At 41.4% G+C, this 144,179-nt stretch overlaps 3 protein-coding genes and 2 long non-coding RNA genes across 5 annotated transcripts; 1 reads left to right on the top strand and 4 right to left on the bottom strand.

Moving 5' to 3' along the window:
- Positions 1-26,283: 26,283 nt before the first annotated feature.
- LOC112264149 lies at positions 26,284-39,629 on the bottom strand. Its single transcript, XM_042331103.1, has 7 exons — positions 39,455-39,629; positions 34,921-35,299; positions 34,405-34,541; positions 33,572-33,877; positions 33,136-33,204; positions 28,414-28,551; positions 26,284-27,218 (listed from the first exon to the last, which is right to left on the bottom strand). Exons 1-7 carry the CDS (start codon positions 39,462-39,464, stop codon positions 27,082-27,084), a joined length of 1,176 nt encoding a protein of 391 aa, XP_042187037.1. The 5' UTR covers positions 39,465-39,629; the 3' UTR covers positions 26,284-27,081.
- A 3,653-nt stretch (positions 39,630-43,282) lies between these two features.
- LOC112263385 (interferon-inducible GTPase 5) lies at positions 43,283-46,127 on the bottom strand. Its single transcript, XM_024439548.2, has 2 exons — positions 45,462-46,127; positions 43,283-45,342 (listed from the first exon to the last, which is right to left on the bottom strand). The coding sequence occupies exons 1-2, from the start codon at positions 46,015-46,017 to the stop codon at positions 44,720-44,722; spliced, it is 1,179 nt and encodes a 392-aa protein (XP_024295316.1). The 5' UTR covers positions 46,018-46,127; the 3' UTR covers positions 43,283-44,719.
- Positions 46,128-46,170: 43 nt separating this feature from the next.
- Positions 46,171-51,383, top strand: LOC112263384. The gene is made up of 4 exons (XR_002955486.2): positions 46,171-46,259; positions 47,549-47,765; positions 47,977-49,631; positions 49,926-51,383. It is a non-coding gene; the product is annotated as an uncharacterized LOC112263384 (long non-coding RNA).
- A 1,585-nt stretch (positions 51,384-52,968) lies between these two features.
- On the bottom strand, positions 52,969-53,697 carry LOC112263382. Its single transcript, XR_002955485.2, has 2 exons — positions 53,474-53,697; positions 52,969-53,085 (listed from the first exon to the last, which is right to left on the bottom strand). It is a non-coding gene; the product is annotated as an uncharacterized LOC112263382 (long non-coding RNA).
- A 21,784-nt stretch (positions 53,698-75,481) lies between these two features.
- On the bottom strand, positions 75,482-86,891 carry LOC112263381 (interferon-inducible GTPase 5). The gene is made up of 2 exons (XM_024439547.2): positions 86,247-86,891; positions 75,482-76,981 (listed from the first exon to the last, which is right to left on the bottom strand). The coding sequence occupies exons 1-2, from the start codon at positions 86,818-86,820 to the stop codon at positions 76,353-76,355; spliced, it is 1,203 nt and encodes a 400-aa protein (XP_024295315.1). The 5' UTR covers positions 86,821-86,891; the 3' UTR covers positions 75,482-76,352.
- Between the last annotated feature and the right edge of the window lie 57,288 nt (positions 86,892-144,179).

Raw genomic sequence — 144,179 nt, 5'->3', positions numbered from 1 at the left:
GGGGCCGAATACTTTCGCAAGGCACTGTATATTGGCTAAAGGTGTAGTCTTTCCATAGGATATCTTAATGTAAATTATTTTTGTAATCAGTCCTAATGTGGGGGAAGAGACCTAATGGGAAAATCAAGTCACTTGAACGTGGATAATGGGCTAATATTTGATTGACAGGTAGATCAATGAGATTACAACCTATTCATTCACTCAAAAAGACAGCCAAAATTGAATTTCCAATGTGTTATCACTTTAATTTCAACCATCTGAAAACAACCACATTCCAATAGAAAATTTTTCCGAATTTTGGTTTAGTTGTCACCCAAATGTCTATCACTATGCATTCAATCATTTCAAATAATACAATGTCAGATATTTTTTTTTTTTTTATAAACATATCTTATCACTGTACTTCATCTCATAACCAAATGACCTGGATTGCAGATGAGATTACATTAAAAGTACATTGTGTAATTGATCAATGTTGGAATGATATAGAGCAACAGGAGCAATGAAATTATTCAAATTTGACATTTGCAATTCGTTCCATTCATTGGCAGCAGAGAACTGGAAGGAAAGGCTTTGGTGTTGGCTTTGGGGATGACCAGTGAAATATACCTGCTGGAGCACGTGCTATGGGTGGGTGTTGCTATTTTGACCAGTGAGCTGAGATAAGATGGGGCTTTACCTAGTAAAGACTTATAGATGACCTGGAGCCAGTGGGTTTGGCAACGAATATGTAGCGAGGACCAGCCAACGAGAGCATACAGGTCGCAATGATGGGTAGTATTTGGGGCTTTGGTGACAAAACGGATGGCACTGTGATAGGCTGCATCCAATTTGCTGAGTAGAGTGTTGGAGGCTAACTTGAAAATGACAATGCCGAAGTCAAGGATCGGCAGGATAGTAAGTTTTACGAGGATATGTTTGGCAGCATGAGTGAAGGGGGCTTTGTTGCGAAATTGGAAGCTGATTCTATATTTAATTTTGGATTGGAGATGCTTAATGTGAGTCTAGAAGGAGTGTTGTATGGCATTGAAGCTTGTTTGGAGGTTAATTAACATAGTGTCCAAAGAAGGGCCAGATGTATACAGAATGGTGTCGTATGCGTAGAGGTGGATCAGAGAAACACCTGCAGCAAGAGCAACATCATTGATATATACAGAGAAAAGAGTCGCCATGAGAATTGAACCCTGTGGCACCCCCATAAAGACTGCCAGAGGTCTGGACAACAGGCCCTCTGATTAAAAAAACACACTGAATATCTGAGGAGTAGTTGGTGAACCAGGCTAGGCAGTCATTAGAGAAACCAAGGCTGTTGAGTCTGCCGATAAGACTGACAGAGTCAAATCCCTTGTCCAGGTCAATTAATATGGCTTTTATTGATGGAGGTTATGATATCATTTAGCACCTTGAGTGTGGCTGAGGTGCACCCGTGACCAGCCAGTTGCTGCGAGGGCAGTTGGCCAGGGTTTGGGGTAGCCAGGTGGAAAGCGTGGCCAGACGTGGAGAAATGCTTACTGAAATTCTCGATTATAGTGGATTTATCAGTGGTGACAGTGTTTCCTAATCTCAGTGCAGTGGGCAGCTGAGAGGAGGTGCTCTTATTCTCCATGGATTTACAGTGTCCCAAGACCTTTTGGGATTAGTGCTGCAGGATGCACATTTCTGTTTGAAAAAGCTTGCCTTTGCTTTCCTAACTGACTGCATATTGGTTCCTGACTTCACTGGAAAGTTGCATATCGTGGGGACTATTCGAAGCTAGTGCAGTGCACCACAGGATGTTTTTGTGCTGGCCAAGGGAAGTCAAGTCTGGAGTGAACCAAGGGCTATATCTGTTCTTAGTTATCAAATTTTTGATAGGGGCATGCTTATTTAAGATGCTGAGGAAGGCACTTTTGAAGAACAACCAGGCATCCTCTACTGACGGGATAAGGTCAATATCCTTCCAGGATACCTAGGCCAGGTGGATTAGAAAGGCCTTGCTCGCAGAAGTGTTTTAGGGAGAGTTTAACAGTGATGAGGGGTGGTCGTTTGACCGCGGACCCATAACAGATGCAGGCAATGAGGTAGTGATCGCTGAGATCCTGGTTGAAAACAGCAGTGGTGTATTTAGAGGGCAAGTTGGTCAGGATGTTGTGGGTGCCCATGTTTACGGATTTGGGGTTGTACCTAGTAGGTTCATTGATATTTTTGTGAGATTGAGGGTATCTAGCTTCGATTGTAAGACGGCCGGTGTGTTAAGCATATCCCAGTTTAGGTCTCCTAACAGTGCAAACTCTGACGATAGATGGGGGCAATTAATTCACATATGGTGTCCAGGACACAGCAGGGAGCTGAGGGGGGTCTATAACAAGCGGCAACAGTTAGAGAATTATTTCTGGAGAGAGAGATTTTTAAAAGTAGTAGCTCGAACTGTTTGGACATGGACAGAACTCTGCAGGCTTACTATCCAGGTCTATCTCTACAGTAGATTGCAACTCCGCCCCCTTTAGCAGTTCTATCTTGACGGAAAATGTTGTAATTGGGATGGAAATTTCTGCATTTTTGGTGGCCTTCCTAAGCGAGGATTCGGACACAGCTAGGACATCAGGGTTGGCGGAGTGTGCTAAAGCAGTGAATAAAGCTAACTTAGGGAGGAGGCTTCTGATGTTTACATGAGAGCGCCTGGGGAAACACAGGGCCTGGGTTAACCTCTACACCACCAGAGGGACAGACGAGGAGTAGGATAAGGGTACGGCTAAAGGCTATAAGTACTGGTCGTCTAGTGCGTTCGGAACAGAGAGTAAAAGGAGCAGACTTCTGGGCGTGGTAGGATAGATTCAGGGCATAATGCACAGACAAGGGCATGGTAGGGTGCGAGTACAGTGGAGGTAAACCTGGGCATTGAGTGACGATGAGAGAGGCTGCATCTCTGGAGGCGCCAGTTTAGCTAGGTGCGGTCTCTGCATGTGTGGGGGGTGGAGCAAGGGAGCTAACTGAGGCATGTAGAGCGGGACTAGGGGCTCTGCAGAAAAACAAAACAATAAGAGCGACGCTAAAAAACAGTATCCAAGGCATATTGACATTTTGGAAAATGTGTATTTGGAGACTGTTTAGTGACAAAAATCATAATTGATCTAATAATTGTTTTATGACTCCCGAGTGGCACAGCTAAGACACTGCGTCACAGTGCTAGATGCATCACGACAGATCCGGGTTTGATCCCAGGTTGTGTCGCAGCCGGTTCACAATTTGCCCAGCGTCGCCCGGGTTAGGGGAGGGATGTCTTTGTCCCATCACGCTCTAGCAACTCCTTGTGGTGGGTGGGGCACATGCACGCTTGTCGCCAATTGTACAGTGTTTCCTCCGAAACATTCCTCTCTGACTCCATAAGTAAATGCAGCCTAAATGAAAAGAAAACCACTGGGAGATTACAGCTAATTAAAATGCAGTTTACCCATGTTAACATACACTACTGGTTACTACTGTTTTAGAACACTTACTCAGGGTTTTTCTTTATTTTAATCGTGAATACATCAAAACTATGTAATAAAACATATGGAATCATGTGGTAACCCAAAAAGTATATTTATATTATATATAAAATAATATTTTATATTTGAGAATTTTCAAATAGCCAGCCTTTGCCTTGATGACAGCTTTGCACACTCTTGGCATTCCTCAATCAGCTTCACTTGGAATGCTCTCCACCAGTCTTGAAGGGGCTAAGGAGATGTACAAACACGCCCCATAAAGAAAATGAGAATTAAAAACAGTTTCAGCCCCTGGTTCGACAGTGATCTTGCAAAGTTACTCCACCTCAAGAATTCCATTTGCCGAAAGGCTCTGCACACGCATTCTCTGGCTGACTGGTTCTCGTTCAGGCAAATGAGAAATACCTGCACTCAGGCTATCCGGAAGGCCAACGTTAGTTACTTCATGTTGATGGTTGTTACTGACAAGGAGCACATGGCTGAGCTCTTTAGTCACCACTTCATTAAGTCCGATTCCTATTTGACTCAGCCATGCCTCCTTGCACCTCCAACATGTCCTCTTCTCCAAGCCCTTCTAATGTGACTAGCCCCGTTGCTCTTCACTCTTTTCCCCCTGCCGCGCTTCAAAGTTTCTCCCCGCCGGCGGTCACTGAGTCCGAGGTGCTAAAGATCCTCTCTAAACTTGACCCCCAAAAAACATCTGGGTCAGATGGTTTAGACCCTTTCTTCTTTAAGATTGCTGCCTCTTTTATCACCAAGCCTGTCTCTCACCTCTGGGGAGGTTCCCATTGCTTGGAAGACTGCCACAGTGCGTCCTTTTTTTTAAAGGGGTGATCAAGCTGATCCTAACTGTTATAGGCCTATTTCTATTTTGCCCTGTTTAACAAAATTGTTGGAAAACTTCTCAATAACTGACTGGCTTTCTTGATGTCTATAGTATTCTCTCTGGTATGCAATCTGGCTTCCGCTCAGGTTATGGATGTGTCATTGCAACCTTAAAGGTCATCAATGATGTCAGCAATGCCCTTGATTCTAAGCAATGTTGTGCTGCTATTTTTATTGACTTGGCCAAAGCTTTTGATAATGTACCCCAAGGCTCAATCCTAGGCCTGACGCTCTTCTCAATTTACATCAACATAACTCAGGCAGTAGAAAGCTTATACTTACACTGGCCCCTACCTGGATTTTGCATGAAACGCTATACAACAAGGCTTTCTCAGTGTCCAACAAGCTTTCTCTGCCCTTAACATTGTTCTGAACACCTCCAAAGCAAAGGTCATGTGGTTTGGTAAGAATAATGGCATTCTCCCCACAGGTGTGATTACTACCTCTGAGGGTTTAGAGCTTGAGGTAGTCACTTCTTAGTACTTGGGAGTATGGCTAGACGGTGCACTGTCCTTCTCTCAGCACATATCTAAGCTGCAGGATACGGTTAAATCTAGACTTGGTTTCCTCTATTGTAATCGCTCCTCTTTCACCTCAGCTGCCAAACTAACCCTGATTCAGATGATCATTTTACCCATGCTAGATTACAGAGCGGCTAGATGTTCTTTACCATTCGTCCATCAGATTTGTCACCCCTGCACTCTATACTCCTCTGTAAACTGGTCATCTCTGTATACCTGTCGCAAGACCCACTGGTTGATGCTTATTTATAAAACCCTCTCACCCATATCTGAGATACCTACTGCAGCCCTCATCCTTCGCATCCAACACCTGGTCTGCCAGTCACCCTCTGTTAAGGGTCCCCAAAGCACACACAGTTCACTGCAGATAGCGTAGTAGTGTTTAATGGTTTACCATTTTGAGTCTCCACTTTTATCCAATGTAAAAAACACTATTTCAAATTTTGCTACATAAGACCAATTTGAGCCGCTCGTCACATATAGTCTATTAGAAATCCTCTTGGCCTTGTTTCGCCAAGGTGAAGCATTGCAGGCCTAGCTATTTCATGTTGATTGACTCACAGATTTAAAAAAACAAATCCACAAGTTGCTAATTTACGCATAGGCCTGCTTTGTATCAGCAAGAATCCTCAACATATCCTTTATCAGTGACCGTTTTGCTCACCTTTTGTAGGAAGGAGACACAACATTACTTAGGGAGTACTTAATGAGACCTTTCCTGATTATGCTGCCTTTTTAGACTCTTTTATGGCACATCTCTGAACAAGGAATTCCCCATTTCAGATTGGACCAGATCGGGTTTGGGAGGACTGAGACGAAGGGTGCGTATCTGAAGCTTCTCTGAGGTTAATCAGATAGCATGACCAGCCCAAACTCCTGTACAGCATTAGCAATACTGTGCTGTCCATTGAGGGATCACTTTATTACTGTGGGAAATTATTATGAGTATCTCGAAAAGGTCATGGGGCGTCAATATTGCAGGTGGACCTACGATGTGAACAGAATATCAACGTAGTTCTGGTTGTTTCTCCTGTACATTTGTTCACCTGCTAGTCTGGAGAGATCATAGTACCTCTGATCTTTACAGACAATTGATTTCGTAAGGTATTTTCATCTAAGGCCCACCGACAGTCCAATTGTAGATTTATAGATTTCTCCTCCTGAAAATCTTCTGATAGTGTTTTTGATAAAAATACAAATAAAGTGTTAGGGGTCGATTCAATCCGTAGCGCAGAAAATCAGCAGTTATAGAGCAATTGATATTTAAAGGCAATGTTTCTGCATTCATGGTAAACTGTCACGCCTGCTCTTGCTCTCCTCCCCTGGCACTTGAGGGCACCAGGCTCCCCAGCATTACGCACTCCTGCCACAATCATTACGCACATCAGCGATTATTTGACTCAATCACCTCTGTCATTACCTCCCCTATAAAATGTTTGACTCTCTGTACCTGCTTCTCTACTCCAGCATCGGTCCTTACAGTAAACGTTGCATACGTCGGCTCAATCGGAAATTACCTTTAAAAAATGTGAACCATGCTACAGCACAGATCTTCTGCATAATGGATTAAATCGAGCCCTACGCCGTGTAAAAGTTAGTAATGAAAAGATAAGGGAGCTAAAATGACAGGAAATGTTTGTCACATGAAACCCATATCTAGTGGTTTCTAGTGGTAGTGACAGGCACCTTCGAACCCAGCAAATGGTATTGATACACCTTGAATAAAATACTAACATTTTCAATTTTATGTCTAGAGCAATACAAAACAAAGATGTAATATACAATCCTTCATCAGTACTCGACATCCTCGCCAGATCTCATGACAGAGGTAAACATGACTCACCTCAATCGAGTAAACTAATGGACAGATTTGTAAATGTCAAGTTAAACAGTCCATAATGTCCTCAATAAACAAAATAACCGATTTACTGACATCCCGTTTTAAAGAGAGAGGTTTACAGCTTGAATTATACATCTGGTCATATTATGGGAAAGTCCCCTGTCGAAGATGGTGTGCAATGCTGTATTTATTTCAAACACATGTCAAACAAGACTTCCATTGGGTAAGAGGTGGGTAGAGGCTGTTTGTCATTAAGGAGAGAGTTATTTGATCCCTACGGTAAAGACTACACAACCTACCTTGTGCATGTATTTTTTGTTCTCAAGAGGGAGGTCAAATGAGGACTAGCATACAAGAATCATAAATGAAGGGTTTCCTCCTGGTAAAATAAAGCCTTTATATTCTGGGATAGGCTATTTCTGCAGTAGGAGAGTCTTTGCACTTTTTTTTTTATATAAAAGGGTTCTTCGTCTGTCTGTATAGGAGAACCCTTTTTGGTTCCAGGTAGAACCCTTTTCACAGATGGGGCTACATGGAACCCAAAAGGGTTCTACCTGGAACCAAAAAGTTGGGGAGAGCCAAATAACCCTTTTTTATAAGAGTGTAGAAGTGTCACATTGAGTGTGTTCTCTTTTAAGCCTTGATGGATATCAAAATATACATATCCTGTGAGTTAGAAGCACCAAAAAAAAAAAATAAAAAAAAAAAAAAATCAGCTGTTGCGCAAAACTTTTCAAATGACAAACATGTAATACAGTGTGGCGATGTAGACTGTTCATTGGTCATCTAGTGCGGTCATTTGCTTGTGTTACATTGGCTTATAGAAATACGGTTTGAAGTCTACATTTACTGTAAATTACCATGGGGTATCTAGCCTTTAATAATCTGGTGTTCAGGTCCATTGCAGGATCTTGTTGCACAGAGGAGTGAGCCAATTTTAAAGCACGATCAGAATAAGGCCAGCTCCTAGTATCAGCAACATGCCCTAACAATGAAGAGAACATCTCAGGGTCATTCTCATTAAATTTTGGCAACAACCAAGAGTGTCAAACAATATTAAATGAGAGAGGAGCGACCCCTAGATAAATCTGGGTCACCTTCTGAGAGCAAAATCTCCCCTGTGAGCTTTTCTTCCCTAACCAACTCTAGCCGCTCTTGTTGCGAATTGATTTTAGCATGCTTCAAATCCTGTTCAAATGCCAAATCTTTTTCATACTTTACACAATCATGCTCTAGCTTCAGCTTAACACAAGCATTCTCACGATCCTGCTCCAGTGGTAACAGAAGCAATTATTTCTGTTGTTCAAAATAAAGACTACTAGGGATAACAAAACGGGCGAATCTGACAGGTGCTGCCCCAGATTTAACTTCAAGAATACCACTCTCCATCAGATTGGCCTTCAATATCACCCTAACAGAATTCTTTTGACGTTCATCACTAATTTCAACCTGGTGGTGATCAGCGATCTTTAACAAGTTGTTCTTTAGTACATAATTCTAACAGTTCCTCTGATGGAGAGAGGATGAACTCGTCTACATTAGACACCATGGTCACAAGTAAATACCCCCAAAACATTATCTCGTTCTTTCCCTCTGCTGAGCACACCAGACCACAACAAGAGAAATACCAATCACACTGGACACCACAGAAGAGAGATGATATCAATGGGAGCCTTTCCCAAATCCTACAATTACTCAACCCTAGTCGTTGTGTGGATTCGCGGTGGAGGTGGGCAAATACACACTGTAGCCCGCTGGCAAGGAACCCCCCAGCATGTGCCACCGAGACAACTGCTCAGTCCATGGACACCACACAAAAATAACCATGCCCAACGTATTCCAAAGGGAAACACGTTGATAAGCCTAACAAGGGAAAAAAAGAAAGGCTATAACTCCAGGTAGCAAATGACACTACCCTACTCATATCTCCCACTGAGGTACACAGCAAATTGTACTCACCTCAGACCGATGTCCCAACAGCGATTAGAGCAAGAGTTTGCAGCCTGGGCAGGGGCCTGGAAACTAACCAATGTACTCTCCAACGCAACACACAACCAACTATCCACCGCAGTGGCAAGTTTATCAAACGAACAAAGGCAACCAACACTGGGCCTACCAAACATTACAACACACACAAAAAAAAGACGCAAACAAAGCACCTACAGAGTTTTCAAACAACTCCACATTTTCTCCCAAACACAATACACATACCAGTAAGCATAACGACACTAGTTTTAGGCCCACTGCCATACTCTACCAGGCAACGTCTTTGTTGATGACGTCAGACAACCAAAATCACTGATATGTATCTAAGGCACTATACCAAACACTTATACAAATATGCCGTGAATACCAACTAAAGCGCATTCCATTAAGCATTAACCCATCATTTGCCAAGGAAGAGGAAGAGATCCGTGAATATATTCAATGTACAGGCTACAATGTGGGGATCTCATGCGTGCTAATAACTACAGTATATGTACAGTGTGGAGAACAAGTATTTGATACACTGCCGATTTTGCAGGTGTTCCTACTTACAAAGCATGTAGAGGTCTGTAATTTTTAATCATAGGTACACTTCAACTGTGAGAGATGGAATCTAAAACAAAAATCCAGAAAATCACATTGTCTGATTTTTAAGTAATTAATTTGCATTTTATTGCATGACATACCGTAAGTATTTGATCACCTACCAACCAGTAAGAATTCCGGCTCTCACAGACCTGTTAGTTTTTCTTTAAGAAGCCCTCCTGTTCTCCACTTATTACCTGTATTAACTGCACCTGTTTGAACTCGTAACCTGTAAAAGACACCTGTCCACACACTCAATCAAATAGACTCCAACCTCTCCACAATGGCCAAGACCAGAGAGCTGTGTAAGGACATCAGGGGAAAAGTGTAGACCTGTACAAGGCTGGGATGGGCTACAGGACAATAGGCAAGCAGCTTGGTGAGAAGGCAACAACTGTTGGCGCAATTATTAGAAAATGGAAGAAGTTCAAGATGACGGTCAATCACTCCATGCAAGATCTCACCTCGTGTTATTCAATGATCATGAGGAAGGTGAGGGATCAGCCCAGAACTACACGGCAGGACCTGGTCAATGACCAGAAGAGAGCTGGGACCACAGTCTCAAAGAAAACCATTAGTAACACATGGATTATAATCCTGCAGCGCACGCAAGGACCCCTTGCTCAAGCCAGCGCATGTCCACACCCGTCTGGAGTTTGCCAATGACCATCTGGATGATCCAGAGGAGGAATAAGAGAAGGTCATGTGGTCTGATGAGACAAAAATAGAGCTTTTTGGTCTAAACTCCACTCGCCGTGTTTGGAGGAAGAAGAAAGATGAGTACAACCCCAAGAACACCATCCCAACCGGGAAGCATGGAGGTGGAAACATCATTCTTTGGGGATGCTTTTCTGCAAAGGGGATAGGACGACTGCACCGTATTGAGGGGAGGATGGATGGGGCCATGTATCACGAGATCTTGGCCAACAACCTCCTTCCCTCAGTAAGAGCATTCAAGATGGGTCGTGGCTGGGTATCCCAGCATGACAAGGACCCGAAACACACAGCCAGGGCAACTAAGGAGTGGCTCCGTAAGAAGCATCTCAAGGTCCTGGAGTGGCCTAGTCAGTCTCCAGACCTGAACCCAATAGAAAATCTTTGGAGGGAGCTGAAAGTCCATATTGCCCAGCGACAGCCCCGAAACCTGAAGGATCTGGAGAAGGTATGGAGGAGTGGGTCAAAATCTGCAGTGTGTGCAAACCTGGTCAAGAACTACAGGAAATTAATGAAACAAAGGTTTCTGTAAAAATCATGTACAATGTGATTTTCTGTGATTTTCTGGATTTTTGTTTTAGGAATCTGTCTCTCACAGTTGAAGTGTACCTATGATAAAAATTACAGACCTCTACATGCTTTGTAAGTAGGAAAACCTGCAAAATCGGCAGTGTATCAAATATTTATTCTCCCCACTGTATAAAGGACTTGCATCCTTGGCACAATAAAGTTCTTATATTCTACTCAATCCATAGGCTTCAGTAACACCATTCAGACTTGAAGTCGATACAACACCTATGATAGCTGAGGTTCATAGATTGGTATGAATTTTAGTTCAGAACCTAACATTTTAGGGTCCATACACAGATCGGCTACATACTGTAGCTAGCTACACATCCATAGGCATACAGTTTTTTTTATCCTCCACTACACAATAAGCAAATAAATAGTTAGCTAGCTATGTTACTTCAGCTGCATTGCATGGCAAATATAAGCAAGGCAAGCTTACATAATTATACGTTCAATTTGCAGTAAATGCTTAGGCTAGATAGATTCTTTATATCCACTGTTTCACAAGACGAAAGCCTGGTTGGCTGGTTTTCTCAGGAGTCCCTAAGCAATTTCAAGATACCTGGCTAGTTAATGGCATTTTTTATCAACTTTATCAATCAGATGAATAGCTAGCAAATATATTTGTTCACCTATGTGTCCCTTGTAGCAGCTAAATCACCCAAGTTTTCAATGCATGCCTTCACACGGAAAAGCAGATAAGCAGCGGCTATCACTGTATGTGTAGCTAACCACAAAAAAGATTAGCCACAATAGTGGAACCTTATATCGACAGGTGTGTGCCTTTCCAAATCATGTCAAATCATGTGTCGGATGCTGGAGGAGGGGCTGAGTGAACAAGTTTGAGTACCACTGGTATATTGAACAATCAAATGTTTTGGGTAGCGCTGCTGTGGAAGTGGATGGTTTCTCTGGTTGTCATTCTGACTGCGCTTATTCTCCCCATAAACTCGCTTGGCCTTTTCTTTCCAGTCTGCTGGTGCTATCAGGTCTTCAATCTCAGGTGAGCGCCAGGGTTGGGACATTATTAAAAATGCATCCGTATCCTCTGGGTCTGTCTCCACATCATACATCATGTCATCAGTTGTCCCATTCCTTTGGTATGTCTAGGGTGTCCCACAATTTATACCTCTCTCTTTCAGTCCAATAACAACATCATTGACAAAATTGTAAGATTTAGAACTATGTCACAGTAAGTATGTGTCTTTATGAGACTACTCACCTTCAAACTCTCCATGCTCCACTCTCCATCTCTGCACCTTCATCTCAGCAGACTAACCAGCAGATAGTACACTGCTGTTGTGCAGACTCTTCTTCCGATGACATGTCAAAACAAAAACATGAAATACATTTTACGCATGATATTCGCACCACTATTTCAGGTGACATATTTGAGTGCTAAAATAACCAATATTTGGACAAATTCAAATTCTTGTGACTTATATTTGTCCACCTCGCCAGAATGAATTTGTATATCCCTTACTGCCCGCTATTAAAAGAACATCATTAGCAAATTAACCGCCATTAGCAAATAGTTTGCCTACTTGGTGACAAAACAAGAAAGTATGGTGTAGAAAATCATTGTACCATCAAAAGTGCTGTTTGCATTTTCAGCATTTTGAAGCTGGTGTACAAAACCGAAAGTAAATGATACAAAAACTAAACTTAACGGGAAGCATATAAATAACAGACATAGATCTACCAGCCTGCCACGGAGCTGCAGACTTGCTTTCAATGATAATGACATATCTATACCTCACATTCCTATGTGAATTTGGTCAGGTCGCCCAAAAAGGGTCATATTTCAGCTTTAAGTAGCTTTAAATAAAATTGCCATCGCAGCAAGAACAGAACCAGGAGTTATTTTGTCAGGATGAACATGGTACGTGTATGTTTGTTATTACGGAGTAGTTTGTGTCTCCTCTGTAAAAGCATTCATAATCTTGTCCCCCAGTAGAATATTCTCCAACTAGCGATAATACTGTCTATCATAAGAATTTATAAAGTTGGCTACTTTATTGCCGGGCCTTTCAAGGTCCCTGTTTATTTTCAATGTCACTCTATTTGTTAGTGTCTGTTTTTAACTTTCATGTAGCCTATTTGGGTTTTTACCACCATCTTTTTAGCTGTTCAACAACACTGATCCAGGCCAAGCTCGCACACGTTGCAACAAATGCCTGATGGAAATGGGGTGAAAAAGAAGATTACTCCAATATGCACTTGACGGAGAACCATGTACTGCAACGTCAGAATGAAGTTCACAATATGCAAGGGAGTATATGGACACGGGCGAAGACCAAAACAGAGGATAACAATAGAGACTGAAACGAGCCAGATTCTCTGAGCAATTTAAATTGACGTATTTCATGCCCATAGACATGGCTGTCGTGGATTCTAAGCATAATCTTTTACTGGGGATGGCAAAACACAATTTTCAGCATAAAGTTGATGTACTGAAAGCACCTGCAGACATAGGCCAACTAACTACCTTCTAAAATCTCATCAGGGTTTTTTCTTTTCAATGCACAAGAATAGAAAAATTGGACATGCATTTACTCCTTATTCGCTCATATCCCTTTCTTGCAGTCAAATGACCTAGTGGCTTCATGGGCGGAATGTTATTAATAATTTTCATAATTTCATAATTAATCATACAAAGTCAAATAATGCTGAAAATACGGTGTGTTTCCATTTGTTATAATTCAGTCTTCTGTCAAAATAGTGTAACATTGGGAAGCAAAAAACCCCCAAAACATTTCAACTCTGTGTAAGATGGCGCCGGAGAACATGGCAGACATTTTACGTGCCCCCAGCCGATTGTGTTTTTTTTGTTAGTTTATTTTTTGTGTTGTTTGTAAATTATATTTGACTTATTTTGTACATAATGTTGCCGCTACCATCTCTTATGACCGAAAATAACTTCCAGACATAAGAACTGAGATTTCTCACCATGGACTAGCAGAATCGTTTTTATCTTTTCACGACTCTGACGAGCCCGATGCAAAGTATACACTGCTTTCTCAGGAACAGGCCCCGTTCCCTGTAATCTACATAAATAGGAGGCGGAGAAAAAGAGGCCAAAGGTCGGGCTGCCTTCTGAGAATTCGTAGGTGATCAAATAAACCCCCACTTCCTTCCATTCTGCTAGAAAACATGCAATCTTTGGACAATGAAATCGACGAGTTACACGGAAGATTAAACTATCAACGACATTAAAAACTGTAACATCTTATGCTTCACAGAGTCGTGGCTGAACGACGACAACATCGCTCGCCTGAGGTACATGCATTTGGTAAATGTATCTCATGAAAGCTGTAGACCACACGACATACGGAGAGAGTTTTCGTCTGTATTCTTTGTAGCTGTTTACATACCACCACAGTCAGAGGCTGGCACAAAGACAGCATTGAATGAGCTGTATCTTGCCATAAGCAAAAAAGAAAACTCTCACCCAGAGGCGGCGGTCCTAGTAGCCGGGGACTTTAAAGCAGGGAAACTCAAATCCGTTTTACCAAATTTCTATCAGCATGTTAAATGTGAAAACAGAGGAAAATTTACCTCTGGACCACCTATACTCCACACACAGAGACGCATACAACGCTCTCCCTCGCCCTCCCTTTGGCAAATCTGATCATAATTCTATCCTCCTGATTCCTGCTTACAAGCAAAAATGAAAGCAGGAAGCACAAGTGACTAGATCAATAAAAAAGTGGTCAGAGGAAGCAGATGCTATGTTCCGGGTTTCCTCCGATGGCATTGAGGAGTACATAACATCAGTCATTGGCTTCATCAATTAGTGCATTGATGACGTCGTCCCCACTGTGACCGTAAGTAACCCAACCAAAGCCATGGATTACAGGCAGCATTTGCACTGACCTAAAGGCTAGAGCTGCCTCTTTCAAGGAGCGGGACTTTAACCCAGAAGCTTATAAGAAATCCCGCTATGTCCTCCGACGAACCATCAAACAGACAAAGCATCAATACAGGACTAAGATCGAATAGTACTACACCGGCTCTGATGCTAGTCTGATGTGGCAGGGCTTGCAAACCATTACAGACTACAAACGGAAGCACAGCCGAGAGCTGCACAGTGACACAAGCCTACCAGACGAGCTAAATTACGATGTAAGTAACACTAAAACATGCATAAGAGCACCACTGTTCCGGACGACTGTGTGATCACCCTCTCCGCAGCCAATATGAGTAAGACCTTTAAACAGGTCAACATTCACTGCAGGGCCAGACGGATTACCAGGACGTGTACTGTGAGCATGCGCTGACCAACTGGCAAGTGTCTTCACTGATATTTTCAACCTCTCCCAGTCTGTAATACCAACATGTTTTAAGCAGATCACCATAGTACCTGTGCCCAAGAACACTAGGTAACCTGCCAAAATGACTACCGAACCATAGCACTCACTCCTGTAGCCATGAAGTGCTTTAAAAGGCTGGTCATGGCTCACATCAACACCATCCTCCCAGAAACCCGAGACCCACTCCTATTTGCATACCGCCCAACAGATCCACAGATGATGCCCTCCACACTGCCCTTTCCCACCTGGACAAAAGGAACACCTATGTGAGAATGCTATTCATTGACTACAGCTCAGTTCAACACCACAGTGCCCTCAAAGCCCATCACTAAGCTAAGGACCCTGGGACTAAATACCCCCCTCTGCACCTGGATCCTGGACTTCCTGACTGGCCGCCCACAGGTGGTAAGGATAGGTAACAACACATCCGCCACGCTGATCATCAACACAGGGACCCCTCAGGGGTGCGTGCTCAGCCCCCTCCTGTACTCCCTGTTCACTCGACTGCAAGTCCAGACACGACTCCAACACCATCATTACATTTGCCATTGACACAACAGTGGCCTGATCACCGACAACGACTAGACAGCCTATAGGGAGGAGGTCAGATACCTGGCCGTGTGGTGCCAGGACAACAACCTCTCCCTCAACATGATCAAGACAAAGGAGATGATTGTGGACTACAGGAAAAAGAGGATCGAGCACGCCCCCATTGTCAGGGCTGCAGTGGAGCACATTGAGAGCTTCAAGTTCCTCGGTGTCCACATCACCAACAAACTAACATGGTCCAAGTACACCAAGACAGTCGTGAAGAGGGCACAACAAAACCTATTCCCCCTCAGGAAATTGAAAAGATTTGGCATGGGTCCTCAGATTCTCAAAAGGATCTACAGCTGCCCTAGTAATAGCCTGTCCTCTCTGCTACCGCACGGCAAGCGGTACTAGAGCGCCAAGTCGGGGTCCAAGAGGCTTCTAAACAGCTTCTACCCACGAGCCATAAAACTCCTGAACATCTAGTCAAATGGATACCGAGACTATTTGCAGTGCCCACCCCCCTCTCACCCCCTCTTTACACCACTGCTACTCTCGGTTGTCCTCTATGCATAGTCACTTTAATAACTCTACCTACATGTACATACTACCTCAACTAACCGGTGCCCCCGCACATTGACTCTGTATCGGTACCACCCTGTATATAGTCTTGCTGTTGTTTTTTCCCTGCTGCTCTTTAATTACTTGTTGCTTTTATCTCTTATTCTTATCTGTATTTTTTTGAAACTGCATTGTTGGTTAGGGGCTCATAAGTAAGCATTTAACTGTAAGGTCTACACCTGTTGTATTCGGCGCATGTGACTAATAACATTTGTACAGGTGCCTTCTTTTTAGTAAGCTCATAACCATGTCTGTGAGGTGTATACTTTTGTTTCAGAAGTAGATTTGTTTAAGACTACCAAGAAACACTCTGTGACCCTGATTTAGCCCAATGCAGTAAAATGTATTAAGGGACTTTTATCAAAGACTGTACCATCTTATGTGTAAGATGTTTCTCAAGAGCAAGTTGGAGAGGCTCATTGCCACTTGCAACAGTTCTGAGATACCTTTGCAAGGTTGTATGGAAAACAATATTGCACACCAGACATGCACCTACATAGCCACTTGAAGAAATGTGTTTTTGACTGTGGTCCAGTATGATCAGAGTAAGAATAAGGATCTGATCAGCGTTGTCTGTTTTTTTATATGGAACTTTGCATTGTACTGTGAAACTGCTTGAGGTGTTAGAATCCCATTTGTCAACCAGCCTTTTTTAGCTTGGCCTTTAATCAATGACGCCTTTGTGTTTTATGTTCTTTGACAACATTTGATCTATTTTATTGCCGACCTTGTTTTTTTTATTTTATTGCTTTAAGTGTGTTGCTATTTTATATGCACTTCAAATAAAGTTTGAATTGAAGTTTGATTTTATATTGGATCTTTAATTGATGATTGTATTAATATAGACTCCATTAACTTTATAGTCCATCATTCTTATTAAGACATTTTTTTAATGTATGAACTAGGTTATAGGCCTGCTAAATACATTTTTGGAGTATATTGCCTACTGAACTGGGGCATGATATGAGGACAATGAAGAGAAGGAGTTAGGGGCTAGCATGTGTAAAGACCCATGACCCTTCTGGCTAATCAAGACTGGCCAAGCTCTGTTTTTATTCTGACTTCTCAATACTGAGCTTCTACTTCTACTTCTTAATATTAAAGATATTCTGACTTACATGTACACACTCAGAAACAGGCCATTTTACAGTGTCTCAAATTCATAGACAGAGCAATGGATGCAAGGACTGACCATATGATCCATCGATATACATTCTTTTGTTTTAATCATAGTAAATCAAGCTTGTATTTTTGGGCTCATTTATTTATATTATAATAACGTAAGCCACATAACTGTGGGGGATCTCCTCCAATAATTTTGTTTTACATTTTGGCTCAAAAGAAGCACTGGCCACTGTGTTTTGTATTTTTGTTTATTTTCTTGTTTGTGTTTCAGAATGGTCGTAACCATGGGAAACCTTAGTTGATCACAGACAAGACATTTACCCGAAGAATTACGCTATAGCCTACAAATATGATATACTATTCAAAATGAAAGCCTCGATTTATTATAGATATGACAAACAGTAGCCTAACTTCTATGATAAACAAGCATCGAAGAAAATCCATCAGGAAAAATGCTTTTGGTTCAGGTCAATGCTCTGTAGAACCTAGAATTGAACAAGATCAAGACTGGACATTATCATAAATGATTTGTTGCATTTCTGTGATGTTTTAGCCTACTTCTCACTATTTCAAAACTTTGTGATCTTTTCCATTTCATGATAGGCCTTTTCATCATACTGTAGATAGCCTATAAGCCTACTCAAGTATACTTTGAAAAAGAGATTTGCTAATCTCAATATGATCTCCTGTTTGATACAAAAATAATAAAAAAACAGGCATACAAATAAAAAATAAAGACTGGACAGTATCGACAAGCTTAATGATTTGTTGTGTTTGTGTGATATTTAAAAATGAAACCTCAACATGCGCTTTGCATGGTTTGTCCATTGCCCCGCATAAAAAGAGAAAGAGAAAGAAAGTGCTATTATCTTACAGGAAATATGAGTGTTTTTCAAATGATTCAGAGTTGAGAATATTAGCGGCATATCCAGACACATTTTATTTTTAAAGATAAATAACATTTTCAGGAGAGGGATTGTCACGGCTGTCAAAATAACTGGACCAAAGAGCAGTGTGGTGAGCATACATTTTCTATTTTATTCAAAATAATGCAGACAAAACAATAAACAATACAAGACGCTTAATGCTATGTGCCATCAAACAAAGTTAACTTCCCACAAACACAGGTGGGAAAAAGGGTACCTAAGTATGGTTCCCAATCAGAGACAACGATAGACAGCTGTCCTTGATTGAGAACCATACCCGGCTAAAACAAAGAAATAGAAAATCATAGAAACACAAAACATAGAATGCCCACCCCAACTCACACCCTGACCAAACCAAAATAGAGACATAAAAAGGATCTGTGAGGTCAGGGCATGACAGGGATTGTATTATTTTTTTAACCTTAATATTATTCACTAATCTTTTTATTATTAGTTTTTTTCATGAATCGCTAATCACAGGAAATAAATCATAATAATCTTCAGAAATTACTTTGTCAAAGAAACAAAATAACTAGGGCTTTGGGTTAAGTGGGTTAAAATGCTGAATTCTTTATTCATATAAAAAAATCGGATTTATTGCATTTTCCGTGTGGTCTATATTAAAGGGCACTTCATTTAATATAAAAGGCGTTTAAAATCCAATATTGGTGCACAATTTATACTTAAAATATCAAAGGGATGCAAAAGGGACTAAAGATTAAATTAGGCCGTTCCCTCTTTACTGGAAACGTGTATCTGTCACTGATCAAACAACAGAAATGCCACGACCATCATTGACATTAGCAAGGGTTGATGTGTGAGAAAAACATGCAACTAAAAAGCTGTCAATCAATCTGTGGCTAAGCCGCTTCATTTCCAGTCAACTCTATCTCAGAACCCTCTCTGATGGAAACCATCTAAACATCTTTACCACATTTTCCACCACTATGGTTTCGTCACAATATGGCTTGCTTTGCACCTGTGTGCTAACTCTAGCAGTTAAAAGGTACATTATGGTTATAGTCTACTCTTTGTTATCATCATGATGAATCATGTTCATAAACGTTCTCTGATGTAGCTTATAGTCAGCCAACGGCAAACCATTTGTTTAATGTATTTTTTAAAGCCTTTACAAGAGAAAGCAAACATGTTTAAGTATACTAGCAGATTCAATAAAAAAATAGTCCCCTTTTCTCTACAGGCACATAAATACTGCGAATATGAATGTTTTGCCAAGGTTTAACTACCGATTTCAATGTGTTCCAGTTATTCTATCAAAATCCTTCTTTAAAAAATCTAGATCAATTTATTCCCTCTTTTATATTCAGAATAGGAAAACCCTGCGCCTACGTAGTTTACCTTCAAAGGCCTAAAAACCAAGGTGGCCTGCCAATACCAAACATGCAGTTGTATTATTGTTCTACCAAACTGACGATTCATTTAACTTCCGTCATACTACACTGAGTACACCAAACATTAGGAACACCTTCCGAATATTGAGTTGCAACCGGTGCGTCGAGCACCTACTGCCACACCCCGTTCAAAGGCACTTCAATCTTTTGTCTTGTCCATTCACCCTCTGAATGGCACACATACAACATCCATGTCTCAATTGTCTCAAGGCTTAAAAATCATTCTTTAATGGATTTAACAAGTGACATCAATAAGTGATCATAGCTTCCTCCTGGATTCACCTAGTCAGTCAATGTCATGGAAAGTGGTGTCCTTAATGTTTTGTATTCTCAGTGTATTTATATCAACTATTTTATATTTAATACAAATGTTTTTATTTTTTACTGAGACTGTTGATGGATGGAATAATTTGTTGAAAATAGAGAATGTTATTAAGCAGTGCTGGTATATGGTAGCATTGCCATAATTGTGACTACTTTGGGATATGCACTTCAAGTAGCAGTGATTGGGAACACTCCCCGCTATCAACATATTGTGCCCTCGACCTGAGGAGCAGAAAGGACAAGAAAACAAGGTTACACACACATTGCATACTTTCTCCCCTAGCTATAATGTCACTAGCTCTGGTCCAGGGTTTTAGTGTGCTGCACACACACCTGTCCGCACTAGCTGGTCTGTACTAGCTCTAGTCTAGTGCGTAGCTAGTTAGTCCGCACTAACTCTGGTCTGCATTAACCAGTTCTGGTCCAGGGCATAGCTAGTTGCTACCTGGCAAGTAGCTACTTCTATGTAATTTTACTACCCGTGCTGTTGGTGATGGTAACACACCATCCTGTCTGGCACCATTCGAATTCCTGTTTCAGTTCCCGTCTCACAGTGTTTGTGCCTTGAGGAGGTATCTGCCAGACAGACCCTTACTGCAAAAGTCCGTCCTCTCTTTGACTCCTCCGTCCTCTTCTCTGTGCATGCACATAACTTGCAGGGGGCACTGGGGGATCATGACACCCCCAATATTAGAGACAGGTCAATTTGACCGTTTCAATAATATACAATGATGAATTTGGGTGCGTTCCTCTGTTCAGTGGGCGAACTCTGCCGGTTCACGCTGGGTTCATAGGCAGAAAAAGCGTGCATGCAGTACAGAAAAAAAAGCAGCCGTTGGAAGTACAGTCACCGCCTGGGTCAGTGAAATGGCCACGAATTGTGCAGCGCAGTAGCTGTTCTCCACCGCCTAGTTCACGCAGCAAAGCCGCTCAATGAACAAAGGAAAGGAACAAAGGAAATGAGGAGCCGAGCACTGAGAGTTTAGCATATTTTCGACATCTACATGGAAGGTGTGAACTGCAGGCTATTGCCATCTGCTGTGTGCTCAGTTAGAAGCCACATTAGCCTAGCCATTAGCCCAAACAAAGAAACTATCCTTCAAAGTTGATAGACGTGCATCCAGGTGTAACAGTTGTCCTTCCTTCCCTCTCCTTGACCCAACCTGGACTCAAACCAAGGACCCTCTGAACACATCAAGAACAGTCACCCACAAATCATTGTCACCTATCGATCCACAAAAGCCTCAGTTCTTGCAGAGCAAGGGAAACAACTACTTCAAGGTCTCAGATTGAGTGATGTCACCAATTGAAACACTTCTAGCATGCGCTGCTAACTAGCTAGCCATTTCACACCGGTTACACGCGTATACATACTTATGTGGGTGAGTCAACTTATTTTAATGACATCATTTAATATGATTCAATCCATGTTATTAACAAATGTGTGCTCCATTTGAAGTCGAAAATATACTTTATTTCATTAAACAAAAAAAGTTGTATAATTTTGAGACTATAGATTGACTGCTATGTTAAGCAACTGCAGTAATGGTTGCTTTGGTTATCAACAGCCTTGCGGCTATTGTAGTCTTTTGACTGTAGAAAAACTTGTCCCAGATGAGGCAGGCATGCGAGGGATGGGCAACTGCGACTGCGCAATGAAGTGTCTGAGCAGAGGAAGGCTTGATTGATAGGGGTGTCATTTTTTGTTGTTGTATTTCTTTACTTATCAATTGTTTACCTAATATATATTTTTTACTTAAAAATTGCACTGTTGGTTAGGGCTTGTAAGTAAGCATTTCTCTGTAAGGTCTACACCTGTGTTCGGCGCACGTGGCAAATAAACTTTGATTTGGATGATATGATGTGAGTTTTACTGTAGACCTAGCTACATAAGCTGTATGTGTGTGAGTATATCTCTCTCCCCCTCTCTAGCCCCATGTGATAACTTTAATATTTTTAAACGAATTTGGTGTCAGCATTGCTGGCTTCATTAAATATAGTTAATGTGATGGATTTTGGATGTCCTTGATCTTATTTATTTTCTGGAGGGCCTATACATGAGGCCAACTTTAACACCCAGTCTCATTATTTTGCGTGAATGATATATCTGAACTTTAAATAATAGACATTTGAATACAAAATCATTTTTTTAGGAACTTTTTATTCTGTAGCTGCATGAAATAGCAAACATAACATGAATTCAGTGATGACATTACTTAATCTTTGTCACTCATTGTAACGGCTGCTGTTGGTGGTGGAAGAAGAGGAGGACCAAGATGCAGCGTGGTAAGTGTCCATGTTAGATTTATTCAATAAGCTGAACACTGAAACACAAAGTAAACAAACGTACAACCGAAACAGTTCTGTCTGGTAGAAACACAGAGACAGAAAACAACTACCCACAACTCAAGTGGGAAAAACAGGCTGCTTAAGTATGGTTTTCAATCAGAGACAACGATTGCCAGCTGCCTCTGATTGGGAACCATACCAGGCCAAACACATAGAAATGGAAAACATAGAACACAAAACATAGAATGCCCACCCCAACTCACGCCCTGACCAAACTAAAAACAGAGACATAAAAAAGGAACTAAGGTCAGGACGTGACACTCATTGATGAAACAGTAACATCCATATTGTAGTTAGGCGGTGAGTTGAAAATAGATTCCAAGATTCAGACTTGAGCGGGTGCTCATCTCATTCTCGATGCTGTGTGCACCCGTATTGTTTTTAATTATTATTATTATGCACACTGTAATCTATGCCCACAGTGATGTATGGCACCGCCCACCAGGCGAAATGGTGTGAAAAGAGTGTGTTCCGTGTTGAGTGTAATGCCAGCCTACTAAATCCAAGAGTTTGACATGTTGGGAGGGGACCAGCAACTTTTTATTTATTTTTTATTTTACCTTTATTTAACCAGGCAAGTCAGTTAAGAACAAATTCTTATTTTCAATGACGGCCTAGGAACAGCGGGTTAACTGCCTGTTCAGGGGCAGAACGACAGATTTGTACCTTGTCAGCTCGGGGGTTTGAACTTACAACCTTCCGGTTATTAGTCCAACGCTCTAACCACTAACCACTAGGCTACCCTGCCGCCCCAACTTAATGATCAAACTTTATCAATGTACCAGCTACAGTCATTTTTCATATGTGGGTTAACCTACTTTAAACTAGTTTCCTCTGAATATCATCCAGTTTGATGAAAAACATGATTTTCACTGTTCGGGGCCTTTAAATTGTTTTTACCTGTCTTTTATTAAGCATTCAAAGAAAGCTAACATTGTGGGTTAGCTTACAGCTGAAGCTCACACCCTACAACTTTGCAAAGCATAAAACAACAGACTGATTTCAAAGCTGATTGCCACAAAAAGAAAATGGTTTATTTCAAATTGCCTGCATAAGTGATTTGTGAATGAGTGACTGGTGGCTGGTCTTCAAGAGACAGTGCAACTTATGAGAATACACAAGGCTACTTCTATGTATCTTGATCAGTAGGCCTGGCATAACTCCCAAATGGAAGTAAAACAGATCGTTTGTCATCTGTAGCCCATCCAAAACAAGTTAACTCAACGCACTCAATGCATAACTCAATGCATGCATACACTCCTATTGGATATGCTTTCACCTGTATTGTGAGTAGGCCTATGCTATCTTGATTCGCCTAGTTCATCAAATATATTACAACTATTATGTTATATTGTTAAAAACAATGTCAGATTGATTGTATGGTAGTAGTATTGATTCATTAATGGATAGGCATACGCTCTTAGAAAAAATAGGTGCTATCTAGAACCTAAAAGGGTTCTTCGGCTGTCCCCAAAGGAGAACCCTTTGAAGAACCCTTTTTGGTTCCAGGTAGAACCATTTTGTGTTCCATGTAGAACCCCTTTCACAAAGTGTTCTATATGGAACCCAAAAGGGTTCTACTTGGAACCCAGAAGGGTTCCATCTGGAACCAAAATGGTACTCCAGTGAGGACAGCTGAAGAACCCTTTTGGAACCTTTTTTTCTAAGAGTGCATATGGCTGTCTCTGGGAGATTTTTAAATCAACATTTTCACATTATATAATATTGGCCATCGGCCCCCAAAAATGTTTTTTTGTTGATAATTCTCTACTCATAAGACACCGGTGAATTTCAAATTGAGAATGAAAAAAGTATCACCAAGTTAAAGGCTGGTTGAAAATAAATGTACCATGCCTTGAATGGACCATTGGATCAACCTCCAGTACAAGCTCGTTTAGTGAACTATGCATCCGGAGGTTCGATCTGATAAGCTAATTCAAGGCAAGTGATTGCTCTACTGTAAGTTCTTAATCTTGAAACTTGACTGCTGACATGCACAATTTGGGGGGGGAACGTATTAACAGTGGACTAATAGACAAAATACTAAAATATAGTTTTTTATTTGAGTGTTCCCAAATAATCACAATAGTGTTTTAAAATGTAAACCAATGAAAACCCCCAAATGAATAACTGCAAAGATAATAAAATATTTATTTAACACAAAAAACAAATACCATGAAAACTTTAAAAAAAAATTTATGAACACACATAAAGACATAGGGAAACAACAAAAATTAAACATTTCTAAGTCTAATCATTAAGACTTAGAAAAAAGACATAATATATTTTAAAGGGCCAATCCGCTCTTAAAACAACAATAAAGCAGGCTCCCCGCCATTGTTTTAGTAAAAACGTTGGCAAAATTACATTGGAGTAAAACATGCTTATATGATGGTTTCTGATGGGGTGTGACAGTTGAACTAAGCTCATGAGGTGTTTCTAATTTATATTCTTTAAGAATCAATGGGTACATATCATTAATGTTTTAATTTGAAAAATAGATGTAGAAACTGCAGATCGCCCCTTTAAGCATAGACTACTGAGCACAGAACAAATCATGGGTTGCACCTCCTCCATCACTTGGTCACATCACGCCACTGTTTTGAACTTTCTCAAGACACTCCGTCATTTTGAAAAATGATTTATATATACACTGGATGGATGTCAGGGGCACTGTTTTGAAACCAACGTGCCTCCATTTTGGTACTCCTCCACCGTATTTTTTTGGGGGAAGCTATATATGTGCATTTACTAATGTCTAAATTAGTTTTTGCGACCTGTATTATATTACAGACACCTTAAAGCATACTTTAAATAATATTATGTGAGCTAAACATAAAAAAATATACACATAAAAACATTTTCCTGAAAGTAAAACGTTTCGCCTCTCATTGTCCTCTCATTGGCCAATACGTAGCATCAGCTACGGGGTTTATATACATGACCGTTAAAAAGTTTGGGGTCACTTAGAAATGTCCTTGTTTTTGAAAGAAAAGCACATTTTTTTGTCCATTAAAATAACATCAAATTCATCAGAAATACAGTGCAGACATGGTTAATTTTGTAACTAACTATTGTAGCTGGAAACAAGTTTGTTGTGGAATATCAACATAGGCATACAGAGGCCCCTTATCAGCAACCATCACTCCTGTGTTCCAATGGCATGCTGTGTTAGCGAATCCGAGTTTATAATTTTAAAAGGCTAATTGTTCATCTTTTGCAATTATTTTAGCACGGCTGAAAACTGTTGTACTGATTTAAAGAAGCAATAAAACTGGCCTTCTTTAGACTAGTTGAGTGTCTGGAGCATCACAAGTCCTCAACTGGCAGCTTCATTAAATAGTACCTGCAAAACACCAGTCTCAACGTCAACAGTGAAGAGGCGACTCCAGAATGCTGGCCTTCTAGGCAGAGTTCCTCTGTCCAGTGTCTGTTCTTTTGCCCATCCTAATAATTTTTTGTTATGGCCAGTCTGAGATATGGCTTTTTCTTTGCAACTCTGCCTAGAAGGCCAACATCCTGGAGTCGCCTCTTCACTGTTGACATAGAGACTGGTGTTTTGCGGGTACTATTTAATGACGCTGCCAGTTGAGGACTTGTGAGGCCTTTGATTCTCAAACTAGACACTCTAATGTACTTGTCCTCTTGCTCAGTTGTGCACCGGGGCCTCCAACTACTCTTTCTATTCTGGTTAGAGCCATTCTGCGCTGTTCTGTGAAGGGAGTAGTACACAGCGTTGTACGATATCTTCAGATTCAGAAAAAAGTTTCAGAAGAAAGTTATTTGTTTCTGGCCATTTTGAGTAATCAAACACACAAATGCTGATGCTCCAGATACTCAACTAGTCTAAAGAAGGCCAGCTTTATTGCTTCCTTAACCAGTACAACAGTTTTCAGCTGTGCTAACATACTTGCAAAACGGTTTTCTAATGATCAATTAGCCTTTTAAAATTATAAACTCTTATTATTATAAACTCCAACGTGCCATTGGAACACAGGAGTGATGGTTGCTGATAATGGGCCTCTGTACGCCTCTGTAGATATTCCATAAAAAAATTCCAGCTATAATAGTCATTTACAACATTAACAATGTCTACACTGTATTTCCGATCAACGTGATGTTATTTTAATGGACAAAAAAATAGCTTTTCTTTAAAAAACAAGGACATTTCTACGTGACCCCAAACCTTTCAATGGTGGTGTATATCATTGATATTGATGCCAACAACTTTAGCGGTGCCCAGTCATTCTTAGCATCCATGTTTGGTCTAAATTAAACTGTAGTCTCGGAAATACGATGATATTGCCACACAGGGCAAATATTAAGTAGGAAACAATTTGTCAGCATTATTATGTCTTCACATTTACTTCAGACAGATGGCAATGTCATTGGCTAGTAAAGTTTGTAAAAAAAATCTAGCATTACTAATGTTAGCTAGGTAACAGTCGGTGCTCTCCCCTCACGTTCAGATAGCTAGTAAATGTTATACTACAGCTAAAGGAAATCTGGCGACATCACAATGATGACAAAAGGTTTTCCTACTAATTATTTGTCTACTTGAGAAATATCACAGTTTCCCAGTCATTATAATGCACTTTAGACTAAATATTAATCAGCGCCAATTGAGAATGCATTGAGTAGAACTTTTAGTCGGCCACCAGTCCTCAAGAGAAAGCTCTAAAGAATATTGTGACGAAACAAGCAACCCATTACTATTTTTTACCTTTAAAATAACAGTAACTTTTACAGATGTTTTCAAACGAGTTTGGAATACAAAAACTTCTCATAGATATCAGTAATAGTACTTTTTTCTCACTGTGAGGAATTGGAAGACGAAAATGAGGACCGAAATTTCCTCCTTATTTCCCAGAACTCTTTCAGAACTCTTCATAATGAAGAGATGAGCTTTTCTTCAGGAAGGGGGGCTATTTCCCATGTTCCTGTGGTGCAGCAGGAGAGAGAGCCCACAGCAGTACACCATGCTCTTCACTATCATCACTGTGTAAACCAGAGAGGCCAGACGCAGACTGCACATGGACTGGAAGGTTGCTGAGGAAGAGGGAGAAGACTAATGGGTTAATTTCAATCTCGTGCCTTCAGATTGTATTGATACCCCTTGACTTATTCCACATGTTGTTGTATTACAGCCTGAATTCAAAGAAAATATTTGTTTTCTCACCCATCTACACACAACACCCAATAATTAAAAAGTGAAAGCGTGATTTTAGAAAATGTAGCTAATTTATTGAAAATTAAATACACGAATATCTCAAATACATAAATACAATTTTATTTGTCACAAGCTTCATAAAAAAGAAAGTGTAGACTAACAGTGAAATGCTTACTTACTTCCCAACAATGCAGAGAGAAAAAAATGTGAAATTATTGAAACATTAAAACACAAGGAATAAATACACAAGTAAAAGATAACTTGGCTATTTACACAGGGGACCAGTACTGAGTCGATGTGCAGGGGTACGAGGTAATAGAGGTAGATATGTACGGTGCATTCAGAAAGTATTCAGACCCCTTTACTTTTTCCACATTTTGTTACATTACAGCCTTATTAAAAAAACAAAACATTTTTTGAATCTCATCAATCTACATAATGACAAAGCAAAAACTGGTTTCTATACATTTTTGCAAATGTATAAAAATTTTAATTTGAAATATCACATTTACATAAGTATTCAGACCCTTTACTCAGTACTTTGTTGAAGCACCTTTGGCAGCAATTACAGCCTCAAGTCGTCTTGGGTATGACACTATAAGCTTGACACACCTGTATTTGCGGAGTTTCTCCCATTTTTCTCTGCAGATCCTCTCAAGCTCTGTCATGTTGGATGGGGAGCATCGCTGCACAGCTATTATCAGGTCTCTCCAGAGATGTTCGATCGGGTTGAAGTCCGAGCTCTGGTTGGGCCACTCAAGGACATTCCTGTGTTGTCTTGGCTGTGTGCTTAGGGTCGTTGTCCTGTTGGAAGGTGAACCTTTGACCCAGTCTGAGGTCTTGAGCAGGCTTTCATCAAGGATCTCTCTGTACTTTGCTCCATTCATCTTTCCCTCAATCCTGACAAGTCTCCCAGTCCCTGCCGCTGAAAATCATCCCCACAGCATGATGCTGCCACCACCATGCTTCACCGTAGAGATGGTGCCAGGTTTCCTCCATATTTGACACTTGGCATTCAGGCCAAAGATTTCAATATATTTTTCATCAGACCATAGAATCTTGTTTCTCATGATCAGAGTCCTTCAGCTATTACCAGCCTTTCAAAGCATTTCATGGCTACAGATGTGAGTGCTACGAGGCGATAGTCATTCAAACAGGTTATCTTGGTATTCTTGGGAGCAGGGTCTGCTTGAAACATGTAGGTATTACAGACTGTGTCAGGGAGAGATTAAAAATGTCAGTGAAGACATTTGCCAGCTGGTCAGCGCATGCTCTGAGCTCTGGTCCAATTCACACACTTATCAAGAGAACATACCTGCTCATCCCTACTTCCTCTTATCTGGTGGACTCACTAAACACAAATGCTTTGTTTGTAAATTTTGTCTGAGTGTGCCCCTGGCTATCCGTCAATAAAAAAAACAAGAAAAATGTGCCTTCTGGTTTGCTTAATATAAGGAATGTAAAATTATGAATACTTATACTATTACTTTCAATACTTAAGTACATTTTAGCAATTCCATTTACTTTTGATACTTAAGTATATTTAAAACCAAATACTTTTAGACTTTTACTCAAGTAGGATTTTACTGGGTGAATTTCACTTTAACTTGAGTCATTTTCTATTAAGGGATCTTTACTTTTACTCAAGAATGACTATTTAGTACTTTGTCCACCACTGTTAAAGTGGCATTAATAAAGCGACTAGTGCTCCATTTGTTAAAGTGGCCAATGATTTCAAGTCTGTATTTAGGTAGCAGCCTCTCTGTATTAGTGAAGGCTGCTTGATACTCTGATGGCCTTGATGCAACTTTTAGAGGAGGAACCACTGTGTCATACTGCGGCACACCTTGCGGGCTGCTGCAGCATTCTGTGGCACGTTATCTATTTGTCAGCCATTTTTTCTGTTACTGCAAGTTATTGCTAGTTTGAGGGCATCAGATGGCATCTTTGAGAAGCATTTGATAGTCTTCCATATTGTCATTAACAGAGAATTGAAAACATTTTTGTAATAACATAGGATATGGGATTGATTTTAAGAAATTTAATTTGATTAATATTATGGTGTTTCTATTCAGAGAAAAACTAAAAACTAGACCCTCAGGGTTTCCGTTAGGATGGAATGGAAAATATGGAAGGAGTATGCTGTCCTTGCAAATAAGAATTTGACTTGCCTAGTTAAATAAAGGTTACAGTACACTAAGAGCATAACATTTCTGCACCCTAATTCTATAATTCTTGTCTTACCAACACCAAAATAGAAATTAAGTGAAAATAAAAATCTCATTAATTTACCAAGACCAGTCCCCATGCTTGCCTCAGAGCAACGTGAAATGGTGCTAAAATAGTTGAAGGCTTTTGCTTCTAACTTCAATATGCTCTTTAAATAAATAAGACCTACACCATTTTTAACAGCACATTACTAAACACGAGTGGGAGTCATTTTGCCTATGAAAGGCCTATCGTATATCTAAAAATATTTTTTTCAATGACGTGACTCTCCGCCAATAATTACATTTAGAGGATTGGAGGACTCTAAATTATTATCTAAGGGGCATTTTCCTGTAGGATCTGTGAGAATATCTTAGGGGCTTTTATATACTTCTAAATTATTTAATAATAATAATTGCATGGTTTAAAAAGTAACAGTATTTTGGAGATTTCAGTTTTATTTAACCTAGAGTGAGCGAGAAAAAGGCCATTCTTGAACATGGGGTGAGACATTCTCACTAATTTGTAAATAAAGCCAGTTTGTTATTTAGATGTATTTATTTCTGGAGAAACCTAACTTGATTATTTAGCAGACATCACTTGCTTATATTCATAAAGATGATGAACGATCGACAAAGGCAATCTGTAATCTGCTGGCATTACGGCACAACCTCCACATCGCTCTAATTACAGTCAGGAGTGTCACGACTTCCGCCGAAATTGGCTCCCCTGCCTGTTCGGGCGGTGCTCGGCGGTCCTCGTCACCATCCTACTAGCCGCAACCGATCCCTTTTTCGTTTGTCTGTTGGTTTTGTCTTATTAGTTTCACCTGTGTTTATTTTAGTTTAATTAGCTTCCCTATATGTAGAAGTTTGACCCGTCCTTGTTTTGTGCAGGATTGTTTTTTGTTACTCTGTTGGTTGTGGTTTTCATGTTGGTATTCTCCGGACTGTTTGGTCCTGTGTTTGGGCTGGTCTGTTTTATGCGCCCTGTATGTTGGCGTGACAGTTTTTTGGCCAGAGAATAAATCACGATTTACTGAACCCTGCTCTCTGCGCCTGATTCCAACCCACCACTCCTAGTATCCTGTGACAAGGAGACAGTTGAAGAAACTTGCGTGAACTTATGGAAAGGCTAGGTAAGTAATGTTTTATATATATATATATATATCTATAAATAAAAATATCAGAACATTAACTATGTGTGTTCGCTTGTTTTGTACTGTTCTATAGTTTCGACCAAATGATTTGTCTGACAAACAATGACCTTTGTGTCCTGCAGGCCCAGATCAAAGCTGGCGAGACATTCAATAATGTCATCTTCACAGACGAATCAACCGAGCAATTTGCTCAAAAAGGAAGAAGGAAAAAAAGGAAGACGATCAAGAACGCCGAGTCCCAAGTATCCGCTCAAACTCCATGTGTGTGGGGCAACTTCTCGCCAGGGACCAGGCCCATATTTTTTATGGTAAGTTTGGCTATTTACAAAGCAAAAGGTGCATGAAATATTATAGCCTACACCTCACGGACTGTTATGTGTTCCACAATAATTCACTCTTGCCTCCTTTTTCAGGTATCATGGCTCGAGATTTCTTTGAGGAAGAAATCATCAAGAGATATGCTGGACCCTATGTCAGAGAGGTGTTTTTGGGTACACATAGTTTCTTTCAAGGTAGGATTATAGCAATATTGTGTTACGTTTAGGCCTATGTACATTTCTATTATTGTACCTAATTTTGTCTGTTAGGCAAATTATGTTTTTTTCTCCAAATGCAGACAATTACTCAAAACACACTGCCGCCCGGGTTTGCATTACAAATGAGGGCATAAACTGGGTCAAGACGCCAGCAGAGTAACTAGACCTTTATGTAGTAAAATAAAGGTTAAGTAAAAATAAATAAATAAAAAGACCTACAACACCTTCGGTTTTGGCGAGAGAAATTGACGGTGCAACAAATACATTGATCATCTCAGCAAGGTTTTTATCTGTGGTCATGGAGCTGGGTGGAAGTGAGGCTAAAATGTAGTTAATATAAACATCCGCATTTGAATGTCTTTTTTTCTCGTTATTTAATTTAATTAACGAAAGCATAAAGATGTTGATGAAGAAATACTGTACTGCTGTGTAACACTTTAGAGTACTTAAGCATCGAATACATTGCAAGTTGATATGGATTTTCACAACAGTAGCCGGGTTATGAAAAGTCTATTGTCTTGCTAATAGGAACCTTTTGCATGATGGGCTACACCTGCTACAGTTGTGATGGCTTCACTCTTATTCTACAATGTAGAAAATAGTACAAATATAGAAAAATCCTGTAATGAATGTGTGTCCAAATTTTTGACTGGTACTTGCTTAATTAATTTAAGTTTCTATTCCATGAAAAATTAAAAACCCTCTGGGTTTCTGTTAGGATGTAATGGAAAATATGGCGCTGTATAACTTGACGGTCGGCTGTACAGCACTGGGCTATTTAGCTAAAGAATCTCTGTGTCGTGCGGACGGGAGACCCGGGTTCAAATCTCTGACAGAGATGAAGGAGTAGGGGGGGGTTCACACCTAGCTTGGCTATTACACAATTATTTAGTAAAGGTTGATTAGTCTATTGTTCAGCTAAAAGCCCATCCTGCTACGTTTGTGAAAAACTAATAATACTTTTCCCCCTTTCCACGTTAAAGATACATGGAAAATCGATAGTTTGTTTTGAAGTGTATGTCCTATATCTGAGAGATATAAGAAAGGTCAGGAAAATGTATAGATTTTTTTTTAGACACATAAAAAAAAATGTTGGTCACTAAACCACTTCCATATATACTTCCTTATATTTTTAACTAGTACCCGGCTACCTAAAGACAAGTCCTGTGAGGTTTGTGAACGTCCTGGAGCAAAACTTGTTCATGAGAAACTCACCTGTCCATAGAGGGGTCATAGTGTAGCCTAGTGGTTAGAGCATTGGACTAGTAACCGGAAGGTTGCAAGTTCAAACCCCCGAGCTGACAAGGTACAAATCTGTCGTTCTGCCCCTGAACATGCAGTTAACCCACTGTTCCTAGGCCGTCATTGAAAATAAGAATTTGTTCTTAACTGACTTGCCTAGTTAAATAAAAGTAAAATAAAATATTAGTGTGTAGCCCAAACTGTTCGGACGCTACAGACGTTTTCATGAGAAGACCGATTTTCAGGATGTCTCATGGTCTTACAAACACAGCTGTAGCTCGTCCATTGGCAGATTGAGATGCAGCCCATGCCAGAAAAATGAATATCTTTAGTTTAAACAGATATATTTTGATGGGGATTTCTCACGGGGAGCGGACATTGACTCTAGGGGGTTGCTATTTTGGCACATTTTGATCTTGCCTTGAGTAACGCAATTGCTGTGACCAGGACTGTCAAGTGAGCTACATCACATACGCCTAAAACAACATTTCAGGACTGTGGTCGGATGCCGGACCAGTTATTGTGGGAACGGGTGGGAGTCAGACAAGAAGTCAGAGGGAGCAATATGAAAAGCATCAGGAGCATGCTAAAGAAATTAGTCGCCCGCAGACCTCAAGTTCAAAGTTCATAAAATGATCAAATGAATCTCACCATTGGGTATGTAGGGTGGTGCCATCGCATTGGTAGATGGAGAGCAAACATTTTGCTTTGATGAAAAACCTACAAGTAACAAAGAACATGTATTTGTGAGAAATAAGTAATTGATTGACAATGTGAGGGTTACATGCAGAGTTGGGGTCAATTCGAACTAAATGTTTTTCTCGATTTTATTCAAAAGCACCCAACCCTGGTTAGATGGTGTAATTCAACCAAATATTATTGTATATCCAATCACAACATCTTTAATTATTTCTGGAGGATAATTTCATTATCACAGGTTGTTCACTAATGTCTCAATTCAATGTTTCAATTACACAGTTTTTAAATCATCTGGAAAATTACTAACACATTGCCATGTGAACTAGTAATTCAAAAACAAACAAGGAAAATACCACTCAAATTGTGGAATATTTCAAACTTTGGCTACCTTTTGATGTGTCAGCTTCTTCAGGGCCCGCTTCATGCTCCACCGAACAGATGTATTTGGCGTCTGCCTTTCCCTGATACATGATGATCATACTGGTCGTCTGTCCTTCCTCCCTCTGCTCCAGCTGTTCCATCTCTGCTTTGGGCACCTCCACGGTTCGGCCGTTTTCATCCTCCATCTTCCATGAGATCTTGACCAAGTCTGGAAACATTTCTCTAGCCAGACATAGCAGTGTGGTCTTCCCATTCAGCTCAGGTTTGAACGCCAGGTACACGGTCACTTTGGGTTTCCTGAGCTGGTTCTCATCTGATTTGCATGTGAAACAATCGAAACTCACGTTATAAGAATAAAAAAAAACACCTTTGTGTGTAAAAACACTTTGCACTTTCCAATCTATTGTAGTACTAACATATCAACACAAACACACACAAGGATAAATAGCATGGGCACAACAAAAAAGCCTTTCTAGCCATCAGAAACGAGATTTCAACAATGCCATGGTATAAAATAGAATAGTGTATTATATATCTATCAGCTCAGAAAGGTTCTTAACCCCCATCGTCAGGAGTTACGCCTGATCCAGAGTAATCAGCTCTACCACTTGACCAGACTCCAGCCCCACGCAATTAGTTTTACATTTCTCTAATATAAAGTGTTTGCACAACATAGCATTTATTTATTTATAGGAAAATAAAGTTATTTTGCCCTATTCTAAGCCATTGCATTTGCGTCTAACAGAATATGTATGCAACATCTAAAATTAGTTTCATTTCTTTCTTCAAATATAGTCAAATAAACAAATATAATATACAGTATCAAGTAGAGGTCCTTACCAGTGATGATGAGTTTTGAGCCAGATCCAAACCGCAAAATCTCCTGTGTCCCAGATCCAGAATCACACTCCAAGTAAATCCTAGACAAAAACGTATCATCTTTTTGTTCATTTAGATCTAGAGAACTAAAAGTACAATCCTATCATGTCATGCTATGATTGTTCCCCCCCCCCACACACACTATTGACACAATTGCAATTTTTCTGCTTTCAGTTCATCTGTATTTTACATGGTTATAGTCAATATAGACCATACAGTAGTAATACATTATATACAATATTTAGATAGTATTATATATTATCGTTATATTCAAAAGTATTCCAAGAAACTATTTGCGAGTCAAAAATATATTCCTCAGTGTGATATCTCGCTGATTTGATTGGACCTCCCAATGAAGCATCAGAGAATGTGGTTAGATAGGGGAGAAATAAAGATGAGAGTTAAAACATCATCACCTGGGTTTTGGTTTCTAACAGCTTCTCAACCCTCTGCTTATGTCACATCCTGTGGTGACGCTAAGGTCTCTCATTGAGAAGGAACTGTAAGGTAGTTTTCTGCACAGGGAAAGAACTGCAGTTGTCACTGTGGTTATCAAAGCTAGCACAGTAGTAAGTGGCTACATGATCTGTCTTTAGGGTAGGGATTGTCAGTGTGAATATGTCAGAATCTTCTGCCTTTTCGGCTTGGTAATCCTCAAAATCAGGATCCTTGGTTGATTTTTCACCACCTTTATGCATGAACAGAATCCACTTCAGAGCTTCTCCGTCTTTTTGCTGATACCAGTGAATGTTACCAGTGTTGAAGCCTGTAGCTCTGCATTCAATAACACCGGATTTGCCGGAGGATTTGGTCACTGTTAACTGCTCCTGATGCAGATTCACAGCTACTGCTGCTGCTGTAGAAAAGAGAGAACAGATGGTGTGAATAAAGTGGATATATTGTATCTTTCAACAGAGTATTTAACATCGACGGCACCAGACACTTAAAATACAAATGATACACTTACCGACTAAAAGGATATAGGTAAGACACAATGGACGCATGATTGTGCTGAGATATGCTGGCCTGTTATGTGGCAAGTGTGAGATGCTGTGTTCGACTAGTAAAGCTTTAGAAGGAAGTGACTCTAAAAGCAGTGGACCAAACTCAAGAAGGGACACCTAAAAAACATTGCATTTCGCCCGGTGGGCAGTGGTACACATCACAGTGGGCGTGAAATAAAGTGTGCACACCAGGCAACAACTGTGTCCAAGCTTGTGATCCAGGCCTAATTTGATTAATGTACACGATCTAACTTTGTGTCAACTTTACTTGCTAACCATCGGCAACAGTTGAATGAAAAATAAAATGTACATGCAATGGTACCTGAACATGACTTTGAATTTGGTCAACTTACATGAAATGGTACTTGCTGTACACCTATAATTAAATTATTCAGCATTGTTGGGTTATTACACCTCATTAATAAAATCAGGGAGCTATTTTCTTCACAAAATGAGTATAGTAACAGATATGGAGAATACGATTATGATATTTTTTAATTGTCTGATTTTGTTTAAAGGCATTTATCTTTCTAAAGTCACTCAAACAGTGCGAAGTGCTGAATAAATCCACTGGCTAGTTCTGCTGTCTGTAAAGAAATGAGCGGGCTGTTGGTTGATCCTGCTGCTACAATTGGATAGAGCGACTGTTCACTTGCTCTTTGTCACTTGATAATTTCACCTGTCACTTCTCGTCGCATGTTTTGCTCAGACCATTCAGATGTGCTACTGCCTACTACTACTTTGATAAATAAGTTGGCGAGGACGTTTGCAAGCAAGCTATCAATGAGCATAATATCTAACAAGCAGAGCTTGTTGGAAAACAAAGGATGAGAGACCAATGAGTTCAAAAATGTCAAAAAATGTAAAACTAAGTACATTTTCATATTTATGCTAGCTACCATATAGTGATTAGACTGTTTTGATGTTTGAAGGGCTATTGGGTGCTCTATGGCGCCGCAATAATTGGGAATAAGATCAGATGTGACGCATGTCCCAAATGTATCTAGTATCAGCAAAACACCTACTTGAAACCAATCAGCTACTCAAAACTACCATAAAACTTCCATTCTCTTATAATGGCCGAGCATCACAAATAAATGGAACATGCGTAGTACAACATGCTGTTGTTGGCATGTTAGCAAGCAAGTAAGAAACCATTTTTGTTTTTCATAGCAACCATTACAATTGAATGAGCGATCAATGTTTTTGTCTAGCGAAGACAGAAATAGAAACCTTATTTTTGTCCGGACTGTTGGAAGGATGGATATATGGTGGTTTTAATATGTTAAAAACAAATAACAAGGCACACCCAACAAGGCACGGGGTTTGTGGTTTGTGGCAAATATATCACGGCTAAGGGCTGTAACCAGGCACTCCGCTACACAGCTGATGCCTGCTGGACTATTCACTATTTATCTGTCAGCCCCAGCCTCAAACTCAAACACCCGTGATTGCTTTATTCCTCTCTCTAATGTCAATATGCCTAGTCTCCTGCTGTCTCGGTTAGTACTTATTGTTTTATTTCACTGTAGAGCCCCCAGTCTCACTCAACATTCCTTAGATTGCTCTTCTTTCCAGAAATAGGTCTCTCGCTGTTGCCACTTGTTATAGACCCCCTCTCAGCCCACAGCTGTACCCAGGACACCATATGTGAATTGATTGCCCGACATCTATCTTCAGAGTTTGTAGTGTTAGGTGACCGCAACTGGGATATGCTTAACAGAACAGCCGTCCTACAATCTAAGCTAGATGCCCTCAATCTCACACAAATTATCAAGGAACCTACCAGGTACAACCCTAAATCTGTAAACACAGGCACCCTCATAGATATCATCCTGGCCAACTTGCTCTCTAAATACACCTCTGCTGTCTTCAACCAGTATCTCAGCGATCACTGCCTCATTGCCTGCCTCCATAATGGGTCCACGGTCAAACGACTACCCCTCATCCCTGTCAAACGCTCCCCAAAACACTTCAGCGAGCAGGCCTTTCTAATCGACCTGGCCCGGGTATCATGGAAGGATATTGACATCATCCCATCAGAGAGGATGCCTGGTTGCTCTTTAAAAGTGCTTTCCTCACCATCTTAAATAAGCATGCCCCATTCAAACAATGTAGAACTAAGAACAGATAAAGCCCTTAGTTCACTCCAGACTTGACTGCTCTTGACCAGCACAAAAACATCCTGTGGCGTACTGTATTAGCATTAAATAGGCCACGCAATATGTTAGTAGTCATCTTTCTAGATCTCATTCTGTGTATAAAAGGTTGGAGAAAAGGTGGTGTTTGTCATTATTTGTTATTACGGGGACAATTGTAACAGTGTTACAATTGACCGTCCACTGAGGGGGAACAACTTTTGCCTGGCTAACAACCAGTGGTAGCTAGCGAGACATTGCGAAACAATGTTGCAAAACAATTTCAAATTCCCGTGCCATTTACTGGAGGGGGTAGTGGAGGTGACTGTGGATATGTAAAAGTGAATACATCACGCTAACTGCCGTGTAATGTGAGAAAATGGGCATGTTACAACTGACCTATGTTAGTTTTAGCCCGTCACCCCTATGATTAGGTTTTATGATAAACACGTATTGCTCTACTTGTATTACGTATACCCCTTTCAAATAAAGTGTTACCATTAAGACTACATGAAAAGAAAGTCACAGAACTCCATATGACACAAACTATTGAAAGGGTAAACCTGGAGTGACTATTTTTATTACAGTTTACTCTTCATTAGGCAGCACCTCTAAAAACATTACAGGGTGTGTGTCAGCTCATGCTTTTTACTAGACCATTTTAACTACAAAGTATGAAGACTTTTTTTCTTCTTCTAATGTTATGATACTTCTCACTATGACACAGTTATGACAGGTGTCCTAACACTTTAGCTACAGCAAACCATTTAATCCAATATGTCATAACAGCGGTCATAACAGTTTCCGAATGTATTGTGTCTTGATATTCAGGTAATTTGTTTAGGGAATGATTACTACACTATTATGACGCTGTTATTACGTATGGTTCAAATGAATTGTTAATTGTTCTTTCAAAATGGGTGATTTACAAAACTTTATTCCTGCATACCGATAAGATCATTTCATAAAGTATGGACGTTCACATTTAGTATGACATACAGGTAAATTGAGTGAGGGCCCAGGCTTGGTTTGTGTGATTTCCATTAAATAGAAACGTAAAACTGAAATTGTATGATCAGACATAAACAAGGGGGCAGCCCACACTCTTCATAATATTGAAATACCTTTGGACTCCATAGAAAAAAAACTTTGATGTTGGAATTATTCCGAATCTATTCTACTGAACATGCCATTCCTTGTTTTCTGATCTTCCTCGTTGTTTTTATTCTGACTATCATTAACCCCTAAACCAAAGAGAAGCCAATCCCAAAATGTTTCACTCATGCCCCCCTTTCATAGTTGGGGAACACAAAAATATGGAATAGGAATAACACAATGATTCAAATTTAGTACATAATTATGTATTTTACTCAACAAGAAACAGTTAATACAAAACACCAGTACCTGGTTTTCCTTCCATATTGAAATCAAGAATAACAGATGTATAAAGGATAATTAAAACAGCTTACTGCTACAATGTCACATTGTCACGCCCTGGTCTTAGTATTTTGTGTTTTCTATATTTATTTGGTCAGGCCAGGGTGTGACATGGGTTTATTTTGTGTTGTGTTTATGTATGGGGGTTTTTCGTAGGTTTTGGGATTGTGGCTTAGTGGGGTGTTCTAGCAAAGTCTATGGTTGCCTGAGGCGGTTCTCAATCAGAGGCAGTTCTCAATCAGAGGCAGGTGATTCTCGTTGTCTCTGATTGGGAACCATATTTAGGCAGCCATATTCTTTGAGTGTTTCGTGGGTGATTGTTCCTGTCTTTGTGTTAGTTGTCACCAGATAGGCTGTATAGGTTTTCACGGTCCGTTTGTTGTTTTTGTATTGTTCGTTTTTTCTTCGTTATTAAACATGTATCTAACTTACCACGCTGCATTTTGGTCCGACTCTCCTTCGATGGAAGAAAACTGTAACACACATCACTTTCAATGATTACTAGGGTTGGTCAATTGTTATTGTAGATTTTCAGAAATTGTAATAAAAAAATAAAGGTGGTTCAAAGTATTTTAAGGGTTATTATTCAGCTGCGTAAACATGAGTACTCCCCCCCAATGGTGGTCATCATAGAATGAATAGGTCCTTCTCTAATTCTGCCTACTAGAAACCAGATGTTGTAAGTGTTTGTAATACTGTCAAAGTTGTCTTTCATCTCTCAAAATGTTGCGGAATATAACCGCTACCAATTGTCACTCGTTTGGAGATATAGTGCTCACATGCAAGATGCGCATCTTGTCACTTTGCACTAAAAAGCTTTACCAATTTGGGAAAATATACTTTTCTATATAATTGATGACGCAACATGCCACCAGTTAGAGCTCTTGTGAACTCTATTAATCGGGAGCCGCCAATTATGCAATGTTATGCTTTTAAACTAAATGTTTTAAGAAGCACCAGCTTTAATTGTGAGAAAATCCAGCATATTTTTTTTTTATCTTGCAGATGTTATATAATTTGAAGCAGAAAGTTGGGCAGAGAGTGCTACATGGTCTCTAATTCAGAATCAAACAAACTACGGTAACATCAGTTTTGATACAGGATTTGTCTTGTAGTTAAACACTTTGGGAATCCCAGTAGACACAGTAGTAGGTGGTTGAGTGATTGGTTAATATTTCAGGAATTTTCAGAGTGTACATACTGGATCCCACTTTCTCTGCTGCGACTTCCTCAACGCCAGGGTCACTCATCCATTGTTTATTTTGGGGTCTCATCTCCTGTGTTCTCTCATCAGCAGTTGCCATGTACAGCATCCTCCTCAAAGTCTCTCCCTCTTTGTGAAGGTACCAGTGGAGGTAACTGCTGCAGAGGACTGTCACAAGCCATTCGATGAGAGACGTTTTGTTTTGGGTGTCCGTTTTTGTCAGGGTGAATTCCTGGCACAGCTCTGCAGTTTCTGACACTGTACAGAATGTGTGATGAACAAAGAAAGTAACATTGTCAGCAAGGCCAATACAAAACAGATTCCATGGCCAGTATTCAGGATTATGGACGGGATTCAATCTGATTGAACTTTGTCTGCTTTGCATATTTGAAAGGAAACATGCCTGCATTTGTGAAGACCTCAATCACAGTAAAAACGACATATGTTGGAAATTATCTTTAAAGGGTGCATAAGTGACAAAGTGTGATCGGATTGAATCCTGGTCCATCTCTCAGCCAGTGTTTCCCCAGGCACCTAGTAAATACAGAAAAGTAATATACAAAAACGAAATGAACTCAAATACTGAATTCAAGTCATTCTTGACTGTGGCTTCTCTCAAGGAACTTTTGGATCTGACATATCATCAGTAGTGCACTAAAACAAATCAAAAGTGGAATTCCACCAAGCGAATAAGCTAACCCACAAAAAGGAGAAAGATTAGGTACAGAAGAGCTAAAGACATGTTTCATCTTCGTCTACTTGTTTACACAATGTGCTGTTTGTCCTCAGTGCACTGTTGCACTGTTATGCAAGTGGGAGTCACCTCCAGAGCTGTACAATTTTGGGAGGTGCATGGAGTTAGGCACGGATCTTCTGTACAGCCAACGTTCACTGCAACTGCATCATAATCTCTGGCGCCGCATGGACCCTTCACGCCGTAGATGCCAGATCGACCACAAATTGGGGTTTTATCCTGGCCTCACTTCAAGACCCAGATAAAAAAATAAGTGTGAAGTATCGATATAATGTATGAATTGTCAATTCAACTGAACATTATAGATCAAACAATGATAATTAGTATTTTAAATTGTGATTTCATTTACATTTTAAAAACCCTAAACGTAATGAATTCAGCTGACACACTGCTGTAAATAGAAGACTCTAGCTGGTGGGTATAATGCCAGCTAATGTGTAAGGCCCTTAATTGACAATGTATCACTGATATGGGTGAGTGAATGTCAAGTTCACTCTTTATCGCTTACACATTTTCAAATACATAACAATAGTGAACGTCATGATAGAAGGATGCATTGCTAAAGTATTGTGTGTGGAACACTATGATTAAACTTGATGTCACAGTTTGTTAGTAGCATATGGGGAAGGTTTGCATTTCTCTCTCCTGATCATCTTATGACAATAGATGAAAAATAATGTGTCAGGTTTAGGATTTGTCTATCAGTCATGTCAGAAAAGTCATAAAATAGCCAGACTTTGATGCAAATGATGTGTGTCAAGAAAGTCTAAAGTATATACTGTCCATACGAAAAGACTGTTACTGTAAGGTCCTTGCACCCTCTTGTGGCACCGACATGCATTTATCTTTGAGAGGCCTTGAATGGGGAAAAAAAAATCAGTCGAAGCATCCTTTCAAATAGAACACCCAATTAATCCCAAATAACAACGACGAGCTACACAAATCCACTCGTTCCTTTCATTTACAGTGTTAAATAACACTCATATGTGAGAACAATATTTACAATATAACACATGTTTCATTTTGGCATTATAATAAGGTTGGTGGCAACATGAACAATTGTTGTGGAAATCTATTGCATTTCAAGTCGACGACAAAATCCACAATGCAATGCTCTCTCTGTGGGCTGGCTAGCTTAGTAGCTAGCTAGCAAGCAAATGTAGCTACACACAATAATACCAAAGACAATATCAGCATGTAAATTAGGAGTCTACAATCTCACCATGTTCAACGTGCAGATCGATGTGCTTCAGAGTGAGGTCTGACATTCACTATGGCAGACATACTTATGAGGAGATGGGAAACGTTTCCCATACTCCGTCAACGGACTCTGCAGTGCATTTTGGGCGATTCTGGGACAAGGAGTGAATTGGAGTCTATAAGTGGAGGTTGCTGAGCAGAGGACGGCTCATAATAATGTCTAGAAAGGAGCTAATGGAATTGCATCAAACAATTGGAACCCATGTGTTTGATGTGTTTAATACTATTACAATCCAGGCATTAACACGAGCCTGTCGTCTCCAATTAAGGTGCCACCAACCTTCTGTGCAGTCTATTGGGCGCTAGCTCAAAAACACAACATTAGCACACATTTTTTCAACAAGTACAAAACATTATTATGTTATTTCGAGGAAAATAGGCACGTAGATATACTGTACATTGACTTCGATAAGGGATTGCATGATGATTAGCTTAGCAACCGTGTGACGCAGCATAACAACGTGAATAATTTTGGTTGACAGTCTGCTGGGTGGCGCGTGATACGTTCTTTCATTTATTGGATTCGTTAAAAAAAAAGTATTCTTAAGGTAGGAATATCGCAAAAATGTATTCAATGGTTCATTCGAGAGAAGGCATCCTCCCAAGTTATGACATCGGCAAGTATTGAAATCTAACGTGTGATAGAGGTTTTCGCAATCTAAAAGTCGCATTCGTATTAAATTCCATAGTAGTGAGAACTACTTTATACAGTGCTACGTCATACCTGCCGGATTTCTGCGTGCTTGAATGCCAGTAACTCAGATACACATGAAAACATGAAGTGACCCAGGGAATTGATAGAACATCACTCAGAGATGCACAAAAACAATATTACATTCAAAATAGGTGAACCTTTCCTTGAAGCCATGTTCACAGTGCAGGCCTTAAATGCTCAGATCAGTTTTGTTGTTAAAATATGTTTTGGAAAACTGACTGTCGAAACAGCAAATTGGATGTGTGTATGTGTGTGTGTTCAAACAGCAGTCATTTGCTAACTTGGCTACACTGGTTGCCTTAGTAACGACGGGTGTGTGAGCAGTGGTGTTGAACATTGAACATTTATTTTTGATCAATGTAAAGAGAAAGTCATAACAATGAAATCACATTTACACATTGCCTTCACTAAACGTACAGAATACATCATAATAACAATTATTTAATTGACTGGTGTAAATAAGTAACCCCGAAAGCAGTAAATGTCACTCTGCATTTATTTCATTACACAAAATATGAAAAAACAGATGTCAGATCAACCCTTTTGCATGTATTTTTAGTGAGTGGTAAAATATTTTAAATAACTGACCATCGGTCTACTCAGTGACAGGTGTCTCAAGTGCTACGCCCTGACTCAGGCTGTTAAGTGCGGAGGTCAGTAGGTAGTAGTGAAGACATTCCCACAGTGCCAAGCATTGGGACACGTTGTCTCACTTACGCCTTCAATGTTATTTATTAATAAGTAGGGTTTAAGTTTTGAAAAGTAAATAGATAATAAAAACCAACCCAGAAAGGACTGAAGGGTAATAATTAAACAGTGGAGTGACATCATCCAGTAAGTGTAACTATTGTTCATTGAGTGGGATGTTATAGATCGAGAGACGTTTTTGTACTTGATAAGGTTCTGTCAGTGCCACTAACTGCTGTAAGGCTCATAAAACCCTCTATTTACAGTCTACAAATCTATAATATGTCATGTGCATTACTGAACCTCGTGTTTTATTTATAGTTTACATCTACTGATTCAGAGGGGTTGGGCTAAATGCGGAAGACACATTTCAGTTGTACAACTGACTAGGTATTCCTTTCATTACCATCTACTGCCTTGCATGACCAACACTAAAACTGTTGACCAGCTAAATAGTGTGGCGGTCTGCTCATGAACTGCAATATTGCACTAGTTAATATGGGAAAGTAAAGAGTGACGGTTTTAGATAAAGATGAATGTGATTCAGAAGAGAACACAGGAAACTGGTCAATAATTTGTTCTCATGTAGAACCTATGTACTGAATGAGTAATGTTGGGTAAAAACACAATTTATATATAGACAATTAACACTGGTTCATTCTAAACTAGGATTATTTTCAAATCCACTTTCTAGAGGGAGTCATGTTCAAATATCATGCAATTGTTTCAAAGCACATCCAATTTGGTTCTCAAAAGGCTAGGATTAGATTATACTGGAGTTAAATTGTAAAAGCAAGTGTATTTTCTGTGAATATATATTTTCAGAGTAAATTTACTATGAGTAAAAAGCTGTAGATCTCAATATGAATTTCCCATCTAATGCAGTAAGGTTATATTGTGCTAACCTATATTAAAACTATTGTGACCTTACTGTCCCATTGATCAATTACATTTGAACATTTATTTTCAAGTAGCATAATTTAATTATCTACTTATCAGCATTTCCTTGTTTGAAGACAGTATTCAAGAAAGAACGCAAACACAGATCTAGCTTGCAATTCAATATTGAACATTATCTCACTCATTGGCCAGTGCCTTCATCAGAACATTGTGTGCATCATCAGCCAGCTCATTCAGACACTTCCTCAACATGTACTCGGTTGTACCAAAGGAAATCAATATGGCAGTTAAGCTGCCGACAATAGGAATGTTACTGAACAGGTACTCAACCACCGTTACCCCTGCGATAACTGAACTTTGAAGCAACTTGACAACCACATCTTTGTTTATTTCTTTGTTCAGAGGTGACTTGAGGACTGCTTTCAGCTCCTCCACTGGCACATTCATTCTGTTAGCTAGGCTCTGCAGGGACTCATCATCAAGACCAAAAGCATTATAGTACTTCTTGAGCTCAATTACCAAGATGCTTACATCTACAGCAAAGGAAAGACCTGGGATAGGTATTGCTGCCACAACGCCAGATACAAAAGCTAGCCTCCACATGTTGGCTTTGAAAGCCTCCTTCTTCCTCTGGTTGATTTTCAGGGTTATATTAGGGATGGACAACAGTAGTACATGCCTCTTGTGGTCAGGAAGCTCTTTCTCTATTGTCTCCTCAAAGTCATGGAAATCGTAGTAACCAAGGTCAAAACTGGAGATGAGAAAGACCTTAGGAGAGCCCAGACCCTGATCCTCAAGCCCTGAGGAGCAAAACAAAGTAAAGTCAAATAAAACCCCACTAACTACAATATGAAAAAACAAATTCCTTTTGTTTAGCAATAGAGTACATTTACATAATGCACATAGTGTGTAGACAAACCTTTGATGCAGTATTGTCTGATTGTTTCCAGTGTCTTATCTTGGTCAAACATCTCTTTTCTCCCCTCAGCCTTCATGTCGTTATCTATCTTGGAGCGAACAAAGTAGAACTTCTTCTTCATCTTCTGGATCTCCTTGGCCAGAGTAATGTCATTGGCTCTGAATCGCTCTGATGAGACTATGATGAAGAAATCAAAACGATCAAATTCAACTTTCTGAAGGTACTCTTCTGGTTTGAAGTTAGAGGTGCCAATACCAGGGAGATCCCAAACTTTCAAATTTGGGTATTTTGGGTGGGGGTAAGCCTTTGCCTCCATGGTGGTTTCCACCACACCAGTTAGAGCAGCTCCTTCTTCATTATTCTTCATGCCTCTGAACGCATTGACAAAGGTAGATTTACCGGAGCCTGTCTCACCTGTGACAGCAATATTCAGCTCCACATTATTAATCTCCTTCAAATAATCTTGAATCTTGCCTGCAGCTGTGGTCAAGCTGTTGTTCTTCAATGCTTCTTCAAGCTCTCTTGGTACTGCTGAAACTTCATCAATATTCTCCATGGCAATCGTATTTCAAATAAATGCAAGTGAATGAATGTATGTATGTTTGACAATGGCGAGACAAGGAACTATACATATAATGACAGTCTTAGACCACACCCACCCATAACTGGCAGCAGCATTGTAAGATACCTTATCTTTACGGTCTACTTTGTACGTCAGGGTGTGGGACCAAGGATAACGACCTGTTCTCTACATCTGGAAATGTTTATGAACATTCACACAGACTGAATACCTACAAGGTATGTGTCACGCACTGGCCATAGAGAGGCTTTTATTCTCTATTTTGGTTAGGCCAGGATGTTACTAGGGTGGGCATTCTATGTTCTTTTTTCTATGTTTTTGTATTTCTTTGTTTTTGGCCGGGTATGGTTCTCAGTGTCTATCGTTGACAGCTGTCTATCGTTGTCTCTGATTGGGAACCATACTTAGGTAGCTCTTGCCCACATGGGTTTTGTGGGTAGTTGTTTTCTGTTTTGTGTCTTTCTGCACCTGACAGGACTGTTTTTGTTTTTGTTCATTCTCGTTATTTTTGTTATTTCAGTGTTCAGTTAATAAAAATCATGAACACGTATCACGCTGCACCTTGGTCCTCTCCTTCCAACAGCCTTTACAGTATGGCTGTAATTATGGCCACTTGGGTCAATTCCATTTCACTCTGTTCAAGGGACATTGTATTCAAACAGCACAAATTGTGTTAAAAAATAAGTGAAATATGTTCCTCTTCGTTTTGCATGTGAGGTGTTAAAAGTCCATGTTGAAGTATCGATGCGCACTATAACCTCAGTTTTACCAAAAAGAAAAGCAGAGCTTCTTTAAGCATAATAGGAAATTCTACACTGATGACATTGTATAAGGCCCAGTGCAATCAAAGACATGATTTTCCTTTGATATAACCACAAAATGAGGTTGGAAATAATACCATTGAAATTGTGAATATGATAAACCCGTTCTGTGTAAGAGCTGTTTGCCTGCCTGGTGACAAATGCTATTTATGTTGTCTCCTCCCCACTCAGACCACTCCCAGATAGTCCTAGCAAAAATATTTTTATATGCACTTACATATGACTTGACAGACTTCAGTGCGGCTTTTGACATTATCAATCCTAGTCTGCTAAATCTAATTTTACATAGGTATTCAGACACTTTGCCATAAGACTAGAAATTGAGCTCAGGGGCATTATGTTTCCATTAATCATCCTTGAGATGATTCTATACCTTGATTTGAGTCCACCTGTGGTAAATTCAATTGATTGTACATGATTTGGAAAGGAACACACCAGTCTATATAAGGTCCCATAGTTGACAGTGCATGTCGAGCAAAAACCAAGCCATGCGGTCGAAGGAATTGTCCGTAGAGCTCCAAGAGAGGATTGTGTTGAGGCACATTCCTGCAGCATTAAAGGTCACCAAGAACACAGAGGCCTCCATCACCACCAAGACACTTCCTCGATCTGGCCACCCGGCCTAACTGCACAATCCGGGGAGAAGGGCCTTGGTCAACACAAATCATAATATATCATCTCTGTAGGTGTCTCGGCTGGTGGTTTGTCATGTGAAGGACATTGAAGTGGATGTGACCGCTAACCTGCAGGAGAGGCTCACCTGGGTGACGGACCTCCTGTCACGTATCTCCATGCTTGTGTCTGAGGACCTGTAGAGGCTGTGTCTACAGCTGTGGGGCAGGACAAGTATGGTAACCTAACCTCACTGTATGAAGGAGGAGGCTGTGTGTAAGGACACGCAAGGTAACCTAATTGTGTGACACCCATATTGTCTTACTTTGCCAAGGCAAATGCTCTATATTTAGCTAGAGCTGTGTGTTGTTTTTATGGATAGTCATCTCCAATCTGTTAAAATATCTGTTTGTCTTCCTTTGCCAACATAAATGTGATGTATCACCTATCCTTTGTTTTTGAGTTAATTTAGCTGTATACCGAAATGTCTTCTCCTCCTCAGACCACTGAACCCTGAACCCTGACCTTTGACCCTCGCACAGCCACCTGCTCCCCTCTCAGGAGAACCTATGGGCGCCTCTTCCCACTATAATCTTTGAACCCCACATCACTCCCCCGTATGACCTCAAGGGCATTCCCTGGATGGAAAAGTGGAAATGGTGTATGGTGTGAATGAACGGTCTACGCTGGAGCCTTCAACTGGATGAGTTCAAGCTGAGGGCCTGGCGCAACGTGTGCCGGGAGATGGTGGCTGGCCACTCCCAACACTCCCGCATCGGAATGCTGCTGGACTACCAGGCTGGAAAACTGACGTACTATGAAGACGGCCGACGCAGCTGCTGACTTCCACTGTGCCTTCACTCAGGAGCTGTTCCCTGCCTGTTGGATAGGGGAAGGCGTCAGCGTCACCCTCTGCTCGCCATGACAACAACACGAAAGGGAATGACCGGGACCTAACAATCTTTTATGGAACTAGTCTACATGACTATAGACTTAGACATCGCAACATGATACCTGCCCCATTATGGTGTCTGCACGGGCAGCACCATTGAGGCAACCTCCATTTCAAGTAAATTGTCTTCTACTACTTCTATGAGTTGGCAAACAAACTGAAATGGTTCACACTGCCACCTAGACTGTGTTTGAACAGGTATAAAGCAAAGGTTGGTGATTTACTGCCACTTGGGGTTATGGAATATTTTCATTGGCTGATACCACCTGTGATCTGTATGGAATTCTGTGATCTTTCTTTAACCCGTAGGAAGTCCCATCTCATCTCCCCTTTTACCCTCAGAAAAGCCTAAATTCGGCAGGGCATGGACTCTTCAGGGATACTGGCCCATGTTGTCTCCAATGCTTTCCACAGCTGTGTCAAGTTGGCTGGATGTCCTTTGGTTGGTCCATCCTTGATACACGGGGGAAACTGAGCATGAAAACCCCAGCAACGTTGCAGTTCTTGGCACAAACCGGTGCGCCGGCCACCCAATAACATACCCCGTTCATAGGCACTTAAATGATATATCCCTATTTTTCTCAAACGTCGTGGAAGCTTGGCGTATTACAAAAACTCTCCCCCTCCCCACCCCCAGCCCCTTTCTCAACAAGCCTAGAGTCACTCCTACTTTGCATGCTCTCACCCTTTCATTCTAAAACGTGTGGATTTGTTTATATAGGCATAGCTAGCTAACTAGCTAGCCAGCCATTTCATACAGCTACAGCAGCAGTCCACTAGCTAACCACTGGACACACAGAATGTCGAGTGATGAGGTGAAATATAACGTTAAACTCCAAAAAGTATTTGTATTGTAAAACCATATGGCAAGTTAACGTGATGTGTTCTTTCAGTTCCCTTGCTAGCCTTGTTAACGTTTGCTAAACCAATGTTAGTTTGACACAAATAGTTTCAACCTTGTGAAATTGTTTTGTAATAGCCAAGGTATTTAAGAAAGTATTTCACATAGCAGGACATCCAACTAACGTCATTCATTGTATGCGCAGGTTGCATTGGACAACGTTGATGATGGCAGTCCAACTAGCAGGGCTAGAGGGAGAGCCAGGGGCAGAGGACGGACAGGCAGAGGCAGGCAGTAGAGAGACAGAAATGAGGATGAGGAGAGTCTTTTTGCTCTCCGACATGATAGAATGGCTGCCACACAGGTTTGTATTATGTTAAATGCCAATATATTTATCAAAAATAAAGTACCCTCTTGAATAGTTATTGTATGAACATAATAATTGGTGGATAAATACATTTTTGTTTTTGGTATTTATCTACACGTACTACTTTCAGTAGAAACATGATCTAGTTTCATCAATTTGCAATGGAAAGTAGTTGCTTTGAATGAATCGTAGACCTTGACCATACATAGGAGAACAACCTTTAGCTGAGTGTGGAGAGAAATATCACATTCTGCCTTACTGATAATAGGCTGTGTGCATCTGTTCATTCAGGAATTCATCATCAGGGAGCTGAATTATGCAGACAACAAAGAGGTGGTGAGGCGAATGTTTAAGGGAGAGCCAGGATTGGTTTTTGATGTCCTAGAGATTTACCGACAACGGAATGGTAAGCCGAGAGAGAGATGCGGTCAGGGACCAGACTTCTGTGTAAGCCAGCTGCCACATTTTGCCCAGTACTGCCTAGACAACAGATATTTATGTTTGCACAGGCGGTAAAGGGTTGACGTGCTGGCAGTGGCTGACGCAGCAGAGCCTGGAGATGACTCCAGGGAATACCGGCATGCTGCCTACACATTTCAACCGTAGAATTATGTTTGTGATGTGGCAGCTTTGTGCAGGAAACTGAGTTGTCATCCCCAGTTACTGTGTTTGGAGAGTCAGGGATACCTTCCCTGATCCCCATTCTGAGTACACTGGGTTCCACCCTGGGCGCTAGGATTCTCAAAGTATTTGGCATGATGACGTACTAGTGTTATGCCCAAAGAATGTCCATTGCCAGACACTTATCAGCATGACATTAGTATGACATCGTGTCACTTGCTGTGAACAGAACACAACCTCTCCCTCAGTATGCATTCTCCACACACAAACACCTGCCAGGTGCATCTTCAGGACATCAACCTTCTTACTGGGCACATCATGCCATATAAAATATTCTAAAGGTTGCTTGTTTATTTCTCACTTTCTCCCGGCACAATAAAGTTTAAATGGGAAAATGTCCGATTTTTATTCATACATCTGAAAGTGTGCTTGAATAAAACATTTCACTTTTTTATTTTGTATATTAGTTTTTTCTGAATGAAAAGTTTCAAAGACACAATTGTACACATTTCAGACAACGTTTGTCTATATTGTTTACCGTTGACATAATTTTACGGTTGAAATGTCACCCTCAAAACAACATTTAACCCCAATGACTTGTGCCAGTTCATTGCTGGTAAATGAGAACTTACTCCAAGCCTTACTATTCAAGGAGATGTGGGAAGTCAAGTGAAATATAAACAACACTGGAAGCGGGGGGAAGTCTGTGGTCATGGACGACTCGCTGATTACGACTTCAAATATGTCATTGAGTTCATTTGTCCAGGGGTAATTAATGTCACCCCAGACATAATATACACCCCTAGAGGCAGATAGAGCCCCATGGACACAGGGATGCTTTACGGTGGTAAATACACTTGTGGAGATCATCTGTACGTACACCCACACCACGTCTCACAAAAACACGGCGATTGGAAACAAAAATCTAAAATTTGGATTCCAGACCAAAGGACAAATATCAACTAGTCTACTGTCCATTGCTGTGTTTCTTGAACCAGCAAGTTTCTTATTATCATTTGTGTCCTGTAGTAGTGATTTCTTTGCAACAAAGGCCTGATTCACACAAGCTCCTCTGAACAGCTTATGTTGATGTGTCTGTTGCTTGAACTTGAACTGTGAAGCATTTATTTGGGCTGCAATTTCTGAGGCTGGTAACTCTAATGAACTTCTCTTTTGTAACAGAGGTAACTCTGGGTCTTCCAATCCTGTGGCGTTCCACATGAGAGCCAGTTTCATAATGCTTGATGGTTTTTGCGACTGCACTTGAAGAAACCTTCAAAGTTCTTGAAACGTTTCGTATTGACTGACCTTCATGTCTTAAAGTAATGATGGACTGTCATTTCTCTTTGCTTATTTGAGCTGTTCTTGCCATAATATGGACTTGTTTTTTTACCAAATAGGGTTATCTTCTGTATACCCTCCTGTGCAATAACACAACTGATTGGCTCAAATGGATTAAGAAGGAAATAAATTCCACAAATGAACTTTTAACAAGACACACCTGTTAATTGAAATGCATTCCAGGTGACTACCTTGTGAAGTTGGCTGAGAGAATGCCAAGATTGTGCAAAGCTGTCATCAAGGCAAAGGGTGGCTATTTGAAGAATCACAAATATAAAATATACTTTGATTTGTTTAACACTTTTTTTTGTTAATACTTGATTCCATATGTGTTATTTCATAGTTTCGAGTAAAAAATAGTAATAAAAAAATAGTAAACATTTAAAAAAAAAAAAAAAAAAAAAACTTTAATGAGTAGGTGTTCTAAAAGGTGTGTATGTATATATATATATATATATATTACACAGATATTTTAAAAATATTTTTTTTCACAAACCCTACCACACATCTCCTACGTAGAATTAACCAATGGACAACAACCCTGAGGCTTCTACTTCCAGTTTATACATACTGTACACATTTTACGCACACAATGTATTTTACAATAGTTATCTTTTGCTTGTTTTTAATCCCATCCTTCAGCTCCACTCAACCCTTCCCATCTATCGCTTAACACCAACCATTTTTTATTTCCATTAGCCATATATTTTTCAACTGTGCTGTGATGTTTCACAAAACTTCTGTACCTTTCTGTTCTCATAGTTTCTACAGATTGTGAATTAAAGATAAACGTTTTTGCTGAAAGCATTATTCTATTATTGCTCGATTGACTTATGACTTTTCAAATCACCTAGTAGTACTATCTGCAGAGCTAGCTCCAGGTAAATGTTGCACTTCTTCAACAATTCCTGGACATGTTACCAAAATCAAGCTACTTATGGACAGTACCAATACAAATGATCTAATGATTATGTGTCTTCGCAGCAATATATTTATAACATTCTGTTGGTTGCAAGAATTTTGTATAATCATTTAAATTGAAAAATTAAAAGTTTTGAATTCGGCGTCATTTTGCATATCAGTTCATAAACCATGTGCCATGTAATCGCTACATCGAAAATCTCTTCCCAACTATGTTGCAATCTACAGTATATGGCACAGCTGTACATTTTTTTGACCTTAAATTAAACTGGTATAGTTTTTAATTCATCACATTATTCTTTAACAATTAAGTCTTACCTAGGGCTACCACACTGTCTTTGGTTCGCAGACAATCAATGATCATAGCCCTTTTCTCCATCCAGAACATTTTTATAGAGTCCACACAGTATGTATGAATTCATGAATTTCAAAAGGAGGCCCATTTTTTTTAAATTATTTCCAGACAGCAAAATGTTTGTGGCCAACAAAACGTCACCTGCCAGCATCCCATGTTTCACTGTGGGCTGAGACTTCCATTTCCAGATGGAGTGACCTTTGGGGCAGATCTCTAAGATAAAGACAACATGAAATAGTTACCATACTACCATATATATATATATTGTAACCCCTCCTCCCCCGTGCGCGGTCTTGGTCTCGAACCAGCTCTCTTGGAAGATTAGATTTTATCTCAATGAGACACAACCGGATAAAAATAAATACAAAAAATTATATAAAATATTATATTATATACAAAATATAATATTAAAATATATACTATTACCAAATACATTCACACAAGCATCCTTACTTGGGTGGATGCCAACCAATGTCTAAATAGCATAGAAAGTTCAAAGATACAAGTCTGTGACATCCTTTATCGCATGATCCACAGGTAGTACAAGAAAGTTAGTCAGATATATTAAACAGTCTTCATAAGTGATGGAATGCATGCTTACCAATGATGTCATCCTTGCAAATCAATTGATGTGGGTCAGGCATGTCTGTGGATGGAGGGGCGTCTGTGGCAGATGAGTCTTCTAAAAGGATGGAGTCAACACAGATGACCGGTAGTCTATCAATGTGCAGCTGTGGATGAAGAGATCCACATTTGTGTTTTAACACATAGAAAATAATGTGGATAAACAATTTTTGAAAAACGGTACAGATGTAGCATAAGAAGCACTATACAATGTATACATTGCTAAAGGAATAGAATGATAAACAAACCGCACACAAAGTGAAGGAATGTATTCTTCATCCAAGCTACTGTCCCCAGATTCTTCAAACTTTTCAGACTCCTCTTCATCAGAACCTTCATTCACCTGTGATTCCTTTGAGGGACTCAAGGTCTCATCACCACTCTAGTCAGCACCAATTTCATCATCCCAATCGATGCTATCACAAATAAATCATACTAATAGGATAATGGGTAAATTGTAAATACAAACAACAAAAGTAAGTACACCTGTCACGCCCTGACCTTAGAGAGAATTTTTATGTCTCTATTTTGGTTTGGTCAGGGTGTGATTTGGGTGGGCATTCTATGTTCTGTTTTCTGTGATTTTGTATTTCTATGTTTTGGCTGGGTATGGTTCTCAATCAGGGACAGCTGTCTATCGTTATCTCTGATTGGGAATCATACTTAGGCAACCTTTCCCCATTTGTCATTTGTGGGAAGTTGACTTTGTTAGGGCTACTCTAGCCGTTGTAAGCTTCACAGTCGTTTCTTGTTTTGTTGGTGACATAATAATAAAGATATGTATGCTCACCACTCTGCGCTTTGGTCTTCCTTTAACGATGGCCGTGACAACACCAGCACATCACAAATACTAAGAACAATCTTACAATTACACACTATTCATTAGTGTGTAACTGTTGCACACTATTCATTAGACCTCATCTTCATTTACTTCTACAGAGATGCTTATATTATTCAGGCTATAGTAGTGATAACAAAAAAAGTAAATTCACTGAAAAAGGTCTGTACAACATTGGCAATTCACATATAGGTTGATGTCATGGAATAGTTGCTCCCATCTAGCTCAACCACTCCAGGCTCCCCAAGAAACTCATCGGCCCTTTAGAAAAAGACAGTCGGTTAAACTCCAAGCATATAGACTCAGCAAAAAAAGAAACGTCCTCTCACTGTCAACTGCGTTTATTTTCAGCAAACTTAATTAACATGTGGAAATATTTGTATGAACATAACAAGATACAACAACTGAGACATAAACTGAACAAGTTCCAAAGAAAAATGTGTTCCTTAACGAGGGGGAGAGGGTAAAAATCAAAGAAACAGTCAGTATCTGGTGTGGCCACCAGCTGCATTAAGTACTGCAGCGCATCTCCTTTGCCAGTTCTTGTTGTTAGATGTTACCCCACTCTTCCACCAAGGCCCCTGCAAGTTCCCGGATTTTCTGGGGGGAATGGCCCTCACCCTCCGATCCAACAGGTCCCAGATGTGCTCATTGGGATTGAGATCCAGGCTCTTTGCTGGCCATGGCAGAACACTGACATTCCTGTCTTGCAGGAAATCATGCACAGAATGAGCAATACGGCTGGTGGCATTATCATGCTGGAGGGTCATGTCAGGATGAGCCTGCAGGAAAGGGTACCACATGAGGGAGGAGGATTTCTTCCCTGTAATGCACAGAATTGAGATTGCCTGCAATGACAACAAGCTCAGTCCGATGATGCTGTGACACACCGCCCCAGACCATGACGGACCCTCCACCTCCAAATCGATCCCGCTCCAGAGTACAGGGTCTACAGGGTCCCTCCAGAGTACAGGGTCCAGAGTCTTGGTGTAACGCTCATTCCTTCGACAATAAACGTGACTCCGACCATCACCCCTAGTGAGACAAAACCGCGACCTGTCAGTGAAGAGCACATCTTGCCAGTCCTGTCTGGTCCAGGGACGGTGGCTTTGTGCCCATAGGCAACGTTGTTGCCGGAGATGTCTGGTGAGGACCTGCCTTACAACTGGCCTACAAGCCCTCAGTCCAGCCTCTCTCAGCCTATTGCGGACAGTCTGAGCACTGAGGGATTGTGTGTTCCTGGTGTAACTCGGGCAGTTGTTGATGCCACCCTGTACCTGTCCCGCAGGTGTGATGTTCGGATGTAGCGATCCTGTGCAGGTGTTGTTACACATTGTCTGCCACTGCGAGGACGATCAGCTGTCCGTCCTATCTCCCTGTAGCGCTGTCTTCGGCGTCTCACAGAACGGACATTGCAATTTATTGCCCTGGCCACATCTGCAGTCCTCATGCCTCCTTGCAGCATGACTAAGGCACGTTCACCCAAATGAGGAGGGACCCTGGGCATCTTTCTTGTGGAGTTTTTCAGAGTCAATAGAAAGGCCTCTTTAGTGTCCTAAGTTTTCATAACTGTGACCTTAATTGCCTACCGTCTGAGAGCTGTTAGTCTTAACGACCATTCTACAGGTGCATGTTCATACATTTTTTATATTTCATTGAACAAGCATGGGAAACAGTGTTTAAACCCTTTACAATGAAGATCTGTGAAGTTATTTTGATTTTTACAAATTATATTTGAAAGACAGGGTCCTGAAAAGGTATATTTCTTTTTTTGCTGAGTTTACTGGCAAACATTTTGAATACTAGAGAGGGAGACATGAAAATACCATAGAGATACACCCACCACATAGGCTTCTCAAAGGAGGCAGGTGCAAAGAGAGGGACACAAAAACACAGAAACCAACCATAAATGATACACACACAAGAAAGTTCACAGTACCCAATAGCCATCATTGAAAGGAATAGGAAAAATGTATCTAGCTATTCTGCTTTTGAAATTAAGCATGTGTTGTCATCTGACAGTGTGGTGCTGGATGACACAATGCATGATAAAGCAGGCAGAGGTAACACTTTCCTTGGCGTGGAATGTGGCGGGGCCTTTTCTTAAAGAAGATGAGAACTTAAATTTTTGCTAAACCTCGCTATTGAGTTTGCTTGTCAACTCTCTACAAGTAAAAAATAATGTTAGCTAGCTAGAAATCATTGTAGATTGCGCTCAGAAGAAGATGACCACACCTGCGAGTGACACTAGTCAAAGAGGGAAAGAGCCCTCCAATTTGAAAAGAAGAGACGCACAGTCTGAAAACTGAAATTCTGAATGCAATTTTGTAATGGCCCAATGTAACGATCAATGAGTGAATGGGTGTGGAGTCAGGCACAGAGAGCAAAGCATTCGGGAAAAAACACGCTTTAATGTCCTAAAATTCACAGGAACAAAATAGTATACCCAACACAGGCGTAACTATAAAACAAAATAGTCCCCTGATGTGAAATACTAGGACAGCGAGAAAACCCAACAAAAAACACGAACACCTCTCAGACATACAGGAGAACAAGCCCACACAAACAGAAGCGGGCTAAACAAACTTAAATAACCCCACCCTAACAACCAAACAATAAACAGGTGAAACCAATTAGACAAAACCAAACGAACACGGAACATAGGATCGGTGGCAGCTAGTAGACCGGCGACGACCACCGCCGAGCACCACCCGAACAAGAAGGGGAGCCACCTTCGGTAATATTCGTGACACCCAAAGCAAATGTTTTCTATTTTTGGGGGGTGAAACACTATCATTCCACTATTACTGCAGATATATTATGGACAGTTTATGACATTATAATGCAAAAATTCTACATAATGCTCCTTTAAATATTTAATCTTTCCCATTCACTCCCTGAATGGTATACATACACTATCCATGTCTCAAGGTGTAAAAATCCCAGTGGAAAGAGGGGAAACGGCCAGGCAGAGACAGCAAGGGCAGTTCGTTGCTCTAGAGCCTTTCTGTTCACCTTCACACTCCTGGGCCAGACTACACTCAATCATATGACCCACTGAAGAGATGAGTCTTCAGTAAAGACTTAAAGGTTGAGACCGAGTCTGCGTTTCTCACATGGGTAGGCAGACCATTCCATAAAAATGGAGCTCTATAGGAGCAAGCCCTTTCACCAGTTGTTTGCTTAGAAATTCTAGGGACAATTAGGAGGCCTGCATCTTGTGACCATACATACCTACATACCTACCGTGTAGGTATGTACGGCAGGACCATATCAGAAAGATAGGTAGGAGCAAGCCCATGTAATGCTTTGTAGTTAGCAGTAAAACCTTGAAATCAGCCCTTGCCTTAACAGGAAGCCAATGTAGGGAGGCTAGCACTGGAGTAATATGATCAAATTTTTTGGTTCTAGTCAGGATTCTAGCAGCCGTATTTAGCACTAACTGAGGTTTATTTTGTGCTTTATCTGGGTAGCCGGAAAGTAGAGCACTGCAGTAGTCTAACCTAGAAGTAACAAAAGCATGGATTAATTTTTCTGTATCATTTTTGGACAGAAAGTTTCAGATTTTTGCAATGTTACGTAGATGGAAAAAATGTGTCCTTGAAAAGACAGATCAGGTTCCAGAGTAACACCGAGGTCCTTAACAGTTTTATTTGAGACGACTGTACAACCATCAAAATTAATTGTTAGATTCAACAGAAGATCTCTTTGTTTCTTGGGACCTAGAACAAGCATCTCTGTTTTGTCCAAGTTTAAAAGTAGAAAGTTTGCAGCCATTCACAGGCTTCTAGCGAGGGCAATTTTGGGGCTTCACCGTGTTTCATTGAAATGTACAGCTGTGTGTCATCCGCATAGCAGTGAAAGTTAACATTATGTTTTCGAATGACATCCCCAAGAGGCGAAAACAATAGTGGTCCTAAAACGGAACCTTGAGGAACACCACAATTTACAGTTGATTTGTCAGAGGACAAACCATTCACAGAGAAAAACTGATATCTTTCCGACAGATAAGCTCTTAATAAGTCGACCCCCTACTTTTTCAAACATTCTGTTAAAAATCGTGCAACATTTCGGCGTCCTGCTACTCATGCCAGGAATATAGTATATGCATATGATTCGTATGTGTGGATAGAAAACACTCTCACGTTTCTAAAACTGGTTAAATCACCGCTGTGACTATAACAGAGCGTCTGTTTCATCGAAAAGCGCAAGAAAAACTGAAAAAAATATCCATGCGCCACTTGCATGTATTGTTTAAGGGGCACGAAATTAAATGGGGCCGAGATTGCAAGTCCTACAGCTTCCACACGATGTCACCAGTCTTGTCAATTGCCTTCTCATTGTTTCTTGGTCAAACGAGGAAGAGAGACCACTTTGTTTTATATTTTATTTCTGCTATTTGTGTAGCGCCGGCTATGCTAATTCTTTTGTTTACGTCGCCTTCAGGTATTTCGGGGTGTTGCATGCTATCAGATAATAGCTTCTCATGCTTTCGCCGAAAAGCATTTTAATAATCTGACTTGTTGGCTAGATTCACAACGAGTGTAGCTTTAATTCAGTGCCCTGCATGTGTGTTTTGATGAACGTTTGAGTTTTAACGAGTGCTATTAGCATTTGGCGTTGCGCATTTGCATTTGCTGATGGCTAGATGAGACGTCTGCGTCTCAGGTCGACGCAAGAGGTTAACCAGGCCAGAACTTGTCCGTGTAGACCAATTTGGGTGTCCAATCTCTCCAAAAGAATGTGGTGATCGATGGTATCAAAAGCAGCACTAAGGTCTAGGAGCACGAGGACAGATGCAAAGCCTCGGTCGGATTCCATTAAAAGGTAATTTTCCACCTTCACAAGTGCAGTCTCATTGCTATGATGGGGTCTAAAACCAGACTGAAGAAACAGCTTTTTCAAAAATATTGGTAGGAATGGAAGATGCGATATACAGTGGGTAGAACAAGTATTTGATACACTGCCGATTTTGCAGGTTTTCCTGCTTTCAAAGCATGCAGAGGTCTGTATTTTTTTTATCATAGGTACACTTCAACTGTGAGAGACAGAATCTGAAACAAAAATCCACATTGTATGATTTTTAAGTAATTAATTTGCATTTTATTGCATGACACAAGTATTTGATCACCTACCAACCAGTAAGAATTCCGGCTCTCACAGACCTGTTCGTTTTTCTTTAAGAAGCCCTCCTGTTCTCCACTCATTACCTGTATTAACTGCACCTGTTTGAACTTGTTACCTGTATAAAAGACCCCTGTCCACACACTCAATCAAACAGACTCCAACCTCTCCACAATGGCCAAGACCAGACAGCTGTGTAAGGACATCAGGGATAAAATTGTAGACCTGCACAAGGCTGGGATAGGCTACAAGACAATAGGCAAGCAGCTTGGTGAGAAGGCAACAACTGTTGGTGCAATTATTAGAAAATGGAAGAAGTTCAAGATGACGGTCAATCACCCTCGGTCTGGGGCTCCATGCAAGATCTCACCTCGTGGGGCATCAATGATCATGAGGAAGGTGATGGATGAGCCCAGAACTACACGGCAGGACCTGGTCAATGACCTGAAGAGAGCTGGGACCACAGTCTCAAAGAAAACCATTAGTAACACACTACGCCGTGATGAATTATAATCCTGCAGCGCACGCAAGGTCCTCCTGCTCAAGCCAGCTCATGTCCAGGCCCGTCTGAGGTTTGCCAATCACCATCTGGATGATCCAGAGGAGGAATGGGAGAAGGTCATGTGGTCTGATGAGACAAAAATAAAGCTTTTTGGTCTAAACTCTACTCGCCGTGTTTGGAGGAAGAAGAAGGATGAATACAACCCCAAGAACACCATCCCAACATGGTGTTGGGGTGGTGGGGATGCTTTGGGGATGCTTTTCTGCAAAGGGGACAGGACGACTGCACCGTATTGAGGGGAGGATGGATGGGGCCATGTATCGCGAGATCTTGGCCAACAACCTCCTTCCCTCAGTAAGAGCATTGAAGATGGGTTGTGGCTGGGTCTTCCAGCATGACAACGACCCGAAACACACAGCCAGGGCAACTAAGGAGTGGCTCCGTAAGAAGCATCTCAAGGTCCTGGAGTGGCCTAGCCAGTCTCCAGACCTGAACCCAATAGAAAATCTTTGGAGGGAGCTGAAAGTCCGTATTGCCCAGTGACAGCCCCGAAACCTGAAGGATCTGGAGAAGGTCTGTATGGAGGAGTGGGCCAAAATCCCTGCTGCAGTGTGTGCAAACCTGGTCAAGAACTACAGGAAACGTATGATCTCTGTAATGGCAAACAAAGGTTTCTGTACCAAATATTAAGTTCTGCTTTATCAAATACTTATTGCATGCAATAAAATGCAAAGTGATTACTTAAAAATCATACAAATGTGATTTTCTGGATATTCCGTCTCTCACAGTTGAAGTGTACCTATGATAAAAATTACAGACCTGTAAGTAGCAAAACCTGCAAAATCGGCAGTGTATCAAATACTTGTTTTCCCCACTGTAGGCCGATAGTTTTTTATATTTTCAGGGTCAAGGTTTGGCTTTTTCAAGAGAGGCTTTATTACTGCCACTTTTAGTGAGTTTGGTACACATCCGGTGGATAGAGAGCCGTTTATTATGTTCAACATAGGAGGGCGAAACACAGGAAGCAGCTCTTTCAGTAGTTTATTTGAAATAGGGTCCAGTATACAGCTTGAAGGTTTAGAGGTCATGATTATTTTCATCATTGTGTCAAGTGATATAGTACTAAAACACTTGAGTGTCTCTCTTGATCCTAGGTCCTGACAGAGTTGTGCAGGCTCAGGACAACTGAGCTTTGAAGGAATACGCAGATTTAAAGAGTAGTCCGTAATTTGCTTTCAAATAACCATGATCTTTTCCTCAAAGAAATTCATGAATTTATTACTGCTGAAGTGAAAGCCATCCTCTCTTGGGGAATGCTGCTTTTTAGTTAGCTTTGCGACAGTATCAAAAATAAATTTCGGATTGTTCTGATTTTCCTCAATTAAGTTGGAAAAATAGGATGATCGAGCAGCAGTGAGGGCTCTTCGATACTGCACGGTACTGTCTTTCCAAGCTAGTCGGAAGACTTCCAGTTTGGTGTGGCACCATTTCCGTTCCAATTTTCTGGAAGCTTGCTTCAGAGCTCGGGTATTTTCTGTATACCAGGGAGCTAGTTTCTTATGACAAATGTTTTTAGTTTTTAGGGGTGCAAATGCATCGAGGGTATTGCGCAAGGTTAAATTGAGTTCCTCAGTTAGGTGGTTAACTGATTTTTGTCATCTGATGTCCTTGGGTAGGCAGAGGGAGTCTGGAATGGCATCAATGAATCTTTGTGTTGTCTGAGAATTTATAGTTTGACTTTTGATGCTCCTTGGTTGGGATCTGAGCAGATTATTTGTTGCAATTGCAAACGTAATGAAATGGTGGTCCGATAGTCCAGGATTATGAGGAAAAACATTAAGATCCACAACATTTATTCCATGGAACAAAACTATGTCCAGAGTATGACTGTGACAGTGAGTAGGTCCAGAGACATGTTGGACAAAACCCACTGAGTCGATGATGGCTCCGAAAGCCTTTTGGAGTGGGTCTGTGGACTTTTCCATGTGAATATTAAAGTCACCAAAAATTTGAATATTATCTGCTATGACTAGAAGGTCCGATAGGAATTCAGGGAACTCAATGAGGAACACTGTATATGGCCCAGGAGGCCTGTAAACAGTAGCTATAAAAAGTGATTGAGTAGGCTGCATAGATTTCATGACTAGAAGCTCAAAAGACGAAAACTTCATTTTTTTTTTGTAAATTGAAATTTGCTATTGTAAATGTTAGCAACATCTCTGCCTTTGCGGGATGCATGGGGGATATGGTCACTAGTGTAACCAGGAGGTGAGGCCTCATTTAACACAGTAAATTCATTAGGCTTAAGCCATGTTTCAGTCAGGCCAATCACGTAAAAATTATGATCAGTGATTAGTTCATTGAATATTACTGCCTTTGAAGTAAGGGATCTAACATTATGTAGCCCTATTTTGAGATGTGAGGTATCACGATCTCTTTCAATCATGGCAGGAATGGAGGTCTTTATCCTAGTGAGATTGCTATGGCGAACACCGCCATGTTTAGTTTTGCCCAACCTAGGTCGAGGCACAGGCACGGTCTCAATGGGGATAGCTGAGCTGACTACACTGACTGTGCAAGTGGCAGATTCCATTAAGCTGGCAGGCTGGCTAACAGCCTGCTGCCTGGCCTGCACCCTATTTCATTGTGGAGCTAGAGGAGTTAGAGCCCTGTCTATGTTGGTAGATAAGATGAGAGCACCCCTCCAGCTAGGATGGAGTCCGTCACTCCTCAGCAGGCAAGGCTTGGTCCTGTTTGTGGGCGAGTCCCAGAAAGAGGGCCAATTATCTACAAATTCTATCTTTTGGGACGGCCAGAAAACAGTTTTCAACCAGCGATTGAGTTGTGAAACTCTGCTGTAGAGCTCATCACTCCCCCTAACTGGGAGGGGGCCAGAGACAATTACTCCATGCCGACACATCTTTCTAGCCGATTTACACGCTGAAGCTATGTTGTGCTTGGTGACCTCTGACTGTTTCATCCTAACATCGTTGGTGCCGATGTGGATAACAATATCTCTATACTCTCTACACTCGCCAGTTTTAGCTTTAGCCAGCACCATCTTCAGATTAGCCTTAACGTCGGTAGCCCTGCCCCCTGGTAAACAGTGTATGATCGCTGGATGATTCATTTTAAGTCTAATACTGCGGGCAATGGAGTCGCCAATGACTAGGGTTTTCAATTTGTCAGAGCTAATGGTGGAAAGCTTCGGCGTCTCAGACCCCGTAACGGGAGGAGTACAGACAGGAGAAGGCTTTGGCCTCAGACTCCGACTCGCTGCTTAATGGGGAAAACCGGTTGAAAGTTTCTGTCGGCTGAATGAGCGACACCGGTTGAGCATTCCTACAGCATTTCCCTCCAGAAGCCATGAGAAAGTTGTCCGGCTGCGGGGACCATGCGAGGGGATTTATACTAATGTTACTATCTGTACTTACTGGTGGCACAGACGCTGTTGCATTCTTTCCTACACTGAAATTACCCTTGCCTAACGATTGCGTCTGAAGCTGGGCTTGCAGCACAGCTATCCTCGCCGTAAGGCGATCGTTCTCCCGTATATTATGAGTAAAGCGACTGCAATTAGAAGGCATCATGTTAATGTTACTACTTAGCTTCGGCTGTTGGAGGTCCTGACGAACCATGTCCAGATAAAGTGCCTGGAGTGAAAAAGTTGAATGAAAAAAAAGTTGAGTGAGGGAAAAACTAAAAATGTAAACGGTAATTAAAAAGTAAAAAACGTAAAGTTGTCAGGTAGCAAAGTAAGGTTAGCAACAAAACACACAGCAACACAAGTCTGCAAGTTGTGACTTGAAATGACAACAATGATTGCGTCTGACACTCTATGGGCTAGGTAGAGCTAGAACCATATTGTCTATACTTGGGTCACTAACCTTGGTCTAGGGGAGTAATTACCTACACAGAGGGAAGCACGCTAGCTTTTTGGATCGAATCCCAGCCCCTATCCCAGTGGGATAATTGTGGACCTGACATACACTACCATTCAAAAGGTTAGAAATGTCCTTGTTTTTGTGTCACGCCCTGATCTGTTTCACCTGTCTCTGTGATTGTCTCCATTTTCCCAGTGTATTTATCCCTGTGTTTCCTGTCTCTCTGGGCCAGTTCATGTTTCCATGTCAACCAGTGTTTTTCCCGTTCTCCTGCTTTTTGCATTCTTCTTTTTCTAGTTCTCCCGGTTTTGACCTTTGCCTGTTTCTGGACAATGTACCCGCCTGCCTGACCATTCTGCCTGCCTTGACCACAAGCCTTTCTGCCACTTTGTACCTCATGGAGTCTGATCTGGTTTTGACTATTTTCCTGTTCACCACCATTCTCTTGCCTACCCCTTTGGATTAATAAACATTGTAAGACTCCATCCATCGGCCTCCTGTGTATGCATTTGGGTCTCGCCTTGTGCCTTGATAATACGAACTGGCCATGACAGACCCAGCAGACTTGGACCAGCTCCGCCACGCTGTCTCCCTGCAGGGATCCACCATTGGGATACACCAGGAGTCTCTACAGGGCCTTTTGGCCCTGAATGCTTACATGTTAAACCAGCTCTCGTATCATTAACCCATCGTATGGGGATTGGTCTTTATATGCCAGTAAAAATCCACTTTTGGGAAAAATATGTCAAAGTTAAATTGTATACGCTGGCAGGATACTATCTGGTCCAAGCTCTCTCAGAGTTTCTTGGCCCTCACCTGTAGCTCCTCTAACATAGTTTAACGGCTGGAACAGGTTTACCAGGATTTCCCGCCCACTCCGTTTTCACGGGATAATACATTTCTATCAACAGCGTGACATTATGCCACAACTGTCAGGTTGAGGTATCATCTTGGCGAAGGAGAAATTTGAGAAATGTGTCTTTCTTTCCTCAGTATTGTTTTGAAGGTTCATACTTTGTGTTGAGGTCAGTGACCTGACTTGACTAACTGGGGTGATGTCAAAAAAAATTCATTGCATTTTAAACATGCATTTGCATCAGTAATATCTTACTACTTTGACCCCTTTGTTGGGTATAAATGGGTTAAATGCTAGGGGTTTAATTAACAAGCAGAAAACAGGCCAACTCTGCATCAGCTGGTTTTACATGTAATTATTCACTAATAGGAAACTAATTGTCGGTTAGGACACTCAAGCCTAGTATACACCCAGCAGAGCTATTTAAATGCAAGTTGACAACTGTGACATTAGTTAGCATTGACACCACCACTGTAGCTCCTCTAACATAGTTTAACAGCTAGAACAGGTTTACCAGGATTTCCCGCCCACTCCGTTTTCACGGGATAATACATTTCTATGAACAGCGTGACATTATGCCACAACTGTCAAGTCGAGGTATCATCTTGGCGAAGGAGAAATTTGAGAAATGTGTCTTTCTTTCCTCAGTATTGTTTTGAAGGTTCATAATATGAGTTGAGGTCAGTGACCTGACTTGACTAACTGGGGTAGTGTCAAAACCTTTTCATTGCATTTTAAACATGCATTTGCATCAGCAATATATTACTACTTTGACCCCTTTGTTGGGTATAAATGGGTTAAATGCTAGGGGTGTAATTAACAAGCAGAAAACAGGCCAACTCTGCATCAGACTTCAGCCCTTTCAGGGTCATTACTTCTCTCCAGCTAAGTTATGTTTTGAAGGTTCATACTTTGAGTTGAGGTCAGTGACCTGACTTAAGTACCTGGGGTGATGTCCAAAAAATTTCATTGCAATTTAAACATGCTTTGGCATCAATAATTATATTACTACTTTGACCCTTTTGTTGGGTATAAACAAGGTAAATGCTAGGGGTTTAATTTCCATTTGACTTTCATTTGTGAGTGTTTGTCAATGTATGCTAGTAGCTTCCTACTTGTTTCAGCATCAAATGATAACGTGTAATGGGTCCTAGTTCATGTTAACCTAATGTAGTTTGTTTACTAGGTTGTAGAACTGAGGGATATGGTTTGGGGTTGGTACATCAATTGTCTGTAAATGAGGATGTTGCCAGAATCAGGGGTAATGGTGTCAGTGCTAACTAATGTCACAGTTGTCAACTTGCATTTAAATCACTCTGCTGGATGTATACTAGGCTTGAGTGTCCTAACCGACAATTCGTTTCCTATTACTGAATGCTTACATGTAAAACCAGCTCTCGTATCATTAACCCATCGTATGGGGTTTGGTCTTTATATGCCAGTAAAAATCCACTTTTGGGAAAAATATGTCAACGTTAAATTGTATATGCTGGCAGGATACTATCTGGTCCTACCTCTCTCAGAGTTGCTTGGCCCTCACCTGGAACCGGTTTACCAGGATTTCCCGCCCACTCCGTTTTCACGGAATAATACAGTTCTAAGAACAGCGTGATGTGAAATGGAACCTAAATTATACGCAATGTCTGTCATGCAGGCCTTCTCTATCAACATGAACAATAATCAACACTCTGGGTATGCCTTGCATCAGCATACCGTGTTTACAGTCGGCAAGAATTCAAAGCATAACCTAAAACAATTGGCTCCATCTTTTGACCATACAAAAATGCATGGCAAAGCCTGAATTCAGCCTGTTTTGAACTAACATGTCAAAACAAGCGTTTAAAGTTAAACAGGTATGGGATATAGCCTATGCAAATTATTTTGTTTGCTACAGGGTAGGCCTACCAGGTTATTTTACATAGCCTATAGCCTATTTTATTTAATAACGGTGTTGAATGACCTCTGTTCTGACTTTCTTGTGAGGTCTGATCACCCTCGCAAGAAAGACCAATGACTTTGGTTGAAATGTAAATATAATATATAAATGCCGAAGAAGTATGAAGAAGTGTATTGTTGTTGACACAAATCTAATCAGATTTGTATTTACGGTATAACTATAAGACTTTTTTTCTCTTGACCCCTTATAATTTTTCGATAGTTCTGATTGTGTGTTGTTCAAGTGAGAAGGATAGAGAGAGCACTGCCCCTGAACTGTGAATCAAATCAAAGTTAATTTGTCACGTGCGCCGAATACAACAGGTAAACCTTACTTACAGGCTCTAACCAATGGTGCCCAAAAAAAAAGTGTGTGTGTGTGTGTGTGTGTGTGTGTGTGTGTGTGTGTGTGTGGATAAGTAAAGATATAAAACAACAGTAGAAAGACATTTGAAAAAAGAGTAGCAAGGTTATATACAGTCAGACTTATTGAGGTAGTATGTACATGTAGGTATCGTTAAAGTGACTGTGCATATATGATGAACAGAGAGTAGCAGAAGCGTAAAAAGAGGGGTTGGCGGGTGGTGGGACACAATGCAGATAGCCCGGTTAGCCAATGTGCGGGACCACTGGTTGGTCGGGCCAATTGAGGTAGTATGTACATGAATGTATAGTTAACGTGACTATGCATATAAGATAAACAGAGAGTAGCAGCAGCGTAAAATAGGGGTTGGGGCAATGCAAATAGTCCGGGTAACCTGTTCAAGAGTCTTATGGCTTGGGGGTAAAAACTGTTGAGAATCCTTTTTGTCCTAGAGTTGGCACTCCGGTACCGCTTGCCATGCGGTAGTAGTGAAAACAGTCTATGACTGGGGTGGCTGGGGTCTTTGACAATTTTTAAGGCCTTCCTCTGACACCGCCTGGTGTAGAGGTCTTGGAATGCAGGCAGCTTTGCCCCAGTGATGTACTGGGCCGTACGCACTACCCTCTGAAGTGCCTTGCAGTCAGAGGCCGAGCAATTGCCGTACCAGGCAGTGATGCAACCGTTCAGGATGCTCTCGATGTTGCAGCTGTAGAACCTTTTGAGGATCTCAGGACCCATTCCAAACCTTTTTAGTTTCCTGAGGGGGAATAGGCTTTGTCGTGCTCTCTTCACGACTGTCTTTGTGTGTTTGGACCAATCTAGTTTGTTGTTGATGTGGACACCAAGGAATTTGAAGTTCTCAACCTGCTCCACTACAGCCCCATCGATGAGAATGGGGACGTGCTCGGGGCTCCTTTTCCTGAGTCCACAATCATCTCCTTAGTCTTGGTTACATTGAGGGATAGGTTGTTATTCTGGCACCACCCGGCCAGGTCTCTGACCTCCTCCCTAAAGGGCTGTCTAGTTGTTGTCGGTGATCAGGCCTACCACTGTTGTGTCGTCAGAAAACTTAAAGGTCTTACTCACGTCGGCTACGGAGAGCGTGATCACACAGTCGTCCGGAACCGCTGATGCTCTCATGCATGCCTCGGTGTTGCTTGCCTCGAAGCGAGCATAGAAGTGGTTTAGCTCGTCTGGTAGGCTCGTGTCACTGGGCAGCTCGCGGCTGTGCTTCCCTTTGTAGACTGTATTAGTTTGCAAGCCCTGCTACATCCGACCAGCGTCGGAGCCGGTTTAGTATGATTCAATCTTAGCCCTGTATTGACACTTTGCCTGTTTGATGGTTCTAGCAGGGCATAGTGGAATTTCTTGTAAGCTTCCGGGTTAGAGTCCCGCACCTTGAAAGCGGCAGCTCTACCCTTTAGCTCAGTGCGAATGTTGCCTATAATCCATGGCTTCTGGTTGGGGTATGTACGTACAGTCACTGCGGGGAAGACGTCCTCAATGTACTTATTGATAAAGCCAGTGACTGATGTGGTGTATTCCTCAATGTCATCGGAAGAATCCAAGAACATGTTCCAGTCTGTGATAGCAAAGCAGTCCTGTAGTTTAGCATCTGCTTCATCTGACCATTTTTTTATAGACCGAGTCACTGGTGCTTCCTGCTTTAATTTTTGCTTCTAAGCAGGAATCAGGAGGATAGAGCTGTGGTCGGATTTACCAAATGGAGGGCGCGGGAGAGCTTTCTACGTGTGTCTGTGTGTGGAGTACAGGTCATCTAGAATTTTTTTCCCCTCTGGTTGCACATTTAACATGTTGATAGAGGTTTGGTAGAACTGATTTAAGTTTCCCCGCAGTAAAGTCTCAGGCCACCAGGAGCGCCGCCTCTGGGTGAGTGGTTTCCTGTTTGCTTATTTCCTTATACAGCTGACTGAGTGCCAGCATCGGGCTGTGGTGGTAAATAAACAGCCACGAAAAGTATAGCTGAGAACTCTCTAGGCAAGTTGTGTGGCCTGCAGTTTATCACAATATACTCAACTTCAGGTGAGCAAAATCTAGAGACTTCCTTAGATTTCGTGCACCAGCTGTTGATGTTTATTTTCTGGACGCATGAATAGTTGTGTGAGTCTTGGGTTCAAAGGGGGAATGATGGTAAGTGCTTGTAGAAAAGAGTGATACACACTCATATTTACTGGGATCACTGCACAAATCTGTGACCAATGTTTAATTTGTCAAGAACACAATGCAAGAAAGCAAGTACCGACCTCTTTGTCAAGCCTACCAGTTCTTCGGGGCCCTTTGGTAGATAAGCAAATAGATTTTGTTCACATGCCTACCTGTAAAATAAAGTAATATATGTTGGTAATGGTTGAAAGCTACTCCAAATGGATTGAAGCCTTCCCCACATCTAATGAGGAACCAAAGACTGTGGCTAAATGTTATTGTTCCACGATTTGGTGTACCACAAAGTTATGATAATGATAGGGGGAAACACTTCAACTTGAAGATACTGAAATGATGCAAGTTAAGAGAATTGTCCATGTACCGTTTCAACCGTAAAGTTCTGGACCTTACTGTCACGACTTCCACTGATGTCGGCTCCTCTCCTTTTTCCGGTCCGCGATTGACGTCACCGGCTTTCTAGCCATCGCCTCTCCATTTCTCATATTCCATTGGTTTTGTCTTGTTCTATTACACACCTGGTTTTCATTCCATAATTACTGCATGTATTTAGTCCCCTGTTTCCCCTCAATATCTTTGTGTGTAATTGTTTGTTTGTGATCTGGATTATTGTTGGGCGCTTTACTTTGCCATGTTCCATGTTTTTGGCACGTTATTGTTTTTATGTGCTGTACTTTGTGGAGCGGAATTAAAGTGCGCTCTGCTCTCCTGCACCTGACTTCGCCTACCCTACACACCTTTGACAGCTACAATGGCGTTCTGAAAAATAAACTGCCAGAAATATGTGCTCATACAAGTGTTACCTGGGTGAATGTGCTACCTCAGTCCACATGAGGTACTGATGGCCCGTCCCAGTTCCAGATCTGCATCTGTTGGATTTACACTAAGAAGAAGTACTGTATAACTCTGATTTAACTGTATTCGAGCTGTTCACTCACAGGTCTCTGCTACCCAAACTGCTGCCCCCAGATGGCCGTCCCCATCACGATCTCCAGCCCTGAGATTTGGTAATGGTCAGGAGGCACGACAGAAGTAAAGAACCTTTAAAGCCCAGATGAAAGGGACCACATCAGATGACCCTCACCACCCCAATGGAGGTAAAGTGCCTAGTGAAAGACACCTGGATCCACACCTCCCACTGTAACTAAATAGCAGAGCCAGAAGAAGATGACACTCCTATTACACCTACAATCAAGTAGGGGCACTCTGGTTAACCTGGGCATCGTCTGGGTGATAGCAGAGTTGGAGCCAAAGGTGGTGAATGTTCTAGAAAACCTCTCCCCGACCTCTCAGCTCAAAGAGTCCTGGCTTCCACAGGGGGAAGCCCAGAAGTAGAGTTAGTTAGTTAGATTACTTGTTCGTTATTACTGCATTGTCGGAACTAGAAGCACAAGCATTTCGCTACACTCGCATTAACATCTGCTAACCATGTGTATGTGACAAATAAAATTTGATTTGAAGTAGATGACCCCGCTGACCTGAACCTGATCTCTAATAACCCCGCTGACTTGAAGAGAAGCAGATAACCTTACAGACTGAGAGCTTGATTGGGTGGAAGATGAAGTGTTTTACAGTATATGAGAAGATTTGATTTTAATAATCACACCTCTCTGCCCAAGCAACCCATCACCCTGGCCTACACTCTACAGGTTATTTTTGTAACAAAAATATAAATGCAACATGGAACAATTTCAAAGATTTTACCGAGTTACAGTTCATAGAAGGATATCAGTCAATTAAAATAAATGTATTAGTCCCTAATCTATGGATTTCACATGACAGGGCAGGGGCTCAGCCATGCTTGAGCCTGGGAGGGCATAGGTCCACCACTTGGGAGCCAGGCCCACCCACTGGGGAGACAGGCCCAGCCAATCACAAAAGGGCTTTATTACAAAAGGGCTTTATTACAGACATAAATACTCCTCAGCATCCCATCAGACAATCCCGCAGGTGAAGAAGCTGGATGGGGAGGTCCTTGCATGGCTTGCATGGTTACATGTGGTCTGCGTTTGTGTGGCCAGTTGGACGTACTGCAAAAGTCTCTAAAATGACATTGGAGTGTGTATGCTAAACCTACTTCCTCAGTATGTGGAACTATGTGTGTTGGGAAAAATCCTACTATTATCTGTCTACAAACAGGTCATGCTATGTTGCCTATGTTGTTCCTGCTGTGCGTGCTACCCCAGTACCCGTGAATCACCCTTTCTCCCACTTGTATAGGAGGACCAATGCCCAGCAATAAAATATTCTCTGCATTAATTACAGTGCCTTGTGAAAGTATTCGGCCCCCTTGAACTTTGCGACCTTTTGCCACATTTCAGGCTTCAAACATAAAGATATAAAACTGTATTTTTTTGTGAAGAATCAACAACAAGTGGGACACAATCATGAAGTGGAACGACATTTATTGGATATTTAAAACTTTTTTAACAAATCAAAAACTGAAAAATTGGGCGTGCAAAATTATTCAGCCCCCTTAAGTTAATACTTTGTAGCGCCACCTTTTGCTGCGATTACAGCTGTAAGTCGCTTGGGGTATGTCTCTATCAGTTTTGCACATCAAGAGACTGAAATTTTTTCCATTCCTCCTTACAAAACAGCTCGAGCTCAATGAGGTTGGATGGAGAGCATTTGTGAACAGCAGTTTTCAGTTCTTTCCACAGATTCTCGATTGGATTCAGGTCTGGACTTTGACTTGGCCATTCTAACACCTGGATATGTTTATTTTCGAACCATTCCATTGTAGATTTTGCTTTAAGTTTTGGATCATTGTCTTGTTGGAAGACAAATCTCCGTCCCAGTCTCAGGTCTTTTGCAGACTCCATCAGGTTTTCTTCCAGAATGGTCCTGTATTTGGCTCCATCCATCTTCCCATCAATTTTAACCATCTTCCCTGTCCCTGCTGAAGAAAAGCAGGCCCAAACATGATGCTGCCACCACCATGTTTGACAGTGGGGATGGTGTGTTCAGGGTGATGAGCTGTGTTGCTTTTACGCCAAACATAACATTTTGCATTGTTGCCAAAAAGTTCAATTTTGGTTTCATCTGACCAGAGCACCTTCTTCCACATGTTTGGGGTGTCTCCCAGGTGGCTTGTGGCAAACTTTAAACAACACTTTTTATGGATATCTTTAAGAAATGGCTTTCTTCTTGCCACTCTTCCATAAAGGCCAGATTTGTGCAATATACGACTGATTGTTGTCCTATGGACAGAGTCTCCCACCTCAGCTGTAGATCTCTGCAGTTCATCCAGAGTGATCATGGGCCTCTTGGCTGCATCTCTGATCAGTCTTCTCCTTGTATGAGCTGAAAGTTTAGAGGGACGGCCAGGTCTTGGTAGATTTTCAGTGGTCTGATACTCCTTCCATTTCAATATTATCGCTTGCACAGTGCTCCTTGGGATGTTTAAAGCTTGGGAAATCTTTTTGTGTCCAAATCCGGCTTTAAACTTCTTCACAACAGTATCTCGGACCTGCCTGGTGTGTTCCTTGTTCTTCATGATGCTCTCTGCGCTTTTAACGGACCTCTGAGACTATCACAGTGCAGGTGCATTTATACGGAGACTTGATTACACACAGGTGGATTGTATTTATCATCATTAGTCATTTAGGTCAACATTGGATCATTCAGAGATCCTCACTGAACTTCTGGAGAGAGTTTGCTGCACTGAAAGTAAAGGGGCTGAATAGTTTTGCACGCCCAATTTTTCAGTTTTTGATTTGTTAAAAAAGTTTGAAATATCCAATAAATGTCGTTCCACTTCATGATTGTGTCCCACTTGTTGTTGATTCTTCACAAAAAAATACAGTTTTATATCTTTATGTTTGAAGCCTGAAATGTGGCAAAAGGTGGCAAAGTTCAAGGGGGCCGAATACTTTCGCAAGGTACTGTACCAGTTACGGCACGACAACTTATCTTGATTCCATTAGCGAACGAGCAAATTAAGTAGAAAGCATGGGTAATGCTACTGCTATTGAAGAATTAACTGCTTAACTTGTGGCTAAGTGTACTATGGTTTTACAGAATAGATTGGCTTTGGATATTCTCCTAGCATCTAATGGAGGGACCTGTGCGCTGGTGGGTCAAGAATAATCTCTCTGTTCTCATGCCTGATGACATTTGTGAGGAGAAACTGCAGTATCTCCTCCCCGCCAGGTTGTGATGACAACAGAAGTGCTCGCCACTGTCTCCCCCTTCCTTCGGGGATCCAGATTGCCTTTTTGGAAATTACCCCGATCCCTATGAACCTCAATAATTGTTACGTTGATTTTCAGAAGTTCCATTCGGATCCCCCCTTTCTGTGTAAAATGCCAATTTCCCAGAAACCAGAAGGTTTTAAGTTCTGTCTGACAACAGCTCAGAAATGTCATGTCAGGTCAGAAATGTCATGTATGGCGATGCTTATGGTATCCATGGCATCAAAGGGGGAATTCTGGCAGAATTGGGTTGGACTGTGATGTTATGCATTTCATAGACTCATGTTATGTCTGCAACCTAACACCTAACACAGTAAAATAACTTGTGTGAACATGATGATTGTTTTATCACGTCCCACTATATAAGGGACATGTAACCACTTACTCTTGGAGCTCCTTCCGTGACTGAGCTCAGAGATGAATCTAACTTGCAGCTGCTCGTATGTATTAAAAACCTCTTATGGCTGCGATCCCCGTACAGGGATCAACATCTGGGGAAATTTCAGAGTGACTAACTAAAAATACAGCGTCGTAACATTAAACATTCTTGAATATGCAAGTGTCTTACATCCTTACATCCTTCAAAATATTAGAATCTTGGTAATCAAACTACGTTTTCCGATTTAAAAAAAGCTATTACAGAGAACAAATGCCATTCTTTTGTTTGAGAAGAGCAATCAACAACAACAAACATTTTCCGCCATGACAGTTTTGACACATTCACATCTGAAGGTAAAATTATGACTTACATTCTGATATCTTGCTCTTATTTCTCTTCCCGAGGGTCCAGGTGATCAAATTAAGTGTCGTTTTCTTTGATAAAATCCATTTTTATAGTCTAAAACGAAACATTTTGTAAACCGTTTGTGTCGTGAATTCCATCTCTATCAACATTTGACGGAGCATTCGACGTAATTACACACACTAAACAATTGTTTATCTAGTCATAGTTGGTTTCATTGCAATCCTCTGGATGTTTGCAACACAGCCAAACTTGATTGTTTTTTTTTGCGGGGAGTATTGACCGAAGTGAACTGATTTGAAGACAACGAGCAATGAATTGCTCACCAGTAATATTAGCCAAGCTTCAATGATTGACTGTATTTCTGCCCAATGACCACTGATCTTCTTGAAATCTAGCTGGGTAGATAGCCAATGAGCTGTGTATGTATGACCAGTATGTGATGGTTATGGGTTGGACCACCATCCCTTGTTTGTAAACGCACGCGTAACGAACTTCAGACTAGTTGCAGTCACGCTTGTTACGCACAGCAGTGTTTAGGAAAGTAGTAATTTGGAAGTAGTATTTTGGAAAGTGTTTTTTTAACGATTTCATTGAAGATATCATGGCGAATAAATCAGGAAAAGCGAAGTCCAAGTCTAAGTAATACAGATTTGCATCAGATTATAGAAGAGATTGATCGGGAAAGTGAGACAGATTTTTGTTTGAGGTATCTTTGAGTGAACACAGTTATTATTCAAACATTGAGGAGCTGTTTCTGCAAGGACAGAACGTACTTCTGGACTGGTAAGTGCTAATGCCGTTTTATGAAATATAAATATATATTTAAAAAAATGCAAAAAAACCCAACAGAAATAAATTATGCTCAACTGGGACCACTGGCTGATGTGATTTATTTGGACAAAACACTACGCAAGGAGAGTACGATTTGCATCTGTTACACAACCAGAGGAAGAAAAACTCTAGACCACCTTTACTCCACGCACAGAGACGCATACAAAGCTCTCCCTCACCCTCCATTTGGCAAATCTGACCATAATTATATCCTCCTGTTTACAAGCAAAAACCAAAGCAGGAAGTGGTCACACGGATGCTCCGCTACAGGTTTGTTTTGCTAGCACAAACTGGAATATGTTTTGAGATTCATCCAATGGCTTGAGGAGTATATCACCTCAGCCACCAGTTTCATCAATAACTGCATCCACGACGTTGTCCCCGCAGTGACTCTATGTACATATCCCAAACAGACCTGCTGCTTTCAAGGAGTGGGATACTAATCCAGACGCTTATAAGAAATTTCGCTATGCCATCGGATGAACCATTAAACAGGCAAAGCATCAATACAGGACTAAAATCAAGCACCTTTGTTGTACATTATAAAAGTTTATTTTGATCATTATGAGAGAATGTCATGATAATGTAATTACAGTTACAATGTGCATTCACTGAGATTACAGAATACATCTTAAATAAAGAAGAGTTTCAGGAGATGCCACCTAGGGAACTGGACAATCATTTCTTTTGTTTTTATGTTACCATGTAGAACCACAACTTGTACAATATTTTGTACAATTAACATTGATTCATTCTAAACTAGGATTATTTTCAAATCCACTTTCTAGAGGGAGTCATGTTCAAATATCATGTTATAGTTTCAAATCGCATCTGATTTGGTTCTCAAAAGTCTAGGATTACAAAGATTATACTGAAGTTAAATGGTCATATCTGATGTATATTTTTGGAGTATATACTGTGTTTTCAGAGTAATTTACGAGTAAATTATGAGTAAAAATATCCCAATATGAATTTCCCATCTAATGCAGTAAGATTATATCATGCTAGCCTATATTAAAACTATTGTGACCTTACTGTCCCATTGATCAATTACATTTGATTTGTACATTTACTGGCTGACCATCAGTCTACTCAGTGACAGGCGTCTCAAGTGCTACTCCCACCAATCTCTCTGCGTCTTGGCTCAGGCTGTTAAGTGTGGAAGTCAGTAGGTAGCAGAATGCAGCGAAGACAACCCCACACCATTATATCATGCTTGCCTATATTAACACTATTGTGACCTTAATGTCCCTTTGATCAATTACATTTGATTTGTACATTTATCTTCAAGCTGCACAATTTAGTTATGCTACTTTTAACTGTATTTCCTTGTTTGAAGATAGTGTTCAAGAAAGAACGCAAAGACAGATCTAGATTGCAATTCAATCTTGAACATTATCTCACTCATTGGCCATGAGTGCCTTCATCAGAACATTGTGTGCATCATCAGCCAGCTCGTTCAGACACTTCCTCAACATGAAGTAGGTTGTACTAAAGGAAATCCCTGTTGCAGCAATGCTGCCGACAATAGGAATGTTACTTAACAGGTATTCAGCCATCGTCACCGCTGATAGAGCTACACTTTGAAGCAACTTGACAATCACATCTTTGTTTATTTTCTTTTGGTTCAGTGGTGACTTGAGGACTGCTTTCAGCTCCTCCACCGACACATTCGTTCTGTTAGCGAGGCTCTGCAGGGACTCATCATCAAGACCGAAAGCGTGATAGTACCTCTGGACCTCAAATACCAATATGCTTACATCTACAGCAAAGGAAAGACCTGGGATAGGTATTGCTGCCACAATGCCAGATACAAAAGCTAGCCTCCACATGTTGGCTTTGAAAGCCTCCTTCTTCCTCTGGTTGATTTTCCGGGTTAAATTAGGGATGGACAACAGTAGTACATGCCTCTTGTGGTCAGGAAGCTCTTTCTCCATTGTCTCCTCCAGGTCAGGGAAATCGTAGAGACCAAGGTCAAAACTGGAGATGAGAAAGACCTTAGGAGAGCCCAGACCCTGATCCTCAAGCCCTGAGGAGCAAAACAAAGTATAGTCAAATACAAACACAGTAACTAATATGAAAAACAAATTATGTTTGTATTTGTTAGTAGTGGAATACACTAATATACAGTACCAGTCAAAAGATTGGACACACCTACTCATTCAAGGGTTTTTCTTTATTTTTACTATTTTCTACATTGTAGAATAATAGTGAATACATCAAAACTATGAAATAAGACACATAGAATCATATAGTAACCAAACAATTGTTAACTAAACAAATCAAAATATATTTTCTATTTGAGATTCTTCAAAGTAGCCACCCTTTGCCTTGATGACAGCGTTGCACATATGCTGAGCACCTGTTGGATGCTTTTCCTTCACTCTGCAGTCCGACTCATCCCAAACCATCTCAATTTGAGTTCGGGTGATTGTGGAGGCCAGGTCATCTAATGCAGCACTCCATCAAATCAAATCACATTTTATTAGACACATTTTTCTAGCAAGGCTCTGCAGGTGACACATTTTCACTGTCTTTTTACTGGTGTTTTTATTTCTTTACTTACCTATTGTTCACATAATACCTTTTTTGCACTATTGGTTAGAGTCTGTAAGTAAGAATTTCACTGTAAGGTCTACTACACCTGTTGTATTCAGCGCGCGTGACAAGTAAACTTTGATTTGATTTGACATGCACCGAACACAACAGGTGTTGTATTCTTGGGATAGCCCCATTTTTTTCAATTTTCGCCTAAAATGACATACCCAAATCTAACTGCCTGTAGCTCTGGCCCTGAAGCAAGGATATGCATATTTTCGGTACCATTTGAAAGGAAACACAATGATGTTTGTGCAAATGTGAATTCAATGTAGGAGAATATAACACAATAGATCTGGTAGAAGAAAATACAAAGAAAAAAAACAATAGTTCATTTTTTTTACCACCATCTTTGAAATTCAACAGAAAGGTCCCACATTGAGCCATCACTCTGTTTGTCATTCTGATGGTGTCCACAAGATGGCAGCAGTGTATGTGCAACATTTCAGACGGATAACTTGAAGTATAGGCCAAATACATGACATTTAGTGTAAAGTCACCTAGGTACATTTGTGCAAATCGTGAAGTAGACATTCATATTCACATTTAATTTTTCTGCAAGAATATCATCAAATCTGTATACTTGGATTTTGACTAAGCTTTTCCAGTACTAATAGCCATATTATAAGTTAAACATTTGCAATACACCCAGTTTTTGTAACCTCATAACTCTCCCTATTCATATCATTTTTGTCCAAAAGGAAAAGGTTTTCTGTCGCACAAGGTTAGCAGCTACATTTTGTGACAGATATGGGGTTACCCGACACTGCCATAAAGCCCAGCTCATTGGCTATCTAGCTAGCTTTGTTTGACCCCAATTGGTGTTTGACCCCAATTGGTGGTCAAGTAAAGACTGCCCGAGTGATTGGCATGCAATGAAGGTGTCGCTCTCTGACCGAATTTGTTGTCCTATAGAATATACTACACCCCTAATGATGTAGTGAAGTCTTACATTCTAGGATCTCTGAGGAATACATACTGTACAAATGTGATTTGACTGGTTGAAACATAACATTTAGGGTTAGATTTTCACAGATTCCTTTCTTTACAAATTGAATGGGTGGAAATACAACATCGATCATGCATCGTCTATGTTGACATAGACCTTTTTAGGATATGAAAAATGATTTTATCTAACAAAATGAAACTTCATGTTATCTCTGGGACCCTTTGGATGATAAGTCAGAGCAAGATTTGAGATTGTAAGTACACATTTCACCTTCAGAGGTGAATTTATCAAACCCATCACGGAGAAAAAAGTGTTTTGTTGTTAGGAGCTCTCTTAAAACAATAGCATTGCATTTTTTCACAGTAATAGATACTGTAAATTGGACAGTGCAGTTATTTTACCAATAATTTAAAAAGTGTTTGCAAGAGCAAGGAGGCCTACAGGCCTACAAACCTGACTTAGTTACACCAGCTCTGTCGGGAAAAATGGGTCAAATACCCCCAACTGATTGTGGGAAGCTTGTGTAAAGATACCCGAAACATTTGACCCAAGTTTAACAATTTAAAGGCAATGCAACCAAATACTAATTAAGTGTATGTAAACTTCTTGGAATGGGAATGTGATGACAGAAATAAAAGCTGAAAAAAATAATTTTCTCTACTATTTTTCTGACATTTCATATTCTTAAAATAAAGTTGTGATCCTACCTGACCTAAGACAGGGAATTTTAACTAGGTTTACATGCCAGGAATTGTGAAAAACTGAGTTTAAATGTACTTGGCTAAGGTGTGTGTAAACGTTTGACTTCAACTGTATGTAGATTCAATTAAAGTGACTATTTATGCATGACAACAGAGAGTGGCTGTGGTGTGGAGAGGGTAGGAAAGGGGGCAATGTGAATAGCCTGGGTAGCCATTTTGACTAGATGTTCAGGAGTCTTATTGCTTGGTAGTAGATGTTTAGAAGCCTCTTGGACCTAGACTTGGCGCTCCGGTACCGCTTGACGTGTGGTAGCAGAGAAAACAGTTTATGACTAGGGAGGCTGGAGTCTTTGACATTTTTCAGGGCCTTCCCCTGACACTACCTGGTATAGAGGCAGTGATGCAACCAGTGATGCTATCAATGGTGCAGCTGTAGAACCTTTTGAGGATCTGAGGACCCATGTGAAATAGTTTCAGTCTCGAGGGGGAAAGGTTTTTGTCATGCCCGCTTCACGACTGTCATGGTTGTGCTTGGACCATGTTAGTTTGTTGGTGATGTGGACACCAAGGAACATGAAGCTCTCAACTTGCTCCACTGCAGCCCCGTCGATGAGAATGGAGGCATGCTCGGTCCTCTTTTTCCTGTAGCCCACAATTATTCACTTTTGTCTTGATCACGTTGAGTGAGAGGTTGTTGTCCTGGCACCACACAGCGAGGTCTCTGACCTGCTCCCTATAGGCTGTCTCGTTGTTGTCGGTGATCAGGCCATCCACTGTTAATAATGGTGTTGGAGTCGTGCCTGGCCGTGCTGTCTTGAGTGAACAGGGGGTACAGGAGGGGGCTGAGCACGTACCCCTGAGGGGCACCTATGTTGAGGATCAGCGTGGCGGATGTGTTGTTACCTACCCTTACCACCTGGGGGCGGCCATTCAGGAAGCACAAGATCTGGTTGCAGAGGGAGATGTTTAGTCCTTAGCTTAATGATGAGCTTTGAGGGCACTGTGGTGTTAAACGCTGAGCTGTTGTCAATGAACAGCATTCTCACATAGGTGTTCCTTCTGTCCTGGTGGGAAAGGGCAGTGTGGATTGCAATAGAGACTGCATAATCTGTGGATCTGTTGGGGTTGTTGTGCTTCCCTTTGTAGTCTGTAATGGTTTGCAGGCCCTGCCACATCCGACGAGCGTCAGAGCCAGTGTAGTAAGACTCAATCTTAGTCCTGTATTGATTCTTTGCCTGTTTGATGGTTCGTTGGAGGGCATAGCGGGATTTCTTATAAGCTTCCGGGTTAGAGTCCCGCTCCTTGAAAGAGGCAGCTCTAGCCTTTAGCTCAGTGCGGATGCTGCCTGTAATCCATGATTTCTGGATGGGTTATGTACGTTATGTCATGACGTTGCCCTCTTTGGGTACAGCGAGCACCATCCCCCGCTCTCTGCCTCTACAACCAGACTGCTGTGGTAAGAGTGAGGTCGTAAATTCCTAGGGAACACCCTGCCATATGGCCACACAGTACAGAGATAGAGTGAAGTTTCATAGAGAACAAAGGAATTTCTTCCACCTCACAGAACTTGAGGTTCGAACAATGTTTACGTGGAGAAGGTATAAAAGATTGGTGAAGAGTCCAGCTACGAACTGGTCCGTTTGTTACAACTTGGGGAAGCTCATGGGAGACGGTGCGGCCACATTACCATAACGCTGTTTATATAATAGCCTCAGATATGAGGTTTACATCTAATTGTTGTATAAGATGAATGAGTGAGTATGATACTGTGTAATGTGATTTTGGACAGTTTAACCGCTTTCAGCTAGGGGGCACTATTTTTATGATTCCCAATGTAAACGGCCTATTCCTCAGGCCCATATGTTAGACTATGCATACACTTGACAGATTAGGATAGAAAACACTCTAAAGTTTCCAAAACTGTCAAATTATTGTCTGTGAGCATAACAGAACTGATATTGCAGGCAAAACCTGAGGAACATCAAACCAGGAAGTGGCTTCTATTTTGAACGCTCCATGTTCCATAGCCTGCCTTCGCTCCATTTAAAGGGATATCAACCAGCTTCCTTTTCCTATCGCTTCCTCAAGGTGTCAACAGTCTTTTGACATAGTTTCAGGCTTTTATTTAGAAAAATGAGCGAGAAAGATAACATCGCATCAGGTGTTCACATGAGTTTTGCTTGCGCAACAGAGCTTGGGCAGCCATTTTCTCTCCCACTCCAACTGAAAAAGAGACAGTGCCGCTTGAAAAATAATCGATTATATATTTTAAAAACAACCCGAGGACTGATTATAGGACTGACATTACGGATACTTTTTTTTCCGTCTGCGTTGTCGTGGCCGCTCAAGCCTGTGGATTTCTGAACATAACGCGCCAAACAAACGGAGGTATTTTGGATATAAAAATAATCTTTATGGAACAAAAGGAACATTTATTATGTAACTGGGAGTCTCGTGAGTGAAAACATCCGAAGTTCATCAAAGGTAAGCGATTAATTTTATTGCGTTTCTGATTTTCGAGACCAAGCTACTGTGATGCTAGGTGGTCATAATGTTTTGTCTAGTGATCGATAAACTTACACAAACGCTTGCTTTCGCTGTAAAGCATATTTTCAAAATCTGACAGGACAGGTGGATTAACAAAGAGCTAAGCTGTGTTTTGCTATATTGCACTTGTGATTTTATGAATATAAATATTTTTAGTAATATTATCTGAATGTGGTGCTCTGCAATTCAGCGGTTGTTGATGACAGTTATCCCGGTAACAGGATGGGTAGCGTCAAGAAGTTAATGAAGGAAACTCCAATTCCCTTTTGAGTTCAACTAAATCAGAGGACCGCCCATGATCCCAGTTAAGGTCAGGCATCCTGGGAAAGCCCCTTTTCTGCAATTCCGAATAAAACCCAACTTTGAGAAATTCTCAGTAGACCATGTTTCTCTCAATCACAGGAGGACGAAGGTTGCAGCCAATTGTTGAATATTTTAACCATACCACGTGGTTAAACTCTTAGACTATCGATACTGACAGAATAAGAACAAGTCTTTGATATTAATTACTAGTCTGCCGCTAGGAATTCGGTATCATTGATCGACGAAGAACGACAACTGCCGAAACATCCATTCTACAACAACTTGAATGAATGTCGCCCTGAACTATCCCCTCTAACCACGAGAGAGAGAGACGGAAACTCTCCAACAGAAACTAACTTTTCAACAGCGATCAAGACGACACACTGAGCGTAAATATATATATTGATGGCAATTGTTCCTGAATGAGTGAGCGTTCATGTGCAAAGGATTAGCATTTCAATTGTTATAATTATCACTATGTAGTGACTTCTCAGATGACTCCCCCTTTTGTCTAACAAGCCACCATGCCGGTTTAGCCCACTAGGGCACATTCTCCTATCATTTCTTGTAACCATATTTACTTTTTTTTGTATGCATTTCTGTGAATTACTTAGTTATATAATAAATAAATGATTTAAGACAATTGATGTATGGATGGGGTTTGTGCAGATAACCAACAATTTACGACGTAAAGTAAATAATTCATTAATCAGAAGACTATGGATCAGATATGAATGGTTATATTGGGAAATTATAACTTTGTAATCTGAAAATTTTCCTTGGGGCCCCGACTTCCTCGTTAAATATAGTTACATGATTAATCAGTTTGATCGCGTAATACTAATTACAGAGAATATTTGATAAAAAACTAAGTCTTCAATTTAATTATAGTAAAGACACGACAGTACGGTCACTGTGGGGACGACGTCATCGATGCACTTGATGAAGCCAATGACAGATGTGGTGTACTCCTCAATGCCATTGGAGGAATCTCGGAACATAGTCCAGTCTGTGCTAGCAAAACACTACTGTAGTTTAGCATCTGCTTCATCTGACCGCTTTTTTATTGATCTAGTCACTGGTGCTTCCTGCTTTAATTTTTGCTTCTAAGCAGGAATCAGGAGGATATAATTATGGTCAGATTTGCCAAATGGAGGGCGAGGGAGAGCTTTGTATGCATCTCTGTGTTTGGAGTATAGGTGGTCCTGAGTTCTTTTCCCTCAGGTTGCACATTTAACATGTTGATAGAAATGAGGTAAAACTGATTTAAGTTTAGCTGCATTAAAGTCCCTGGCTACTAGGAGTTCCGCCTCTGGGTGAGCATTTTCTTGTTTGCTAATGGCGGAATAAAGCTCATTCAATGCTATCTTGGTGCCAGCCTCTGACTGTGGTTTTATGTAAACAGCTTCAAAGAATATAGATGAGAACTCTCTCGTTAGGTAATGTTGTCTTCAGCTTATCATGAGAAACACTACCTCGGGTGAGCAATGGCTCGAAACTTCCTTAAATATCGTGCACCAGCTGTTGTTTACAAAATAAACAGACCGACGCCCCTTGTCTTACCAGACGCTGCTGTTCTATCCTGCCGGTACATCATATAACCAGCTAGCTGTATATTGATGTTGTCGTCATTCAGCCACGACTCCGGGAAGCATAAGATGTTACAGTTTTTAATGTCCCATTGGTAGTTTAATCTTCCCAAGTACTCGTCCATTTATTGTTCAAAGGTTGCATGTTTGTGAGCAGAATTGGGGGGAATGGGGGTTTATTTGATTGCTGCCTACTCTTCATAATGCAGCCCGCTCTCCGGCCTCTCTTTCTCCTCCTCCTCTTCACGCAGATCACTGGGGTCGGGGGCCTGTTCCCGAGGGAGCCGTACATCCTCCGCCTCGGGCTCGTCAGAGTCGTGAAAGAAGAAAAAGGATTCTGATAGTGAGTAATCGCATTCCTGATGTCTAGAAGTTATTTTCGGTCATAAGAGATGGTAGCGGCAACATTATGTACAAAAAAATAGTAAAACAATAAGTTACAAACAAAGCAGATAAACAAACAAAAAAACACAATCGGTTGGGGGCCATTTCAATTCACTCTCCTTCTTGGCAAATAGACAGCCTGGAGGTGTGTTGAGTCATTGTCCTGTTGAAAAACAAATGATTGTCCGACTAAGTGCAAACCAGATGGGATGGCGTATCGCTGCAAAATACTGTGGTAGCCATGCTGGTTAATTTTGTTAGGGCTAGGGTCCTTTTTTCTCAATTTCCGCCAGACTAATGTGCCCAAAGTAAACTGCCTGTTGCTCAGGCCCTGAAGCCAGGATATGCATAAAATTGGTACCATTGGAAAGAAGACACTTTGAAGTTTGTATAAATATTACAATAATGTAGGAGACTATAACACAATAGACATGGGAGGAGAAAATCCAAAGAAAAACCACCAGAAACACCAACCGATGTCAGTAGTCTGTTCAAGGTTTCAGGCTTGTTTCTTCCAAAATGAGTAAGAAATATGAGTTTTTACCACAGGGACACAGACTTGGAAATTCGTGTATGTGCGCGCGACGAAGAGGACACGCACCTGCTGATATCGTTTTCCTATTGAACATACTTTTTTCCGTAAGAAATATTATAGTTTAATTACATTTTTGGGTATCTGAGGACTATATAGAAATGTATTTTGACTTATTGAAACAATGTTTAGGGGTAGAATTTTGGATTCTGTTGAACGAGTGGATTACTCAAATCGATGTTGAACAAGTGGATTACTCAAATCAATGGCTCCAACTTAACATACTTTTTGGGATATAAAGAAGGATTTTATCTAACAAAACAACACTACATGTTTTTGCTGGGACCCTTTGGATGACAAATGAGAGGAAGATTTTCAAAAAGTCAGTGAATTTTTAATCACTATTTGTGATTTATGAAGCCTGTGCCGGTGGAAAAATATTTTGATGTGGGGCTCCGTACTCAAACAATTAAATGGCATCCTTTCTCTTTAAAGCCTACTGTAAATCGGACAGTGCAGTTAGATTAACATGAATTTAAACTTTCAACCAATATAAGAAACTTGCATGTAAATAAATGTTTAATATCCATAATTCTTATGATTATTTATTTGAATTGCGCGCCCTTCAGTTTCACCGGAAGTAGCGGGATGCCAAGCCCAAAGAGGTTTTAAGTGTGCCTTGAATTCTAAATAAATCACAGACAGTGTCATCAGCAAAGCACCTCCACACCATCACACCTCCTCCTCCATGCTTCACGGTGGGAACCACACATGTAGAAACCATCCGTTCACCTACTCTGCATTCCAGAAAGACACTGCGGTTGGAACCAAAAATCTCCAATTTGGACTCCAGACCAAAGGACAGATTTCCACCGGTCTAATGTCCATTGCTCTTGTTTCTTGGCCCAAGCAAGTCACTTCTTATTATTGGTGTCCTTTAGTGGTGGTTTCTTTGCAGCAATTCAACCATGAAGACCTGATTCACGCAGTCTCCTCTGAACAGTTGATGTTGAGATCTGTCTGTTTCTTGAACTCTGTGAAGCATTTATTTGGGCATCAATTTCTGAGGCTGGTAACTAATGAACTTCCCTGCAGCAGAGGTAACGCTGGGTCTTCCTTTCCTGTGGCGGTCCTCATGAGAGCCAGTTTCATCATAGAGCTTGATGTTTTTTGCGACTGCACTTGAAGAAACTTGCAAAGTTCTTAAAATGTTCCGTATTGACCAACCATGTCTTAAAGTAATGACAGACTGTCATTTCTCTTTGCTTATTTGACCTGTCCTTGCAATCTTTTGTATACCACCCCTACCTTGTCACAACACAACTGATAGCTCAAACACATTAAGAAGGAAAGAAATTCCACAAATATACATTTAACAAGGCACACCTGTTAGTTGAAATGCATTCCAGGTGACTACCTCATGAAGCTGTTTGAGAGAATGCCAAGAGTGTGCAAAGCTGTTATCAACGCAAAGGGTGGCTACTTAGAAGAATCTCAAATTGAAAATATATTTTGATTTAACACTTTTTTGGTTTACTACATGATTCTGTGTTATTTCATAGTTTTGATGTCTTCACCATTATTCTACAATGTAGAAAATAGTAAAAATAAAGAAAACCCCTTGAATATGTACGTTTTCAAACTTTTTACTGGTACTGTGCATACTGTACATAGTCAGTGTGTAGACAAACCTTTGATGCAGTATTGTCTGATTGTTTCCAGTGTCTTATCCTGGTCAAACTTCTCTTTTCTCCCCTCAGCCTTCATGTCGTTATCTATCTTGGAGCGAACAAAGTAGAACTTCTTCTTCATCTTCTGGATCTCCTTGGCCAGAGTAATGTCATTGGCTCTGAATCGCTCTGATGAGACTATGATGAAGAAATCAAAACGATCGAATTCAACTTTCTGAAGGTACTCTTCTGGTTTGAAGTTAGCGGTGCCGATACCAGGGAGATCCCAAACATTCATATTTGGGTATTTTGGGTGGGGGTAAGCCTTTGCCTCTATGGTGGTTTCCACCACACCAGTTGGAGCAGCGCCTTCATCATTATACTTCATGCCTCTGAATGCATTGACAAAGGTAGATTTACCGGAGCCTGTCTCACCTGTGACAGCAATATTCAGCTCCACATTATTAATCTCCTCCAAATACTCTTGAATCTTGAATGCAGCTGTGGTCAAGCTGTTGTTCTTCAATGCTTCTTTAATCTCTCTTTTTACTGCTGAAAGTTCTGTGTCATCAATATTCTCCAAAATGGTATTCATGGCAATCGTATTTCCAATAAATGCAAGTGAATGTATGTTTGACAAAGGCAAGACTAGGAACAACAGGATATGCAACAATATATATATGATAACGCAATCTTAGAACATGCCCACATGCCCATGCCCACATGCCCACACACACACACACACACACACACACACACACACACACACACACACACACACACACACACACACACACACACACACACACACAGTTCAAAAACAAGTACACCATTAACTGGAAATGTGTTTATGATCACATTTAAATTTGGCCTGTCCGGTAACATCACCAGGCAGTAAAATAGTTAATAGACCAAAGAGTTCCAAACCTTGCTGCCAATAACAGCAAAGTTTACGTTATCCCCTCCCCACTCAGACCACTGTCATGGAAATTCTAACCAGAAAGGAAGTGAAACTGCAGTCTCTTCAAAACAACTTATTTTATTGTAAGATTTACAAATCAGGAACAGTTAACAATCACTCAAAATGTGCAGAGTTAAGAGCATAATGAAATTACAACCCCTTTGGGTGGTGTGACAACCAATAGCTCTGAGGAAACATTGGGTGGTGACACAAATAAATAAAGCAACCGAAACCGTAGACAAAGAGGAAGCGTTCTAGCAGCAAATATCTGATTGAGAACATTTGTGCTACAAAACCAGGACACTTCAATGTTTTCAAATCATGTCTAATCTTCAAGCCTAATCTTATGTTTTCAGTTTGCAAGACTGCAGGGGGTGAAATGAAAATAGTATTTTTCCAAGTAAGCTCAAACCTTTTAGTGATTTGACAGGTACTTTTCACAGTTCTACTAGAGTCTAAAGCGTTCTACATTTTAATATTACTCTTTTTACTGCTGAAACTGTTCATCATCAATATTCTCCATGATGTTGTTCGTGACAATCGTATTTCCAATAAATGCAAGTGAAGGTATGTTCGACAATGGCGAGACTAGGAACAACTGGATATGCCATAGTAAATACAGTTGAAGTTGGAAGATGACATACACCTTAGCCAACTACATTTAAACTCAGTTTTTCACAATTCCTGACATTTAATCCTCGTAAAAATTCCCTTTCTTAGGTCAGGTAGGATCCCCACATTATTTTAAGAATGTGAAATGTCATAAAAATAGTAGAGAAAATGATTTATTTCAGCTTTTATTTCTTTCATCACATTCCCAGTGGGTCAGAAGTTTACATACACTCACTTAGTATTTGGTAGCATTGCCTTTAAATTGTTTTACTTGGGTCAAATGTTGCAGGTAGCCTTCCACAAGCTTCCCACAATAAGTTGGGTGAATTTTGGACCATTCCTCCTGACAGAGCTGGTGTAATTGAGTCAGTTTTGTAGGCCTTGCTCGCAGACGCTTTTTCAGTTCTGACAACACATTTTCTATGGGATTGAGGTCAGGGCATTGTGATGGCCACTCCAATACCTTGACTTTGTTGTCCTTAAGCCATTTTGTCACAACTTTGGAAGTATGCTCGGGGTCATTGTCCATTTGGAAGACCCATTTGTGACCAAGCGTTAACTTCCTGACTGATGTCTTGAGATGTTGCTTCAATATATCCACAATTTTCATTCCTCCTGATGCCACTTATTTTGTGAAGTGCACCAGTCCCTCCTGCAGCAAAGCACCCCACAACATGATGCTGCCACCCCCGTGCTTCACGGTTGGGATGGTGTTCTTCGGCTTGCAAGCCTCCCCTTTTTCCTCCAAACATAACGATGGTCATTATAGCCAAACAGTTCCATTTTTGTTTCATCAGACCAGAGGACATTTCTCCAAAAAGTGTGATCTTTGTCCCCGTGTGCAGTTGTGAACCATAGTCTGGCTTTTTTATGGAGATTTTGGAGCAGTGTCTTCTTCCTTGTTGAGTTGCCTTTGAGGTTATGTCGATATAGGACTCATTTTACTGTGGATATAGATACTTTTGTACCTGTTTCCCCCAGCATCTTTACAAGGTCCTTTGCTGTTGTTCTGGGATTCACTTTCACTTTTTGCACCAAAGTATGTTAATCTCTAGGAGACAGAACGAGTCTCCTTCCTGAGCGGTATGACTGCTGCGTGGTCCCATGGTGTTTATACATGCGTACTATTGTTTGTACAGATGAACGTGGTACCATCAGGCATTTGGAAATTGCTCCCAAGGATGAACCAGACTTGGGGAGGTCCACACTTATTTTTTTTTATTTTCCCATGATGTCAAGTAAAGAGGCACTGAGTTTGAAGGTAGGCCTTGAAATACATCCACAGGTACACCTCCAATTGAATCAAATGATGTCAATTAGCCTATCAGATGCTTCTAAAGCCATGACATCATTTTCTGGAATTTTCCAAGCTGTTTAAAGACACAGTAAACTTTTTGTATGTAAACTTCTGACCCATTGGAATTGTGATACAGTGAATTATAAGCGAAATAATCTGCCTGTAAACAATTGTTGGAAAAATTGCTTGTGTCATGCAGAAAGTAGTTGTCCTAACCGACTTGCCAAAACTATAGTTGTTAACAAGAAATTTGTGTAGTGGTTGAAAAACGAGTTTAATGACTCCAACATAAGTGTATGTAAACTTCCGACTTCAACTGTATATGATAACACAGTCTTAGAACATGCCCACAAGCCAACACACACACACACACACACACACACACACACACACACACACACACACACACGCACACACACGCACACACACACAAATTCAAAAACAGGTACACCATACCTGGAAATGTGTATATGAACATATTTAATGTTGGCCTGCCTGGTGACATAACCAGGGGGTAAAGTATTTAATAGACCAATAAGAAAGAGAGCTCCGAACCTCTCTGCCAATAAATGGCAAAGTTGATGTTTTCCCCTGCACACTCAGACCACTGTGGTGGAAATTCTAACCAGAAAGGAAGAGAGACTGTAGATTTGCAAATCTGGATCAGTTAAATTAACAATCACTCAAATGTGCATGGTAGTATTGTTCCAAGAAAGCTCAAACCTATTACTTAGGCCATAGATCATATTGAAATCTTAACCATACGTCAAAGGTTTATGGCTGGGGACAGCATTGAGTAGCTTGGATGAACAAGGTGCCCAAAGTAAACGGCCTGCTCCTCAGTCTCAGTTGCTAATATATGCATATGATGTCTGTGAGTATAACAGAACTCATTTGGCAGGCAGAATCCTGAGGAGAAATCAAAACAGGAAGTGAGAAATCTGAGGCTGGTATGTATTCAAGACAGTTCCCATTGAAATCCACTTGAGATATTAATGATGTTGCACTTCCTAGGGCTTCCACTAGATGTCAACCATCAATAGAAATTTGAATGAGACTTCTACTGTGTTGTGGGACTGAATGAAAGCAGAATGTGTCAGGTGTCTGGCAGTCAGACATTTTCTGATACGCGCATTCCTCATGGTATCCACTTGCGTTCCATTGCTCATCAAGACACAAAGGAATACTCCATTTGGAACTTTATTGAAGTCAAAAACATCCTAATGATTGATTCTGTACTTAGTTTGAAATGTTTCTTCGACCTGTAATGTAGTTTTTGCTTTTATTGAATATGCCACAACACAGTATGTCAATTTAATAGTAAACAGTAAATCACACAGCACTGAAAAAAACGTGGATTCATCCACTTTAAAGTCATAACAATATCAGAACATCTGGACCAATAACAATCAGCTATACAGAAGGAAAGAGAAAGGACTAGCCCTTATGACAGTCCTGACAACATAGAGTTCCAAGATGGCATAGCAGTTCAGACGCCTTTGTCTTCGTCTTGTCGTGTCCCGTGTATATATCTTTAATTCAATTTGAATATATTTTGTGAAAAAAAAAAAAATGTAACCTCAGATTCAACATACTCTCCTGCAACCCGATTCACCCAATGTGCTATGTAGCTGCTATTTTCTATACTTTAGAACCAGATCCCCAACAGAGGCTATCCAGCTAACAAGCTACAAGCTAATAGTCAGTTAGCCACTGCTAGCGGTAATCAGCTAAGCTTAGCCTGGTCAACTCCTCAGTCTGGACAGCGCATTTCATCCCAGAGCATGCCAGACTGCTCTTTCTCCGGTTTCCTACCGCAAGCTCTGGACCTTTTCACCTGGATCATTGCAGCTAGCCAGCTCCTATCCGAGTGGTTACCTCCTGGCTAACGTCTCTGTTCCAAAGCAAGCGCCAGTGGGCCTGGAATTAGCCTCGTGCTAGGCCCATCTCCTGGCTAGCTGAAGAGGTCCATCAGCCACTCCTTGGGCTACAATACCTATTTTGCCAATTGGCCGCTAGCCTGCTATCCGTGGCCCGCTAGCTGTCCAGAGCCTTGCAGGCAGTTAGCTGTGGAGGACCATCAGTCAATTTCTTGGGCTACAATATCTATTTTGCCAATTGGCCTGGACCCCTTCTATTGCCGACACGGAGCCGAGCCCATTCCACCACGACTGGTCTACCGACACAATCCGCCCGAGGGGTTTCAACGTTCTCCTCCATCGCGACGTCCCCTGAAGGCCCATCCGCTAGCCTGCTAGCCGTGGCCCGCCTACTCGGAGCCCTGCCAATCCAACACAACTGGTCTGCCGACGTAACCGCACGAGGGGGCTACAACAACAGATTTCTTCCGTCGTGACGTCCCCCCTAATGCCCTTCTGCGAGCCTTCTAGCCCTGGCCCACTAGCTGTCTGAATCGCCGTGTCTCCAGCTCGCCTAGCCTCCCACTGTTCCCTATAATCACTTGGCTACACATGCCTATCCCTAATGTCAATATGTCTTGTCCATTGCTGTTTTGGTTAGTGATTATTGTCTTATTTCACTGTAGAGACTCCAGCTCTGCTAAATATGCCTTAGCTAGCCCGTTTGTTTCACCTCCCACACATGCGGTGACCTCACCTGGTCGAAATGATGTCTTTAGAGACAAAACCTCTCATCATTACTCAATGCCAAGGTTTACTGCCACTGTATTCACATCCTGCCATACCCTTTTCTGTACATTATGCCTTGAATTTATTCTTCCGTGCCCAGAAATCTGTTCCTTTTACTCTCTGTTCTGAAAGCAGTAGACGACCAGTTCTTATAGACTTTATCCTTACTCTTATCCTACTCCTCCTCTGTTCCTCTGGTGATGTAGAGGTTAATCCAGGCCCTGCAGCACCTAGCTCCACTCCCATTCCCCAGGCGCTCTCATTTTTTAAAACCTCTGTGAGCATAAAAGCCTTGGTTTCATGCATGTTAACATTAGAAGCCACCTCCCTGAGTATGTTTACTCACTGCTTTAGCACAGTCTGCCAACCCAAATGTCCTAGCCGTGTCTGAATCCTGGTTTAGGAAGACAACCAACAATCCTGAAATTTCCATCCCTAACTATGACATTTTCCGACAAGATCTGTGCCTAAACAATTTGAGCTTCTACTTCTAATAAACCATCTTTCCAGAAACAAGTTTCTCACCGTTGCCGCTTGTTATAGACCAACGTCTGCTCCTAGCTGTGCCCTGGATACTATATGTGAATTGATTGCCCCACATCTATCTTCAGAGCTTGTACTATTAGGTCACCTAAACTGGGACATGCTTATCACGACGGCCGTCCTACAATCTAAGCTAGATGCCCTTAATCTCACACAAATGATCAATGAACCTACCAGGTACAACCCCAAATCTGCAAACACGGGCAACCTCAAAGATATCATCCTGACCAACCTGCCCTCTAAATACATCTCTGCTGTCTTCAACCAGGATCTCAGCGATCACTGCCTCATTGCCTGCGTCCGTAATGGGTCTGTGGTCAAACGACCACACTCATCACGCTCATTTAAGTGCTCCCTAAAACACTTCAGCGTGCAGGCCATTTCTAATTGCTCTGGCCTGGGTATTCTGGAAGGATATTGACCTCATTCCGTCAGTAGAGGATGCCTGGTTATTCTTTAAAAGTGCTTACTTCACCATCTTAATAGCGCGTTTCATCCCAGAGCATGCCAGACTGCTCTTTCTCCACATCTCCGGTTTCCTACCGCAAGCTCTGGACCTTTTCACCTGGATCATTGCAGCTAGCCAGCTCCTATCCGAGTGGTTACCTCCTGGCTAATGTCTCTGTCCCAAAGCATGCCCCTTTCAAAAAAGTGTAGAACCAGGAACAGGTTCACTCCAAACCTGACTGCCCTCGACCATCACAAAAACATCCTGAGGCATACTGCATTCGTCGCCAAACCCACTGGCTACAGGTTATCTACAGGTCTCTGCTAGGTAAAGCCCCACCCTATCTCAGCTCGCTGGTCACCATAGCAGCAACCACTCGTAGCACATGCTCCAGCAGGTATATCTCACTGGTCACCCCCAAAGCCAATTCCTTGTTTGGTCGCCTTTCCTTCCAGTTCTCTGCTGCCACTGACCTGAACGAACTGCAATAATCACTGAAGCTGGAGATTCCCATCTCCCTCACTAGCTTTAAGAACCAGCTGTCAGAGCAGCTCACAGATCACTGCACCTGTTTATAGCCCATCTGTATACAGCCCATCTATCTACCTCATTCCCATACTGTATTTATTTATTTTGCTCCTTTTGCACCACAGTATCTCTACTTGCACATCCATCTTTCGCACATCTACCATTCCAGTGTTTAATTGCCATATTGTAATTACTTCGCCACCATGGCCTATTTTGCCTTAACTCCCTTATTTGACCTTATTTGCACTCACTGTATATAGACTTTGTTTTCTTTTTTTTCTACTGTATTATTGACTGTATGTTTTGTTCATTCCATGTGTAACTCTGTGTTGTTGTTTATGTCGAACTGCTATGCTTTATCCTGGCCAGGTCGCAGTTGCAAATGAGAACTTGTTCTCAACTAGCTTACCTGGTTAAATAAAGGTGAAAAAAAATGCATCGAATAGCCCCAGCGATATGCAACTTTTCAGGGAAGTTAGGAACCAATATACACAGGCAGTCAGGAAAGCAAAGGCTAGCTTTTTCAAACAGAAATTCGCATCCTGTAGCTCTAACTCCAAAATGTTTTGGGACACCAAAGTCCATGGAGAACAAGAGAACCTCCTCCCAGCTGCCCACTGCACTGAGGCTAGGTAACACGGTCACCACTGATAAATCCATGATAATCAAACATTTCAATAAGCATTTCTCAACAGCTGGCCACGCCTTCCTCCTGGCTACTGCAACCCCGGCCAACAGCTCCGCCCCCCCGCAGCTACTCGCCCAAGCATCCCCAGCTTCTCCTTCACCCATATCCAGACAGCAGATGTTCTGAAAGAGCTGCGAAACCTGGACCGTTACAAATCAGCTGGGCTAGACAATCTGGACCCTCTCTTTCTAAAACTATACTCCGCCATTGTTGCAACCCCATTACCAGCCTGTTCAACCTCTCTTTTCTATTGGAAAGCTGCCACAGTCATCCCCCTCTTCAAAGGGGGTGACACCCTCGACCCAAACTGTTGCAGACCTACAGTGGGGAGAACAAGTGTTTGATACACTGCCGATTTAGCAGGTTTTCCTTCTTACAAAGCATGTAGAGGTCTGTCATTTTTTATCATAGGTACACTTCAACTGTGAGAGACGGAATCTAAAACAAAAATCCAGAAAATCACATTGTATGATTTCTAAGTAATTAATTTGCATTTTATTGCATGACATAAGTATTTGATACATCAGAAAAGCAGAACTTAATATTTGGTACAGAAACCTTTGTTTGCAATTACAGAGAACATACGTTTCCTGTAGTTCTTGACCAGGTTAGCACAGACTACAGCAAGGATTTTGTCCCACTCCTCCATACAGACCTTCTCCAGATCCTTCAGGTTTCGGGGCTGTCGCTGGGCAATACGGACTTTCAGCTCCCTCCAAAGATTTTCTATTGGGTTCAGGTCTGGAGACTGGCTAGGCCACTCCAGGAACTTGAGATTCTTTTTACGGAGCCACTCCTTAGTTGCCCTGGCTGTGTGTTTCGGGTCGTTGTCATGCTGGAAGACCCAGCCACGACCCATCTTCAATGCTCTTTCTGAGGGAAGGAGGTTGTGCATTGAAAATCACAATAGTTTTGAGCAGCTGCGCCCTGAAAGGTCTGTGTACAACCCTGGTCTGGACTGATACAAAAATCACCTAAGTCAACAAATTTCACATAGGTATTTCAGAACTAAGTCTCACCCATACACTGACATTCTCTGTCATTAATCCTACAACGAAGTCATTTTGACCAAAGTTTACCTCATGAAAGCCAATGATTTATCGCCATCCAGTGGTTTTGATGGGAACCTCAGTCTGTTCCCATCTCCATGTCAATGCAGTTTTGGACACTGCTATATCAAAGATGGATTAGTAAGAAGATATGTAGAAACTGTTTTTAAGACGTCATACCAAGCATCAAATACAGTTGGCTGGATGTCCTTTCAGTGGTGAACCATTATTGATACACACAGGAGTGTGAAAAACCCAGCACCATTGCAGTGCTTGACACACTCAAAGTAGTAGGTGTGCCTGGCACGTACCACCGTACCCCGTTAAAAGGCACTTAAATATATTGTCTTGTCCATTCAGGAATGGCACACGTACACAATCCATGTCTCTTTTGTCTCAAGGCTTAAAGGGAAGAGAAAGGCTCCGTGTTTCTCCTGCTGTTTTGTACAGACTCTTCCTGGACTCAGCCTTAGCAGGCTGTCCTGAATTCCTCTCTGACTCCAACAGTAAATTCAGCCTAATGAAAAGTAAATAACTGGGAGATTACGGCTAATTAAAATGCCATTACCCATGCCAACATCCACTACAGGTCAAAAGTTTTTGAACACCTACTCATTCAAAGGTTTTTCTTTATTTTGACTATTTCCCACATTGTAGAATAATCGTGAATACATCAAAACTATGAAATAAAACATGGAATCATGCAGTAATCATAAAAGTGTTACAAAAATCAATCATTTGAGATTATTCAAATAGCCAGCCTTTGCCTTGAAGTCAGCTTTGCACACTCTTGGCATTCTCTCAGTCAGCTTCATGAGGTATTCACCTTGAATGCATTTCAATTAGCAGGTGTGGCTTCTTAAAAGTGAATTTGTGGAATTCCTTTCCTTCTTAATGCATTTAAGCCAATCAGTTGTGTTGTGACTAGGTAGGGGTGGTATACAAAATATAGCCCTATTTGGTAAAAACCAAGTCCATATTATGACAAGAACAACTCAAATAAGCAAAGAGAAATGACAGTCCATCATTACTTTAAGACATGAAGGTCAGTCAGTATGGAACATTCGAAAAACTTTGAAAGTTTCTTCACATCTCAAAATCAATTGTTCATAGGAGACTGTGAATCAGGCCTTCATGGTCAAATTGCAGCAACAACAAAAAAACACTACTTAAGGACAACAATAAGAATAAGATACATATTTGGGCCAAGCAATGGAAATTTTGTCCTTTGGTCTGGAGTACAAATTGGAGATTTTTGGTTCCAACCACCATGTCTTTGTGAGATGCGGTGTTGGTGAACGGATGATCTCCGGATGTGTATTTCCCACCGTAAAGAATGGAGGAGGAGGTGTTATGGTGTGGGGGTGCTTTGCTGGTGACACTGTCTGTGATTTATTTATAATTCAAGGCACACTTAACCAGCATGGCTACCACAGCATTCTGTACCAATACGCCATCCCATCTGGTTTGAGCTTAGTGGACTATAATTTGTTTTTCAGCAGAACAATGACCCAACACACCTCCAGGGTGTGTAAGGGCTATTTTACCAAGAAAGAGAGTGATGAAGTGCTGTATCAGATGACCCAGCCTCTACAATCCCCCAACCTCAACCACATTGAGATGGTTTGGGATGTAACGGACTGCAGAGTGAAGGAAAAGCAGCCAACAAATGCTCAGCATATGTGGGGACTCCTTCAGGACTTTTGGAAAAGCATTCCAGGTGAAGCTGGTTGAGAGAATGCCAAGAGTGTGCAAAGCTGTCATCAAGGCAAATGATGGCTATTTGAAGAATCTCAAATATAAAATATATTTTGATTTGTTCAACACTTTTTGGTAACTAAAGGATTCCATATGTGTTATTTCATAGTTTTGATGTCTTCACTATATTTCTACAATGTAGAAAATAGTAAAAGTAAAGAAAAACCCTTGAATGAGTAGGTGTTCTTAAACTTTGACTGGTAGTGTATGTCCTCCAGTTCAGCTGGCCCTTTGCCACCTTGGACTCAACCCTCACACTTTTATTCTCCCTGTTGGAGAATAGTGATCCTTATCCTCTGGTGCCAGAGTAGCAGACAATGTAGTACAGAGAGGAGGCTGGAATAATAGACAGAGGGAAGATCTAGTGGGAAAGTGGGCAAATAATATTCTACACTACCTTTCAGGACAAGGGAAGGGAAGTGGTTGTGGTGTTTTGGAGCTGGTGCAACCAAGTACCACTTTGTCTTGAAGTGATATTAACTGTATTGAAAGCATGTGTGTGTTTGTGCGTGTACATGCGTTGGTGTGCGTGGCATGCGTGTGGTAGTTGGCATGGGTTGAGGGTGTGTGTGACACTATACAAAATGCTTCACTAGTATAAATCCATGAGAATGTTGATGAAACAGGAAACTGTCAGCTAATCTCCTTTGCCACACACCATTTTGGAGATTGGGAATGTGCAGACTTTCATAAAGGTCTAAACTGTGTCAAAGCTGGTCTCTTTCCCATGGCCCATGCTTTAGAAATGCAATATGCCATGAGGTGTAATATGAGGCTTGATACACCCTGATTGATTCTCACTGTGAGTATTATGAATGGGAATGATGTAGAAGCTCAATGATGTAAAACAGATAACAACTATGTGTGAACAAAAAGGTAAGCTCCTCAATGACCCAGTTGGAATCAAGTGGAATAGTCAACCACATCTAACATATTTTCAATGTTTTTCTTAACAAAATAAAACCCCTCAATTCTGAGAGTGTGTCCGACAAAACAAAACCACTCTACATCCATCAATGTAGCCAGCTTATCATGCGCCACAGGATATCTTTAAATGGAAAATGATGATGATATCTATGGAAAAGATATCCAAGAACAAGGAGTGAAGAACAAGAAGGAATGAGTTTCCTGTTTCAATTTGAAGATCAAACAGAATGTCTCCACTGAGGATAACAAGGAGCTGTATTAACTCCCGCCTCTGATAAAGAAATTAAGAAATGTTTTTGTTTTTACAGTGAATCAGTTCCAAGTAGGGTTGTAATTTACAAAATCACTGGAATCATCTGTAATTTTGGTAATTAACAGTTAATCTATGGTCATTTGAAAAAGCATCTAAATCAACGGTGACAATATTGTTTATTAACTCTTCCAACTTTTGACAAATTGCCATATTGACATAGTAAATCCTATGAAAGTGTATTTCATGCAGAAACCCTCAAAAACACCAATGGTATTCACTAAGTTGCCAGTTTATATTTAGGATAATATTTTATAGCTTTGACATTCAATTTGTTATTTTAAAATGATCTCATTTGATTTTAGATGTAATAAGGCCACACAGACAGCCAGAGTTATGCTGTGTTCATAACCAAGTTGGAAGGTGGTAATTACCATTTGTGAAGCTGTAAAAAGCAGTTGGATGTATTCAGGTGCTATGAACTTATTGAGAAACGCATATTGGGTAATGGCCAGCAAGCTCCGTCAACCATAAACTAAAAGCACAGCTATCATGCTTGTAAACAAATTATAGCGGTCAAAAAAACATTCATAGATTGCTTTTTATAAATAATGTTTTGTTGTAACGTTTAACTGCCAAAAAGGCTGTATTGAGGTAATTTCCTTCGTAAGTGACGTCAGAGGTCAGCATGTGGGACAAGTTGAAGCTCGGGGAGGATAGACAAGTTTCCCACTAGTAATTACCAGTTGAAGGGACACGGTCTATAAAAATGTGGTCAGATGAAGCAGGTGCTAAACTACAGGACTGTTTTGCTAGCACAGACTGGAATATGTTCCGAATTCTTCCGGTGGCATTGAGGAGTACACCACCTCAGTTACTGGCTTTATCAGTAAGTGCATCGAGGATGTCGTCACCACAGTGACTGTACGTACATACCCCAACCAGAAGCCATGGATTACAGGCAACATTCGCACTGAGCTAAAGGGTAGAGCTGCTGCTTTCAAGGTGCGGGACTCTAACCCAGAAGCATATAAGATAATTAAATCCTTCTATGTCCTCCAATGAACCATCAAACAGGCAAAGGGCTAACAGAGGACTAAGATCGAATCATACTACACCAGCTCAGACACTCATCGGATGTGGCAGAGCCTGCAAACTATTTCCAAAACAAAGTCAAGCACAGCCGCGAGCTGCCCAGTGACACAAGCCTACCAGATGAGCAAAATTACTTCTATGCTCACTTTGAGGCAAGCAACACCGAGGCATGCATGAGAGCATCAGCAGCTCCGGACGACAGGTCAACATTCACAAGGCTGTGGGCAAGACGGATTACCAGGATGTGTTATCCGGGCATGTGCTGACTAACTGGCAGGTGTCTTCACTGATCTATTGAGTCTGTAATACCAACATGCTTCAAGCAGACCACCATAGTCCCTGTGCCCATGAGCACTATGGTAACCTGCCTAAATTATGTTCGTAGCCATGAAGTGCTTTGAAAGGCTGGTAGTGGCCCACATTAACACCATTATCCTGTTAGGGATCCCTTCACCCCCATTCCCGCTCAAATCCCGTTAATGGGATTGATTTGACAACACCCAGTGAAATTACAGCACGCCGAATACAAAAACAGAGACTCACTTCACAAAACAAAATAAAACTTAACTTCTTATTAATCCAGCCACAGTGTCAGATTTCAAAAAGGCTTTACGGTGAAAAGATACCATGCGATTATCTGAGGACAGCATCCCGCATACAAACACATGAATATTAGATTTCAACCAGCCAGGTGCGACACAAAAGTCAGAAATAACGATATAATTCATGCCTTACCTTTGAAGATCTTCTTCTGTTGGCACTACAAAATGTCCCAGAAACATCACAAATGGTCATTTTTGTTCGATAAATTCCTTCTTTATATCCCCAAAATATAAATTTATTTGGCACGTTTGATTCAGAAAATACGTTAGAATGCTATTCATTGACTACAGCTCAGTGTTCAACACCATAGTACCCTCAAAGCTCATCACTAAGCTAAGGATCCTGGGGCTGAACTCCTTCCTCTGCAACTGGATCCTGAACTTCCTCACGGGCCACCCCAGGTGGTGAGGTTAGGTAGCAACACATCTCCCACGCTGATCCTCAAGACTGGAGCCACTCGTGCATGCTCTGTCCCCTCCTGTACTCCCTGTTCACCAACGACTGCATGGCCAGGCAAGACTCCAACACCATAATTACGTTTGCAGATGACACAACATTGGTAGGCAGACAATGATGACAGACAATGATGAGACAGCCTATAGGGAGGAGGTCAGAGACCTGGCAGAGAGGTTCCAGAATAACAACCTATTCCACAACATAATGAAGACAAAGGAGTTGATTGTGGACTACAGGAAAAGGAGAACCGAGCACAATCCCATTCTCATTGACGGGGCTATAGTGGAGCAGGTTGAGAGCTTCAAGTTCCTTGGTGTCCACATCAACAACAAACTAGAATGGTCCAAACACACCAAGACAGTCGTATTCCCCCTCAGGAGACTGAAAAGATTTGGCATGGGTCCTCAGATCCTCAAAAGGTTCTACAGCTGCAACATTCCAAGATGGTGTAGCAGTGAAGTTGTTCATCCTCTCATGTACTTTTGTATTTTTCGTATTTTATTTTTTCTAGCTCACAGCTAGCTTGCACTCACCGTGGTACCCAGTACCGAAGCTATCCCTGAGGACCACCTACCGGCCTACTCAGCTGTTCACCCGAACCCCACTCATACACTGCTAAAGCCCAATACTCCACCGGATCCTTGCTGTAAACTCTGGACCTTGGCACCGGATCACCGCTGCAACCGATTGGCTATAGTGGCTGATGCCACCGCCACGAAGCTAGCACCAGTTAGCCGTGAGCCAGGCGCATCTCCCGGCTAGCAACCTAAATTCTACAATACCTCTTTCGCCATCTGGCTTGGATTCTCTGTCGATTCGGCACCCCGCGGCACCACCACGACTGGTCTGCCGACGAATACTCCATCCGCTGTGCCTTCAACCGGCCTCCGTCGGAGCAGACGCTCCTACAAGCCCCGGGCTACTAACTTTAAATGCCGTGTCGCCCACACTATGATCACTTGGCTACATAGCTGATGCCTGCTGGAGTGTCCATTAATCATGGGACTCCATTCTGTTTATTTATTTTTTATCTGTCGTCCCCAGCCACGAACTCAGGCTCTGTGTGTAGTTAATCCGACCCTCTCTGCCTAGTCATCGCCATTTTACCTGCTGTTGTTGTGTTAGCTGATTAGCTGTTTTGTCTCACCTGTTGTTTTAGCTAGCTCTCTCAATCAACACCTGCGATTACTTTATGCCTCGCTGTATGTCTCTCTCAAATGTCAATATGCCTTGTATACTATTGTTCAGGTTAGTTATCGTCACTCTTATCATCACCCAGTGCCTGGGCTTACCTCCACTGTACCCGCACCCCACCATACCCCTGTCTGCGCATTATGCCCTGAATATATTCAACCATGCCCAGAAATCTGCTCCTTTTATTCTTTGTCCCCAACGCTCTAGGCGACCAGTTTTGATAGCCTTTAGCCGCACCCTCATACTACTCCTCCTCTGTTCCGCGGGTGATGTGGAGGTAAACCCAGGCCCTGCATGTCCCCAGGCACGCTCATTTGTTGACTTCTGTGATCGAAAAAGCCTTGGTTTCATGCATGTCAACATCAGAAGCCTCCTCCCTAAATGTGTTTTACTCACTGCTTTAGCACACTCTGCCAACCCTGATGTCCTTGCTGTGTCTGAATCCTGGCTTAGGAAGGCCACCAAAAATTCCACCAAAGAGATTTCCATACCCAACTATAACATTTTCCGTCAAGATAGAACTGCCAAAGGGGGAGGAGTTGCAGTCTACTGCAGAGATAGCCTGCAAAGTAATGTCATACTTTCCAGGTCCATACCCAAACAGTTCGAACTACTAATTTTAATTACTCTCTCCAGAAATAAGTCTCTCACTGTTGCCGCCTGCTACCAACCCCCCTCAGCTCCCAGCTGTGCCCTGGACACCATTTGTGAATTGATCGCCCCCCATCTAGCTTCAGAGTTTGTTCTGTTAGGTGACCTAAACTGGTATATGCTTAACACCCCGGCAGTCCTACAATCTAAGCTATATGCCCTCAATCTCACACAAATCATCAAGGAACCCACCAGGTACAACCCTAAATCTGTAAACAAGGGTACCCTCATAGACGTTATCCTGACAAACTGGCCCTCCAAGTACACCTCCGCTGTCTTCAATCAGGATCTCAGCTTTCACTGCCTCATTGCCTGTATCCGCTATGGGTCCGCAGTCAAACTACCACCCCTCATCACTGTCAAACGCTCCCTACAACACTTCTGCGAGCAGGCCTTTCTAATCTACCTGGCCCGAGTATCCTGGAAGGGTTAAAACCTTTTAGGGATAGGGGGCAGAATTTTCACTTTGGATGAATTGCGTGCCCATAGAGAACTGCCTCCTACTCTGTCCCAGATGCTAATATATGCATAGTATTATTAATATTGGATAGAACACACTCTGAAGTTTCTAAAACTGTTTGAATTATGTCTGTGAGTATAACAGAACTCATAGGGCAGGCAAACTTCCAAACGGGAAGTGGAAATTCTGGGGCTGGTTGATTTTCAACTCATCGCCTATTCACCTCCAAATAAGATATGGATCTGTTCGCACTTCCTACACCTTCCACTAGATGTCAATAGTCAGTAGAACGTGGAATGAAGCCTCTAGTGTGATGTGGGACCAGATGGCAGCTATTTGAGTCACTGGTCTGGCAGAATGCCAGTTCCTGGTTATGCGCAGTATATCGCATTATATCGCCTTGCATTCCATTACTCTGTAGACAAAAACAAATGCTCCGGTTGGAACGTTATTGGATATATATGATAATAACATCCTGAAGATTGATTCTCTACTTAGTTTGACCAGTTTATTCGACCTGTTGACCTGTTGATACAGGGCTCATATGTGAAACTATCTTAACTGAACATTTTCTTTCACAGTGACACTGACTCCGAATGGGAGTCTTATCCGGTGTCCTGTGTGAATTTAAGTATGCTCTCTCTAATTCTCTCTTTCTCTCTCTCGGAGGACCTTAGCCCTAGGACCATGCATCAGGACTACCTGGCATGATGACGCCTTGCTGTCCCCAGTCCACCTGGCCTTGCCGTTGTTCCAGTTTCAACTGTTCTGCCTGCGGCTATGGAATCCTAAACTGTTCATTTTTACTCTTGAGGTGCTGTCCTGTTGCACCCTCTACAACAACTGTGATCTCCACCCGGCACAGCCAGAAGAGGATTGGCCACCCCTCATAGCCTGGTTCCTCTCTAGGTTTCTTCTTTTTCCTAGCCACCGTGCTTCTACACCTGCATTGCTTGCTGTTTGGGGTTTTAGGCTGGGGCTATATAAATTGATTTGATTTGATAGAGGACTGAGGGTCTTCCAAATATTGAAAGTGTGCAAAAAGTTACCCATCTTATTTTGCAAATGTATTAAGTTTCATATTTTTTGATCAATAATTATTTTTTTCCATTATTTGTTTTTGGGGGGTGTGTGTGTTAGAATACCATTTTGGTATTTTGTATATAGTTATTTGTTTCAAAATGTATACCTTCACCAATTTGGCCACTTTGGGTACATTTGCTACTTGTGTGGGACACCTGGGTGACTTCATGATAAATGTCAGGAAGCACACTCATTTTGGAAGTTATCATTCTGAAACTTTGCACAAGTACTGTTGCCCTCTTATATTTCTCACTGAAAGTGTCCCCATCATCCTATCTGAATGTTTGTTTTATCTTATTCATTTTAAAGATCATACAAAAATAAAAATAAAAATAAAAAACGTATGGTTTTTTTCATTGTTTTATCTAAACCAAATCTGCCTATAGCTCAGGCCTGAAGCAAGGATATGCATATTCTTGGTACCATTTGAAAGGAAATACTTTGAAGTTTATGGAAATGTGAAAGGAACATAGTAGAATATAACACAATTGATCTGGTAAAAGATAATACCAAAAATTATTTTTTTGTACTATCATCTTTGAAATGCAAGAGAAAGGCCATAATGCATTATTCCAGCCCAGTTGCAATTTAGATTTTGACCAGTAGAGATCGTCAGTGTATGTGCAAAGTTTTAGACTGATCCAATCAACCATTGCATTTCCAAATGTTGTATCAAGACTACCCAAATGTGCCTAATTTGTTTATTTTCCTGTTCTAAATTGTGCACTCTCCTCAAACAGTAGCATGTATTCTTTCACTGTAATAGCTAATGTAAATTGGACAGTGCAATTAGATTAACAAGAATGTAAACTTTCTGCCAATATCAGATATGTCTATATCCTTGGAAATGTTCTTGTTACTTACAACCTCATGCTAATCGCATTAGCCTATGTTAGCTCAACCGTCCATTGGAAGCGACACCGATCCTGAAGAAGTCCACATCTCAGTAATGACCAAAACATCTGGATTGGAGCTGTGAACCCACACTTTCAATTGATCCACTTTAGATAATAAGCTTCCAGTGTTAACTTGCAGAAAACCCAGCCTTTTACGAAAGCAGAAATCAGAGCACATATCAGAATTGTGGCTAGCAACAGGTGGGCCAGGGTGTACATGCACATTGCCAGATAGCATCAGCAGTAATACAATTAGGGCACAGCAGAGGACAGGGAGAGCTCTGCAAGTGTTGATTTATGACATTTGAATATGCATTAGATTACAACTTGATCACATTGTACAGCAATTTCATCAGGTAACATGAAAACAAAGCCGGCGAGAGGTAGTTAGAATAGGATGGGAAGCCAAGAGTGTAACCAATAGAGAGACTCCCAAGTGTGGGAACAAACCGTCTGTCCATTGGTTGGGTAAACAAGCAAGTTCAAAGTAAACTAAGCATGCAGGCGTCATGAGGCAAATAGCATAAAGCACAAGAAAACAGTATAACGACTTGGGCCTAGCCATTGTAAGTTCAGAGTCACTCGCACCAGGCAAGCAAAAGCTAGGGAGTGTGGCAGGGGGTACCTGTACCAGACGGGGGAGACAGGCCAGGGAAGATGATGAACAGATCACCAGGTGAAATCCAAGAGGCAGGCAATGGGAGTAGGTGTTACATTTGTTTTAGGCAGATTATTTGTAGAAAATGCCAGGGGATGGTCCTTGAACAGCGGGAGGGGGCTTCAAAGGACTCTGGATAGAACAGCTCATTGAACATTACTCGCCCAAGCAGAGCTGGTTAGGCTGTTATGTTATCCAGAACTGTGGTGACTGCAACTGTGCTGTCAGATTATCTGTTTGTAAATTCAGACTGTTTTGCTCTCAGAGCGTTCAGAGCGCACCCTGGACGTTCTGGACGATGAGTAGGGTTGATCCAAACGTTCTGACCTTACAACGGCAGTCAAGCACCCAAGCTAACTGGCTAACATTGGCTAGCTTGCTAGCTACTTCCAGAAACAAATGAGAGAACACCCCACTCTGACCATTTTACTTGCCCTAGCAGAGCTGGTTAGGCTGTTTTCCTGTTATCCAGAGAGTTGGTGACTGTAACTGTGTTTCTGGCAACAACTTAATTATGCTTTTTTGCCAACGTTTACTGACACCAGCCATATTCAATGGGTGTTGAGCGTTTGTAAATGTATCTGTTATACTGCACTCTGGCACACTCAGATGAAAGTATTTTGTTAAGACATGTAGCTAGATGGCTAGTTAAACAATGAATCATAATCCCAACTCATGAAGTTACTACCCTGCATGAATCCGCACGTAGCTAAACAGCCAGGGCCAATGTTAGCTAGCAAATGGCTCTGAAATACAAATATTAAGATCATACACATAATGTTAGTTAGCAGTACTATTTAACTTGAAATTAAAACACTCATATCTCATAACACACATATCTGAAAACGTAGCTAACTAGACATCATGAATGGTCATGTCTGCTGTCGGTTGCCATGTTTGCCCTTAGTTTGAAGATGTCATCCGGAGACAGGTGTTTTCTCCATCTCCTTAGCTATCATACTTGAATTCCACTGATTTCAAAACTTGTGTCCTCCAGAAAGTGGAGAGGAACACCTATGCAGTTTAATACGCGATACATTAAAAAAATATTATTTGTTAGACAGGATTACCTAGACATACTGACCAGCTCAAATAGACAGAAGCGTACTATATGGCTGTAATGGCTTTCCTCCTCTTCGTCTGAAGAGGAGAGGCGAGAAGGATCGGAGGACCAATATGCGGCGTGGTAAGTGTCCATGGTTGTTTATTTAAACACATGAACTGAACACTCAATACAAAAACAATAAACGTAACGTGAATAACCAAAACCGAAAACAGTACCGTGTGGTGTAAAACACAGACGCGGAAACAATCACCCACAAACATACAGTGAATCTCAGGCTACCTAAGTATGATTCTCAATCAGAGACAACTAACGACACCTGCCTCTGATTGAGAACCATACTAGGCCGAACACAGAAAAACAACCTAAACACACAAAACATAGAATGCCCACCCAACTCACGTCCTGACCAACTAAAACAAACAACAACACAATAACTAGGGTCAGAACGTGACAATGGCAGACCAATCCAAACTTATCTCTCAACATGTCCAGCTCACTCATTATCTCAGCCAATCATCGCTAGCAGTAAGGTTGCTTACTTTTTCTGTGGCTAAACCAACTAGGCACATAATTTTAACAATTGTATTTACAGATGCCATATATGTTCGTTATTAAGGGACCTGAAAGTTCACATGTTCCAGAAGGCATTTCTGCCAAAAAAATGCATTTCAATGTTTAAAAAAAAGTTTACATTCAAATGGATTTCTAGTGAAGTAGTGACCTGAGGCATTAGTTTCCTTAAACAGGCTATTTTGTAATAACTACCCACTTGGCACACACTGCCTGAATCAATGTTTCCACGTCATTTCAATGAAATTACGATGAACTAACGTGGAATAGAATTTGAATTGACATCTGTGCCCAGTGGGTAGTCTTTACTTCCCAAGGAATTCAAAAGGGGGGTTTCTGATTCATGTTTAAATATGGTGAACATTTAATTCTCAACATATACAGACATCATGTGAAGTGTGATTAAATCTCTTCCCCTCTCTTCCCACAGCTAACACTCTGTCTATAAAATACAAGAGACATTATTGTCTGAAACCATACCAGCCACAGATATGCATTAGAATAATTGTCTATTGGTAATGTCCTTTTTGGGGTGTACACATCAGAATGCACTGGCGTCCAGGATGCGTTCCTGCTTGGACCTTCCTAAATATAAAAGAATCACAACTTTATCAAGAAAGGACAGAGTTAAGTTGAAAACCAAATAGACATGAAGCTTTTGTCGGATTCTTCTCAGCCAGCCCATTAGACGTACAGAGCTTTAGCTTTTTTACAGTGAATGTCAAATTAACATGCTAACAAATTACATTGGCAAATCATAGATATTTAACACCTGCCAAAATGTTAAGCACTCCAATAAAACCGATGATCATGCACTCATAATCCAGTTGTTTGTTGTCTTTTCTTAGTTTTAACTCAATAGGACCAAATTAAAAAGCAACATGTGAACAATTTAACTGACAATTCATTCAATAAAATTAGGGAAGAATTTTGCAGGGGGGAATTAAATGAAGGATATATCTATATATAGAGAGAGAGACAATAGCTATATTGCGTTTTCAAATCTAAATCAACAAATATGTTCAAGTTTCCCATGCTGATTAAAGTACACATATAGTAGATATTTTATTTGTTTACTACTGTCTGCTATGTTCAGACTGTTCCGGTCATAATAAACAGAATGTTCTGTATCGAGAAGCAGACAAATTAAACACCCCATACACTTTCACAATCCCCCACTGTCTTGTATTGGGGAGGGCTTTGTTGTGGGGTTGGTTACATGGGAATCTGTGGGGGAGTCTGGGAAGTGTTTGGTGTAACAACAAGCATCCCGATGAAGGCTATATGTGGAAACACAATGTTCTTTAATAATTACAATATATCATTACCACTGTCCTCTAAGAGTGACTGGATATCTTTCACATATCTAGTTTGCCCCTTTAGTCAAGTACCATAGTTGGAGTCTGAGGTAGCATCAGAATACATTTTTCCTCTGGTGTAATAACATAGAGGACCTCAGAAGTAGATGAGACCAAACCCCTTATGAAACTACTATTAGAGGAGGGATTTCGTCTCCGTTTCACTTGGGACTAGGTTTGCAAAGGGAGGGTACCAGAATGTATAACTATTGCTGCACTCATAACCACGTGTGAAAGTGGCATTCGCCACATAATGTTGGAGAAAATCCACTTGAATGCCCCAAATCAAAGTGCATTTGTCACGTGCACCTTACAATGAAATGCTTACTTACAAGCCCTTAACAACAGTGCAATTTTTAAGTAAATAATAGGTATTAGATAAACAATAAGAGTAAAGAAATGAAAAACAAACAGTAAAATGACAGTGGAAATATCAGAGCGAGGCTATATACTGGTGGTACCGGTACAATGTGCGGGGGCACCGGTTAGTCGGGCTAATTGAGGTAATATGTATGTACAGTTAAAGTGACTATGCATAGATGATTAACAGAAAGGGGGTGCTGGGACGTTCCGGGACAGACCATGCGATTATCTGGGTAGCCATTTGATTACCTTTACAGGAGTCTTAGGGCTTGGGGGTAAAAGCTGTTGAGAAGCCTTTTTGACTTAGACTGGGGTGGCTGGGGTTGTTAATCATTTTAATAAGGGCCTTCTTCTGACACTGCCTGGTGTAGAGGTCTTGGATGGCAGGCAGCTTTGCCCCAGTGATGTACTGGGCCGTACGCACTACCCTCTGTAGTGCCTTGCGTTCGGAGTCCAAAGAGTTGCTGTACAAGGCAGTGATGCAATCAATGTTTTTATTTTTATTTTATTTTACCAGGTAGGCTAGTTGAGAACAAGTTTTCATTTACAACTGCGACCTGGCCAAGATAAAGCATAGCAGTGTGAACAGACAACACATGGAGTAAACAATAAACAAGTCAATAACACAGTAGAAAAAAAAGAAAAAAAGAGTCTATATACATTGTGCGACGGGAACGACGGGAACGAGCTGCAACACACACTCAAACTGGACAGTTTTCTCTCTCTCTTCATTCAAAGACGCAATCATGGACACTCTTACTGATAGTTGTAGCTGCTTTGCGTGATGTATTGTTGTCTTACCTTCTTGCCCTTTGTGATGTTGTCTGTGCCCAATAATGTTGGTACCATGTTTTATGCTGCTACCATGTTGTGCTGCTGCCATGTTGTGTTCCTACCATGTTGTTGTCATGCTGTGTTGTCATGTGTTGCTGCCATACTATGTTGTTGGCTTAGCTATCCCTTTATGTAGTGTTGTGGTGTCTCTTTTGTCGTGATGTGTGTTTTGTCCTTTATTTATTTATTTTGATTTTTTTATCCCAGCCCCCGTCACCACAGGAGGCCTTTTGACTTTTGTTCTTTAACTGACTTGGCTAGTTAAAAAAAGGTTAAGTAAAAATAAAAAATATATAACAAATGTGTGTCTGGAAGTAGCTAGCAAGTGGTGCTTGACTGCTGTTTTTAGTACAGAACGATCAGATCAACCCTTAAAGAGATGGGTGGGGCTAAAGCTCTCCAGCAGTAGTACCAAAACATTCAAAAGGCCTCTTTCTCAAAAGCAGAATTACTTTCTCATTGTTCCTCAACTGTAGTGTACAATATAACATGAGTCTCTACTTTTATCCAATGTAAAAAACACTATTTCAAATTTTGCTACATAATAGCGATTTGAGCCAGTCGGTCACATATTCTATTAAAAACCCTCATGGCCTTGTTTTGCCAAGGTGAAGCATCGCAAGCCTAGCTATTTTAGGTTGACTGACTCACAGATAAAAACAAATTATCCACAAGTTGCTCATTTACAGATTGGCCTACTTTGAATCAGCAAGAAACCTCAACATGTCCTTTATCAGTGACCGTTTTGCTCACCTTTTATAAGAATGGTTATTGTGAGACACAACATTACTTAGGGAGTACTTAATGTGACCTTTTCTGATTATGCTGCCTTTTTCGACTATTTGATGGAAAATCTCTGAACAAAGAATTCCCCATTTCAGATTGGACCAGATCGAGTTTGGGAGGACTTGGACGAAGGGGCAAGGTAGCATGACCAGCCCAAACTCCAATACTGCATTAGCAATACTGTGCTGTCAAAATTTATGAGGGTTCACTTAGGTTATGATTGAGGAGAAACGTTCATATCCACCACTCTCCTACACACCGATCCAACAGTCCAATTGTAGATTTGTAATTTCTTTTTCTGAAATGCTTCTGATCGTGTTAGTGATAAAAATAAAAATAAAGTGTTAGGAGTTGATTCAATCCATAGCACAGAAGATCAGTGGTTATAGCGCGATTAACATTTCAAGGCAATGTTTCTGCATTTGTGCATTCATCGTAAATGCTGCGTACGTCGGCTCAACCGGAAATGACCTTTAAACTGTAAACCATGCTACACCATAGAAAAAGTACTGAAAAGATAAGCAAGCTAAAATGACTTCACATGAAACACTTATCTAGTAGTTTCTAGTGGTAGTGACAGGCACCTTTGAATTCGGCAAATGGTCTTGATTTGTGAGCATATTTGAGGGATTCTACTTCAAATGATATGATCCCTCTCTTTCGGCTTCCTGCCGATGTCATCCTGTTAACACTTACCACCTCCCCCCACCCCCCCAGGAGGAAGTGACCACATATGGACCTTGGTACTGTCCCATGGGCTTGTGCACAATATATGTTCCAGAGCGACATGGAGGAGATGGGAAGACACCGTCAACAAAGAGCTACTGGCCCAATCTGTGAGTTACAGTTCTCTCCAAAAGCATAATGCTGATCTATCTGATCAAACATATTTAATTTGGGGACTGTGTATGGGTGGGATGTAGTGTGTGAGTATTGAAACACCTTGAATTAAAGCATAACAAAACAAAGATAATAACAAAACAAAGATGTAATATACAAACCTCCGTCAGTGTTCGAAATCTTCACCAGATCTCATGACAAAGTACTCAAGGTAAACATGACTCACCTCAATCGAGTAAACTAATGGACAGATTTGTAAATGTCAAGCTAAACAGTCCATAATGTCCTCAATAAACAAATTAACCGATTTGCTGACATCCTGTTTTAAAGAGAGAGAGAGAGCTTTACAGCTTGAATTATACATCTGGTCATATTACGGGAAAGTCCCCTGTCGAAGATGGTGTGCAATGCTGTATTTATTTCAAACACATGTCAAACAAGACTTCCATTGGGTAAGAGGTGGGTAGAGGCTGTTTGTCATTGAGGAGATTTATTTGATCCCTCCTATAAGACTAAACAACCTGCATTTTGCATGTCTTTTTTCTTCCCACGAGGGAGGTCAAATGGGGACTAGCATACCAGAACCATAAATAGCTGAAAGGCTATTTCTGCTGTAGGAGAGACTTACACTCTTATATTTATATATATATATATATACACAGTTGAAGTCGGAAGTTTACATACTGTACATTTTAGCCAAATACATTTAAACTCTGTTTTTCACAATTCCTGACATTTAATCCTAGTAAAATGACCATGTCTGAGGTCAGTTAGGATCACCACTTTGTTTTAAGAATGTAAAATGTCAGAATAATAGTAGAGAGAATGATTTATTGCAGCTTTTATTTCTTTCATCACATTCCCAGTGGGTCAGAAGGTTACATGCACTCAATTAGTATTTGGTAGCATTGCCTTTCAATTGTTTAACTTGGGTCAAACGTTTTGGGTAGCCTTCCACAAGATTCCCACAATAAATTGGGTAAGTTCTAGCCCATTCCTCCAGATAGAGCTGGTGTAACTGAGTCAGGTTTGTAGGCCTCCTTGCTTGCACACACTTTTTCAGTTCTGTCCCAAAATGTTCAATAGGAGTGAGGTCAAGGCTTTGTGATGGCCACTCCAATACCTTGACTTTGTCCTTAAGCCATTTTGCCACAACTTTGTAAGTATGCTTGGGGTCATTGTCCATTTGGAAGAACAATTTGTGACCAAGCTTTAACTTCCTGACTGATGTCTTGAGATGTTGCTTCAACATTTCCACGTAATTTTCCCACCTCATGATGCCATCTATTTTGTGAAGTGCACCAGTCCCTCCTGCACCAAAGCACCCCCACAAAATGATTCTGCCACCCCCGTGCTTCACAGTTGGGATGGTGTTCTTCGACTTGCAAGCATCCCCCTTTTTCCTCCAAACATAACGATGGTCATTATGTCCAAACAGCTCTATTTTTGTTTCATCAGACCAGAGGACATTTCTCCAAAAAGTACAATCTTTGTCCCCATGTGCAAATGCAAACCATAGCGTGGCTTTTTTATGGCAGTTTTGAAGCAGTGGCTTCTTCCTTACTGAGCGGCCTTTCAGGTTATGTAAATACAGGATTCATTTTACTGTGGATATAGATACTTTTGTAGCTTTTTCCTCCACCATCTTCACAAGGACCTTTGCTGTTGTTCTGAGATTTATACTTGCGTACTATTGTTTGTACAGATGAATGTGGTACCTTCAGGCGTTTAGAAGTTGCTCCCAAGGATGAACCAGACTTGTGGAGGTCTACAATTTTTTTCTGAGGTCTTGGCTGATTTCTTTTGATTTTCCCATGATTTCAATCAAAGAGGCACTAAGTTTGAAGTTAGGCATTGAAATACATCTACAGGTACACCTCCAATTGACACAAATTATATCAATTAGACTACCAGAAGCTTCTAAAGCCATGACATCATTTTCTGGAATTTTCCAAGCTGTTTAAAGGCACAGTCAATTTAGTGTGTGTAAACTTCTGACCCACTGGAATTGTGATACAGTGATTTCTAAGTGAAATAATCTGTCTGTAAACAATTGTTGGAAAAATGACTTGTGTCATGCAAAAGTAGATGTCCTAACCCACTTGCCAAAACGATAGTTTTAACAAGAAATTTGTGGAGTTGTTGAAAAATGAGTTTTAATGACTCCAACCTAAGTGTATGTAAACTTACGCCTTCAACTGTATATACAGTGCCTTGCGAAAGTATTCGGCCCCCTTGAACTTTGCGACCTTTTGCCACATTTCAGGCTTCAAACATAAAGATATAAAACTGTATTTTTTTGTGAAGAATCAACAACAAGTGGGACACAATCATGAAGTGGAACGACATTTATTGGATATTTCAAACTTTTTTAACAAATCAAAAACTGAAAAATTGGGCGTGCAAAATTATTCAGCCCCTTTACTTTCAGTGCAGCAAACTCTCTCCAGAAGTTCAGTGAGGATCTCTGAATGATCCAATGTTGACCTAAATGATTAATGATGATAAATACAATCCACCTGTGTGTAATCAAGTCTCTGTATAAATGCACCTGCACTGTGATAGTCTCAGAGGTCCGTTAAAAGCACAGAGAGCATCATGAAGAACAAGGAACACACCAGGCAGGTCCGAGATACTGTTGTGAAGAAGTTTAAAGCCGGATTTGGATACAAAAAGATTTCCCAAGCTTTAAACATCCCAAGGAGCACTGTGCAAGCGATAATATTGAAATGGAAGGAGTATCAGACCACTGCAAATCTACCAAGACCTGGCCGTCCCTCTAAACTTTCAGCTCATACAAGGAGAAGACTGATCAGAGATGCAGCCAAGAGGCCCATGATCACTCTGGATGAACTGCAGAGATCTACAGCTGAGGTGGGAGACTCTGTCCATAGGACAACAATCAGTCGTATATTGCACAAATCTGGCCTTTATGGAAGAGTGGCAAGAAGAAAGCCATTTCTTAAAGATATCCATAAAAAGTGTTGTTTAAAGTTTGCCACAAGCCACCTGGGAGACACCCCAAACATGTGGAAGAAGGTGCTCTGGTCAGATGAAACGAAACCAAAATTGAACTTTTTAGCAACAATGCAAAACGTTATGTTTGACGTAAAAGCAACACAGCTCGTCACCCTGAACACACCATCCCCACTGTCAAACATGGTGGTGGCAGCATCATGGTTTGGGCCTGCTTTTCTTCAGCAGGGACAGGGAATATGGTTAAAATTGATGGGAAGATGGATGGAGCCAAATACAGGACCATTCTGGAAGAAAACCTGATGGAGTCTGCAAAAGACCTGAGACTGGGATGGAGATTTGTCTTCCAACAAGATAATGATCCAAAACATAAAGCAAAATCTACAATGGAATGGTTCAAAATAAACATATCCAGGTGTTAGAATGGCCAAGTCAAAGTCCAGACCTGAATTCAATCGAGAATCTGTGGAAAGAACTGAAAACTGCTGTTCACAAATGCTCTCCATCCAACCTCACTGAGCTCGAGCTGTTTTGCAAGGAGGAATGGGAAAAAATTTCAGTCTCTCGATGTGCAAAACTGATAGAGACATACCCCAAGCGACTTACAGCTGTAATCGCAGCAAAAGGTGGCGCTACAAAGTATTAACTTAAGGGGGCTGAATAATTTTGCACGCCCAATTTTTCAGTTGTTGATTTGTTAAAAAAGTTTGAAATATCCAATAAATGTCGTCCCACTTGTTGTTGATTCTTCACAAAAAAATACAGTTTTATATCTTTATGTTTGAAGCCTGAAATGTGGCAAAAGGTCGCAAAGTTCAAGGGGGCCGAATACTTTCGCAAGGCAATGTACTTGGAACCAAAAAGTGTTATTCTATGGGGACCGCCAAAGAACCCTTTTGGAACCCTTGTTTTCTAATAATGTGGAAGTGTCACCTGAGTTTGTTCTCTTTTAATCCTTGATGGATATCAAATGATGCATATCCTATACGTTACATGCACCAAGTCAAAAAATCTGCTGTTGTGCAAAACCTGTCAAATGAGAAACATGCAATGCAGTGTGGTGATTTAGACGGTTTATTGGTCATCCTGTGCGGTCATTTGCTTATGGCTTATGGAAATACGGTTTAAAGTCTACATTTACTCTAAATTACCGTGGGTTTCTAGCCTTTAATAATCTGGTGTTCAGGTCCATTGCAGGATCTTGTTGCACAGAGGAGTAAGACAATTTTAAGTGTGTTTATAGTACTTGATACATAAGACCTCTTTGAATATTGTTAAGGATAAAAACACAGGGCAGAGAACAAAAGTTTGACATCATTGAGTGAAACATGAAAGGATTTTGAGAAGTCAATTAACTTAATTCTGTTAATGTACTGTATTCTATCATGTATATCTGATTGTTCCACATACTGATGCCTCTATTTGGGGACAGTCAGGAATGTACTCTGGAGTCAGAGGTCACAGCAGGCAGGTGGGGCTGAAAACACACAACCCAAATACAATGTTATAATGTCCCCATTGTACGAATACAATCATTTTAATTAATAATTTAGCAATTTCAATGTGATGTGGAACACCAATAGTCAATTAGTACTGAAAAGGGACATCATTCTTCACTTCACCTTCACCCCTTCACACAACCTAAATGGTTGAGGTTGTTCAAAAGTGGTGGGTTACATTCAAGTCGAGTAGAGAAAGGTGGTTACAAAGTCACCCCTGCACAGTGAGATTGTGTCTTGAACTGTTGGTGGGAGGGAGATGTGGTAGAATAATTACAAGATGTTATGTTTATGCACCAGATGGCTGTTTTATGAAATAGAGTAAGGTTCTTAGGACTCTCTCTCTTCCTTTCTGAGTTAACTGAGAGGAGTATTTTGAAGCTTGGGCTGGCAACTGTTAAAGAGAGGGTTTCCACTCTAGCTTCCTGCAGATAGTCTGGGCATATGGTCAAGGAAAAATGGGTTTTGCTAGAGATAGCTTGAGCTGACGATGGCTTGGTGATGAAAACCTAAAGTTGGCATTTCATAGACAAGATGTGGTGTGTGTGACTATTGATAGAGATAGCCTGGAAGTTTAGAACAATGCCTCGTTGGCATCTGGGAAACTATGCCGGGTTGGAAGTAAAACAACATCCAGTGCAGATAACCAGAACATGAACCAAGGGGGTTTATGGGAAGGTTAGAAATGACTGACTAAGCATTATTTAGTGCCTATATAACATTTTTTTTCATTGTCAGTTAGGCTCTCGGCACAACAGTAATTTGTTGTGGGTTCTGTGTTGTTACAATATGTAGTGAATTTGTTATTAGTGTAAAAATATGAAGAAACTCATATGCCAAACATGTCCACATTGGCAAACTATGTGGTAGAGCAGGGTCGCAAGGCATTATATGGTAAAGTGCAACCGGCGAAACAAGATAACATTTTTGGGGGTTTCGAGAACAATACAACTCAGGAAAACCCTAGGGGTTTTAATCTTGTGAGACACTATTTCATTTTATTCTAAAATAGATGTATAGAATTGACGAAAAGGAGGAGGGGTCAAGAGTAATTAAAGTGGCCTCCCTGTAAACAGAAGTTAGTTACTATGTTTGTTTTGACTATAATTTAAAACTATTGCCATGTTTGTTCTTAGATAGATATAGCAGCCAGTGTTGGTTTTAAGATGCAATCTGAACGTTTTAACAGCTCGCTGACTTCCAATTGAAAGGAAAATGTATTCAACATCAATAGCGAGGTGATTTCGATGTAATACACTGTGTGGCCTAAATGGTCTGCTGGAATAACCTCGTGAGAATGGAGTCGTATTTGAATCAGTGAATCATGAACTGAATGTATGCTTGTAAACAAGTGCAAGTGTTTGTTTTCTTACATGTAGCCTACTCAGAAGAGACAGTTGCCTAAATCTAATGAATTCTAATAATAGCGGATAGGCAATTGTGATAGAGCTGTGACCATGATTATGATAAAACAAGGCTACAACAGCAATGGATTGAAGTTGTGGGTAGTAATGTGTTTTTTCCTTAAAAATTGTCTGATGTATTGTATACATATGGTGCATTGTCTTCTAGTAAGGAGTGAATAATCATGGTTTGGTTTCTTTTATTTTCTAAACCTTACGATGGGTGACAGTGAGGAAGACATTGACAAGGAGGATTGATGTAAACGTAGTGAGTGTTGACAGTATGTGAATGGTAATATGTTGTCTGTGTTTTTTCTTGATAGCACTCTAATGATATGATATTTTTGTATTTTGAAAAACTGAGGTTTAAATACAAGGTTAAATGATGAGTAGAGGGATTGAGCCTTGAGATTGTAAAAAAGATTAGCTGCGGTTGAAAGCGAGCAGGCAGTGGGACATTTGAAGTAGAGGTATGATAAAAATTTTTTTGACAGTTTCTGATTATTGTTGCTTGGTTTTGTGGTAACACCAGTAAAATGAAGCAGGAAGGTAATGTCACTTAAAACAATAGTGGAGCATCAGTCTAAAACACTGCAATCACTGCAGTCCCTGGTTAAAATTCAGGCCACATCCGGACGTAATTGGGAGTCCCATAGGACGGCACACAATTGGCCCAGCGTCGTTGACGGTTGAAAGTCCTCCGATACACAACCCAACCAAGCCGCACTGCTTCTTAACACAGCGCGCATCCAACCCGGAAGGCAGCCGCACCAATGTGTCGGAGGAAATACCGTGCACCTGGCAACCTTGGTTAGCGTGCACTGCGCCCGGCCCGCCACAGGAGTCACTGGTGTGCGATGAGACAAGGATATCCCTACCGGCCAAACCCTCCCTAAGCCGGACGATGCTATGCCAATTGTGCGTCACCCCACGGACCTCCCGGTCACAGCTGGTTACGACAGAACCTGGGCGCAAACCCAGAGTCTCTGGTGGCACAGCTGGCGCTGCAGTACAGCAGTACCCTTAGCCACTGTGCCACCCGGGATGCCCACTGCTGAGGTATCTTAAAGGGGCACACACAAAAATGTACTGCAGAAACTTACTGTAAACCTGGCATACGAAATGTATGAAATGTTTGACAGTTTAAGATAATTGGTCTGATAGAGAAAGTAACACTTATTTGAAGGGTTTGAATGACCTCTGACCTCTGTCCTGACTTTCCGGTGTGGTTTGATCACCCTCACTGTTAAGCCGTGAGATGGTTGGCTGATGTTAAAAGTCATATTTAATACTCATTTGAAGGTAATTTGTAATGCTGATAATTACAGAGAAGATGTATAATTAATAGGGGGCACGAGAAGAATAGACCTGTCTTCAGCCTATTTTAATTTGATTTGCAGTGTTGTTTTTACACATGACTCATATGGTGAGTCATGTCAAAATGGGTGAATTACCAGCCTTTGAGCTGGTAATTAACAGCAGCAGCAAATAACAATAGTGGGGCTATACAGTGAGGGGAAAAAGTATTTGATTCCCTGCTGATTTTTCACGTTTGCCCACTGACAAAGAAATGATCAGTCTATAATTTTAATGGTAGGTTTATTTGAACAGTGAGAGACAGAAAAACGCACGTCAAAAATGTTATAAATTGATTTGCATTTTAAAGAGGGAAATAAGTACTTGACCCCCTCTCAAATCAGAAAGATTTCTGGCTCCCAGGTGTCTTTTATAAAGGCAACGAGCTGAGATTAGGAGCACGCTCTTAAAGGGAGTGCTCCTAATCTCAGTTTGTTACCTATATAAAAGACACCTGTCCACAGAGGCAATCAATCAGATTCCAAACTCTCCACCATGGCCAAGACCAAAGAGCTCTCCAGGGATGTCAGGGACAAGATTGTAGACCTACACAAGGCTGGAATGGGCTACAAGACCATCGCCAAGCAGCTTGGTGAGAAGGTGACAACAGTTGGTGTGATTATTCACAAATGGAAGAAACACAGAAGAACTGTCAATCTCCCTCGGCCTGGGGCTCCATGCAAGATCTCACCTTGTGGAGTTGCAATGGTCATGAGAACGGTGAGGAATCAGCCCAGAACTACATGGGAGGATCTTGTCTATGATCTCAAGGCAGCTGGGACCATAGTCACCAAAAAAACAATTGTTAACACATTATGCCGTGAAGGACTGAAATCCTGCAGTGCCCGCAAGGTCCCCGTTCTCAAGAAAGCACATATACATGCCCGTCTGAAGTTCGCCAATGAACACCTAAATGATTCAGATGACAACTGGGTGAAAGTGTTGTGGTCAGATGAGACCAAAATGGAGCTTTTGGCATCAACTCAACTCGCCATGTTTGGAGGAGGAGGAATGCTGCCTATGACCCCAAGAACACCATCCCCACCGTCAAACATGGAGGTGGACACATTATGCTTTGGGGGTGTTTTTCTGCTAAGAGGACAGGACAACTTCACCGCATCAAAGGGACGATGGATGGGGCCATGCACCATCAAATCTTGTGTGAGAACCTCCTTCCCTCAGCCAGGGCATTGAAAATGGGTCGTGGATGGGTATTCCAGCATGACAATGACCCAAAACACATGGCCAAGGCAACAAAGGAGTGGCTCAAGAAGAAGCACATTAAGGTCCTGGAGTGGCCTAGCCAGTCTCCAGACCTGAATCCCATAGAAAATCTGTGGAGGGAGCTGAATGTTCGAGTTGCCAAACATCAGTCTCGAAACCTTCATGACTTGGAGAGGATCTGCAAAGAGGCCAACTACAAGAAATGTCTGAACTCTGTGATTGCCACAAGGGTTTTGCCACCATGTACTAAGTATTTTTTTGCAGAGGGGTCAAATACTTATTTCCATCATTAAAATGCAAATCAATTTATAACATTTATTTTTAATTTTTTTGTTGATATTCTGTCTCTCGCTGTTCAAATAAACCTACCATTAAAATTCTAGACTGATAATTTCTTTGTCAGTGGGCAAACGTGAAAAATCAGCAGGGGGATCAAATACTTTTTCCCTCACTGTATACAGGGGCTACAGGTACAGAGTCAATGTGCTGTGTGTCGAGGTAATTGAGGTAATATGTACATATAGGTAGAGTTATTAAAGTGACTATGAATTGACAATAACAGAGAGTAGCAGCAGCGTAGAAGGGGGGGGGGGCAATGCAAATAGTCTGGGTAGCCATTTGATTAGCTGTTCAGGAGTCTTATGGCTTGGGGGTAAAAGCTGTTAAGGAGCTTCTGGGACCAAGACTTGGCACTCTGATACCACTTGCTGTGTGGTAGCATAGAGAACAGTTCATGACTAGCGTGGCTGGAGTCATTGACAATTTTAAGGGCCATCCCCTGACACCACCTGGTATAGAGGTCCTGGATGGCAGGAAGCTTGGCCCCGGTGATATACTGGGCTGTACGCACTACCCTCTGTAGTGCCTTGCGTTCGGAGGCCGAGCAGTTGCCATACCAGACAGTGATGCAACCCGTCAGGATGCTCTCGATGGTGCAGCTGTACAACCTTTTGAGGATCTGAGGACCAATGCCAAATCTTTTCAGTCTCCTGAGTGGGAATAGGTTTTGTTGTGCCCTCTTCACGACCATCTTGGTGTGCTTGGACCATGTTAGTTTGTTGGTGATGTGGACGCCTAGGAACTTGAAGCTCTCAACCAGTACCACTACAGCCCCGTCGATGAGAATGGGGGCGTGCTCGGTTCTCCTTTTACTGTAGTACACAATCATCTTCTTTGAAAATATCAGTGAAGACGGCGCACGCTCGGAGTAGACGGCCTGGTAATCCCTCTGTCCCTGCGGCCTTGTGAATGTTGACCTGTTTAAAGGTCTTACTCACATCGGCTGCTGAGAGCGTGATCACACAGATGTCCGGGTTAGCTGATGTTCTCATGCATGTTTCAGTGTTAGCTCGTCTGGTAGGCTCGGGTCACTGCGCAGCTCTTGGCTGTGTAGTCTGTAATAGTTTGCAAGCCCACGAGCGTCGGAGCCAGTGTACTACGATTCAATCTTATTCCTGTATTGACGCTTTGCCTTTTTGATTTTTCTTCAGAGGGCATAGCGGGATTTCTTATAAGCTTCTGGGTTAGAGTCCCGCTCCTTGAAAGCAGCGGCCCTTTAGCTCAGTGCAAATGTTGCCTGTAGTCCATGTCTTCTAGTCAAGGTATGTACGTACAGTAACCGCAGGGACGACGCCCTTGATGCACTTGTTGATAAAGCCCGTGACTGATGCTGTACTCCTCAATGCCATCGGAAGAATTCCGGAACATATTCCAGTCTGTGCAAGCAAACTAGTCCTGTAGTTTAGCATCTGCTTCATCTGATCACTTTTTTTAAAGACCGAGTCACTGGTGCTTCCTGCTTTAATTTTTAGCTTGTAAGCAGGAAGTTATGGTCAGATTTGCCAAATGGAGGGTGAGGGAGAGCTTTGTACGCTTTTCTCTGTGAGCAGTAAAGGTGGTCTAGAGTTTGTTTTCCCTTTGGTTGCACATTTAATTAGGTAAACCTGATTCAAGTTTCCTTGCATTAAAGTCACCGGCCACTAGGAGCACAGCCTCTGGATGAGCATTTTCCTGTTTGCTTATGGCGGAATACAGCTCATTGAGTGTGGTTTTAGTGCCAGCCTCTGTCTGTGGCGGTATGTAGACAGCTACGAAAAATACAGATAAAATCTCTCTAGGTAGATAGTGTGGTCTACAGCTTATCATGAGATACTCTACCTCAGGCGAGCAAAACTTTGAGACTTCCTTAGATATCATGCACCAGCTGTTGTTTACATAAATGCATAGACCCACACCCTGTGTCTTACCAGAGGCTGCTCTTCTGTCCTGCCGTGTATAACCCGCCAGCTGTATATTCCTAATGTCGTCGTTCAGCCATGACACTGTGAAACATAAGATATTACGGTTTTTAATGTCTCGTTGGTAGGATATACGCACTTTCATTTCGTCACCTTTTTTTTCCAGTGTTTGATCATTAGCTAGCAGAATGGAAGGCAAGGGCAGATTAGCCACTCGTCGCCTGATCCTCGCAAGGCATCTTGATCTCTTTCCGCGAAACCTGCGTTTCCTTTTCCAGCGAATCACGGGGATCGGGGCCTGGTCTGGTGTCTGTAGTATATCTGACTCATTGAAGAAGAACTCCTCGTCAAATTTGAGGTGGGTAATTCCAGTTGATGTCCAGAAGCTCTTTTCGGTCATAAGAGACGGTAACAGCAACATTATGTACAAACAAGTTACGAACAACTCTAAAAGACAACAAAATAGCATGGTTGGTTAAGAACCGATAAGACGTTAGCCCTACCCTCCAGTGCCATCTGTTGGGTCGACGGTTTCATTAATGCAATAATTATCGATATTACATCAAGATAATTCTCTCAACGCTATCAGAGGTTCTTTAGTAGGAGACGTGGAGCGAGGGAGGCCCTTCAGTAAGATACGTCACACTCAGCTGTTCGGAGTCATGTCTGAGAGGCTGGGAGGAAACTTTTATACCTCAGTGAGCCTGCAAACAGTACACATCTGAGGAGGCACTCCTCAAACATCAGTACTAATGTAATGGAAAGAGCTTTTCATGTGTTAACCTGTCCTCATCAAGGATAGTCTAGATATATGTCCTATGTGAGAAGGCTCAGAGTAGAATGTAAGGGAGAGTGGGGTAAGTTGAGCCATTGTTTTTACACACAGCATCACCGTCAAGGGAAATAGTATTTTTTCCAACAAAGATATCTGCATACATTTCAGGATGTTGTGTATACATGATAATAATTAGAATTCATGCAAACATTAGTTTTGAAAACATAGCTTGTCCAAACAAAAGTGATCACTTGGCACAATTTATGGGACAAATTTAGCCACCGGACGCAGTAACTTAAGTCACCTCCAAATTTCTGTACTAAATTAAATACTACCACTAGCTTTTTAAAAGCATCTTTATTTCCCAAACACAATTTAACACAATCGCAATAATTGTTTTGTCTTTTAATCATTTGAAGCATATTTTAACACAGGCTTAACACCTAAAAAACATTTGCTACTTTAAAACACTTTTAACACAGGCCAGGCCCTATCCCAGTGATAATACCTTCAGTTTCAGGAAACTAGGTGTATGTCTCGGGTCACTACTTCACAGTAGAGCCATTTGGATGCAAACTTTTTTTTTATCATACTGTTTTTTTGGACAGAAATACCTTCTCGAACGTGTGAACTTTCATAAGCCTTAATTACAAACTTGTATGCCATCTGTAAATAAGAATAATATTGTTAAATTACGAGCTAAGTTGGTTTAGCCACATAAAAAGACACCAATCTTCCCGCTAGCCATGATTGGCTAAGATAATTAGTGGGCTGGACATGGCGAGAGATGAGTTTGGACTGGTCTGCCATATAGCGCACGCTTCTGTCTATTGGAGCTGGTCACTATGTCTAGTTAATCCTGTCTAACGCAGCTTTTCTGGAAATGTATCGCATATTAAAACTGCAGTGTTGCTCACCAGTGTTGCTCACCACTTTCTGGGGGACAGAATTCCTCCTGAACCACTCTCTCCTCACCATGTCACATACCAGTCCCACCCATGGGCATGGATGGTAGTTTGTGGGATTCAGCCGAGCAATAAAGATGCTTCATGTTGACAAACAAAATGTAATAGAATTAACAGTGTGACAGTGTGATACTAAACTATCAAATTAGTGTAGAAGATGTTGTAAAGGTCAAAGCGTCAGGATTTTAATCAAAGTAGTGTTTCTCCCCAACAGAAAATATTTTCTGTATATTAGTGTATTACTCAAATACAAGCACAACCAGCACAATCCATCAAAAACCCAATTTCATTATCGCAGTGGGAGTTCCCTCATTTCTTATGGGTAAAGTGAAAGAGACAAGCCCTAAAGCTAATTTCATTACACAACACTCACTCAGAGCCTTCACTGTTCTCAGACAAAGAAAACAACACGCTTGAAGTGAGTAACTGAATTCTTGTACTGTATCACATATTCCCAACCTATTTCCCAGGGTATCCTGACCTCTGTCATTGGGGTTTAGTTGGTCCATAACTGACATCCCTCCATGTCCGACCTGTGACATGAGATCCCAGAATATCCCATTTACACATTTAGGGACAAGGGTTTCAGCCTGTAGTTTGCATCGAACAGTGGTTCATTCATCATGTCTAGAGCTCAAATATGCAGCAAAATTGCTTGGCCTCTGTTGTGGGCTGAATGTTGTTGATTGGTGAGAGGTGACTCGATGTCAAAGCACTATAGACTGGACCCACTAGGCTCCCCTGGCCTTCCCCCTCTCACTGTGGGGGGAATTCTGACTGAGTTAAGCGCAAGTAAATGGAACTTAAATTCCCATTTTATTCACTTCTCTCTGCACCTATTCTGACCTTGAACTTAACCTTGAGAATATCATGCTATTCGCACACTATTCATTTGGGGTGTAGATCAAAGAAATTCTACAGATATTCCATATTCTGACCTTGATATAATTCACTCATAATTCCACCACCTTTGCGCATGAGGAAATCATGAATAAGTTTGAGCAAATTCGGTGGAAAAAGCATTTACTTAATTTTTTATATAGAAATAAAAGCATTCCACATGCATTGTAATTTATACATTGATTAGCGCTAGGTAAAGGAGCAATCTATTTGGAAATGGGATTTGTAAATAGATGATTTATCCTTATGATCCCTGGAGACAAGTGTGAAACTGATTATATGTATCACGCCCTGGCCTTAGTTCCTTTTTTATGTCTCTATTATGGTTTGGTCGGGGTGTGAGTTGGGGTGGGCATTCTATGTTGTTTTTCTATGTTTTCTTTTCTATGTGTTTGGCCTGGTATGGTTCCCAATCAGAGGCAGTTGTCTATCGTTGATTGAGAACCATACTTAGGTAACCTTTTCCCACCTGGTGTTTGTGGGTAGTTATTTCCGGTTTAGTGGTTTCGATTTTCATTTCTTACATTCACTTTGTTATTTTGTATTCTGTTCTAATAAATAATCATGGACATTTACCACGCTGCGTTTTGGTCCGATCCTTCCTACTCCTCATCCGATGAAGACGAAGATCGTTACAATATGGAAGAAAACTGAAAATCATATCAACATGACATGTAATTCGGGATTCTTCCAGTGGCATTGAGGAGTACACCACATCAGTCACTGGCTTTATCAATAAGTGCATTCAGGACATCATCCCCACAGTGACTGTATGTACATACCCCAACCAGAAGCCATGGATTACAGGCAACATTCGCACTGAGGTAAAGGGTAAAGTTGCCGCTTTCAAGGTGCGGGACTAACCAGGAAGCTTATAAGAAATCCTGCTATGCCCTCCGACGCACCATCAAACAGGCAAAGCTCCAACACAGGGCTAAGATTGAATCGTACTACACCGGCCCTGACGATCGTCTTATGTGGCAGGGGTTGCAAACTATTACAGATTACAGAGGGAAGCACGGCCACGAGCTGCCCAGTGACACAAGCCTACCAGACGATTTAAATCACTTCTATGCTCGCTTCGAGGCAAGCAACACTGAGTTATGCATGAGAGAATAACCTGTTCCGGACGACTGTGTGATCATGCTCTCCGTAGCCAACGTGAGTAAGACCTTTAAACAGGACAACAAGGCTGCAGGGCCAGACGTGTGCTCAGGGCATGTGCTGACCAACAGGCAAGTGTTTTCACTGACTTCACCTTCTCTGATTGAGTCTATAATGCCAGCATGTTTTAAGCAGACCACCATAGTGCCTGTGCCCAAGAACAGTAAGGCAACCTGCCTAAATGACTACAGACCCGTAGCACTCACGTCCGTAGCCATGAAGTGCTTTAAAAGGCTGGTAATGGCTCACATTAACAATATTATCCCAGAAACAGTAGACCCACTCCAATTTGCATACCGCCCAAACAGATCCACAGATGATGCAATTTCTATTGCACTCCACACTGCCCTTTCCCACCTGGACAAAAGGAACACCTATGTGAGAATGCTACTCATTGACTACAGGTGAGTGTTCCACACCATAGTACCCTCAAAGCTCATCACTAAGCTAAGGACCCTGGGACTGAACACCTCCCTCTGCACCTGGATCCTGGACTTCCTGACGGGTAGGTAACAACATCTGCCACGCTGATCCTCAACACTGGAGCCCCTCAGGGGTGCATGCTGAGACCCCTCCTCTATTCCCTGTTCACCCACTATTGCGTGGCCAGGCACGACTCCAAAACCATCATTAAGTTTGCAGACGACACAATGGTGGTAGGCTTGATCACCAACAAAACAGCCTGTAGGAAGGAGGTCAGAAACTTGGCCGGGTGGTGCCAGAATAACATCCTATCCCTCAACATAATCAAGACAAAGGAGATGATTGTCGACTACAGGAAAAGGAGGACCGAGCATGCCCCAGTGCTCATCAACAGGGCTGTAGTGGAGCAGGTTGAGAGCTTCAAGTTCCTTGGTGTCACATCACCAACTAACACGACAAATCCTATTCCCTCTCAGGAAACTAAAAAGTTTTGGCGTGGGTCCTCAGATCCTCAAAAGGTTCTACATCTGAAACATTAACAGCATCCTGACTAGTTGCATCACTGCCTGGTATGGCATCTGCCTGGCCTCCGAATGCAAGGCACTACCGAGTGTAATGCGTACGGCCCAGTACATCACTGGGGCTAAGCTGCCTGCCATCCAGGACCTCTACACCAGGGGGTGTCAGAGGAAGGCCCTAAAAATTGTCAAAATCCCCAGCCACGCCAGTCATAGGATGTTCTCTCTACTACCGCATGGCAAGCGGTATCGGAGCGCCAGTCTAGGACCAAAAGGCTTCAACAGTTTTTACCCCTAAGCCATAAGACTCCTGAACAAGTAATCAAATGGCTACCCGGACTGTTTGCATTGTCCGCCCTCCCTCCCACCCCCCCAAAAAATTTTTTTTTACTCTGCTGCTACTCTCTGGTTATCATCTATGTGTAGTCACTTTAACTATACATTCATGTACACACTACCTCAATTAGCCCGACTAACCGGTGCCCCCGCACATTGGCTACCCGGACTATACTTTTTTCCAATCTTCCTCTGTCCAGTGTCTGTGTTCTTTTGACCATCTTAATCTTTTATTTTTAATGGCCAGTCTGAGATATTACTTTTTATTTGCAACTCTGCCTAGACGGCCAACATCCTGGAGACGCCTCTTCACTGTTGACGTTGAGACTGGTGTTTTGTGGAACTATTTAATGAAGCTGCCAGTTGAGGACTTGTGAGGCATATGTTTCTCAAACTATTCACTAATGTACTTGTCCTCTTGCTCAGTTGTGCACCGGGGCCTCTCTGTCCTCTTTCTATACTGGTTAGAGCCAGATTGCTCTGTTCTGTGAAGGGAGTAGTACACGGCGTTGTACGAGATCTTCAGTTTCTTGGCAATTTCTCGCATGGAATAGCCTTCATTTCTCAGAACAAGAACAGACTGATGAGTTTCTGTCACGCCCTGACCATAGAGAGCCTTTATGTCTCTATTTTGGTTTGGTCAGGATGTGATTTGGGTGGGCATTCTATGTTCTGATTTCTATGTCTTCTATTTCTTTGTGTTTGGCCGGGTATAGTTCTCAATCAGGGACAGCTGTCTATCGTTGTCTCTGATTGGGAATCATACTTAGGCAGCCTTTTTTCCCTGTTGTGATTGTGGGAAGTTGCCTTTGTTAGGGGCACTATTGGTCTTTGTAAGCTACACGGTCGCCACGCTGCACCTTGGTCTCATTCCGACAACGGCCATGACAGTTTCAGAAGAAAGTGCGTTGTTTCTGGCCATTTTGAGCCTTTAATCGAACCCACGAATGCTGATGCCCCAGATACTCAACTAGTCCAAAGAATTCCAGTTGAACTGCTTCTTTAATGAGAACAACAGTTTTCAGCTGTGCTACATAATTGCATAAATTATAGCTACATAAATTTCTTGTTCAAAGTTTCTTACAACAGAAAACGTCAAATACTGTAAAAGTCTCAGTAACGTTACAGAAACGTTTCCTGCCATGACTGTGGACCGTTTAGCTACCTTAATTGAATGCACTGACTAAGTCCCTCTGGATAAGAACATCTACTAAATGATAGAAATGGAAATATGAACACTTACAACGCATGCTAGGTATTATTCCAATCAGGTCTGAGCACAAACATGATCTGTCTGGACCAAATCCAAAACAATCATACGTCTGTTTCACAAGTATGGACAACACAGTATAATATAGTACAGTAGAATACAAAACATTATACTGTACCGTCTAAACTTGGACCAAGTCTGAACCAATCACAGAAGTATTTTTGTCCAGTCTGGACGTCTGTGGACATTGAAATAAAGGCCGCTCATGAAAACGACTACTGTGGACGTTGAAGTCACGGCCAGACCAAATTTTAACATCACTGTCAGACAGTGCTCACTGGGTTGACTAAAGGCTGTCAGATAGTCGAGTGATATAGATAAAGGCAGCCAATCTGAACAGAAGCATACAACAAAACTCAAATGTATGGGCCCCCTCTGGTTGTAAGGTCATCGGCAGGGGAGTGTGATGTGGTCCCAGTAGAGGCAGCGGTGACAGCAGTCCGCTGCAATACGGCAGTAGTGTTTTACCACCATCAACAGACCCCAAAGCGGAGCTGAAAGCTCCCTTTTCAGAAGTGCGATAGCTCGGTATGTCAATCGGGCAAACTCCTGTCTCCAAGGAGACCAGCCAAGGAGGAGTCTGCAATTAATCAATTATACACACAAAAGGAGGGACATACAAAGAAAAACAGAAAACCATAAAAAAGTATATTAGGAAACACACTCAGTTAAAAGTCACAGCAAATGCAAAATGAATAATACATACACACAAGGGCTGGTCTCCAATTAGTGGAAAAACAAGGAGCGGCAACATGTGACACTGACATGCTAACAAGGCAGCACAACCAATGACTGGTCTTGTGTCAATGAGACAAAGCTAATCTACTATTTGAGCAACTCTGATTGCTAATTAGAGGGTGGTGACGTAATTTGATTTGCATCATAATTCACTCCTCAATCTGCAATAGAAGAAGAGACAGATTGAAGAGATCATTCCGTCATGACAAAAATAATAGGATATCATTATCCCCTTGGAACACAGTTGGACAAGCCGAAGCTACAACGCTTGGGTTTTCAGGGTGTGTAAACCAAGTCTCACGACAGAACAATTACTAGTCAAATGTAAGAACTTTAAGCTTACAGAGAGCAGTGTGGGAGCACTGTGTCCTCAGCACAGTGCCTCAAATGACCAAGTAGCTGCCAGAGTGTTATAGATGACTGGATGTTTATTCGTGCCATCCAATCATATGTACCATTTTGACCCAGCCCAATTGCCAACTGGACCGTCATAATAAGAAAGCCATTCATACCATTTTGACAGTTCCACAGGTGGGAGAGAGAGATGAGCACAGGTCTCTAAAGACACATGCCCCATGGCCCTCTGCTCTCCACACTTTCAGCGTCCAAGTCCCCTCTTTTCCAAGCTATTTTTTTTAGAGCTTCGGCAGAAAGAGGTCACTTCAGTCCAGGCCTTTTCTCTTGGAAGCTAAACAATAGTCCCTTTTTACACAACACATTGATAAATAATGTCCATTAAGTTCACCTAAAAAAACAGATATCTTACAGAAACATAATACCACAAGCTTCGTGTTTTTCAATAGGAAACGCTGATATTTAGAGACATTTGAACTGTTCTGTGAAATGTTAGTGTAAACAGTGAAACTTATGAACTCAATAAGAACAATCGTTGAAGTGCAGCATTCCAAATTGTCATCCACAATGAGCAATAAGTTAAAAGCAATTCAATGTCATCTAGTTTTTATTAACGAGATGGTTTTCCGAGATGTGAGATGTTTGCTTTCCCCCCACATCTCCAGTCTCTCTCCAATCCAACGGATATGGCACTGACACAATGAACGCACAACCCTTGGCGTAACAAAACACTGACAACACATTGGGTCCCAACCACCCACCCTTTTTCAATTGAAACCAGGACTTGTGACTGTGTTATGAGAAGAACTGGGCATCTCCCCTATTGTTGTGCAACCATCACCCCTTGCAGATATAGTAGGTCTCTGTTGATCCAATTGTGTAACTACTAACTTAAAAGCTCATTTAGATACAAACTCCCACAGAGCTGAATTGGCATGATTGATCTGAGTTGTACATACAGAGAGCCCCCTGAAAGTATTGGGACAGTGACAATTATTATTATTTTTGGCTCTGTACTTCAGGACTTTGGATTTAAAATTATACAATGACTGTTAGGTTAAAGTTCAGTCTGTCAAATTTAATTTGAATGTATTTTCATCCATACCTGGTGAACCGTTTTTGTACATGGTCCCCCCATTTTAGGGTACCAAAAGATTTGGGACAAATTCACTTATATGTGTATTAAAGTAGTAAAACATTATACACTACTGGTCAAAAGTTTTAGAACACCTACTCAATGGTTTTCTTAATATTTACTATTTTCTACATTCCAGAATAATAGTGAAGACATCAAAACTATGAAATTACACATATGGAATAATGTAGTAACCAAAAAAGTGTTAAACAAATCAAAATATATTTTATATTATATATATTTTTCAAATAGCACCCTTTGCCTTGATGACAACTTTGCACACTCTTGGCATTCTCTCAACAAGCTTCATGAGGTATTCACCTGGAATGCATTTCAGTTAACAGGTTTCAATCTGTCGTTCTGCCCCTGAATAGGCAGTTAACCCACTGTTCCTAGGCTGTCATTGAAAATAAGTTGTTCTTAACTGACTTGCCTAGTTAAATAAAGGTAAAAAAAAAAAAATGTAAATGTTAATTTGTGGAATTTCTTTTCTTCTTCATGCGTTGAGCCAATAAATTGTGTTATGACAAGGTGGGGGGGGGTATACAGACAATAGTGTCACGGTCGTCATAACGAGTAGACCAAGGCACAGCGTGATAAGAAAACATTCTTCTTTATTTACACGAAGACCACTAAACAAACTAACAAAACAACTGTGACTCTATACGACACGAGTGCTGACAGGCAACTACACATAGACAATAACCCACAAAACCCAAATTGGAAAATGGCAACCTAAATAGGATCCCCAATCAGAGACAACGATAAACTGCTGCCTCTGATTGGGAACAAATTCAGGCCACCATAGACCTACATTTGACCTAGATATACGAAAACCCCATAGATGTACAAAAACCCTAGACAAGACAAAAACACACATACCACCCTCGTCACACCCTGACCTAACCAAAATAATAAAGAAAACAAAGATAACTAAGGTCAGGGCATGACAGATAGCCCTATTTGGTAAAAGTCCATGTCCATATTATGGCAAGAATAGCTCAAATAAGCAAAGAGAAACAACCGTCCATCATTAATTTAAGACATGAAGGTCAGTCAATATGGAAAAGTTCAAGAATTTTTGAAGTTTCTTCAAGTGCAGTGGCAAAATCCATCAAGCGCTGTTATGAAACTGGCTCACATGAGGACCGCCACAGGAATGGAAGACCCAGAGTTGCTTCTGCTGCAGAGGATAAGTTCATTAGAGTTACCAGCTTCAGAAATTGCAGCCCAAATAAATGCTTTACAGAGTTCAAGTAACAGACACATCTCAAAATAAACTTTCAGCATCAACTTTGGATCAACTTTGAATCTGGAGGCCAAATGGGAGGTTTTTGGTTCCAACCGTTGTTTCTTTGTGAGACATGGTGTGGGTGAACGGATGAACTCAGCATGTGTATTTCCCACCGTAAAGCATGGAGGAGGAGGTGTGAGGGTGCTTTGCTGGTGACACTGTGATTTATTTAGAATTCAAGGCACATTTAACCAGCATGTCTACCAGAACATTCTGCAGCTATACACCATTCCATCTGGTTTGGGCTTAGTGGGACTATGATTTGTTTTTCAACAGGACAATGAACCAACACACCTCCAGGCTGTGTAAGGGCTATTTTACCAAGAAGGAGTGCGATGGAGTGCTGCATCAGATGACCTGGCTTCCACAGTCCCCGGACCTCAACCAAATTGGGATGGTTTGGGATGCGTCTGACCGCAGAGTGAAGTTAAAGCAGCTAACAAGTGCTCAGTGTATGTGAGAACTCCCTTAAGACTGTTGGAAAATCATTCCAGGTGAAGCTGGTTGAGAGAATGCCAAGACGTTGCAAAGCTGTCATCAAGGCAAAGGGTGGCTATTTGAAGAATCTCAATTATAAAATATATTTTTATTTGTTGAACACTTTTTTGGTTGCTACATTATTCCCTATATGTTATTGTCACGCCCTGATCTGTTTCACTTGTCCTTGTGCTTGTCTCCACCCTATCCAGGTGTCACCCATCTTCCCCACTTATCCTCTGGGTATTTATACCTGTGTTTTCTGTCTGTCTGTGCCTGTTCGTCTTGTTTGTTAAAGCCTACCAGCAGATTGACTCAGCTCCTGGTATTCCAGAGTCTCGTCTTCCTTTTTGACCCTTGCCTGTCTTGACCCTGTACCTGCCCACCTGACTACTCTGCCTGTCCCTGACCCTGCCTGCTGTCCTGTACCTTTGCTCCACCTCTGGATTACCGACCTCTGCCTGACGACCCCTGCCTGCCTTGACCTGTCGTTTGCCTGCCGCTGTTGTTACAATAAACATTGTTACTTCACAGTCTGCATGTGGGTCTTACCTTGATCCCTGATAGTTATTTTATAGTTTTGACATCTTCACTACTATTCTAGAATGTAGAAAATAGTCAAATTAAAGAAAAACCCCTGAAAGAGTAGGGTGTTCTAAAACCTTTTACCTTTAGCATATATTTGGTCCCATATTCATAGCATGCAATGATTACAACAAGCCTGTGACTACAAATTTGTTGGATACATTTGCTGTTTGTATTTGTATTTCAGATTATTTTGTGAACAGTAGAAATGAATGGTAAATAATGTATTGTGTAATTTTGGTGTCACATTTATTGTAAATATGAATAGAATGTTTCTGAACTCTTCTACATGAATGTGGATGCTACCATGATTACCGATAATCCAGAGTGAATTGTGAATAATGAGTGAGAAAGTTAGACGCACAAATATCATACCCGTCAAAAGAATTCTAACCTCCCCTTTTATTGTAATGGTGAGAGGTTAGTATGTTTTGAGGGTATTGTATTTGTGCCGTAATTTCAAAATGTTTCACCCGATATGGATGAATATACTCTTAAATTAAAGCTGACAGACTCCACTTTAACGGCATATTCATTGTATAATTTCAAATCCAAATTCCTGGAGTACAGAGCCAAAACAACAACAAAACATGCACTGTCCCAATACATTTGGAGCTCACTGTAGATCAGTGTGGTGGACTGTAGCCCTTCTAGAAAGCTCATGTTTTATGTCCATGTCTGTGCTGAACTGGTGATATAGCACCTTGGGGTGCATTCTCTACATGTGGCTACCAATCAATGTCGCTTCAGTTCATGAAACAGGTGGTTTAGATATTAGAGAACGATTATTTAAAAAAATATATTGTTAGATTCTCAATGTTCTCCACTTCAAATTTGAAATATTGCCTGTCCGCAAACAAACAGCATTTTTCCTCTGATCTCTTCTGTCAATGGGTCCATGTATCAATGCAAATAATGTGCATGGGTTAAGTTCCCCCAAATCCACCCATCAATTTTCTTTAATTGATCTGGGCCAGTTTCCCAAAAGCATCAAGGCTAAATTCATCGTTAATTTGGATAATCATGTGCGGTTATGAAAAAGCTTGATGTAATTTCAGAAGCCATTAGCTAGGTTCAATAAGTTCAAGAGTGAGATGTCATATTGTCACACCCTGACCATAGAGAGGCTATTATTCTCTATTTTGGTTAGGCCAGAGTGTGACTAGGGTGGGAATTCTAGTTTCTTTATTTCTATGTTTTCTATTTCTTCGTGTTTGGTCAGGTGTGGTTCTCAATCAGAGGCAGCTGTCTATTGTTGTCTCTGAGAATCATACTTAGGCAGCTTTTTCCCACTTGTGTTTTGTGGGTAGTTGTTTTCTGTTTTGTGTCTGCACCCGACAGAACTGTTTTGTTCTACTTTGTTATTTTGTTTCAGTGTTCAGTTTGATTATATATCATGAACCCTTACCACGCTGCACCTTGGTCTCCTTCTACCTCATACGACGAGCGTTACACATATATGACAACAGCGGTGGTCTACTGCTGCACTGAACAACATTATCACATCCAGCTGCGATGAAAATCCTCAAAAACCTCTCAGTAAGTGAAACATTGAAAAAGATGGTGGAAACTCCAGAGTAAATGATAATGCAAGAAGCCAGAAACCGAAGGACTGTGAAAAGATGAAGAGGCCTGATATAGTATACTGTACTCTGGCGAATTACTATAACCTCTGGGCTGTGACTTTTATACATTGGAACATGTTCTTGAAGCAAGACAGTTACCAAGACCTAGCCAGCTGGCTCATACAGTACACCACTTTCTCTATCTGTCTCTGACAGGCTCAAAGCTTCACTCTCCACTTCTCCACTGTGGTTTCTAAACGTGCAATTAAGTATAAACAGGCCATAGATTTTAACTGCCACAGTGGTCGTATAAAAACAAAGACATCAGGGAACCACCACCCTAGGTCTAGCGTTTGTTGGAGAGCAACACATTAGACGATCCTGGAAACCCAAGTTCTCCACCAGTGAGTAACTACCTTCAAAACAGCACTTGTTGTGAATGAAATTACAATAACACTTTGATTCATCTAATTATAATTGGCCTGTCAGAGGACAATCATCATTATCACATAACATATTGGATACAAAAACATCAATGATGTTTTCTATTATGAAGAGGCTCTTGCTAGACTCACCATTGGAATGGATCATGAAAGTGAAGACACAATGAATGTTGACAACATTAGGAACACCTTCCTAATATTGAGTTGCACCCCCCTTTGCCTTCAGAACAGCCTCAATTTGTCAGGGCATGGACTCTACAAGGTGTTGAAAGCCTTCCACAGGGATGCTGGCCCATGTTGACTCCAATGCCTGACCTCCCTAATCTTACCTCATTTGCACACACTGTATATAGATTTTTTTCTATTGTGTGATTGACTGTACATTTGTTTATTCCATGTGTAACTCCATGTTGTTGTTTGTGTCGCACTGCTTTGCTTTATCTTGGCCAAGTCACAGTTCAACTGGCCTACTTGGTTAAATAAAGGTGAAATAACAAAAATGCTTCCCATAGTTGTGTCAAGTTGGCTGGATGTCCTTTGGATGGTGGATTATTTTTGATACATGAGGGAAACTGTTGATATTGAAAAAAACAACAACAGCATTGCAGTTCTTGACACTCTTAAACTGGTGTACCTGGAACATGCTATAATACCCCATTCAAAGGCACTTAAATCTTTTGTCTTGCCCATTCACCCTCTCTATGGCACATATACACGATCCATGTCTAAATTGTCTTAAAATCCTTCTTTAACCTGTCTCCTCCCCTTCATCTACACTGATTGAAGTGGATGTAACAAGGATAAGGGCTTTCTTCTGGATTCACCTGGTCAGTCTATGTCATGGAAAGAGCAGGTGTTCCTAATGTTTTGTACACACAGTGTATGCACATACAAAACACTTGAGACGTTCATACACTTTCTTTAGCAACGCCCATGCAGAAATTATTATTTCCATTTTAACCCTCTGAGCGTCAACAGGAAGCCCTCTCTGTCTCACACCCCTGACCTCTCTGTAAGAGTCCCCCCAAAAGAAGATTTTATTTATTTATTTAAGTTTTGGTGAAGACTTGTTTCTCCAGCCACCACTGGAGAGGATGACCTCTCTCTGAGGAACAAACACATTCTCTGGTCAGGAGTCAAATGTCAAATCGCTTGAGATCAGAAGGTCATGCCACAAAAGTATGGTTTGTGTGTGGATGGTCTCTGTGTGTGTGTGTAATGATGTAAAACCATTGGCTTGGAAATCCAACTGACACATTCGATGGGAAATCGCCACAGTCTTTTATTTTCTCTGGTCCTCACCCTTTGGCATCACTGTGCGTAAATTCAGACCAGCCAACTCAAATATATTACCAAGAGTCAGGAGAGACTTTACTTCTTAGAAGTCTCTTCATGATCAACATGAAAGGGTGAACTGTTGTTTTGGGCAAAGTATTCTAGAGTTTTATGCCAGGTAGCCTTTTTTGTCGATCGCTATTAGTTGAGTTGGAGGATTTAGACAGATTACAATGAACAGTGCAATTAAAATAAATACCATCTCTGCAATAGTTTGAAAGAGATTGTCATCATATCCTGGCAAATGTCACAGGAGTTGACATTTGCCAAACTGTTTCAGTATTAGCCAAGCTCATTGTTGATAATTCACATCAATGTTTCATCACAGCTCTGCGATACTAGATTGAATAAACAGGGACACTGATGTTTCCTTTGTTTTGTCTTAACAATCTGGACCAATCCTATCTCTCTGGCTTCGTAAGGCCTCCATAATGGCATTGCTACCATCACACAGGGGGAAAAAAATGTGACCTGAGTTCACCGTATCTTTCCTCTTTCATCATCAACCAAGACATTAGCTTGGTCCACTAGCCCAGCACTGTCTCTCAAGTCTTATATCAGGCCTCAGATAGCAGCAGTAATGGCTGAGACTTCTGCTCCTCAGTGGCTCCTGTATCTGCGTCACGGTCTGATTATCACTGCATTACGGGCAGGCTCTGCTTGACGGGTTATCTTAACCGGAATGTACCAGAACGGATACACACTAATATGGTGAATAGAGTTTTCTATTGAGGTATGGTGCGGGGGTGTTGAACAGTCAATACCGGTTAGGCTATCACGGTTCTTGTCGGTCAACACTTCTGCTCACTCACGTGATTCATGGAGTGTTCTGTAACAACTGAGAATTGGGAAATAGTGTAGGACAATTCTGGTGTGTTGGGCTATTTGCTCTACACGGGCTCCAAAACAACTAGCATTGGGAAGGATTTTGGGATGACACTGCAGTCCCTTTGTTTTAGTTAATAACACCTCATTAATACATAGTAGAATAATTTACAGTATTTTTACATTTTCGCAAGAAATTGAAGACAGTTCAAAACTAATTGAACAAGGTTGCCTCACTGTCTTGATGCAGGAGACTACGCACCAGAGCTCCAGTGCTCCCCCACAACCCGTTCCATCCGGTGCCTCCTCCACGCACCAGGCCTCCTGTAGGTCTCACCAGTCTGGTGGGCCCTGTGGCAGCCCCACGCACCAGGCTGTCTCTCTGTCTCCTCCCTCCAGGTTCTCTAGAGCTGCCAGTTCCGCCCTCCTGTCCGGAGCTGCCAGAGCCGCCAGAGCCGCCCATCTGTCCGGAGCCGCCAGAGCCGCCCGTCAGTCCGGAGTGAGGCTTCACGCTCCAGAGGCATTACTAAAGTGGGCTGAGCCAGAAGTGGGGCGGGGTCCAGGTCCCTCACCAGAACCGCCACTGCGGAGTAATGCCCACCCAGACCCTCCCCTATAGGTTCAGGTTTTGCGGCCGGAGTCCGTACCTTTGGGGGGGGTGGGTACTGTCACGCCCTGACCGTAGATTGCTTTGTATGTTTCTATTTTTTGTTTGGTCAGGGTGTGATGTGGGTGGGCATTCTATGTTTGTATGTCTAGGTTTTGTAGTTCTATGTTTTGGCCGGGTATGGTTCTCAATCAGGGACAGCTGTCTTTCGTTGTCTCTGATTGAGAAACATACTTAGGTAGCCTGTTTTCCCACTGTTAGTTGTGGGTGGTTATTTTCTCTTTAGTGTTGGTTGCACCTTGCAGAACTGTTTTGGCTATTCTTTTGTTATTTTGTATTCAGTGTTCAGTCATTTAAGCTAATAAAGATGAACACGTAACCCGCTGCATTTTGGTCCAATGACTCCTCTTCTTCTTCCGACGAAAACCGTGACATTGAAATTCTATTACCAACCTCTAGCTGAAGTAGAAAGGAAACAATGTTTTGATCCCATGAACAAAGAGAGGGAGAAACTAAGACCTAGATTCAATCAGATCAAGCTTTAACCCAGCTTTAGCAGACACCCGCATAGCAGATGTTTTGGCCGTGTCAAGGGGTGGAACTGAGTTGGAGCCCTCAAATCGGTGAGCAGCTGCTATTGCAATCATTGTCACGAAGCCACACCCGCCCCACTCCTGTCAGAAGTTCAAAATGAACTAGGCTATATAGAACTAATGGAAAAATCATTCATCCAGATATTACATCTCACATTTTAGTGTTGGAACATGGATCTGATAGTGGAGGAGACATTGGCCCCACATGGTTGGAGTAAACATTGCACGCACACAAACACACACACACTGACAGACCATGAGTCCCTCGTAAATTGTACACACATCCACACACTCCTAATTGGTGGACAACCATTGACATCAATCCACACTCATACACAGACCCCTTTGCCATTTCTATCTATCCATGTGACAGGAACCGGGTGTTCTGTTTTGCTTTGTGGATCGTACAGTCCATTTCTTCTCCTTTCTCATCCTCCTCTCCACTCCCCATCTGGTGTGCTACTGTATAAAGAGAATACTGAAAGTCATAATGACATAGCAACAAGCAACCATGGGACTCTTACGATCACCTGAAAGTGAGAGAGAAAAGAATAGCTTTTGCCTATCTAGCAAATGTATCATGTCCATTACATCAGATCACAGTTGACACAGAATAAGGCTATTTAGTAATCAAACTGAAAACTCTCTCACCTGTGTTGAAGTGTACCAGTAGGCTACTGTGTTATAGGGTTGTTTTCAGTCACTTTTAAATAGCACATCTACAGTGTCTTGCGAAAGTATTCGGCCCCTGCGACCTTTTGCCACATTTCAGGCTTCAAACATAAAGATATAGAACTGTATTTTTTTGTGAAGAATCAACAACAAGTGGGACACAATCATGAAGTGGAACGACATTTATTGGATATTTCAAACTTTTTTAACAAATCAAAAACTGAAAAGTTGGGCGTGCAAAATTATTCAGCCCCTTTACTTTCAGTGCAGCAAACTCTCTCCAGAAGTTCAGTGAGGATCTCTGAATGATCCAATGTTGACCTAAATGACTAATGATGATAAATACAATCCACCTGTGTGTAATCAAGTCTCCGTATTAATGCACCTGCACTGTGATAGTCTCAGAGGGCCGTTAAAAGTGCAGAGAGCATCATGAAGAACAAGGAACACACCAGGCAGGTCCGAGATACTGTTGTGAAGAAGTTTAAAGCCGGATTTGGATACAAAAAGATTTCCCAAGCTTTAAACATCCCAAGGAGCACTGTGCAAGCGATAATATTGACATGGAAGGAGTATCAGACCACTGCAAATCCACCAAGACCTGGCCGTCCCTCTAAACTTTCAGCTCATACAAGGAGAAGACTGATCAGAGATGCAGCCAAGAGGCCCATGATCACTCTGGATGAACTGCAGAGATCTACAGCTGAGGTGGGAGACTCTGTCCATAGGACAACAATCAGTCGTATATTGCACAAATCTGGCCTTTATGGAAGAGTGGCAAGAAGAAAGCCATTTCTTAAAGATATCCATAAAAAGTGTCGTTTAAAGTTTGCCACAAGCCACCTGGGAGACACACCAAACATGTGGAAGAAGGTGCTCTGGTCAGATGAAACCAAAATTGAACTTTTTGGCAACAATGCAAAACGTTATGTTTGGCTTAAAAGCAATACAGCTCGTCACCCTGAACACACCATCCCCACTGTCAAACATGGTGGTGGCAGCATCATGGTTTGGGCCTGCTTTTCTTCAGCAGGGACAGGGAAGATGGTTAAAATTGATGGGAAGATGGATGGAGCCAAATACAGGACCATTCTGGAAGAAAACCTGATGGAGTCTGCAAAAGACCTGAGACTGGGATGGAGATTTGTCTTCCAACAAGACAATGATCCAAAACATAAAGCAAAATCTACAATGGAATGGTTCAAAAATAAACATATCCAGGTGTTAGAATGGCCAAGTCAAAGTCCAGACCTGAATCCAATCGAGAATCTGTGGAAAGAACTGAAAACTGCTGTTCACTAATGCTCTCCATCCATCCTCACTGAGCTGTTTTGCAAGGAGGAATGGGAAAAAATGTCAGTCTCTCGATGTGCAAAACTGATAGAGACATACCCCAAGCATACCCCACTTGTTGTTGATTCTTCACAAAAAAATACAGTTTTATATCTTTATGTTTGAAGCCTGAAATGTGGCAAAAGGTAGCAAAGTTCAAGGGGGCCGAATACTTTCGCAAGGCACTGTACCTATTAGCAATCAGCTCAAATAAAAAAGGCTGTACATAGCAGAAATAATAATAATAATTACTCTACATGTAGAGTGCTTCTCAATACAAGAAACAAAATGTTTCACATCATAAAATAAAAGTACTAAGAAAGTACACTAGTGACCACCCAAAGCTACTGTAGCTTCGTAACTGGGTCTGATTGGTAAATAGTAGTAAAACCGAAAAAAGGATGGGGCCCAGAATTGACCGCTCAGGGATGCCATAGTGAATACGTGCTGGGGACGATACTGAACCACCCATGCTCACTGGGAAACATCTGCCACACAGACATGAACCAGTCGAGGGCAAGGCCGGAGATTCCCACCCACCTCTCCAGCGGATCAACAAGAACGTTATGATCAATAGCATCAAAAGCGGGAACGGTGATCCATCGCTGTGGGAAGTAGGGGTGCTGAGGGTGCTGGAATATCCCCTAATAAATAACCTTAAAAAATCTATATATATAAATAAAACATTTATATGTTTTTTACCTCCCCACAAAATGTATGATCTATGCCTTTATTGCTCCTGTATGAGAGGAGAAACATACTCAACAGTTCTGAAAATTGAAATTGGCTCTTGAAAATATACATCAATAAGTTTATTCCAGTTCAGAATAAAACGTATTTATTGTATTTATTTATTGTAACATCAACATTTCCAACCTAGACAGATACAGTGCATTCGGAAAGTATTCAGACTGTATTTGGGTAGTTTCTCCCATTCTTCTCTGCAGATCCTCTCAAGCTCTGTCAGGTTGGATGGGAAGAAAAATACATGTCAGTTCTGAAAATTGTAATTGGCTCTTGAAAATATACATTAATTGTGTCTTTAATTATACAACTCAATTACGAATGTAATAACTTACTTAATCATCAAAAATGGTGCCCAAACCCCATGTAAGTCCTCCTCATCCCTCTCCACCAAACCATATCAGCAAAGACAGAAATACTGTACTTGAGTCTGAAGATAGTACTTGCGCACTATCACATCCCTCCTGCTGTAGTGGGCCTAGGGGCAGGGGGCTGTTTAAGAATAGGCCAGGTGCTGAGGATGAGCTGCTGAGCCGGAAGGTGGAAGTCAGAAAGGCCTCTGTCATGGCTTCACTGTGTGTGATAACACAGGAGAGACACCAGGCCAAGTGCTGAGGATGAGCTGCTGAGCCGGAAGGTAGAAGTCACACATGCCTCGGTCATGGCCTCACTGTGTGTGATAACAAAGGAGAGACACCAGGCAGGAGCGTCATCTCCACAGAGGAACCCCAGACAGGCCAGCCAGTTCCCATCCATGCCCATGTAGGGGCTCTCCTGGTGGGGGTAGAAGAGGAGGCAATGGCCCCTCCTTTAGATCAGCTTTAATACGGCAGACACAGTGCCTTCAGAAAGTACTCATACCCCTTGACTTATTCCACATTTTGTGTTACAGCCTGAATTCAAAATTGATTAAATAAATGTTCTCACCCATCTCCACACAATAACCCATAATGAGATTTTTTTTTCTCTTCAAATGCATTGAAAATGAAATACAGAAATCTAATTTATATAAGTATTCACACCCCTTCTCTGTGACGCTCCAAATTGAGCTCAGGTGCATCCAATTTCCTTTGATAATCCTTGAGACGTCAGTACAACTTGATTGCAGTCCAACTGTGGCCAATTTAATTGTTTGGACATTATTTCTAAACTAACACACCTGTCTATATAAGGTTCCATGGTTGACAGTGCATGTCAGAGCAGAAACTATACCATGAAGTCCAAGGAACTGTCCGTAGATGTCCGAGATAGAATTGTGTTGAGCCATATATCTGGGGAAGCGTATAAAACAATTTCTAGAGTGTTGAAAGTTTCCAAGAGCACAGTGTTCTCCATCATTGGGAAATGGAAAAAATAGACACTAACTTAGCTGGCCGTCCTACCAAACTGAGCAACCGTACAAGAAGGACCTTTATCAGGAAGGGGACCAAAAACCAAATGACCACGAGGACATAACTACAACCAGCAGCATACAACACTGCATCCCACTGCTGACTTGCCACTGCAACTAAGCTGTGTTGGTACAGGTCGATCCCTGGATGGGAGATCAGTTTTGTGCTGGAAGTGGTGTCGGAGGGCCAGTAGGAGGCACTCTTTCCTCTGGACAAAATGCAAGATCCCAATGCCTCAGCGCAGTGATTGGGGATATTGCCCTGTGTATGGTGTCTTCTTTCAGATGGGATGTTAAACAGGTGTCCTGACTCTCTGTGGTCCCTAAAAGATCCCATTGCACTTATTGTAAGATTTGGGGTGTTTACCCTGGTGTCCTGGCTAAATTGCCAAGCTGGCCCTCACTTCCGGCCCTTCCTTGGACACTGTGCTATCTAACCTCCAAACGAGCTTCAACACCATACAACACTCCTTCCGTGGCCTCCAACTGCTCTTAAACGCTAGTAAAACCAAATGCATGCTTTTCAACCGTTCGCTGCCTGCACCCGCACGCCCGACTAGCATCACCACCCTGGATGGTTCCGACCTGGAATATGTGGACATCTATAAGTACCTAGGTGTCTGGCTAGACTGTAAACTCTCCTTCCAGACTCATATCAAACATCTCCAATCTAAAATCAAATCTAGAGTCGGCTTTCTATTCCGCAACAAAGCCTCCTTCACTCACGCCGCCAAACTTACCCTTATAAAACTGACTATCCTACCGATCCTCGACTTCTACAAAATAGCTTCCAATACTCTACTCAGCAAACTGGATGCAGTTTATCACAGTGCCATCCGTTTTGTTACTAAAGCATCTTATACCACCCACCACTGCAACCTGTATGCTCTAGTCGGCTGGCCATCGCTACATATTCGTCGCCAGACCCACTGGCTCCAGGTCATCTACATGTCCATGCTAGGTAAAGCTCCGCCTTATCTCAGTTCACTGGTCATGATGGCAACACCCACCCGTAGCACGCGCTCCAGCAGGTGTATCTCACTGATCATCCCTAAAGCCAACACCTCATTTGGCCGCCTTTCATTCCAGTTCTCTGCTGCCTGTGACTGGAACGAATTGCAGTTGAAGTTGGAGACTTTTATCTCCCTCACCAACTTCAAACATCTGCTATCTGAGAAGCTAACCGATTGCTGCAGCTGTACATAGTCTATCAGTAAATAGCCCACCCAATTTACCTACCTCATCCCCATACTGTTTATATTTATTTACTTTTCTGCTCTTTTGCACACCAGTATCTCTACCTGTACCTGATCATTTATCACTCCAGTGTTAATCTGCAAAATTGTAATCATTCGCCTACCTCCTCATGCCTTTTGCACACAATGTATATAGACTCTTTTTTTTCTTTTTTTTCATACTGTGTTATTGACTTGTTAATTGTTTACTCCATGTGTAACTCTGTGTTGTCTGTTCACACTGCTATGCTTTATCTTGGCCAGGTCGCAGTTGTAAATGAGAACTAGCCTACCTGTTTAAATAAAGGTGAAATAAAAAAATATAAAAAAATATGTTCATGGCCACCTAATCATACTCACCTTCCAATTGGCTCATTCATCCCCCTCCTCTCCCCTGTTACTATTCCATGGGTCATTGCTGTAAAGGAGAATGTGTTCTCAGTCAATTTACCTGGTAAAATACAGAGTTTGTTGTCTAAGATGGGCTCCTGATTGGTGCAGTGGTCTAAGGCACTGCGTCTCAGTGCTAGAGGTGTCACTACAATTGGCGCAGTGCTGTCAGGGTTTTGCTGGGGTAGGCCATAATTGTAAATAAGAATTTGTTCTTAACTGACTTGCCTAGTTAAATAAATAAAAAAGATGGGAGAACCTGCCAGAAGGACCAGTCTCTACAGCACTTCACCAGTCTGGGCTTTATGGGAGAGTGACCAGACAGAAGCCAGTCCTGAGAAAAAGGCACATGGCAGCATGCCTGGAGTTTTCAAAAAGGCACATGAAAGACATAAGCCAAAAGATTCTGTGCTATGTCTAGAGAAAATATGCTATATCAGCCTTTCTTAAAGTGTGGGTCGTGACGTGTCAGAGTAAATGCATAATATATTACTGAAATTGATTTGGCCTAGTGCAACTTCGCTCTGCTCAGTAGCGGTGTCTCTGCTCAGTTTGGCAGCTCTGCGAGTGGA

Source organism: Oncorhynchus tshawytscha, linkage group LG12 (genome assembly GCF_018296145.1).
Source record: "Oncorhynchus tshawytscha isolate Ot180627B linkage group LG12, Otsh_v2.0, whole genome shotgun sequence".
In the NCBI taxonomy this organism is placed as follows: Eukaryota; Metazoa; Chordata; class Actinopteri; order Salmoniformes; family Salmonidae; genus Oncorhynchus; species Oncorhynchus tshawytscha.
This window is presented reverse-complemented; position numbering and strand designations above follow the sequence as displayed.

Coding starts and splice junctions, on each gene's coding strand:
- LOC112264149 (XM_042331103.1), bottom strand. Junction 34,542..34,920: donor CTTCTCAATGAGAGACCTTA/GCGTCACCACAG, acceptor GACATGATAGGA/TTGTACTTTTAGTTCTCTAG. Junction 33,878..34,404: donor CTCAAAACTCATCATCACTG/GTAAGGACCTCT, acceptor CATGCAAATCAG/ATGAGAACCAGCTCAGGAAA.
- LOC112263385 (XM_024439548.2), bottom strand. CDS start 46,017: ATGGAGAATATTGATGAAGTTTCAGCAGTACCAAGAGAGCTTGAAGAA. Junction 45,343..45,461: donor CAGACAATACTGCATCAAAG/GTTTGTCTACAC, acceptor TTTGCTCCTCAG/GGCTTGAGGATCAGGGTCTG.
- LOC112263381 (XM_024439547.2), bottom strand. CDS start 86,820: ATGAATACCATTTTGGAGAATATTGATGACACAGAACTTTCAGCAGTA. Junction 76,982..86,246: donor CAGACAATACTGCATCAAAG/GTTTGTCTACAC, acceptor TTTGCTCCTCAG/GGCTTGAGGATCAGGGTCTG.